Raw genomic sequence first — 110600 nt, 5'->3', positions numbered from 1 at the left:
GTTCAAGCCCCATGTTGGGTATAGAGAATACTTAAGGAATTGAAAGAAAAGAAAGAAGAAAGAAAGAGAAAAAGAAAGAAAGAAAGGAAGGAAGGAAGGAAGAAGAAAGAAAGAAAGAAAGAAAAAGAAAGAAAGAAAGAAAGAAAGAAAGAAAGAAAGAAAGAAAGAAAGAAAGAAAGAAAGAAAGAAAGAAAGAAAGAAAGAAGGAAGGAAGGAAGGGTGCCTAGGTGGCTCAGACAGTTAAGCGTCTGCCTTTGGCTCAGGTCATGATCCCAGGGTCCTGGAATCGAGTCCCGCATGGGGCTCCCTGCTCCTTGGGAGCCTGCTTCTCCCTCTGCCTCTCTCTCTCTCTGTCTCTCATGAATAAATAAATAAAATCTAAAAAAAAAAGAAGAAGAAGAAAGGAAGGAAGGAAGGAAGGAAGAAAGAAAGAAAGAAAGAAAGAAAGAAAGAAAGAAAGAAAGAAAGAAAGAAAGAAAGAAAGAAAGAAAGGAAAAGAAAGAAAAATGCTTACCAGAGATTTTCAACTTACTCTGTCCAGATCCATCAGAGTAATCACAATCCACGGCAACTATAGCTTTGTGAAATATATTTCTTAAATACTAAGACTTGAAAGTTAAAGTGACTCTTTGATCCAGGGGCTGCAGAGTGGATGTTGTGTTAGCAAGCATGAAGACATTAACCTTGTCCATCTCTATCAGAGCTCCTGAGTGACCAGGTGCCTTGGCAATGAGCAGTACCATTTTAAAAGGAATCTTTTTTCCTGAGCAGTAGGTCTCAACAGTGGGCTTAAAATATTCACAATATTAAACTGTGTTTTAAACAGATGTGCTGTCATCCAGGCTTTGTTCCATTTATAGAGGAGAGCCAGCAGAATTCTGAAGGGTCCTAGAATTTTCGAAAGAGTAAATAAGCATTGGCTTCACCCTGAAGTCACCAGCTGCATTAGCCCCTAACAAGGGAGTCAACCTGTCCTTTGGAGCTTTGAAGCCAGGCATGGACTCCGCCTCTCTAGTTATGAAAGTCCTAGATGGCATTTTCTTCCAATAAAAGGCTGTTTCGTCTACATTGAAAATCTCTCAGGCACCTGGGTAGCTCAGTCAGTGGGGCACCCAGCTCTTGGTTTCAGCTCAGGTCATGATCTTGGGTTTGTGGGATCGAGCCCCGTGTCGGGTTCCCCACTTGGCTCAGAGTCTGCTTGGGATTCTCTCTCTCCCTCTCCCTCTGCCCCTCCTGCTCCTGCTCTCTCAAATAAATGAATAAACCTTAAAAAAGGGGGGCGCCTGGGTGGCTCAATCGTTAAGTGTCTGCCTTCGGCTTGGGTCATGGTCCCAGGGTCCTGGGATCAAGCCCCGCATCGGGCTCCCTGCTCAGTGGGAAGCCTGCTTCTCCCTCTCCCACTCCCCCTGCTGTGTTCCCTCTCTTGCCGTGTCTCTCTGTCAAATAAATAAATAAAATCTTAAAAAAAAATCCCGAAGATGTTTAAAAAAAAAAACCTTAAAAAAAAGTACTTTATTTATGATTGATACTAAATCTTTTTCAGTTATGTGGATCGCAAAAGTCTTCCCCAGTCTGTGAGGGACAGCCTTCTCACTTTCTTTTTAGCGTCTTTTGTTAATTGAAAGTTTTTGAATTAGCTGGGTAATTGAAGCTGGGTGATGGATACATGGGGTTTGTTATACTATTATCTCTACTTCTGTGTAATTTTGAAAATGACCATAACAAAAAGTTTATAAAAATCTGTAAAACAGATAATCCCCTGCTATCCCAAATTCCTAAAGATCAGCTCCTATATTGTATAGTTTTGCTTTCAGATCTCTAATGCCACTGGAATATATTTGTTTGTTGGTTGGTTTTTAAAGATTTTATTTTTGAGTAATCTCTACACCCAGTGTGGGGCTTGAACTCACCACCCTGAGATCAAGAGTTTTATGCCCTACCGACTGAGCCAGCCAGGCACCCCATACATTTATAGTTGGTACGCCAGAAGTTCAAAATTTACCTTCCCTCTTATGGATGGCCAACTGTCCCAGCCTCATTTCCGACCCTGTATTCTGACCCTGTCCCTCCTCTTCTGACCAGAAACCCCCTTGTCTGTTTCTAAATTCTCTATTCTGAAAAAAAAATAATTTTTTTAAAGATTTTATTTATTTATTTGACAGAGAGATAGCACAAGTAGGCAGAGGGAGAGGGAGAAGCAGGCTCTCTGCCGAGCAGGGAGCTGGACGTGGGGCTCCATCCCAGGACCCCAGGATCATGACCTGAGCCAAAGGCAGCTGCTTAACCGACTGAGCCACCCAGGCGCCCCTGAAAAAATAATTTTTTTTTAAGATTTTATTTATTTATTTGAGAGAGAGAGAATGAGAGATAGAGAGCACGAGAGGGAAGAGGGTCAGAGGGAGAAGCAGACTCCCCGCCGAGCAGGGAGCCCAATGTGGGACTCGATCCCGGGACTCCAGGGTCATGACCCGAGCCGAAGGCAGTCGCTCAACCAACCGAGCCACCCAGGCGTCCACGAAAAAAATTTTTAAATAAAAAATTAATTCTCTATTCTGTTCCTTAGTCATGTGTCTATTTTTGCATCTTGCCACACCATTGTAATTCTCATATTAATAGATTGGCCACACTTGGTATTATCTCTTCTTTTTCTTCTCAGATTGACTTGGCTGGGGCACCTGGGTGGCTCAGTAGGTTAAATGTCTGCTTTCTCGGGTCCTGAGATTGAGCCCCACATGGGGCTCCCTCCCTCTGCCCCTCCCCCTGCCTGTGTGTACACACCAATAAATATTTGACAGAGAGAGAGAGCGAGAAGCACGTTCCCCACTGGGCAGGGAGCCTGATGCGGGACTCAATCCCAGGACCCTGAGATCCTGACCTGAGCTGAAGGCAGACGTTTAACCGACTGAGCCACCCAGGCGCCCCAAATAAATAAAATCTTATTAAAAAAAAAGATTGGGGGGGTGCCTGGGTGGCTCAGTTGGTTAAGCGACTGCCTTCGGCTCAGGTCATGATCCCAGAGTCCCAGGATCGAGTCCCACATCGGGCTCCCTGCCTCAGTAAGGGAGCCTGCTTCTCCTCTGACCCTCCCCCCTCTCATGTACTCTCTCTCTCATTCTCTCTCTCTCAAATAAATAAATAAATCTTTAAAAAAAATAAAAATAAAAATAAAAATAAAAAAAGATTGGGGCACCTGGGTGGCTCAGTCGTTAAGCATCTGCCTTCGACTCAGGTCATGATCCCAGGGTCCTGGATCGAGCCCCACATCCGGCTCCCTGCTCCGCGGAAGCCTGCTTCTCCCTCTCCCACTCCCCCTGCTTGTGTTCCCTCTCTCGCTGTGTTTCTCTCTGTCAAGTAAATAAAATAAAATCTTTAAAAAAAAAAAAAAAAAGATTGGCTTGGCTATTCTTGGTCCTTTTTTCTTCCATATAAATTTTTGATCAGCTTACTTGATTCCAGAAAGGGAGGACATCAACACTGTTGGGATCTTATTCAGAGTTACACTGAATTTCCAGATTAATTTGGGGGAGAACTAACATTTGTATAACATGACGTTTTCTGACCATTATTACCTTGGCACATTAATCCATATATTTAGGTCTTCTCTTTTGGTCCCTCTGTAAAAACTGTTTGCTTTCAACACTAGGGTCTTGCTCAGTCCTTGTTAGATTTACTCCTGGGGTTTGCGGGTTTTGCCACTCTCCCTTCCCACATCAGATATGCCAGGCATGTCCTTCCTTACCTCCTGCTCCTGCCTCCTGGTCCACACCCCTCCTTCCCACTGTCCAGGAAGCAGCTGCCCTGCCCCAACAGCTGACTTTCCCGTGAGGCCTTGCCAGTGTGAGTAGAGCTCACATTTCCCACCCCAGGTCCTATCAGCTGAGTCTGAGGAGAGTGACAGTTGTTTTGGCAGGGACAATGGGCTGCATTCTGTATAGGCTCCTCTCTGGGCCCCCTTCTCCCTGGCCACAGCAACTGTTCTTGGAGATAGGGTAGGGCCCCACCTGTCAGCTCTAATTACTCTCCAGGCGACACCCAACTCCCCGGCTCATTTCTTCATGCTTGGTTGACAAGTCTAGTATGTGTTCCTCTACCCAGTCGCCTGTTCAGGGGTCTATCATTGCCTGACATTGGTGGGCAGAGGGACGGTGGTCATGGGTATGGGACTGTCCCTCCCAAGGGCATGATCTCTCACCTCGGAGGAGCTGCAAGTTCCCAAAATGTTCTCTAAGTTGTCACCACATCCAGGCCTCGGATCCTCACCACAGCTCCACTCAGATAGTTGAGCCAAGAGGAGCTGTGATAGGGAACAGGGCTGAACTTTCCGATTCCAGGCTAGTGTTCTGCCTTCCCCACCAACACTTCCTACCCCTGGCTGGCCTCCACACCTGCCCCTCAGCACCTGTACCCTTCTTTTTTTTTTTAAAGATTTTATTTATTTATTTATTTATTTATTTGAGAGGGAGAATGAGAGAGAGAGAGAGAGAGAGCATGAGATGGGGGAAGGTCAGAGGGAGAAGCAGACTCCCCGCTGAGCAGGGAGCCTGACGCGGGACTCGATCCCGGGACTCCGGGATCATGACCTGAGCCGAAGGCAGTCGCTGAACCAACTGAGCCACCCAGGCGCCCCTCTTCTTTTTTTTAAAAAGATTTTATTTATTTATTTGAGAGAGAGAGAATGAGATAGAGCATGAGAGGGGCAAGGGTCAGAGGGAGAAGCAGAATCCCCGCTGAGCAGGGAGCCCGATGCAGGACTCGATCCTGGGACTCCAGGATCGTGACCTGAGCCGAAGGCAGTTGCTTAACCAACTGAGCCACCCAGGTGCCCCCCCTCCTTTTTTTAAAGACTTTATTTATTTCTTTGAGAGAGAGAGAGAGAGAGCATGAGCAGGGGGCCGGGGGAGGGGCAGAGGGAGAGGGAGAAGCAGGCCTCCTGCTGAGCAGGGAGCCCGATGCGGGGCTCAATCCCAGGACCCCGGGATCATGACCTGAACCAAAGGCAGACGCTTAACGACTGAGCCACCCAGGTGCCCCAGCACCCCTACCCTTGATGAGGCCTCCCTGGCTTCTTTCGAGAACTTTGTTCAGGGGTCAACACTGCCCTCAACTTCCCACAAATGGGAAGGGCTCCAGGCCAGGGCTGATCCCTGAGAGGGGACAACAAGACAGTGAAAGCCTGACAGAGCCAGCGGCTTCAAGGGGCCCCAGGCCTCCACTGATTTTTCAAGCTTTCGCTGAGGCCCCACATCCACTCTCAGGGGCTGGGCATGAACATCAGGGTGCCTCCCAGCAGGCCTCCGAGGAGCAGCCAATTGGGCTGGCCTCAGACATTGGGTATACTGAGAGGTCAAACCCAAACCATGAAAGGAGGGAGACTCTTTGTCTACTGGACACCTTCTAGGAGCCAGCCCTGGACCTAGTCTTTTCCCATGTCTTGATCCTGTTAGAGGCAGGAGTTATGGTAATTCCCGCGTTAGAGAAGAGGGCCACCAGACGGCAAAGCTCCTAGAAGGTGTTATTCCTTTTTTGTTTTTTGTTTTTTTAAGATTCTATTTATTTATTTGACAGAGAGGGACACAGCGAGAGAGGGAACATAAGCAGGGGGAGTGGGGAGAGGGAGAAGGCAGGTTTCCCGCAGAGCAGGGAGCCCGATGTGGGGCTCGATCCCAGGACCCTGGGACCATGACCTGAGCCGAAGGCAGATGCTCAACGACTGAGCCCCGCCCCGGCGCCCCTGGAAGGTGTTATTCCTATCCCCACTTGTGCAGTGAACAGTCTGCTCATGGGGCGCCTGGGGGGGCTCAGTCAGTTAAACACCTGCCTTTGGCTCCGGTCGTGGTCCCAGGGTCCTGGGATGGAGTCCTGCGTTGCATCATGTCCTGCCGGGCTCCCTGCTCAGCGGGGAGTCTGCTTCTCCCTCTCCCTCTGCCCCTTCCCCCCAGCTCATGCTCTCTCTCTTAAATAAATAAAATCTTTAAAAAACTCCATCTGCTCACGGCATCCCTAGAGCCCTGACAGAGGGTCCCAAAGCCAGCCTGTGAACCCATTCTTCACCTCGTGGCCGAGGAGGACAGGCAGTCGAGTGCTGTGGACCCCTGGATGGGGACAAGCAGAAAGGGGTGGGAGAAGCAGGAGGCCCAGTGCTCCAGGGTCCGCAAGAACCCATTAGCTATATGGAGAGCCTGGCTGTCTCAGTGGGTGGAGCACGACTTAATCTTTGGGCTGTGAGTTCAAGTCCCACATTGGGTGTAGATATTGCTTGGGGAAAAAAAAAAAAGCCCACAACAAAACCATTAGCTATACTGCAACTCTCACCCCCAGGCCTGGTCTCCCCAGCTGCCTGTCTGGCACCCTATCTGCTGACTCTCAGTTTATCTGTTCCTCCGTGCCTTGCACAGGCCTGGCACACACTTGCTTGCACTCCAGTGCTTGTTGTTGACATGAATGGCCCAATTAATGGAAGCCTAACTGGGGGGCAGGAGGGCTCTCCAGATGCTCCTGGATGGCCCTGAGGGTCTGGGAAGAGGAGCAGGGAGGAGGATTGCAGGGGTGACTTACTGTCCTGTTCACAGGCCTCAACTTCACAAGTTGGCAGTCAGATCCCTTTTTTTTTCTTTAATTGATTTTAAAGAACAGGAGGTTTGGCCAATTTCCTCAAAGTTGCTGGCCTCTCCCCAGCAGCGGGGGGTGGGGGGTAGAGGTCAGGGTGGTACAGGCAGGATCCATTACACAGGCTAAATCAGGAACTAGAAGGAATTGCTGTGTGGTAGCTCTCTTGCCAGAGAGAATGATTATCTTTCCAGGAAAGGCTGAGGAAATCCTTAGCAGAGCCCTTGGTTTTCTACCTTGGAGAAAATGTCTGGGGCAGGCTGATGGGTGTGGGGAAGGATTAATCCAGTTGAGGGTGGGGAGGAGGTGGACAGGGGAGTTAATCCCGGGGGGGGGGGGGGGGGGGGGGGGGGGGGGGTTGCGGGGGTAGAAAGAAAGCTATGACTAGCCCCAGGTTGTGGCAGCTACTCCCCCCCCCACCCCCAACGCAGCACTCCTCACCCCCCCCACCCCCCCACCCCGTTCTCCATTGTTTACCAGAGACAACATCCTGTTTCTGTTACTTGCCTCACTGGTCCAGGCCCTGGATCCCCTCACTGCTGGGGTGGGGGTGAGGGGATGGGGGGTGGGGCAGGCCTCTGGCTCCAGGTCCAGGGTCCAAGGACCTCACAGCCGGGGAAACTGAGGTTGGGGGGTGACTTGAGGTCACAGCAGTGGCTTATGTGGGCCAGTGCTTGGTTGGGACTTCCATGGTTCCCTCAAAATTACACACTTCAGAGGGTCCCAGCGGGAACCATCGGGGTCTGACTTCTTCTTCCCTTGGGTTCGTGAGGTTGGTTCCCCCTCTCCAAAAGGCGCTCTCAGCAAGTGGGGTTCTCACATCCTAGGAGTGTATTCAGATCAACGGAGCTCTGTGGCTCTGCAGCACAGGCTCTGGACAAGCCGCCTGAGTTTGGGTCCCATCACAGAACCTCTAGTGATTTAGTCTTTTTATTTTTTTTTAAGATTTTATTTATTTATTTATTTGTCAGAGAGAGGGAGAGAAAAAGCACACAAGCAGGGGGAGCGGCAGGCAGAGGGAGAAGCAGGCTCCCCACTGAGCAGGGAGCCAGATGGGGGGGCTGGATGCCAGACCCTGGGATCATGACCTGAGCCAAAGGCAGACACTGATACTGACTGAGCCACCCAGGTGTCCCCTCTACTGATTTATTCTTTTTTTTTAATTAATTTATTTATTTAATTGACAGAGAGAGACACACACACACACACAGCGAGAGCAGGAACACAAGCAGTGGGAGCAGGAGAGGGGGAAGCAGGCCTCCTGCCGAGCAGGGAGCCCGATGCGGGGCTAGATCCCAGGACCCCGGGATCATGACCTGAGCCGAAGGCAGACGCTTAACGACTGAGCCACCCAGGCGCCCCTCTACTGATTTATTCTTACATTGTTTATTGACAAGCGCTGAGGACACAACAGCAGATAAAAGAGACGTAAGTCCCTACATTCTTGTGGGGGAGGCAGATAATCAACAAGATAAGGAACTAAAACAAAATATATAGCATTACGGATAATGATTTGCTGTGGAGATAAGTAAAACAGAGGTTTGGATAGAGAGGAGACAGAGGGGATGGAGTGGAGGAGTGTACTTTTAAATAGAATGGATAGGGGCGCCTGGGTGGCTCAGTCGTTAAGAGTCTACCTTCGGCTCAGGTCATGATCGCAGGGTCCTGGCATCGAGTCCCACATCGGGCTCCCTGCTCAGCGGGGAGCCTGCTTCTCCCTCTCCCACTGCCCCCTGCTTGTGCTCTCTCTCTCTCTCTCTGACAAATAAATAAAATCTTTAAAAATAAATAAATAAATAAATAAATAAATAAATAAATAGAATGGATAGGTAGCATATGGGCAAAGACTTGGAGGTGAGAGATAGAATGAGATGGATACCTGGAGAAAGAGCCTTATGCAAAGGAGCAAAACCGTTGTGCAAAGGCCCTGAGGCAGAAAACACATCTGGCACAGTTAAGGAAAAGCAAGGAAGCCAGTGTGGCTGGAGGCAGAATGACAGAGACAAGGATAGAAGTTGAGGTCAGAAAGCTAGGGGAGGTCAGACCACCCAAGGCCTTGTAGGTCACAATGAAAGCCTTTGGCTTTAACTCTGAGTGAGGTGGGAGCCCCTGGGACAGTTTGTGCAGAAAGAAGACAGGATCTAATTCCTGTTTTTATAAAGATCAGTCTGGTCTCTGTATGGAAAAGAGAAACAGGAACACCCAGTTAGCAGGCTACTACAATAATTCAGGTGAGAAATAATGAATGCTCAGACAAAGGGTCGTCATGACGACATCAGTGAGGTGGTGAGATTCTGAATATTTTGAAAGTAGAGCTACCAGGATTTACTAATACGGGTACTGAACTGTGATGGGAAGAGAGAAGTTCAAGATAACGTCAAGATTTTGGCCAGAGGAACTAGAAAGTGGCAGTTTGCCACTTACAGAGGTGGGAAGGCCTGAGGGAGGGGCAGGTCTGGGGGAGATCAGGCCATTATCTGCTGTATGATTTGGGGTAAGTTGCTTAACCACTCTGAACCTCAGTTTCCTCATCTTTACAATGGTTATAATAATGGCATTCCTGCAGAGTGGCCATTATCTCTTCTGAGTCCAGAAAGGCAAAAAGTAGACCCGTTTTAGGAAGTAGGAGGATGAGGTATTTAAAAACAAAACAAACCCAGGCTGTCTCTGTATCAGGCTATCTCATGGAACTTCACTTAATCTTGGGGGGAAAGTGGGCAACGAGGGTCCTAAAGTGGGTCTCCCTCTTCCTGTCCTGAGTGGGAGTGCCACCCCACTGTGTCCAACTTGGCCCAGCTACCTGATGGACTGTGACCCCCGCTCCTCTAACCCGCGGGAGACAGCCCACAAGTGCTTGCCCATGTCCCGTTCTCCCCTGTGTGGGTCACTCTCTGCTGGTGTGTCTAGGCACAGTCTTCCTGCTTCTGAGATTTGGGCAAGTGGGTCTCTCACACTGTTCCATTCCCATTACCCCTGCCAGTTAACTCCCAATTACTGAGCTAACAGAGGATGGGACTGGAGACCGGAGGAATCAATGTGCCTGAGGTCACACCATTAGAAAATGCAGTCTGGGTTCTACAACCAGCAGGAAGAATTCCTGCATCTGTTCTTCCACTTCTTCCAGCCCAGCAGCCTCCTCCCCTCAATATACCAGGTGCCAGAACACAGCTGTCTCTTCATGGCTCCCCCCCACCCAGGCAAGCTGTCCTAGGGTGGGGCTGAGCTTGGTGGGGCGGCCGGGTAGTGTCCAGTGAGGCTGTGCCCCTGCAGGCAAATCCAGCCAGAGATTCATTCTGAGCAACAGTTCTGACTGGGTGAGAGCTGCTGCTGACCGGTGGGTGTGGGGGATTGGGAGGGTTGGAAGTGTCAGGTCAGGGTGGATCAAGGGGCCTCAGAAGAAAACTTAGAATTGCCTGGGGAAGAACTCCTGCTGGATTGAGAAGAGTTGGGGGAAAGGCCAGGGAGCCTGAGGGTGTGAATGGGGGTGAGGTGGGGGGGGGAGGGGAGATCTAGGGAACAGTAGGAAGCCCCTGGAGGCTGGGAAGGGCAAACTGTAAGTCCAAGCCCCAGCTTTACTTTGGCCTTGGTGTCTTCATCTGAGCTATGGTAAGAACCCTCCCCGCCCCAGCTACCTTGCCAAGAGAAAGGGCTTCTGGAAAGCAAAAATGACCCATAGATTGAGGTGGTGGGGGGAGCATAAGGGTAGAAACTGAGGTGGAGGGGGGAAGCCTGCCCACCCCGAGTTTTGGCCAGGTGAGGATGGAGCAGGAAAGGGGCAAAGCCTAGAGCCTGGATTGCCTCCACAGTCACGGACCCAGCCATGCCCGTCCCACTGCTCCCGTTACTTCTGCCGAGCGCTGGTTGGGGCCGCCTGCTTCTGCCTGCCGCCCGCCTGGCCCGCCGGCACCTCCTGCCCCTGCATGCGCCGACTGGCCCGCCGCCTAGGCTCACAGGATGTTCGAGAGGCTTTGCTGGGCTGTGTGTTGTTCGTCCTCAGCCAGAGACACCCGCCCCGACGCTGATGAGGGCCTCCAGAGCGGCTGGCCAGGAGAGGAGGGAGAGGCTAGCCCCCCCCCAAATGAGGCCGCGGTCCCTGATATTGGCTGTGTCATCGAAAGCCTTTCTTCTGGGACTAGGACAGTCTGGCATCATCACTGAGCGCAGCCTACCCAGTGTGCGAAAGACACGGTGCGGGACTGAGCCACAAGAAGGGTTTGACCAGGAACGCCTCCCCTCTCCAACAGGAATGACTGGAAGGATGTTCCATGCATCGAGCAGAAAACTGATCAATTACCCCTCCTGAATTCCTCCTCCCAAGACCCCTTTTTCCTAATCACATCTGGTTCCAGGGAAGGGGAGGAAAGTGACTCTCCTCCCCTACCCCCCAAACGGTGACATGAGGTCCAGTGAGGGACAGTGCTTACCCAGGGATAACTGACATTTACCGGAGAGGCGAGATTTTAAACCCAGACGGTCTGTCTTCCAGACTCAGGATTTACCTTAAAATAGTAGGACCTTGGTTCCCTAGGGAAGTCAGTCTTGCCCCAAAGCCCAGCATGCTGCAGGTGCTCAATAAACATATGTTGATTTGAGTTCTTGGGACGCCATTTAAAGTCGTGTCACCCACGCAGCTTCCTACGCTCCTACGCGGGGAGAGAGCCTAACGTGGCCAGGGGGGTGGGGGCGGGGGTCGGGAAACCACTCAAGGGTTCCTTTTGCTTCCTATCCATTGTCCCCGCAGTCCTCATCTCCTGGAGGTTGTTTCCCTTGTGTAACTTCAGTCAGTACGGTCACACTGTGACCCAGCAGTCTTGGGTCCGATTTGGAGGTCTGGGGGCCAGCTCAAGGTAAGGAGAAAAACGTCACGTCCCTTGAGCCAGGTTGGAGACTCTTCTCACCTAGTGGTGTGGGAAGAGGGTGATTTGTTTGCTAAGGGACCCGCGGGCAGCCAACCCAGGGGAGCAGTGTAGAAATGCTTGCCCTGAGGGGCCCCGTGTCCCTGAAGAGATCTAGGCGGGGTGCGGGTGGGGGAGTGACCAGAGACATTCACCTCATTATTCCGCCTCCCCAAAGAGCAGCTCCTAAGAGGTCAAATAAGAGCTGTCAGAGTCATTTGCATTCAGCCTCCGGTAATTTGCTTATTGTTCCAATAATAGTCCTCCCTCGCTCCAGGAGTCTTGCGCTGTAGGTTCAGAAGGGGGACATGAGGGATGCGGGCCCCTTTCCCGGACCCCCACTGGGCCCCACACCTTCGTTCCGAAGCTCGGCCCCGGGGGAAGAAGTGAGGCCCGAGCTGTGCGCCCCCAGCCCAGCCCCGCGGGGCTTTCCGCCGGACCCCGGCCTGGCCACCCCTCGACACCATCTGCTTCCTCCTGGCGTCCTCCAAAGCCTGTGCACGTGCTCACCCCTCTCGGGAAGGCGACCTGGGGGAAGGGGCGGAGTGAAGGGAGTTCCAGCTCGCGGTCCCCTAACCGCGTTCCCCTCCAGGGTCACAGGCACCTTTTCTTCCGTCTGATCCCGGCCTCCCATGCCGCCGGCCTCCCAAAGCGCTCCTCGCTCCCGAGCGGCGCGGGGCGGGACAGAGCAGGTCGCCGAGCGCGGGCCGGGCGCCGGCGTGTGGCCAGTTGCAGCCCCTCTCCCGCCGGCAGCGGAGACCGGTCAGACCCGGCGCGGGCTGCGAGCTCCGTCCATGGCCCCAGCCCCGAGATGAGGAGGCCAGGATGGGGAAGCAGAGGGGAATTTTCGTCGTCCTCTTCCAAATCCGGCCGGTGCGCGGGGCTGAGGCGGGCCGCTGGGCGGTGGGGCGGGGGCGGCGCGGTTCCCACGCGCCCCGCAGGGCCGGGCGGAGAGAGATGGAGTTGGGGCCCTAGTGGGGCTGGGGGGGGGGCGGCTGTACGTGGGGTCGGGCTCTGCGATTTCCGGCGGAGGGGATGCTTTTCTCGGACTTTGAAGGTCACCCCGCCCCACTCTTCCACCCCCGCTGCGCCACCCCAACCATATCCAGATTCCCCCAAGGTCAGAGACCTGCCCAGGGCAAAGGGTAGGGGCAGAGTGCTGGGAAATAAGGCTGGGAAGACCAAGCCCAGAGGTAGTGAACTTCAAGTCTTGAACTCTGACCCTCATTCTCACCCTTAAGTACACATCCACTAGGAAAGTGAGGGAAGTGAGATGAGTATGGCCCGGAGAGGGCTGGATCTTGTCTTTATTTTAAATGTGGATGTTTTGTTCATCATATCATTTCTTGCATTAACTTTGATTTTTTAAAAAAACATCTCAGTAAAATATTATTTATCTTGATTTCTAAATTTTTTGGCACCCCCATAAAATTTGCACCTCGGGCAAGTACGTGCCTCATTGGCCTCTCCCTAGTCCCAGCCTGGCCACAGGGCCACAGACACAGAGTCGGGAAACAAAATGAGAGCGCACAGTCATGAGATAGGTGCTGGTGACAACAGCCAAGCCAAGCAAACACGCTTCCAGCAAATCACAGATGGACACAGGCTGGGGAGAGTGGGACCGGTGTGTGAGGTGGTGGGGCAGGCTTGGGGCCTAGAACAACGGAGGAGGGAGTCTGGGGCAAGAGACAGCCTCAAATAGAGTGGGGGATGGGGTGGGATCAGCCCTTTTCACCCTACTCCTGTGCCAGGGACCTGAAGGAGAAAGACGTAAGACAGGGCAGAGGGTGACAGGACTGGCTGGGCCTGCCCAGAAAACCTTCCTGGCACAGGCTGGTGTGAGATGAGGCCCTGAGGCTGTCCAGCAGAGGGGCCCTGGCACCCAGCAACCATCTCTGGTCAGGGAAAGGCTCCGAAGGGGCGTGATGCTGGCTGGGGGCCCAGGCGGGGTGACTGCCAGATGGACTTCTCTCCAGCAGTAAGAGTCCTGGCTGTTGCCATCTAGTGAGCAGGGCCAGGCCTCAGCGGGGGGTGGGAGAGGAACCAGCCTTTCCCCTGTCTGGCCTGGGACCCTCACCACTTCCCTTCGGTTGCTTTCCCCTTCCAGCCCCCTCTGCACACAACTGCACCCACTGGCCACCAGCCTGGCCATGCCGGGCAGGTCTGTCTGACCACTAAGTCCTGCCACCCCCACGGGCCCAAAGATGGGAAATGAAGGTGGGGAGAGAGACCGGGGCCAAGGAAGAGGGGAGAGGAGGGCTGGGAGAGGAAGAGTGAGAGACTGGACAAACACAGGATGGGAATGGGGGTGGGTAGACCCAGACATGAAGCGGCCCTCAAGTCGTGGGGCATTGCCTAAAAAAATACCACCCTACCCCTCTTCCTGCCCTCTGTTTGCTTAAGGCTGGGGGGTGATGGTGTGTCATGTCTCTGCGGGAAGCGCCGGAAGGCTGAGAACACCCCTTCTGGAGTAGCTTGGGGACAGTCCACTGATCCTAAGTAGAAAAACTACACCTCCCTTCAGGGCCCAGTCTGTTTCCTGGCAAGAGGGTATGACCCTGCCTCATCCTTTGACGGTAGTAATGCTAATTGGTTGTTGTTCTTTTTAATATATACATTTATTTATTTATTTGAGAGAGAGGGAGATGGAGAAGCAGACTCCCCGCTGAGCAGCGAGCCCCATGTGGGGCTTGGACCTCTGGATTATGACCTGAACTGAAGGCGGGCGCTTACTGACTGAGCCACCAAGGGGCCCCCTGCTAATTGTTGTTTAGTGTCCATGGCTTCTCCAGGGGACAGGTTTCTTGGGTAGTTGGGGTGTGGGGGGTGTGGGCACTGGGTTGGACTTTGTGTCTTTACACCTCGCCAGCGGACAGATTATCCTCCAGCACTGAGAACTGCTATAGGGGCCCTGATTCTCCCCTCCCCCCAATGTACTGGCCAACCAAAAGCAGGGGAATCATTCCCCCTCCCCTGGAGGTGCAGGAAGGGCGGACCACTCCTCAGCATGCCCACCCCCTTCCTCCTCTGCCAGTGGCGGATGTGGGACTCAGCAAGGCTTGGCATCTGCCTCTGAGGACAATGGGATTCACTCAGGATGTAAGGCTGTTTGGGGCTTTTTTTCTTACCATCTCCAGCTATTCCTCAGCTTTTCCAAAGTTCTGGATTTAGAAAGAGTGAATCTTTTTTTTTTAAAAAGATTTTATTTATTTATTTGAGAGAGAAAGAGAGAGAGAGAGCACGAGAGGGAAGAGGGTCAGAGGGAGAAGCAGAATCCCTGCCGAGCGGGCAGCCCGATGCGGGACTCGATTCCGGGACTCCAGGATCATGACCCGAGCCGAAGGCAGTCGCTTAACCAACTGAGCCACCCAGGCGCCCAGAAAGAGTGAATTTTGAGGGGCCTACAGACCTGTGCCTCTACCCCCCCAAGACACGCATCCCCCTCCAAATCCCAGTTGAGGTTGGTGTGGCGTTTGCGTGTGGGTATGCCGGTCTGTGTGTGTTAGAGGTGGGAAAATCAGGTCACTGATTATACTGACGATGCAGAGGGGTCCCTGGGCATGGGGGTTGGGGGGAGCAGAGGATAAGTGCGAATGGCAGAAGGTGGCCCTGAAAAGGGAGCGGACGCTGGAAAGGGAAAAGGTGTACACTGGGGAAAGTGGCGTGGGAGGGGGTTGGGGGGAGTGATACTGGAATATCTGGGAGGGGAGTCCGCACCGCTCTGGGCGGAGGGTTGGCTGCAAGGACAGTAGGAGTTTCTAGACCATCGGGGTGGAACAGACTAGGGATGATACCCCTCCAGCCCCGGATGCTCGTTAACGCGGCGGGGTTTGGCGTGGCACGGCCCAGAGGTCCTGTCTTAAGAAATAACGCGAGGTGTGAGCCCGGCAGCCCCGGGGGAGGGGGCATGGGCGCGGCGGCTCGGTAAGGGGGGGTGGGCTCGCATCCGGAGCTGCGCGGGGGGGGAGTAGCTGGGGCGGGGCCGCGGCAGAGGGGGCGGGGCGGGGGGGGAGCGGACGCGCGCCGTGGTAGGGGGGAGCGGGCTGCGGCCGCGGGCCGGGGCGGGCCGGGGCGGGCCCGGGCGGGCCCAGCGGAGGGCGGGTTTGAATGTGCTCCGGCGGGCGCGGGAAGCTGCCGAGAGGGCGCGTGGATCTCGGCGCGGTAGGACTCCTTCCTAGCAGGTGCTGCCTGGGCCGGGGGGCCGGGGGGCCGGGGGGTCGGGGAGGGGGGACCGGGAACGGCCGGCGCGGAAGGCGCCTCTCCCCGCCGCCCTGAGGGCAGGGAGGCCGGGCCTGGCAGCTACGCGGCGCGCAGAGGCAACGCCGCGTGGGGCCCCCGCTTCCCCCGCGCCGAGCGTGCGGAGCCGCGCTGCACGTGGCGCGCCAGGGTCAGGGCGCGTGGAGACTCTGCGGAGATCGGGACCCGAGCGGGGCGTGGGCGGCCTGGCTCCTGGGCCTGAAACCGGCCGTCGCCGAGCTGACCTCCGCAAGGGGCGGGCGAGTAAATGGGTAATCTCGATGAATCTTGTCGGTACAGGAGAGGGGCCGCGCCGGTAACTGCGCCGGGTGGGGGAAATGGGGATGCGGGCACGCGGCTTGGAGGTGAATGAGCTGTCTGTTCCTGGCCTCCCTTTCCTGGGCGCATCTTCATTTACTCCCAGAGATGACCTTCCCTTGACTCAGAACCCCTGGTTTCCTTCGTGGGGGAGAGCAGTGGTGGGAGGGCTGGTCCCAGCCCTGCCCTTCACCCTTCTTGGTGCGGCCCCTTTGCCCATTCCTCTCGGTAACCTCCCACTTGTCTTTCTGCCTGTTGAGCTCTCCGTGCCAGGATGTGTGTGTTATTGGAGGGGGGAGGGGGTTGCCTTACACCTGAAGCTCTTGTCAGGCTTGAGATGACCTCGGCCCCCACCCTGTTTTTCCCCTCATCTCCCAATATACGGGGCTAGCTGAGAAGCAGCTTTTATGCCTACCTCCCCACCCCGGAAGAAGGCTAGAATAAGTTGCACATTGAGTTGGAATTCCAGCGCACCCCATTCACTAGCTCTGTGACCTTAGACAAGTGACTGAACCTCTCTGAACCTCAGCCTCCCCCATCTGTTCAATGAAGACAAATTAATACTAGCTTATGGGTGGTTGTGAGGGCAAGAGGAGCTATCTGCACATAGTGGCTGGCCCCACACTCAACCCCAGGGAGTAGAGAATTGGATGCTACCGCAAAGGTGTGTCTAGAAGCTGGGGTGCGTGAGAGGTGCTGGGGGCTTGGGGCAGGGAGGTGCTCAGTCTGGTGGTTACTTTCAGGGTTCCATCCTGGCAGGCCAGGGCATGGCTGGAGGGACACCAGGTGCTCTGAGCTGGTATCAAATCCCTGGTTGCTGCTGGGCAAAGGCAGGCAAGAACAAAATACCTGGGCTGGCCAGCTGAATGTCGGGATGTGGGCAGAGGGGAGAGGCTCCCCTGGAGTTCCATTGTGCCCAGGACTGAGGTGGGGACAGCTGCGAACAGAACGTGGGCGGGTAGCTGGGGAAGAGGGCAGAAATGAATACTTTCCCAAGCCTAAGGCAGATTTTACTAAGGAAGGGGAGATACTCTATTCTCTCCACCCCAGCTCCCATCTGGGTTGAAGCTATACCAGTTCTTTCACTGCCAGGAATCTTGCCTGTGGGGGCGGGGAGGGGTGGAGCATGGGGTGTGCTGAGGTGTGAAGCTGGGAGATCCCCTCCCTGCTACCTAATAGAAAATCTGAGTCCTGAGCCTTCTCTGCCTACCCCCCAGGGTAGAGCCTTCTTGCCCCCATCCTTCTTGAAAACATAAAAACTGTTGTTCACCACTCTGTCCATTCCCCAGTGCCTAGAACAGTGCCTGGCTAGCATGCAGAGGTCCTCAGTCAGTATTTGTTGAAAAGATGAATGGAAGAAGCCCTCTGCCTCCATCTGGAGGTGTGGGTGTGTTTCTCCTGTCCCCGCCGTACAGCCGCCTACAACCCACGTGTGGGCTGGGGGACTGAGGGGCTGAGGAACGCCTTTGGAGAGTCTGGAGTTCACCCAGGGAGGGGTTGAGATGAATTATGGGGAAGGATAGAGAAGCCCATTGAGGGTGTTGGGGGTCCCTGGCGGTATGTGTCTGCCGGGCTCAGGCTGGGACCTGGAGCACTGGCAGTACCTGTGAGTTGCCCCACCCCTTCAGCGCCCCTACTGAGACTGCTGGGTGGCTTATCTCCAGGCTACCTACGGGAGCAGTTTTTATCTCCTGGTGAGTGTGTGCCTGTGTGTAAGAGGCTTCTCAGAATGGGACCGATCCCTCTCACAGCAAGGCCTGCAGGGTTCTCTCCCCATCCGGCCTCTGCCACTTTATTAATTCTGGACCCTTACCCAGGGGGAGCCCATGGACAAGGCCTGCTGCCGGAGCCTGAGCTAGGACCACCTCCCAAGGACCGCCCAGGCCCCCTCTGCTCTGACCCTTCTGCTGGCAAGTCTGGGCATCCGGTGAGTGTGGGCCCCGGGCCCAGGCCCAGGCGGGTGGGGAAGCCAGTCCTCACCCCAAACAGCAGACCTGGCTCCAGAGCTAGGCCCGCACGTGGGGGATGCGCCAGCACACGCCTGCTTGGCTTTCCATGCTGTCCAAAGGGAAGGCTGTCTCATCTGGCGCCAGGCTGCCTCCCCTGCACGAGTGGGAAGCAGGAGCGGCGGGGGGGTACCGAGGGGGGGAGGCCAGGAGCTTTAGGTCAGGCCTGTGCCCCTGCTCCCCCAGTCTTCCCTTCCAAGTTCGTTTTCAGAAAGGGGAAGAGGACAGGGGCCTGGGAGTGAGTCAGAGAGGAACCTAGGGGGGATGGGGTGACCCTGGGGCCAGGCCTGGGGATGGGGGAGGGGCAGGCTTGGTTGTGGGAAGGGCTGTGTCCCCACATCCGTGGTGAAGCGTTTTCCTAGAAAACTGGCCAGGACTAGGAAACCCTTGGGCAGTGACTGCAGAGGAAGGTTAAAGCGCCCCCAGCACAGATAGGCTGGAGGCTGGGGGGCCTCCAGGAGGGGGCAGGCTCTCCAAAGTCCACTCTTGCCGTGAGGGCAGGGCCCCCCGCCCCTCCCGCCGAGGGTGTGAAGGTCAGAGTTGCAGAGAGGGACCTGGGCGTGGGGCGGGGGGCGGGGAGGCATCTCTGGCTTCAGTCCTTTCTCGCTGCAGCTGCGAATGTTTGCTGTCTGCCCTCCGTTCTCCCCTCCCGCGCCCTCTTTGCTCTGACTCCTGTTTCCTCCCTCCTGTCCCTCCTGCCCCCCTCGTTATCGCTGCAGTCCCTGGCCCCTGTCATCCTGTTCCCTTGCTTCTCTGCCAGTCCTTCCCTCCCTCTCGCTTATACTTCCTCCTCCTCGTCTCCTGCTCGCCACTCTCCCGTTTCCCAGCTTACAAACTGCTTCGGCTGCCGGATAAAAATAGCGGTGGCCAGGCTGGGAGCCAGGTAGTGCCTGAGCAGGCAGGGGCCCCGACAGCGCTGGCCGCAGGGGTCAGATTGAGCAGCCCCGAGGGGCAGGGCAGGGGCCGGGGGGGGGTACCTCTGGACTCTTCAGTTTGCCCGCTGTGTGTGCTCTCCCCACCACAGCCTACCCCACAAGAGCCTAAAGAGGCCTATGGGGAAGCCGGGCCAAGACGTGGCCTCACGCTGCTTCTGCCCCCAGCAAGCTCCAGAAGGAGGGAGCTCTCGGCCAGGCAAAACCAACACCGCCGTCACCATGACAACCACTCACCAGCCTCAGGACAGGTACGGGGACCTGGGCTGGGCATCCAGGGGAGCGGACGTGGGTCTCCAAGGGGCTGGGTGCCACGTCCTTTGGAATTTGGGGTTTCCACTGCTGACTGGCCTTCCGGCAAAGTAGCTGTGAGTCAGGTCTGCCCAAGGGGTGGGGGCCGGGTGCGCCTTAGCTGGGGTGCCTGTGGGGAGGGCCGGGGTGGGTGGGTGGCGGCAGCCCCTCCCTGGCCTCTCAGTGTTTCCACTGTTGCTCTCCAGCCAGCTAGCAGTTTCCAGCTTCTCCTCCCATCACTCTGGGGAAATATTTGGCGGCACCCCTCATTCCAGAACACATCTGGCAGAACTGCCCTCTTCCTCAGACCTGGCCTTGAGCCTCTGCCTGAGATGACCCTGGCCCACCCTGGTCCTTGAGCTGACCTCGCTCTCACTTCCCCACCCCCGGAGCCTATAAGCTCCTTTAAGTTAGACCTGCCACCACGATCACACGTATGTGTTTTGTTGAGGAAGAGGCTGTAGCTTGGTTGAAGCTCTCCAAGGAGTCTGGGACCCAAGACAGTTGATGAAGCCATGCCTGCGGTCCAAAACTCCCTTCAGCCCAGGCCCCCAACTGCATCCCCTCGCCCCTGCGCATCCCGTCTTCCTCTTGTGCCAAAAGGCCGCGGAACTAGGCCACTTCTGGCTGTGGGACCTCTTTCTCTGTGACTGTTTCCCACCTGTAAAATCGGGGTGGGGTTTATTTGGGATGGGAGGGAATTTAAGGAGACCGCAGGTTGGGTCGTTCCCTGTCTCCTCTGTTCCCAGGCCACCTGTCCTGTCAGAGCCTCACCCGTTGGTAGCAGTTCTGGGAACCCCTCTCCCATCTCCATGTGCCTTGGTCCCCTCCCCCAGCCCTGCTCTGACCATCCGTTCTGGGCAGCCTCGGCCAGGGGCTTCTCCCTTCATTCTGGGCCTCTGAATCAAGCCCTTAGCTGTGTTCTTCAAGGTCATGAGGATATGAGGTGCGGAGGTGGGGGGGGGCGCTGTAGTTGAATGGCTCGGGCCTCTCCACTCGGGGCATTCACCTGGGCGTTCCCTGTGTGAGGCCAGGCCCTGCGCTCTGGCCAGACCTGTTTTTTCCCTGCCTTGGGCTTTGTCCCTGTCACTCAGTGAAGAAAGCCGGCGTCGGCTGTGGATGGGTATGGCAGACACATCTGGAGACCACGCTGGGAGGGCCCAGGGCTGCCTGGGGGAGGCTGGCCCATCGCACACAGGTCCTGAGGTGTAGGGCTTGGGGGCAATGCCCCGGGCCAGCCGAATGGGGCGGCACTCATTTACTCTCTGCGGCCCACATGACGTCCAATGGCCTGTGACCGCCTCGCCTCCCCTATGTGGTGTGACCTACAAAGCTAGTTTTGTCTGGGCCGGGGGGAAAAAAACAGCTCCCTCACTTCCCAGCCACCCCAAGTCACCCGCCTTCCTGTCCCACTAGGTCCAGAGTGGTTTGGGAGTTTCTTGACCTCAGAGTCCTCTTTGGGGAACCACACAGTGCCTGCCCAGACAGCATAATCACTTCCAGCCTGCCTGGTGGGGGTGGAAGACACTTTCTGTTTGCTTTCTCGCTCACCCGCCCACCCCCAGCCCCTAGCAGGGTTTCCAAAACCACCTCCGGATGTATGGGTCACACTGGTTCCCAAGCCTGCAGGGACCCCCGAGTCTTCGGGGCTGAGAATCAAGGTCCTGTTGGCCATGCCTTTCAGTCCTGTGTCCCTCCCTGGCCCTCCTCCCCCTGTGGACTTGTCTGCCCTTTTCCCTATCCCAGGACACTTTCCCTTTCCATGTAAACCCGTAGGAAGTCTCAGGCACATGGACATAAACACAGATGCCTGTGTCCTGCAACGGCTGGAGAGCCCGAAGGTTGGGGAGGCAGGAGCTTTTAGGTTTGATCTGGGAAGGAGGGTGGGGTGGTGGATCACTTGGCCCCTTTTTCCTCTCCCATTCTCAGGTACAAAGCCGTCTGGCTTATCTTCTTCATGCTGGGTCTGGGGACGCTACTCCCATGGAATTTTTTCATGACAGCCACTAGGGTGAGACTCGGGGACCTGGGCTCCAGGGGGCATGTAGGGCCTGGCTGCCGTGTCCTCAGGAGCGCTGGGAGAGAAGTCTCAAGGCTTCTGTCTTGCAACCCCCACAGTATTTCACAAACCGCCTGGACGAGTCCCAGAATGTGTCCTTGGTCACTGCCGAGCTGAGCAAGGACATCCAGCCCTCAGCCGCCCCCACAGTGCCCTCCCCAGAGCGGAACTTGCTCAGCGCTGTCTTCAACAATGTCATGACGTTATGTGCCATGCTGCCCCTGCTGTTCTTCACCTGCCTTAACTCTTTCCTGCATCAGAGGTGAGCGCCTGGGCCCCTGGCCTGACCCCTCACTGCCTCTTGCTCTCCCTGGGCTGAGCCCCCAGCCTCACCGCCCCGGCCTCTGGGCAGGATCCCCCAGTCTGTTCGGATCCTGGGCAGCCTGGTAGCCATCCTGTTGGTGTTCCTGATCACTGCTGTCCTGGTGAAGGTGCAGCTGGCTGCCCTACCCTTCTTCGTCATCACCATGGTCAAGATCGTTCTCATCAACTGTAAGTGGGGCTGGGAGGGGGCAGAGATCTTCCCACATCCCCCCACCCTTCCTTCAGACCCACAGTCAGCCAGGAACGGAGCCCTTTCCTCCCACGCTGGAGGAAAGAAATGGATGCCGTGGACGGTCCGGGCTCCAGAGGCCTGAGCAGGCACGGACCAGGGCTGGAAGCAGGGCAGAGAGGGCCATTTGGTGTCACGACCCCACTGGGACCCGTTTTCCCATGGGCCCCCAGCCACCTGCAGTGGAAGAAAGTTCCCCTCTGCTCTCTCTCCCCTGCTGACGCCCACCTCGTGCCCCCAGCGTTCGGTGCCATCCTGCAAGGCAGCCTGTTTGGTCTGGCCGGCCTCCTGCCCACCAGCTACACTGCCCCCATCATGAGTGGCCAGGGCCTGGCAGGTATCTTCGCCTCAGTGGCCATGATCTGTGCCATTGCCAGTAAGTACGGCCGCCGGCCTGCCGGCCTGGTTGCTGGGGTGGGGTGGGGGAGGGGAGGGGCAGGGGTGGGGACGGTCTCTGATCACTCACGTGCTCCACACAGGTGGCTCAGAGCTGTCAGAAAGTGCCTTCGGCTACTTTATCATCGCCTGCGGGGTTATTGTCTTAGCCATCGTCTGTTACCTGGCCCTGCCCCGCCTGGTAAGCAGATGGAGAAAGCCGGATTCGGGGTGGGGGTGGGGAGTCCAGGGCTCCAGACCAGTGGTGTTCTGGGACCCAAACCCGGCGTAGGAGGGGGGCGTTCCGGAGCTTCCACCTCTGAATCCACCCCCCCGGTGTCCCCCACTTGGTAGGAGTTCTACCGCTACTACCAGCAGTTCAAGCTTGAAGGGCCTGGGGAGCAGGAGACCAAGTTGGACCTCATTAGTAAAGGTCAGAATAGCCTGCAGACGCTGGGGCGGAGGGCGGCCCGCCCAGCAGGGGGCAGCCTGGGTACAGAGGGCAGGAGGGAGCGTGCCCTACTGGCTGGCGGTTATAAGCCAGCAGCCAGACGGACTGGGGCTGGGATGAGCCGGGGGCAGTAGGAAGTGAAGGCCAGGAGAGGTGACGTGGGGGGAGATGCTGGGCGCCCTCGAATGCCTGAGGGCAGCGGGAAGCCACTTCAGATTCTTGTAATAGGACCTGAGGCTCCCGGGAGAGGTCAGGACCCCTGGGACTTGTGACGTGGGATTTACAGCTCTGGGAGGTCTGGGCTCGGTGTTGGGGGGGGGGTGTGTGGCTGTGTCCCAGGGAAGGGGTCTCCATCCCCAACTAACCCCGGCCCTTTGGGGGAATGTTTCTGTCATCTCTTGTTCTATCCTCCCCACAACGTGATGCTCCCACAACCTGTCACCCCCACCCCACCCCAGGAGAGGAGACAGGAGCAAACAAAGAGGAGTCCAGAGTTCCAGCCCCCAGCTCGCAGCCCACCAACAAAGGCCACTCGATCCGAGCCATCCTCAGAAACGTATGTGGGGCACGGGTGTTCTGCCCTCGGCACCTTACCCTCTTTTTCTCTTAGTTTTGCCCCTCCCGACCCATGCACTGTCCATCCGCTCCCTACCCGAGACTGGCCACGCCCCTGGATTCTGTGTGTGTGTGTTGGGGGGGGGGTGGGGATTCTGGGCTCCTTGTTGCACAACCACCATGAAGACACGGGCCTGGGTCCCTTTCCTCCAGATCTTAGTCCCGGCTCTCTCTGTCTGCTTCATCTTCACGGTCACCATTGGGGTGTTTCCCGCCGTGACTGCTGAGGTCCGGTCCAGCATCGCGGGCACCAGTGCCTGGGGTGAGGACACCGTCGGTTCCCAGGATAGGGGCACACCGGGGCTAGAGCAGGTTTGGGAGTGGGGCGCAGGGGGAGCCTGTGCTTCCGTCTCCCCAGCTAAACTCCTGGCCCATTTGCCCTTCCCTGACCTGGAAGCATCTTCTCCATTTTACAGCTGGGGAAACTGAGCCCCCGTGAGGGTTAGGGTTGCTGAATCTGTCTCTCTGGACCTAACAACCAACCCGACTCTACTCTTTTTTTTCCCAGGAGACTACTTCATTCCCGTGTCTTGTTTCTTGACTTTCAATGTCTTCGACTGGCTGGGCCGGAGCCTTACAGCTGTATTTACATGGGTAAGCGGAAGAAGGAGGTGCCCAGCCCCTGGGCAAGCAAGGGCAGAGTTCAGCCTGAGACCCAGAAAGGGAACCAAGAAAATATGGTGATAATGGGACCATGCTTTTTTTTTTTTAAAAAAACCAAGACATAATCTGTGTATACTAAGTCATACAAGTCTTAAGCATACAGCTTAATGACTACACGCACACATACGCACGCACGCACGCGCCCCTATATAATCACCAGCCAGGTCAAGATAGAGAACGTTTCCAGCACTCAAGATGGCTCAACCATGTTCCCTCACAATCAGTATGCCCGAAGGGTAACCAGATCCAATGCAGATCCTGAGGGGCCCCAAGTGGAGCGCTGGGGGCCAGCCCAGGCTGAGGCACCACCTGTTCCTCCGTAGCCTGGGAAGGACAGCCACTGGCTGCCAAGCCTGGTGCTGGCCCGGATGTTGTTTGTGCCCCTGCTGTTGCTATGTAACGTCCAGCCCCGCCGCCACCTGGCTGTGGTCTTTGAGCACGACGCCTGGTTCATCGTCTTCATGGCTGCCTTCGCCTTCTCCAACGGCTACCTCGCCAGTCTCTGCATGTGCTTCGGGCCCAAGTGAGTGGGGCCCCTGGTGGCATTAGGCGGGGTCTAGAGCTCCAGCGGTGGACAGCTCGTGGAGGGAGAGAGGGCAACAGGAGACTCCCTGATCCTGGAGGGGCATGTAGGTGAAGGGGTCGTGGTGGAGAGTGGGGCACCCCGGGTACCCAGGTGGAGATGTGGGAAGGTGGGAGACAGCCCCCTTATGCATTCCCCCACGAGGCAAAAGCCAGATTGGAGGTGGGAAAGTAGGAGGGGCCTGGGGAGCAGCAGAATTCTGTGCCCAGGCAAGTCTCGCCGTCACAGATGCTCTGTGGGGGGAGAGCTGCTGGGGGCTGGGGTAGGGGCCATTCTGAGGAAGCCTTGCCCTCCTGCCTTTAGGAAAGTGAAGCCGGCTGAGGCAGAGACAGCTGGAGCCATCATGGCCTTCTTTCTGTCTCTGGGCCTGGCACTGGGGGCTGTCTTCTCCTTCCTGTGCCGGTCCGTCGTGTAACCGTGGACGGATAGAAGGGCTGCACTGACCACCTGCTCCCGCGCCCTTTCTTCTCCTTCAGGGATGGGCAGGGGTGATCTGGAGGTTTTCTCTTTTCGCCAGCTTCTGCTTTCTCACGGCCTGTTCTGGGCCTGGGTGTCCAGGCCCTGAGGAGGGAGCGTCTACGGATGGATAGTGGGGACATTGTGAGCCTGAGGGTCAGAATCAAGGGAGGGCATGCAGTCTCTGCATCTGCTCAAGTCCCCTTCAGCCACCGCCCCCACACACGCTTGGCTCCGACTGATCCCTGCTTGAGCAGGGCAGCAGAGACTGCTGGGCTTAGGGTATATGTGCGTGTGTGGCTCTCTGTTCTGCATATTTACCAGCAGCGGCTTGGGGCCAGGACTGTCTGTCTAAGGTCCCGTCGATAATATTTCCATATTCTCCCCATGTGCCTCCTCCCCCCCCCCATTTCCATGCCCCTCCCCTGCTCCCCCGGCCTTGTTTCTACCAATAATGCACCTTGTACAGTTGCCATTTTACTGCCTTTTTTTATATTCAACAGAAACCAGGTGCCTTCAGAGGCTCTCTGATAAAATAAAAAAAATTTTTTTTTCTCCACGGCTCCCTGTGTCCTCCAGCCGCAGCTCCTAGAGAGGGCAGCAGGATGGCAGCCTGAATCGGGAGGTTGAGCATGACCCCGCTGAGCCCTGGCCAGCACTGGGCCTGTGTCCAGTGGCGGGGTGGGGGGTGTGCAGTTAGTCCTCTTAGCCTCAGTGGGGCTGCAGTGCCCCCTGCTGGGGCCACAGAGGAGGGACAGGTCTGGAGCCAAGACTGCTGGCTGAGACTGAAAAAGGCCATTTTTTCTTTGCTGCTCAATTCCTTCCTTCACAGAAGTGGGGGTAGGGACAGTACCCCGTCTTTCTTTTGTCTTCACTGCAAGCCTCACCTGTCCTCACCCCTCAGCCGCAGGAATAAACCTGCGACCCTGGTCCACTCCTCCCCACCACGAACATCCCCTCCCCTGCACTCCCACACCTCCAGGCAAGAAGAGGCTGCAGCCCCACCATGTCCCCTACCTGGCACTCTGCCCTGACACCTGGGGAACATGGGGCCTCTGTGTCCTTGCATGGAAATGGGGCCCCCTCCCCTTTTCTTCTCCAACTCTCCTAGGGAAGGGTCTGTGGGACTCTACGAGTGGCTCCGTGGAGGGAGCTGTATCACTGGATCCCCTTCACAGAAATGGCTCTTGCTCTTCCTGACTGGAAGTGGGAGTTCTGGCCGCTGGGCGAGAGAGAGAGAGAGAGAGAGAGAGAGAGAGAGAGAGAGAGACACACACACACACACACACACACACACACACACACACACACACACGCTACAAATTGGCACCTCTGTCAGGGCTTTTGTTTCTCAGTTTAATTGAAGGCTTCAGGCCTCATTAAGGGCTCTTAGCACATTTTTAAGGCTGTTTGATGAGCTCTGAAGTTCTCAGGGGGCAGTTAAGCATATCATTATATGGAGAACTGGAGACTCCAGGGGTACACGTCAAACCAAGGTTTATATCCGAGGCTGGTGGAAAATAAGGTACTCCTTTCCTATCAGATTCAAAAGCAGGGTTCCCTGAGTATGCCTCAGCCTTTGCAGTGCCCTTTGGCACTGAGGCTGAAATTAACCGGTGCTTTTTGTTTTCGCTCCCTCAGCCCCTCTTGACCTTCCCATGGGACCCCAACCTGAGCGTCCTATTGGGCTCCTTCCTTGGCACAAGCAGCCCCTCAGGGATGCTGTCTTTCTTCCCTGGGTTCCCTCTACGGCCTTCTGCCTGCTCTTTCAGGACTCCAGCCCAGGTGTCCTTCAGTCCGTGCCACATGGCCACAGAATAATCCAAAAAACCTAAGTGATATGCTGGTTTCTCTCCAGAGTATGCTGAGCATTTCCTGATTTCCCAGCAATGACAGCTAGTTTATGCAATTCCTTCCCCTTCTGTGCCTCAGAGCTTTTGTAACTTGGTGACCTAACTTTTATCATGCCCTTGACCATACTCCGGCTACCAGACAGAACTCATGTTTTTTGAGATAGGGTCTACATTCTATTCATGTTTTCACTTTTTCAGTTACAGGTGCTTTACCTGGCTCCCAGAGGTACTCACAAAATTGTCCCTCCCCGAGCACTCCACATGCCTGACTCCAGCTGTGTGGTGCCACTCATTTCCATTCCCTGTGCTCAAGAGATGGAGATGGGTGTTAAGTAGGTTTCTCTGGATGCCAGCAATGATTTGAAGGATGGAAAAACAGATAATCACATCACTTTCCTTCTTTCTGTACTCAAATAGATGTGGAGGAAAATTACTAGAATATTTTTTCCAAAAATGTTTTCTAATGCAAATGCCAAGAGTGTGCAGTCTCACACTCAGTTTCTATTCTCCTGACCTCAAGTCTTGACCTCAAGACAGGAGAGGTGGGGGCGAGAAAATGTAGCTCCCAGGTCTCCTGCCTTGGACCCAAGCACAGTGATGGCTCCTGACCACAACAGGTGCTCTGAAGGCAACACCATACCGTAGGAGCCAGGCCTCCACTTTGCCCCTAAGCACTTCCTTCCTGTAAGGTGGGGAAGGGCTGAGCGTGAGAATCAGGCGGGAATCACGGGTATCATGGACTCTGCCAAGACCTGTGCTGGTCGTCACCTTCCTTCCGTGTGACATTTCTGCCTGAAGCATCAGTCTGTGTATTTAGCTGCTGGCCTCCCTGGGGTGGTGGCCACTGCAACACATTTCCCTTGTGTTTGATCTTATATGGTGAATTGTTGGGGCTCAAAACTTTTGAAAAGCTAAGAGCCCCAGTAAAATCAGTCCTTAAAAGGTAGAAGTCAAGCCTCCGGGATGACCGAGGAACTGGAATATAGCTGTATCTTCTCTGAAATGAATATGGAAGGAGCATGGTGAGGGCAGTATAATGGGTGGGGGGCTTGAAGGGCAAACTCCAGTTATGGGGAAAACAAATACTCAGAATGTTAAACTCTGATAAGGATTCAAAATGGATATGAGTGAGAAATGCAGAATCACTTTAAAGAGATGGCCGTGCTTTCTGGCTAGCGAGTTCTGCCTGAAACCCGAGTCTTGACACACTGGAAGGGTGGCAGGCTGAGGGACGTCAGCCAGCCAGGAGAACTGGCACTGAGGCCCATCTGGTTTCTAGGGCGAGTTGGCGGTGAGTGTGGAGATGGGCACCTCACATGAGCACAACCCGTGTCCCCCCTCCCCAACCCATCAAGTGGCAGTGCCCTAGCTGGGCTCCTGGCTCCTGTACACGTCCCCTTCCAAGAGAAGGTGCTCAACTGAGAGCCCTCTAGATCCTTGGCAGTCCTGGTGCTCCCTGTGAATGAGCCAGTTGGCATTCTGGCCCCAGACTGCAGGGCAACTGCTAAATGAGTCGGCAGGGCCCCACAAAGTGGGGGGGCCTCTCGCAGGCCTGTCTATAGGGTTGGTTCCATTTCAGAGCCTAGCATTCCATCTTGGGCCTGCCAAATACCAGCTGTGTGACCCCAGGCAAGTCACATTCTCCGGGCCCAGATCCTTGTTCTTCAGGAGGGGTGATCTATATGTATGGACTTGCAAAGGTGATTTAGGGAGTCTGTGGGAGAGCCTGGATGCAAGAAGTGATTACCCTAGAGACACGTGGCACCAAGAATCAATGAGGATGAGCCGCAGCCTGGTGCGCTCCCGCTCTAAGCGGCTCGCTGCTCCTCTCCCCCAGCTTCCGTCCCCGGAGCCTTCCAGAGCCAGACCTCATTTTCCCCCACACCAGACATTTCCAGTGCCAACCGCCCCGCGGGTCCCAGATGAGCCATTGACAGCGGACAACCGCCGAACCGGACCGGGGCTGGGCGCGGGGGGGCGAGACGAGGGGGAGCCTGCTGAGCCCCGCCCCACGGCGGCGGCGGGGGGAGGTGACGTCACCGTCCCGCGGGCTGCGCGGCGGCGCGGCCGTTCACACCTGACTCTTGGTGAGTGGGAGAGCGGATTGGGCGTCTTGAGGCCGGCTCCGCTGCCCCTTAAGCCTGGGTGACCTTGAACGAGGCATTTTCCATCGCGGAGCCGCTCATCTGTAAAGTAAGGGTAGGCACACGCGCACTGCCTTTCTCTGGGCTGTGCAACTCGGACCGAGGCAGGGGAATTAACAACTCTTTCTTTCACCTACCACCCTGCCCCCGTCTTCCGTGTCTTGTGGCCTCCCGTCTCCCTGTAACTCTATGAGGTGCTGACCATTGCTATGCCCGTTGTACTCCGGGAAACTGAAGCTGGAATGGTTAAAGGATGGAAAAATATTTTGTAAACCGCAAAGCACCGGGTAAATACAAGTCTCTGCCTGTCTCTCTCTACCTATCAGATAAGCAGAGAGACACACAGACTCGGAGAGATGGGGAGAATTCCCAGACAGTGAAGGAGATGGAGATACAAGGCCTCTTGTGATAGCGTGGCACCATAACGCAAGCCGGGGATACCTTCCTTCCTAGCCTTCAAAACATCCCAGAAAGTTCTCCTTTCACATACCCAAGGACCCCGGCCTCCCAGGATCTGGAACTCCCACGTAAACCTCTCTAGGTGAAAGCAGCGAAGTCCTTCCTGATGTCTAACCCTAGTCCCTCCTGTTTGTGAGTTCCTCAGCACTTAGTAGCACTACCACAGCCTTACCAGTCCCTTATCTGGGCGCAGGTGGGCCAGGCAGGCACTGGGTCCAGAAATCCAGTCAGGTGAGAACTGTACTTTGGGCAGTGACTTGTGCCTGGGGCGGGTCAGGTGGCAGGCAGAGTAGTTAAGTAGGTCAGGGTTGTTTGTGGTAGAACCTACCCCTCCTGCACCTTCCCCTGCCTGTAATTTACTCTGGGCTGAACTGATTTGGGGTTAAGTTTTACCTTAGTCAAAGGGACCAGGGAATACTGAACAACACCCAAGACAAAAAGAGACACCTGGTGGGCATCATGGCCTGAGGACAACAGACGATTTAGAGCTCAGTTGACAATGACAGGCAGGGCTCAGTCACACACAACCCCCCCCCTTAGGTCACTGATACTATGGCCTCAGAGAGTCAAGACGCACTCATATGTGTATTAATAGAGTAGGTACCAAAGATACCCTAGTTACAATTTCAAATGGCTTAGATCATAACTGTGGTCTTTTCACTACACTCCCCTGAGAAATGGTGTTCTTGCCCATGACTTCAGCCATCAGTCTCTGTCTCCTGGACATTCTTTGGTGCCCCATAACATGCCTAAAACGGATTCTTGACCCCCTCCAATGCAGAGTGGCCTTCTTCCCCAGCCTTCAGCCCTCATATTCAATCATTCTACCACAGAAGAGGTGAACACCGAGCCTCTTCCCTACCCCTGTGTGATCTCCCCACTTTCGGCTTCTGCCTTCTCCAAGCTATGTCCTGTGGAATCTCCAAGTGTTTTTTTATTTGTTTTGAGCAACACAATTAACTGGCATGACTTAATGGATTTAATATATTTAGACTTTTATCCAATAACTAAATAATACATATTTTTCTCAAGCATGCATGGAAGCTTTACACATATTAACCACGTCCTAGATTACAAAAGAAGTCTCAAATACAAAAGCCAGTATTATACACACTGCATTGTATGTCTGTAACATAATTAAGAGATAATATAAAAATAATTAGAAATGTTGAACACTTTTTTTTAAAGATTTTATTTATGTATTTGACAGAGACATAGCGAGAGAGGGAACACAAGCAGGGGGAGTGGGAGAGGGAGAAGCAGGCTTCCCGCCGAGCAGGGAGCCCAATGCAGGGCTCGATCCCGATCATGACCTGGGCCGAAGGCAGACGCTTAACGACTGAGCCACCCAGGCGCCCCTTGAACACTTTTTTTTAAAAAGGTTTTCTTTATTTGAGAGAGAGAGCGCATGCGCTTGAGAGAGAGCACAAGTGGGCTGAGGGGCAGAGGGAGAAGCAGACTCCCCACTGAGCAGGGAGCCTGATAGAGTGCTCAATCCCTAGACTCTGGGATCATGACCTGAGCCAAAGGCAGACACTTAAATGACTGAGCCACCCAGGCGCCCCTGTTGAACACTTTTAAACTGATCAACAAAGATGCCATAAGAAGAATCAGAAAACCCTTAAAACTAATTATAATAAAAATACTATAGGGGCACCTGGATGGCTCAGTTGGCTAAGTGTCTGCCTTTGACTGAGGTTGTGATCCTGGGACCCTGGGATAGAGTCCCACATCACATTGGGCTCCCTGCTCAGTGGGGAGCCTGCTTGCTTCTCCCTCTCCCTCTGCCTGCTGCTCCCCCTGCTTGTGCTTTTTCAAATAAATAAATAAAATCTTTCCAAAAAATATTATATACTAAAACATGGGGGGATATAGCTAAAATAGTACTTGAAGAGAAATTTGTAGCCTTAAATCAGAATGTCAGAAAAGGGAAAGGCTGAAATTTAATGTGCTAGGTTTTAAAGCTAAGAAAATAGAAAAAGAACACAGAACTGGGGCGCCTGGGTGGCTCAGTCATTAAGCGTCTGCCTTTGGCTCAGGTCATGATCCCAGGGTCCTGGGTTTGAGCCCCGCATCGGGCTCCCTGCTCAGCGGGAAGCCTGCTTCTCCCTCTCCCACTCCCCCTGCTTGTGTTCCCCCTCTCGCTGTCAAAGAAATAAAATCTTAAAAAAAAAAAAATAACAGAATTGACCCAAAGAAAGTAGAAATAATAAAAATTTTAGCAGAAATTTAAATACAGGGGCGCCTGGGTGGCTCAGTTGGTTAAGCGACTGCCTTCGGCTCAGGTCATGATCCTGGAGTTCCGGGATCGAGTCCCACATCGGGCTTCCTGCTCGGCAGGGAGTCTGCTTCTCCCTCTGACCCTCTTCCCTCTCGTGCTTTCTATCTCTCATTCTCTCTCTCTCTCTCAAATAAATAAATAAAATCTTTAAAAAAAAAAGAAATTTAAATACATGAACATCGATATAAATAAAATAGACAAATCTCTAGTGAAACTTTTCATGAAAAAAAGAATAAGACACGAAAAACAATTTTAGGGATGAAAAAGACATACTTTAGATGGAATAGAGGTTGAAAAGAGTCAAAGAGAAGACTATGCCATAATAAAGCTTTCAAGAAACGCCCAGAAAAATTATTAAACAAAATTGACAAGGAGAGGGAGAAAACCTGAATAGTCCTATATCATTAAAAAAAAAAAACAAAAAAACAGTGAGGGGCACCTGGCTGGCTCAGTGGTGGAGCATGCAACTCTTGATCTTGGGGTTGTGAGTTCAAGGCCCATATGAGTGTAGAGATTACTTTAAAATCTTAAAAATAGGGCGCCTGGGTGGCTCAGATGGTTAAGCGTCTGCCTTCGGCTCAGGTCATGATCCCGGGGTCCTGGGATCGAGTCCCGCATCGGGCTCCCTGCTCCTTGGGAGCCTGCTTCTCCCTCTGCTTCTCTCTCTCTCTCTCCCTGTCTCTCATGAATAAATAAATAAAATCTTAAAAAAAATAAAATAAAATCTTAAAAATAATAATTTTAGGGGCGCCTGGGTGGCTCAGTTGTTAAGCGTCTGCCTTCGGCTCAGTCATGATCCCAGGGTCCTGGGATCAAGCCCCGCATCGGGCTCCCTGCTCCGCGGGAAGCCTGCTTCTCCCTCTCCCACTTCCCCTGCTTGTGTTCCCTCTCTCGCTGTGTCTCTCTCTGTCAAATAAATAAAATATTTAAAAAAAACAATAATAATAATTTAAAAAATCTTAAAAAGATGGGGCGCCTGGGTGGCTCAGTTGGTTAAGCGACTGCCTTCGTCTCAGGTCATGATCCTGGAGTCCCGGGATCGAGTCCCACTCGGGCTCCCTGCTCAGCAGGGAGTCTGCTTCTCCCTCTGACCCTCCCCCCTCATGTGCTCTCTCTCTCATAAATAAATAAATAAAATCTTAAAAAAAAATCTTAAAAAGAATTGAATCCCTAGTTAAAATGTTTCCATACAGAAAACAATAGACTCAGGCAATTGTATAGGTGAATTCAACAAAATTTTAAATAAATAGATCAAAGGAAAGGGCTCCATAGCTCAGGGGTTAGAGCACTGGTCTTGTAAATAAATAGATCAAAGGGTGCCCGGGTGGCTCAGCTGGTTTAGCTGGGTCTGTCTTCAGCTTCGGGTTGGGATCCCAGAGTTCTGGGATTTAGCCCCGCATCCGTCTGTCCATCTGTCAGGCTCCCTGATCACTGGGAGTCTGCTTCTCCCCACCCACTCCCCCGCTTTCTCTCTCAAATAAAATTTTTATTATTATTTATTTATTTGACAGAGACACAGCGAGAGAGGGAATGCAAGCAGGGGGAGTGGGGGAGGGAGAAGCAGGCTTCCCGCTGAGCAGGGAGCCCGATGTAGGGCTCCATCCCAGGACCCTGGGACAATGACGGGAGCGGAAGGCAGACGCTTAACAACTGAACCACCCAGGCGCCCCTCTCTTTCAAATAAATAAATAAATAAAATCTTTTACAAATTAATTAAGTAAGTAATAGATGGATTCTGTTTAATATTACTAAGTCTGTTAATTAAGCATATAAATAAAGGGAATTTTTAAAAACAATAGTCTCGCCATAGATGCAGAAAAGTAATTTTGATACTCGTTCAGATTAAAATTTATAACAAGTTAGGGATAGAAAGAGGAAATATTGTACTCAATGATGAAATATTGAAAGCATTCCTTTTCTGATCAGAAATGAGATAGGGACCCCCAGAATCACTGTTTCCACTCATCACTGTCTTGCAGGTCCTAGCTGGTGCGGTGTACCAAGAAATAAGAGATACAAGGATTGGAAAGTGAGAAACCAGACTGTCATTGTTCTCAGATGATAGGTAGGGTTGTACTTAAAAAAAAAATAAAAAACAAAGTAAGAATTAATAAGGTAGTTTACCAAGCTGTGGGACCAATAAACAAAAGTTGATTACTTTCCAAACTCTTCGGGAAACCTAAAATGAAGGAAAATTGCCATTGCCATTGCATCAAAAACAAGAAGCACAGTACTAACAATGAAGGGAGTGAAAGTTGTGAAAGAAACTTCTCATGTCCCAACCACATGTGGAAACTCAGGCAGAGCGGAAGCCTGGGCTGGCCAGGCAGCCTGGCTCAACTGTCCAACATCTCTGAACATTAAGTCCATTGGCCTGTGAGGATGTCATTGCAGGGTATCCCCCATGGAGTTCAGCGATAATAAGCCTCCTCATGGAACCAGGTAGAACCGGAACAGACAGGACCCATTCTTACAGCCGCTGAGCTTGGGAAGGGTGCCTGTTCCAGGAGTTAAGGATCCAGAGCTACTCCCCGTGCTAATACAATCCCTGAGGTCCTGCTGCTGTGGGTTGCTTTATTCATCCATTGCCTCTTATCTTGGCAGCTTCCCTGAGTCCCTTGAAAGGCCAGTGGTGCACCCTCATTAGGAGAATCCCCAATCGGAGCAGCAGCTGAGTCTGCTCCAAGACCTCACTCTGCTTTAGCTAGATCAGGAGTCTGTAAGTCTTCTCTGTAAAAGGTAAGAGACTACGTATTTTAGACTCTGCAAGCTACCTGGTCTCTGCAGTACTATCAACTCTGCCATTGCAGCATAAAATTAGCCAAAAACAACATGTAAACAAATGAGAGGGGCTATGTTCCAGTAAAGCTCTATGAGCACAAATTCAAATTTCATGTACTTTCCACACGGCAAAATATTATTTTTCCCTTGACTTTTTTCAACAATTTAAAAAATGTAAAAAACATTCTTACCCATAAGCCATGTAAAAACAAGCAACAGGCCCACCAGCTGCAGGCCACAGTTTGTCAGTTCTTGCTTCATCTGGCTACCCTCCAACAACAGAAGGTTGGGCTGGGTCTTTGAGGCCTGGTCAGGAACAAAGGGTATCTTGGGAACAGAACAGTGAGCATTGCAAGTGCTGCCGGAAATAGTTTTCTGGAGATCTAGGGGGTTTAAGCTGTTTTTAATAGCCTTCAGTGGCTTCCCTCACTCTGAGTTAAGGTCAGGACGTCTTAGCATGGCATTTGTGGCCCTCTGTGACCCGAACCCTGCCTGCAGGGTCACTTTCAGCACCTCTGCCTCTCTCAGGGGCCCCTAGGCTATGGTCCTTCTGTCAGGGCTGTGCCTCTCCTTGTTTTTCCCTCTTCTGGGAAGAGACCTGTGCCTTGGGCTGGCTAGCCTTAGCCCTAAGCCTGCCCCGTTGCTCAGGCTGAGCTGGGAGTCTCTGATAGTTCTCCCACAGTGCTGTGATTCACGTTTGTCCTGCAGCAGCCCCTTGTGGGCTGAAACCTCCATCTTGTTTATGCATTTTTGCATCCCCAAGCACTCACTGTGGGGGCTTAAGTGTGTGTCAATGAGTGGGAGAAGGCTTCCAGAAGAGAAGGCAGAATTTCTGTGCTAGTGCAAGATTAGAGATCTTCCCATTAGAAGACCCCTGAAAGGTCTCTTGTCCTGATACTGATCAACAGGAGTGATGTCTGGAATGCCTGGGTGGCTCGGTCAGTTAAGTGTCTGCCTTCAGCTCAGGTCATGATCCCGGGGGCCTGGGACATGGCAAGTCCCATATTGGGCTCCTTGCTCAGCGGGGAGCCTGCTTCTCCCTCTCCCTCTGCCTGCCGCTCCCCTGCTTTGTGCTCTCGCTCGCTCTGACAATAAAGAAAATAAAATCTTAAAAAAAAGAAAAAGAAAAAAACATTTATTTTTTTAAAGATTTTATTTATTTGACAGAGAGAGACACAATGAGAGAGGGAACACAAGCAGGGGGAGTGGGAGAGGGAGAAGCAGGCCCCCCGCCAAGCAGGGAGCCCGACGCAGGGCTCGATCCCAGGACCCTGGGATCATGATGACCTGAGCCGAAGGCAGACGCTTAACGACTGAGCCACCCAGGCGCCCCAGAAAGAAATATTTAAAGGAATGATTCGGAGCTCAGCGGGGAGCCTGCTTCTCCCTCTCCCTCTGCTTCTCCCCCTGCTCATGTTCTCTCTCTTTCTCTGTATCTCGAATGAATAAATAAAAAAATCTAAAAAAATAAAAAATAAAGGAGTGATTTCTGATCTGCCCTGGACTTGGGTCCTGGGAGGGGAGAGACAGCACCTCCACTCCATTTCTGGAGCAAGGAGCAAGGGTTGGTGCAACAAAGGCTTTGAGCTGACTGATCTCACTAAAGCCTTGCTTTCCCAGTTCCTAGAATGTGGAGACTCACTTTTACCACTTCACAGGACCATGAAATGGTGTCAATGGTATTTGTGAACTAGGGAAATTTTTTAATTTGCTAGACCCCCTTCTGCCCAGAGGGAGAGAGGGTATGTTGAGGGATGACACACTTCGAGATTTTGATCAGGAACAGAGAATCCTGGGAGATTTCTGGTAAACAGCACCCTTCCCAAGCCCATTAACTTCCAGTCACAGGTTTTTCACACACCGTAAGAAAGGGGAATAGAAGAGTAAGGAGAAATGAAATTGGGGTGGTGGCAGCCGGATGATGAGGTCTGGAATGTGGGGCAAAGATAAAGAAAGGGAGGGTCCTTTGTTCTCTGGAATTTAACATATGAATAAAGAGAATACAAAGGAAGGCAGGCCAGGCACCAGGGCTGTGGAAGGAAGGATTAGGGGTGGTGGTGGTGGGGGGAGAACCCCTCCCCAGCATTCCAGTGGAGGACACTGTGGGCCAGGAAGGCAGCTGATGGACAACTCCAAGGTCACAGAGCAGGAAGTGGCCATTCTCTTTCAGAGGGGCTGTGGGTCCGACAGGATTCCTAAATGAGCCCTTGTATAGACAAGGGCAGCTTCCCCTCAGGAGGGCACGCAAAAGGGACAGAGCCAGCGAAGTATGGCGTTCCACAGCTCTTTGGGCAGGCTAACGGTTTGGGGGCTTGGGACCTCCGGCGCCACAGCTGAAGAGGAACAAATTCTGGCAGCCTGCAGCAGGCTACCCTCCGGCCAGCGTCTTCAAGCGACCTCCAAGAGTCCCTGCTACTCTGCAGGGGTCCCAGGAGACCCTCTCCTCCTCCGGTCTGGCAGCGGCTGGAGCGAAAAGGGCGAAAAAAATGAAACCAGACTGAGAAATGGCTCGATGTGCTCACGCAGGTGAGACGCATGTCTCAGTGTTCTACACACGTGGGCGACTGCAGGAGCTGGGGAGGGTAGCCCCCCTCGCCCCCCCGCGGTGGCGAACGCGTCCCCAGTCTCTGCTCTCTGAAGGCGGCGCCGCACAACCGCCCCTACAGCGCTGTGCCGTGTGATTGACAGAGGAGAGGTGGGGGGGGTCAGTCAATCATTCCCTTTATGCTCCATCCCACTCCCGAGGGAGTTCCAAGCTAGCTGGGCCTGGCAGGTGGAAAACAGGGTCCCGCCCGCGGCTTCCCAGGATAAACAGGACTGGGACAGCCCACCTCCTTCTCCCTGGGGACCCCGGCAGAGAAGGCTGGGGAACACCGCAGCCGCAGAGACCGCTCAGGCCGCAGGAGGCGGGGCGGGGCCTGGAAGAAAGGGGCGGGGCCGGGGCGGGGCCGCCAAGGCGGGTCTGGAAACTGCTGGAAGTAATCTCAGTACCGCTGTCGTCGCTCCTTCCGCCGGGCGTAGGCAAAGAGTCCCCCTGCCAGTCCAGGCCGGCGCCCTTCCCCCCAGCCGGAGCCACGCCCCGCTGCAAAGCCCTAGCTCTTCCCCCTGGCCCAGGAAGGGCCGGGATCCGGGGGCTGCCTGAAGTTAGACCTCGAATCCGCACGGTCCCTAAAAAAAAAAAAACCCTTCCCCTTATCGGGCTATAGGAGTGTGTAGGGCAGATGGTAGCAAAAAAGTCGAACCTGGGAGCCGAGGTCGGAGTGGTTAGCTGCTTCTATCCCCGCCCTCCACCTTTCTGGATGTTCCTCCAAGCCACGACTCTTGGGTCTGAAGGCGCTTGCCTCACAGGTTTATAGGAAGGTCACTGGCATCCGCGCCCCTAGATCCCCCGTTTATGTCATATGAGTATTCTCAATCTTTAGTTCTTGGAGAGGGCTCATGCCTTGACGTGCGGAGACGGGGTCACGAAAAGGAACACTTACGCGTGCTCGTAAGGCGGAGACTGAGACCTGCTGCTCCCGCCATTCCCCGCCCCCTCCCCTATTTTGGACCATGACGTCAAGGTGGGCGGGCAGCGGCAGGTGCAGGGCTGACAGGCATCTTCCTTTAAGGCGGAGGGATTCGGGGGCGGGCAGCTGGTCTGTGCTTCGCCGTATATAGACCGACTGGGGGCGCCCAGCCGCTCTCTTGAGTCACCCCCGCGCAGGCTTGCTGCGGATACGTAGCCGGACGCAGTCCCTACTCACCGTCGTCTGTAGTGCTTGCAGCTCTTCTCCTTTAAGGTGAGGTCGGAGTTCCCTTCAGATTTTTCTGTGTGGAATGCTCTTTTGAGTTGCTTTCGTTCCTCGTTTCCATCCCAAAGCCTAGATTTTGTTGTGTTGGAGCGGCCTCTGGGATAGGACGACTCCAAATTTCGTTTGTGGGGGGGGCGGGAGGGGTTTTGCGAGTTAGGCTTCTTTTTTCATCCGTGTCCGGGTGGCGGGGCTTTCCCCGGGCGGCGGCTGATCGTGGGGGAGGTGGGCCGTGGAGTGGGTTTGGGGTAGTGGGCAGCTGCACGTGGTGTCCGCGCCGGCCCGGGACGCTGCCATGTTTGCCCCTCCACTTCCGGACGCGGCTACGGGGGCGCCGGAGAGTCCCCAAGGGTTGTAGGTGTGCGCGCTGGACGTGACTCAGCACAGCCTGGTGTTGGCCTGGCTTTGCCATCTGCCCTGTGGGAAGCGTTTTTCAAGTGTTTTCGGTTTTTTTTCTGTGAGGTTTTTCGGCGAGGAACGTTGACGACCGGCTCTGGCCCATGGTGCTTCCTTCTTCCTTCCAGATCTTTCTTGCAGTTTGGGGTGGGGGGGGTGGGAAAAGGAGGGGGCAGGCTCTGGAAGATTCGTGGGCCCTCTCCTCCTCCGCCCCTCCCAAAGAGCTGAGATTGTTCTGGGAAGCTTCTGGAGCCCGGCGGCCCCGCCCTGGTGCCCGGATGCTGGGGCGAAGGGAGGCTGCGCGGTGGCGCCCCCTCCTCGCGTGGCTCTGGCCGACGCATGTCCGGCAGTGACGAGGGTCTGCCTAGCGGATTACGGCCACCATCTTAGTGGTGTTTGGTTTGGTACTATAATGTAGTCCTGTGTGTTGGGGGGGGGGTCACGATGGAGCTTTTGCTTTATCGGTTCTTTGTCTTAGTAGCTTCTTGGGCGGGTATCCACCGGTCTCAGAGGTAACCTTCCCCTGTGTCCTGAGGCAGCAATCCCACATGGCCTTGATGTGGGAGATAACCCAGTGGGGGAGACTATTGCGATTTATTTCTCTTTAAACATGACACCGGTCTCGTTGGGCTATTTTTCCTACCAAAAGAGGTAATAGAACCGTAGTCAGTGGTTTTCTCCTTAAAACACCTGGAAACCTTTTCGTGTTGGAGCCAGGATCTGCATTTGCAACAAGCTACCCAGTAATGCTGAGACTTTTGGGTCCCATGGACCACTTAGAGTATTTAGGCTCCAAGATACGGTCCTAAAACACCTGACATTGTATATTGTGTTAAAGAAGCTTGTTTTTTTTTCTAAATTGAGTTCCTACTAAGGGTACAGGCTGAAATACTTGAAGAAGAGGTTTCGCAGTTTTTCAGGAATATGTTTAGTACCTAGCTTAGAGCAGTTTGAACTAAATCTCTTTGAGTCTTCATTGAGACTGGGGTGAACCAGTGTTAAATATGGGCCATGGTGTTCTTTTGTAATTCTTGACTGTTCTTATTTTAGATGCCTGAGGAAGTGCACCATGGAGAGGAGGAGGTGGAGACTTTTGCCTTCCAGGCAGAAATTGCCCAACTCATGTCCCTCATCATCAATACCTTCTATTCCAACAAGGAAATTTTCCTTCGGGAGTTAATCAGTAATGCTTCTGATGTGAGTGCTTGGGGCACCTTCCTTTGTCTTATTTGTTTTCAGCACTCAGGAAAAGGGAGAAGGGTGGTTTGGCATTTTGTGGGGCTGCTGTTGGAGGGGATAAAACTGCTGTTCTTAAAGTTTGCTTTACTCTATGGCGATAGGTGGGCTATTATAACTGTAATTATGCGGTTCTTAAATCTCCAGTTGGGGTGGTAATCAGAACTTGAGGCTACTTGGAAGTGACAAACAGTTTTCTTTTGGATGAAGAGATGAGCTTTAGGAAGCACAAAGGTAAAATCGAAATTTGTATTTTTAGGCCTTGGACAAGATTCGCTATGAGAGCCTGACAGACCCTTCCAAGTTGGACAGTGGTAAAGAGCTGAAAATTGACATCATCCCCAACCCCCAGGAGCGCACCCTGACTCTAGTGGACACAGGCATTGGCATGACCAAAGCCGATCTTATAAATAATTTGGGAACCATTGCCAAGTCCGGAACTAAAGCATTCATGGAGGCTCTTCAGGTATGTGGTATTTTAGCTACACGTGCACTATTCATTTTTGTGGATCTTCTTTGGTTTGCTGTGGTGTTTTTCCAAACTTGTGTTTGACTTTAAAACTTTCTGGCAGGCTGGTGCAGACATCTCCATGATTGGACAGTTTGGCGTTGGCTTTTATTCTGCCTACCTGGTGGCAGAGAAGGTGGTGGTTATCACAAAGCACAATGATGATGAGCAGTATGCCTGGGAGTCTTCTGCTGGGGGCTCCTTCACTGTACGTGCAGACCATGGTAAGTTGACTTTTTTGTTAGGTTGTCTGGGTTAGAATTCTGGGGAAATCTGTAATAGAGATCTTAAGCATGTCTTCTATCAAGGAGTTATTTCTCATTACAGTTCTGTGTTTAGTTTTGTGTCCTTATGCTGTATTGTGATTGACTTTTTTAGGTGAGCCCATTGGCCGGGGTACTAAAGTGATTCTCCATCTTAAAGAAGACCAGACAGAGTATTTAGAGGAGAGACGTGTCAAAGAAGTGGTGAAGAAGCATTCGCAGTTCATAGGTTATCCCATCACCCTTTATGTGAGTGTGGACTGGTAATCCTGACATGTATGATGTCTGCTGCTCAGGAGAATGGGATGGTCCCCAGTTTTTTGGTGTTACGTATTCTGAAAACTATTGTTTTTTTGTGTTTTCAGTTGGAGAAGGAACGAGAGAAAGAAATCAGTGATGATGAGGCAGAGGAGGAGAAAGGGGAGAAAGAGGAAGAAGATAAAGATGATGAGGAGAAGCCCAAGATTGAAGATGTGGGTTCAGATGAGGAGGATGATAGTGGGAAGGACAAGAAAAAGAAAACAAAGAAGATTAAGGAGAAATACATAGATCAGGAAGAACTGAACAAGACCAAGCCCATTTGGACCAGAAACCCTGATGACATTACCCAGGAGGAATATGGAGAGTTTTACAAGAGTCTTACCAATGATTGGGAAGACCACTTGGCAGTCAAGGTGAGAAACCTTGCGTGTTGACTCAATAGGAAAAGCAGGCAGAGGGGTGTTGGTGGTAGTAGACAAGTGGAACTTGCCCACCTGGCTAGTAGGTGGGAACTGAATGCCATGGAGCCACGTCCGTTCACTTGTTGATGACCCTTCCAGGGTGAAGAAAGGACATCCTTCCCAGTGACCTCACTTAGTCTCCATGGCAGGTTCTTGATGAGACTGTTTTCTCATTGATCTAAGGGTTATACGTAGCTGTCCCATTGTAGTTTAATTCAGGGTATAAGTGCTTAATTTGTTCAGTAGCTGTCCCATGGCATCTTTTCTATCCTTGGGGAAGATCTTGTTGTAAACAATTTAGTGAAATGATGTTGAGAGGAAACATCTCTGTCTTGAAATACACTAGTGGCTTACCTTGGATCTCTTTCAGCATTTCTCTGTAGAAGGTCAGCTGGAATTCAGGGCATTGCTGTTTATCCCCCGTCGGGCCCCTTTTGACCTCTTTGAGAACAAGAAGAAAAAGAACAACATCAAACTCTACGTTCGCCGTGTGTTCATCATGGACAGCTGTGATGAATTGATACCAGAGTATCTCAGTGAGTGTTGCCTTGGTCTCATGTAGTTAGTTGAGTACAGTCTCCTGTGAAGCCCACTCAGCATTCTCAAAGTGAGGTCTTGTTTTGAAAAAAGTCTTCACTGTAGATAACATGGCAAGTGAGGGTTCTGTGAGAAAATGGGTCCTATTGAGGGGCGCCTGGGTGGCTCAGTTGTTGAGTGTCTGCCTTTGGCTCGGGTCATGATCCCGGCGTCCTGGGATCTAGCCCTGCATCGGGCTCCTTGCTCAGCGGGAAGCCTGCTTCTCCCTCTCCCACTCCCCCTGCTTGTGTTCTCTCTCCTGCTGTCACTCTGTCAAATAAAATCTTAAAAAAGAATATGGGTCCTATTGAATTTAGGTAACCTTATTTTATTATTTTTTAAATTTTTTAAAAGATTTTTTTTGTCAGAGAGTGTGAGCACAAGCAGGGGGAGCGGCAGGCAGGGGGAGAGATGTGGGACTCAGTCCCAGGAACCCCGATCATGATCTTAGCCAAAGGCAGGCACTTAGCAGCTGAGCCACCCAGGCATCCCTGCCCTGTCTGTGTTTAACTCTGCTTTATGCCTGGTTGATTGCAGACTTCATCCGTGGTGTGGTTGATTCCGAGGACCTGCCATTGAATATCTCCCGAGAAATGCTCCAGCAGAGCAAAATCTTGAAGGTCATTCGCAAAAATATTGTGAAGAAGTGCCTTGAGCTCTTCTCTGAACTGGCAGAAGACAAGGAGAACTATAAGAAATTCTATGAGGCGTTCTCTAAAAACCTAAAGGTATAGACACAAAAAACAGTTATTTAATAATTACTGTGGAGGGTTATTTTTCATTCACATAGAGGGTAGCAGATTATTTACAAGTAAGGTGGTTTTCTTTCCACCCTTGAAGCTTGGAATCCATGAGGACTCTACTAACCGGCGCCGCCTTTCTGAGCTGCTGCGTTACCACACTTCCCAGTCTGGGGATGAGATGACTTCTCTTTCAGAATATGTGTCCCGCATGAAAGAGACCCAGAAGTCCATCTATTACATCACTGGTGCGTTGGAGCTTGGGTCTGATCAAAGCCTCTTGTGAGGTGTGAGGAGGGAAGGGAGGGCGTTTGGGCATCCCTGGGAACTGGCCGGGGTGTGCGGGGGGGGTTGTGCGTTCTGACCCGAGTCACACTCAATAATCCTACAGGTGAGAGCAAGGAGCAGGTTGCCAACTCTGCTTTTGTGGAGCGAGTGCGGAAGCGGGGCTTCGAGGTAGTGTATATGACGGAGCCTATCGACGAGTACTGCGTGCAGCAGCTCAAGGAGTTTGATGGGAAGAGTCTGGTCTCGGTTACCAAGGAGGGCCTGGAGCTGCCTGAGGATGAAGAGGAGAAGAAGAAAATGGAGGAGAGCAAGGCCAAGTTCGAGAATCTCTGCAAACTCATGAAAGAAATCTTGGATAAGAAGGTTGAGAAGGTAAACAATTCTGGGACTAGGATGTATTTTGTAAACAAGTGCTTTTAGGGCTGTTTCCTTCAGAATCATGCGGCGCCACACAGTAAATAGTTTTAAGGAGCCTAATTGGTTTAGAGCTTCCTTGCCTTGTCTTTACCAGACAGTTTAAGGTTGGTATTTCTGTAATGCTGGACAGATTCCTGCTCGCTCTTCAGAGAAGAGAACCTAACAAATGGTCATTTTCGCCTGGAAATGGTAACCTGATTTACCATCAACGTAAAGTTTTTATGACTGTCCACAGGTGACAATCTCCAACAGGCTAGTATCTTCACCCTGCTGCATTGTGACTAGCACCTATGGCTGGACGGCCAACATGGAGCGGATCATGAAAGCCCAGGCCCTTCGGGACAACTCTACGATGGGCTATATGATGGCCAAGAAGCACCTGGAGATCAACCCTGACCACCCCATCGTGGAAACGCTGCGGCAGAAGGCGGAGGCGGACAAGAATGACAAGGCGGTCAAGGACCTGGTGGTGCTGCTGTTTGAAACAGCTCTGCTCTCCTCCGGCTTCTCACTCGAGGATCCCCAGACTCACTCCAACCGCATCTACCGCATGATCAAGCTAGGCCTGGGTAAGTCCTTTTGTTACCAGGGCCAGGCAAGAAACTGGGGAGCTGGTCTCACAGGGACAAATTGGACTTTGCGGTATCTGATCAAGGTTGACTTGCCATTTTTTTCTGTTTCTAGGCATTGATGAAGATGAAGTGACTGCAGAGGAACCCAGTGCTGCTGTTCCTGATGAGATCCCCCCCCTTGAGGGTGATGAGGATGCGTCTCGCATGGAAGAAGTAGATTAGTTCTATCTGCAGACCTTGTGCCCTCTGTATAGTGTCCCCATGGCTCCCCAGCAGCCCCGAGCGGCCCCGGTTCACCTGGTTCCCTCTGCTGATGTCTAGTGGTTTTTTTTTGTTTTTTTTTTTCTCCTGTCTTTGAGGCAGGAAAGAAGGCCCTCAAGCCCTATCCCTTCCGATATTTGACGGGGTTTGGATATGTGTTGTGGGTGTTTTTTTGTTTATTTTGTTCCGAGATTAAAGTATGCAAAATAAAGAAGATACAGTTTTATACAGTTATGCTCTCCCTTGTAAAGTGCATCTCATGCTGTCTTTCGAGTTTCCTTAGCTTCTCTATCCCAAGTTGAACCTACTGTTATTCTGAGGATAGGTATTTCTGGTACACTGAAAGCTAGGGTCACCTGTAGCCACTTCGCACTTTTGAAATCACCCAGCATTGACAATAAAGGGTAGCTTCGAACTACCATGTATAATAGATACTTTTTCAGTCCCCTTCCTAAAGCATATGCTTCAGTGAGCCAAAACACAGGACTTAAGTCCATTGCAGCAATTTAATTTAATAAAATAAAATTATAAGAGCAAAATTACATTTCCAAAGTACCAAAACCTGCAACTGGCTCTTGGAGCAGAGCCTAGGGATCCAGGAGCAGAGGGTGGCGTCACTGGGCAGGGCTCTCCCATCCCCCTCTTCCAGCTCAGCACCATCTTTCACGGACTCCTGGGAAAGCAGCACTTGGAGCCTACAACACTTGTGCTTTTCTCCCCAGAGTAAGAACTGTAGGTCTCTGGGAGGCAGTCTGCAAGGGTGGGCTACTCAGGGTAGGGGACAAGCACAGGTGAGGTGTTGGTGGAGTCCACAGGGAAAGACTTCCGGGGAACGTGAGGGGCTGGGGGCTTTGGAAGGTGCTTCTGCCTTCTCTGCACCCCTCCACGCCGAGGACAGTCCTCAGAAGAATCCCTCCTGGTGAACGGGTGATTTAAGGCAAAGGGGAAGGCTGCCTCTTGGACTCAACCCCAGCTTGCAGAGCTGGTTGGCGATACTGAGAAAAAACCCTGCATTCTGCCCTCAAGCCAACCGCCTCCAAAGTTACAGTAGGAGAGGGAAGTCGGTATGGTGAGGGTCGACTGTTCCACTTCACCCCTTGGGCCCCTCAAACTTTCTGCACAGGAGACTCGACAGGCACAGCCTTCTTAACCCGTTGCTTTAGACGGCCCCGAGCATAGACTCTGAGCAGGAGGGCGGCAAAGACCACAGCCACCCCCAGGCCCCCCACCACAGTGATCGTGTGGCCATAGAGCAGGCAGGAGAGGAGGATGGCGAAGGCCTGGCGGAGGGTCATGATGATGGTAAACATGGCAGCCCCAAACTGCCCAATGGTGTAGAAGATGAAGAGCTGACCACATGCGGAGCAGACCGAGAGCAGCAGGGCATGTGCGGCAAATTCACTGTGTCGCCCCATGAAGCGCGTTCCCTCCAGCAGGGCCCCCTGCTCTAGCAGGGAGCCCATGGTGAAGAGGCAGGAGAAGAGGTTGACCCCGAACATCATCTGCACAGAAGACATCTTACAGGCAAACAGGGCGTCCTGCCAGTTTGAGGTGAAGCTGTCAAAGGCAATGTAGCCTGCCAGCAAGATGAGGCCTGACAGCATGGTGGCGGGGGAGCTGCGGGGCTCGGGGCCACTGGACAGCAGAAACATGCTGACCCCAATGGAGATGAGGCCAGCTGTCAGGTATTCCCAGTGTTCGTAGCTGCGCCGAGACACCAACCTGCCCATCAGCATGACCGGGATCACCTTGGAGGCCTTGGCCAGCACCTGGGTGGGGAAGCTGACAAACTTGAGCGCTTCATACTGACACCAGCTGCTAAGCACATTTGACAGGCTGGCAAAGGAGTACCGGTACATGGGTGCCCCGTGGCGGGGCTGCTTGCAGAGGATGCAGTAGAGGCCGGCGACGATCAGTGCCAGCACTCGGTTCATGAGCACCAGGAACTGTGAGTCTGTAAAGCGCTCACCTGGTGACGTGGCAGTAGCCCCATAGCTGCGGGTCATCACTCTTTCCTGCAGCACTCCCCAAGTCAGATAAGACACCTGGGTGGGGGAGGACGGGGGAGAAGATAAGCAAGAGAAGGGAAAGATGAGCCAAAAAGCATCCAGACAACCTCCCTCTTCCTCAGATGTCTAAATGACTTAAAGGACAGCGTACATATTTTGGTCCCTCTGTAGTAACTAGAAGTTTCCTCTCCCCTCCCAAGCCTGCATTCACCTCGGAGAGAATCAAGTGTGTGTGAAACACAAGTGCTTTAGGACTGTCCAGACCCTGTGTGCCCCATACAAGGTTATGTTAAAGCTGACTCCATCCCAGGTATCTTCCTGTCTATTCTCAATTCAGGGAGTAAAAAGATGGGACACCTGTTCCGCAGGCAGAGAACTAGCAGTGCCCACTCCAAAGTGCCAAGGGCTCAGCATCTTGGCTCCTTCTCACATGGAGTGGGGGGAGGGCTGAATGGCTTCCCCAAACTTCGATCAGTGGGTTAACATATCCGAGACACCTCCCTGCAGGGGGAAGTGTAGTAACAGCCCAGAAGACATCACAGACAAAAGGAAAGACAGCATGTCCTCCAACCACTTCTAAGAAGATGATGGTACAGCGTGCCCCTGGGAGGAGGGGGCCACGAACACACTAGGCCAGGAAACTGTTGGGACCATGCAGTCCCTGTCCACCGGGACCCAACCCAGGAAGAGAAGCAGAGCCCGCCGGCCTACCTGGAGCCCCGCAGCACAGAAGAGCAGCTTCAGGGCTTGCCAAGTGGGAGTGGTCTCTGCCGGCTCCGTTCGGGAAGCCAGAGGAACCTCGTCAGAGGCCTTGGGCTCATTGCCAAACACACAAGTTTTCACCAGGGGGAAGCAGAGACCTCTGCCTAAAAAAGGCACACAAGGTCAAGATCTCATCATCTCTCCAGCACCTCATCTTCCCCAGAGCAGCCAGCTACCCTGCTGTCAGGCCTGCAGGTCTCCCTCCCACCCTTTCCAAGCCACATCCCTATTTGGACTGCAGGTCAGCACTCATAAAACGGACCGAGCACACTAACCCACCCTTTCCGCACACACCTGTCTCCAGGTAGTTCTTCCGCCTGAAGTACTGCACCATCAGGTAGCCGGGTACCATAAAGCTGGCATAGCCAGCAGCATTCACCAAAAATCGGAAGAACCACAGCTGCATCCATGACTCTGAAGGGGCTTCGGGGGTCTCCCCACCTGCCCCCAGGGAGGGGAGCGCAGCCAGCACCACCACTGCCCACCACCTGCGGGTCAGCGAACGTAAGGATTAGGGTGCAGTTCCTAGTGCACTCGGCCCTCCAGAGGGGACTACATTGGAGAAGGGCCCGGAGTCTCCCCGCCCCCCTCAGCTGCAGCCTAGCCCGGACAAAGAGCCTCTCTCTCTCCTGGGGGGTGGGGGGAGGCGGGGGCGGCGCGGGCCAGGCAGGGCTCCCTCCCTCCCCGGGGGCGGACCCGCCCCTCTGACCACACAGGTTCCCTCTGTTCCCTCCAGCGCTCGCCGGCCGCTCGGGGCACAGGCGGCGCCCCCTCCTCCCACCCCGCCTTCCAGGGTTCCCAACTCCTCCGCCCGACACTCCCAGACCCTCGCCAGGAGCACAAGTCCACGCCGCGCCCCGCTCTCCCTGCCGGCTCCGGGCCCCAGCGGTCGGCCGCCCGGCGGCTGGGACCCCACCCCGGCCCCTCCGTGCCCGGCAGCGGCAGTCACGTGGCCCGGGGGCTCGGTCACGTGGGCCCGCCGCTCCCCTAGCCCCCCCACCTGGCGTCCATGGTCCGGGCCGCGTGGGGCGGAGGGGGGCCGGGGAATGCGGTCCCCGGGCCGCGCGCTCCCTCCGCTTTCGCCTCCAGCAGCGGCCAGTGAGCGAGCGGCTAGCGGAAGTGCCCCCGCTCTTCCCGCCCCACTCCCCGCGGCCGCCCCTCCGCCCCCAGCCGCGACCACGCAGCGCCCCGGGCCGCCGGCGGGCCACAGCGCCCCCGCGTGGCCCGGAGGGAGACGCGGCTCGGGAGCCGGGAGCAGGGCTGCCCCGGGAGGGGCGCGGGGCGCGGGTAGGGAGGGAGGGAGAGAGAGGCGGGAAGTCCCCAGGCCGCGCACCCCGACCCCGCCTCGCCATCGCCCTTAGCCTTCACAACCAACCCGGGAGGTTAGTGGTGCCCCCTGCCATCTTGGGACGGGGACATTGAGGTTCTGCGTCCCAAGCACTTCCTCTTACGTTACCCCTTTCCCGATTTCTGACGGGAAGATCTTCCTTTCTCCGCTGAGCGGCAGTTCTGTCCCCCAACAACCCATGACCTTCGAGGCTCTGCATGACCTGGCCCTTCCACCTCGCGCACTCACCCACCCTCTGCGGAGTCCCACCGGCCTGCCCTCAGGTCCTCTAGTTCACCAAAGGCCTTCCCCCGAACGCTCTCCCCACATTCCTTACTCATCCTTCTGCCCAGGCGGCGAGGACACGCCTCAGAGACCTCCCCTGACTAGCCAAAGTAAGGCCCTCCACCAGCTTGTGTTCTCCTCACTTTATTTTTCCTTCACAGCATCCACTGCAACTTGTAATTACATATTTATTTGCATGTTTCTGATTTCAATGGCTGTCTCATTCGCTAGACTGTAAGATCCACGTGGCCAGAGATTGTGTTGGTTTATTCCCCCATAGCCATATTGACCATATTCACCTAACAGGGACTTCAAACTTGTGGAATGAAAGGAAAAACACACAAAGCCATATCTCCCTTTCGTTACCCTCCATAGGCTCACTCTTCTCTCTAGGCCCCTCCAGGGCAGTGATGAGCACCCCCCCTCCCGCAGGGGGTGGGGGGCAGTCTTCTCATTTCACCTCCTCTTTATCCCTGTTTCCACAGAAAGGGCAAGAGTTGGTTATGGACAGAGAGGCCGGAGGACTGTTAGCGCCCCTCCAACCCCACCCCCCCCCCCCCCCCCCCCCCCCCCGGCACCTAGCAAGGTCCTACCCTGCTCAGGTGGCAATTTCCTTCTCTCTGTCTCTACCATAAAGTCACAAGGCAGGCCTATCTAAAAATCCCTAGTGTACATGGACATGTGCGTGCACAAAACAACGCTGGTGGAAACTTTTTAAAGGTCTCTGCTGTTTTAGTGTCATGTTATTGAAACTTCCCCTTCCCCAAAGGCTCAGTTCAGGGCCTTCTGTGTGAAGTCTTTAAACAACAGTGTTTAAGAGTCCTCAACAGCAGTGAGATGGAACCCCTCAGGGTCCTGCTTGCTGATTTCAGTTTCTCTCCTCTCGCTCGGGAGAGTCCATGTTTTCCTACTGGTTGGCCGTTTCAGGCTGACCAGACATGGGTAGAAACAAGAGTCCCTGCCATCTTTTAGAGTCAAACAGGCTTCGCCCAGGATACCCGGGGCTTTGGGAGTCTTCAAGAATCCCCGTCCACCTAGGAAGGTCTTCCTTCCAGACTAGCCTTCTCTCACTTGTGATCCCTCCTCTCAGCTCAGGACTGTGCTGGCCCCAGGCTGTGGCCTCAGCAGTCCCCACGACACCAAGAGGGCACATTGTCTGGGCCCAAACTGCAGCAGCTATGGCTCCAGCTTCCAGATGGGAAGAGATGGAGTCTCCGGGGCCCCAGACTCTGCCCTGGCTTCAGTCGGCACACAGCAGTGGCTTCCCAGAGATCTTCAGGTCATCAAAGGGCAAAAGAGCAAAGGGCTGAGAAAGAGAATGGAGAGAAGCAAGATCAGGGCCCATGGGGAAAAGGCAGCAGTGGAGGAAGGGAGCTGGGGAGACAGACTGGGTCTTTTCCCCTCCACCAAATGACAGCTAAAGGACATCGGGGAACAAATCTTCCTACTTCCTACTAATCCCCCAAATAGAGGCCCCTCTGGGCTAGGCAGAGCCCTGAAGCCTTAAACAAGCCCTCACCCTCTAAGATAATGTCAGAATAGCAGAGTTAACAAGCACCCCAGAGATGATCTAGCCCTTAGGTCTGGAGAGTTTTTTGGCAATGGGGTGGAGTACTTATGAAATATTTTTGAATATTCTTTTAAGTAAGCTCTAGGCCCAAAGTGAGGCTTGAACTCATGACCCTGAGATCAAGAGTCACATGCTCTACTGACTGAGCCAGCTGGACGCCCCCGAATACTTTTTTACACTGAACGTTTTAAAATGGGAAAGACTGTACAGGAAATCTAGGTTCCATCTCTCTTAAAAAAACTCCAAGACTTGGAAGTGCTGGGCCCACTCCTCCTCTGCGTCTCTCTGCTGAAGCCAAGTAGAGTGACCCTTGGGCATAACCTCTGATTGCCCACAGGCCCCACCACCCTGTCTTACACCTAGTTGGCCTCACTGATCCTATTAGAGTCCAAGTTTGAGTTCCCTGGTCTTGACCAACTAAGAAGACAGGCTGAGGGAGGGGCAGAGGCTTGCCCCAGGTCCCACAGTTGGTGAGTGGCAGAGTCGTGAATTGTGGATTACACTCCGGAATCCCAACTCCTTGGCCCTTCCAGCTGTTACAGCGCCTGCCTCTGCTATGGGTGTGGGAGGTCGTGCAGAGCAGAGCCGAGCCGAGCCTGTGCCCCTTACATCCTCAGCCAGGTCCTGGGGAGTCTCGTCCTCCACGTTCCGCAGCAGGGAGTCGGCGCCTGCCTCGCACAGAGTGGATGAGATGCTGCTGAGGCCCCGACCCGCCGCAAGGTGCAGGGGTGTGCACCCGTTGAGCATGCGGGCGTCTACCCGGGCACCAGCCTGGAGCAGGAACTGCACCAGACCCCGCTCCTGGGTCTCCACAGCCAGGTGCAGCGCGGTCTTTCCACTCGTGCCCTCCTGGAGGGGAATAAGGAGGTCAGCCAAGGGGCCTCGAGATGCATCCTGCTGGGCCCTGGATAAGGAGGTGAGTGCCACCACTTCTGACTGCTGGGCAGGGGACCCGGGGCTGGATCAGGCGGTGGGGCAGGCCCCGGGCTGGGTCCTGACTGGCCCCCTCACCTGCGTGTCAATGTCAGCTCCGTTCTGAAGCAGTAGCTCCATGAGCGGCCGGTTCCTCTGCAGGGTGGCGATGTGGAGACAGGCCAGACCTGGGATGGGGTGAGGGTGGGGGCTGCTCATCTGCATCCACTAACACTCTCTCCCCCGCCTTCAGGGACCTCCCTGCCCCTCAGCCCCAAGGGACTTACTGCCCACTCAGTGCTTCTGATCACAGGACTGTTATAACACAAACCCAAAAAACCCCCTCAAAAGTCTGAGGGGAAAGGAACTCAAAGTTTCCACCTTTTCAGAGTCATGTTATTGAAACTTTCATGCTTCAGGGGTTAGGTGGCTGAGTGACACCCCACATACAGGCGCACCCTCCCCCCCCACACCCCTCCCCCATTCTCTCTCTCCCTCCCCCCCACCTCTCTCAAACTCTACCCGCCTTCAAGCCCTGTCCCAAAACCACCTTCTTCACAGCTCTCCAGGATCCCCAGGCCCCAGCCCCTCCCCAGGGTCCACCTCCTGCCCTGGGCTCCCCTAACCTTTCTGCTGACTCCTCTCTGGCATGGAACCCCCTCTGCCTCCAGACCTAGATTCAGAGTGACATCCCTCACCTCCTTCAAGTCTCTGCTCAAATGTCCCTGCTCCCCGAGGGTTTCCCTGGCCATTCTCTTTCAAAATCACACCGACCCGCAACCCTGCCGTTCTAGTTCTCACTCTGCTCTACTTTTCCCACTGGACTTACTGCTTGCTAACCTGCTAGAGAACTCCCTGCTTAGCCTTACTGCTGGCCTCCATCATTCTCTGTTTTGTTCACAGACGCAAGTCCAGCTCCCAGAATAATGTCTGGCACATAGAAGGCCCTCAGTACGTTTTTGTTACGTGAATTAATGAGTTCATCTAATCTCTGTTAAACTAAATACCTTGAGGGCAAGGTTTAGCTCTCTCTTTTGCACACAGCAGGCTCTCAGTAAATTCTCAAATTCATTCATTCATTCATTCATTCATTCATTCATCCATCCATGCATCCATCCATTCATTCAGCAAAGATGTACCGAGCACCTATGTGCTTGGAACGGGTCCATCTCCTGCCCCCTTGTCATCCCACGGGCCCTGAGGCCGCCCATACCTTGCCAGTTTTGCAGCTGGAGGTCGAGGGTGTGGGGTGGTCCTCGGCCCGGCTCTGGCCGCCCCTCCAGCAGGCAGCGGGCACAGGCCAGGTGCTGACGCTGACAGGCCACATGTAAGGCTGTGTCACCATGTCGATCCTGTAGCACCCGACTGGCCCCCTTCAGCACCAGGGCCCGAACTGCACCGGGCTGGTCCAGATGTACGGCCAGATGGAGTGCTGTCTGTGGGCACAAGGGCCCGGGGCTACTCTAGCATGCTCTTCCCTCTGGGAACGTGCTAGGGTGGACCCAGGAATTACGAGCTGCCAGAACCTTCTTTGAGGGCAGCTTAGAAAGGCTGTGGCCCTGGTCTTCCAAGGAAATGCTGCTAAACCCTTCCCTCTGTCACTGCCCACCAAGCTCTTGGGACCCCCGTTTCTGGAGGCAGGGTGAGGGAAGTGGGCCCCTTTCTTCTTGCAGGTCCCCACAGCCCCTGGAGAAAGGACAGATGGCGGCGGGGTCTACCCCCTCCCCCTCTGGGGAGACCTCTGTTATCCCCAGGGGCCAGGTGACAAGGGAAGGTTGGAGGGAGGAAAGACAGAGGTACCAGGCAGCCTCCACCTGGTGTACTCCTCTTTTAAGGCTCCACGCAGATGCCTCCTCCCGAATTAAGCTTTCCCTGGCTGCCCCCACAGACACTAGATCCCACAGTAGCTGGTATGTGTCTCTATCACAATTCTTGTCACCGTGCTATGTAACCAGGTGTTGACATGAGCCCCCTCGCCCAGGCTCGAGCACCTTGTGGGCAGAGGCTCTGTCTTACTCATGTCTGTATCACCAGCTTCTATCCCAGCACCTGGCATCCGGTTTCCGGAGTGTGCAACCTAATGTGGCTGCTAGGAATGGGGCAGGTGTAGGTATCTGGGCAGAGGCCACCCTCTCCCCCCACCCACCTGGTAAAGGTTGTTCTGAATGTCCAGGACCTCCTGGGGCAGCAAAGCCAGACAACACAGCAGCACAGCTGGGGCCTCGTGAATCACCGCCAGGTGGACAAGCCTGGGAGGGGGAGGCAGCAGGAACAGGGTTTAGTGTCAGGGCTCGGGCCCTAGATAGTGAGCTAGGGTCCTGGGGTCCTGGGGTTAGAAGGAAGAACACATCAATCTCTAAGAAGCCACTCACAGGGTAGGTAGGTGTAGGAAGTGAGAGTTCGGGCCAGGAAGTCAGGGTTGGTGAGGGAAGCCAGGATCCTGGGGCTGCGAGCTCCAAGTTCCCATCTCTGGCCTTGGCAGAGTGGGAGCGTGGGCAGGGTGCTGATGGGACACGGTCCTTCCTGTTCAGCCTGCCCACACCCCACTCCCCTCTGGCCCCAGGGCCCTGGCAGGCCGGCTAGAGCTCAAAGCCAAACTGAAAGCTGCTGGGGTAGCACAGAGGTGGTTTCCGGGCCTGAGCTCCCCACCTCCGCCAACCCCAACAGGGAGGACTCAGAGGGCAGAAGTGGGGTTACCCCCACTCACAGCGACTCAGTGTTACACATTCCAGGGGCGAGAAAACAGCAGCTCTTGGAAGAGGAGCCAGGAGCCAGCGAGGCATCCCGTCTTGCTGCCCTTCACAGGGGGATCGAGAGGGTCAGTCTGCAGACAGCGCAGGCGGGGTGGGGCCTGACCAGAGGCCCTCCACTCAGCCTCCGCTTCCAAGGGGAGGTCTGTGCAGTGCAGAAAATGTGCGGCTCTTGGGGGCCAAAGAGCCTTAGCCTCTTGCTAAGGTAGGAGGGGGCAGCTGGGAGGGGAAGTTCCAGTCCTGGGGTTTCCCCACATCAGGTGGGGAAAATGAAAGCCAGAGCTGGAGGGTCTAGGCCAGATCAGCTGCCTTGGGGCATGAACTGCCCTGAGGGGTAGTTTGGCTAAAGGCATATCTGGGCTGGGGAGGGGGCTGCTCAGGCAGGAGGGGGGCAGGCTTGGTGGCAGGCGGCAGGAGAGAGTGACGGAGGGAGGGCGGGAGGAACCGCTCTGGAAATCCCCTCGGCCAGAGCCTGTTCTCTAGGTCACATTCCTGCAGCCACCTCCCTCTCTCCCTGTCTCCCCTCCTCCCACTTCCTCTTCCCACTTCCATAAGTCCCATAGGCCAGACACCCTTGAGGGAAGAGAGTGCCCCCTCCCCTCTAGGGACCTCCTGGGGAGTCTTGACACCTTTTCTCCACCCCACCCCACCCCACCTCCACAGTCTAGACACAACACCTGTCTCTAACTAGGTAAAGGCTGCAGAGAGAGAGAGAGAGAGAGAGAGAGAGAGGCTAACAAAGGACAGCAGTGTCAGAAGTCTTCAATCCCTAGGTCAAAGGTCAGTCATAGGTGTTCCACATGGAGCCCCCCCCAGTCTTGGTTCTGGGCCTGAGGGCTGCTGATCTGGGCAGGTCACAGAAAGGCCTGGGGTCATTCCTCTCCCACCCACCCGGTCCACAGCCTATCTTTGTCAAAGGCAACCCAGGATTAGGACCCTCCCATCTCCAAAAAGCAGGTCAGGACAGACACCTGCGGCCTCCTCTACCGTCCCTACCCCCATTCATTCCAGCATCCCCGATCTGGGACCCCAGCCCACTCCACTCTCTTTCTCACCTCCAAATCCTCACCTGACAGTGTTTCTTCTTCCTAAGGGGCAAATATTCAGCTGGCCAGTCCCTCCCACACAAACTGCTTCTTACTTCAACTGCCTGCCCCCCAGCCCAGTCCCCACCAAACTTCACCTGGGCCTGGGGGAGGAAGAGTAAAGTAAAGGGATCAGACAGGACAAGTGAGGGGGACTTGGGGGGCTCAGGAGGTGGAGGGTGTCGGTAAAGCTGACTCCAGCCCTCACTTCCCCTTTTGCAGCAGAGAAGGAAGTAAGCTGGGCAACCAGCCGCCTGTCTGTCTGCTGGGGCAAGAGTGCCCCAGCCTGGCTCACCCCCTCTTTCTCAGGGCTAGCCTCAGCTCTGCACCCTGGCAGTACCCACATCCTTCGCTTCATAACCCCCACTGGCAACCTGTGATTGGCACCTTTTGTTCCTTGAGACAGGGTGTTCTGAGGTCAGGGGCTGGGAATCCCAGATATTGAGCAAACAAGGATGCCCTCTCCCCCAGCGAGAAAAAAAGAAAACAAAAACCCTGGACTGGTCAGGGGAATTTTCCCTTCCAAGGGTGGGTTATTGGTAGCTTTCCAAGCTGCTAGTTGGGGTTCCAGGTATCTGGTAAGGGCCCTGTCAGCTCTGCCCACCTCCCAAAGGGAGGGCAGAGAGATGATGCCAGGGCCCCTGGTCCGGTTCTGGCCAGAGCTCAAAAGAGGGCTGAGAGTTAAGTCTGGAGTTTGGAAGAGAGAGTGGGGACTGCCCCTTCCAGCGCGGGTGTCTTGAGGGATCCTCACAGCGTGGGTTCCCGGCCTGTTTCTGAAGATCCTGGCAGGCCGGGAGTTAGCATCAATTGGAAGGGGTCCCTGTCTCAGCCTAGACCCCATACTCACGTGTCTCCATCTTCGGAGATGTAAGTGAGTGCTTCCAGCTGCTGAGGGCTCAGGGCCCCCGCGGCGGCGAGCGGCGAGCGTGGGGCTGGGTTCTCGGTCTCCGTGCCCCCCAACAAGGGCAGGGGCTCGGTGAGCGACGAGGAACCATAGGTGGAGTCAGCTCGCTCCCCATCTGTATCTTCCTTCTGTGGCTCCTCGGCTCTTCCCGGAGGATGAGTCCAGGGCTGGGGGCCTCCGCCATCCGAGGGCCCAGAGGCTGGGGTCGGGGTGGGCTCGGGCAGGGAGCGCAGAGAGCGCAGAGACTCGATGCCCGAGTCATACTGGCTCTCATCTGTCTCGTCCGGCCCCTTCCGCGCCTCCGACATGCCAGCGGTGCCGGCCCGCGGGGGCCAGGTCCGAGTAGGATCCGGCTCCGGGCTCCGCCGCGCCGCCTTTCCGGGTTGCAGGTCCGCCCTGCAGAGCTGGCGCTCGGCCGGCAGTGGCCTCCTTCCCGGGCTGCGGGAGCCCCAGGGGTCGGCGAGAAGCGCAGGCGAGCCTCGGAGCGGGGAAAGCTTCCACGGCAGCGGCTACTCCGCGCAGCTGGACTGCCCAGTCGGACTCGCTCGCTTGCCCCGCCCCTCAGGCCCCGCCCCCGACAGGCGCTTCCGGACCGAGGCCCCGCCCTCCGGAATCCCCCTTACCCCGCCCTCTGCGTTGGCTTCGACTCAGGGGTTACCCGGTCCTGAGTCACTCATGCGTTAATTCACCCACTCATTCATTCATTCACCCACTCATTCACTCATTCATTCATTCATTCACCCATTCATTCATTCATCCATCCATCCATGCATTCATACTTTCCCCTTCCTTCTTTGCATTCATTAATTCCAAGCATTTTCTTTCCTTCCTTCCTTTCTTCCATCTCTTCCTTTTTTCCATCCACTCATTCGTTTTTATTTTTTATTTTTAAAATATTTTTATTTATTTATTTGACACAGAGGGAGAAAGCACACATAAGCAGGGGGAGGGGGAGAGGGAGAAGCAGGCTCCCCATCCAGCAGGGAGACCAAATGGGGGCTTGATTCCAGGACCGCGGGATCATGACCTGAGCCGAAGGCAGCGGCTTAGGCGACTGAACCGCCCAGGCGCCCCTTTTCGTTTGCTTTTAAAGGAATATTTCTTAATCGTCTGCACAGGCTGGGCATCTTGCAGGGAAAGCACTGCTTCCTATCTCCTACCCATTTCTCTCAATTTCTGTGGTTTTCTCATCTATCGGTGCCCGGGCGTTTGGGCAGGGAAAGAAAGGGGATACTTACTGTCTTTAAAGGACCAGTTCTCCCTTTGGGTCCTGGATAGAGGGTCTCCTGCAGCAACTTCCCAGATCACATAGAATTGGGCACAAGGATTTTTTTTTTTTAAGATTTTATTTATTTATTCGACAGACAGAGAGACACAGGAGAGAGGGAACACAAGCAGGGGAAGTGGGAGAGGGAGAAGCAGACTTCCCGCTGAGCAGGGAGCCCGATGTGGGGCTCGTTCCCAGGACCCCGAGATTACGACCTGAGCTGAAGGCAGATGCTTAACGACTGAGCCACCAGGCGCCCCAAGGATGTTTTTTGTTTGTTTGTTTGTTTGGTTTTTTTGAAAGTGAGTTTTCTCAGGCAAGCTGTTGTCTTAAAAAACATGCAGAGTGGTCATGTTTTTTTGTTGTCTGAAAAAGCAGAGTGGTCATTCTTCACAGGGATGAAACACTGGCTCTGGGCAGTTACAACATCTGGTTACTCCTAGTGGTCAGGGAAGTTTAGTTCCTCATGGTGGGGCCAGGATGGGGAGGCCCCAGACATGCTGGGCCATGCTCTGCTGAGGTCTCCAGCACAGCCACAGCCCCAATGCCAGCACATCTTTCCTCCTTCCCTGTCCCTGCTTTCCCTGGGTCTAAAGGGCCTAGGGAGGTTGTAGGCAAACTCCACCCACATGGTGAGCCCCAACCTGTGCCCCATGATTCATCTTCTACCCCAAGTGCCATCAACCCAGGGGCATCAATGACCTTAGAAGATCATCCCCAAAGGAACATCTCCCTTTTCTAGCTCTGGCATTGGGGGAAGGAAGCTGGAGTGAGTGTAGACAGCTACGAACCAGCTTTTCTACTGCCCTCCTCCATGTAACCTCATTTTATTCATCCATCTATTCCTCTGTTTGACAAACATGTGTGGGGCTTTTCCTATATGCCTGACATTGGTCTTTCTGCTGGAAGCAAAACCAAGTATCATAGTAATGGTAATAACCAACAACCACTAATCCTACCCCCATTCAAAAATGTCCCATGGTCCCAGCCTTCAAAAATCTCCCTGGCAATGATAATACAGAGTGCTTGTACTAAGACAGGAGGGAGAACAGGGTGCCGTGGGGGCACACAGCGGGGTCGACTACCTAGTGGAGTGAGGGGAAGGGAAGAGGGCTGGGGAGAAGAGAGGTACCTAGTGTGTGTGTGCTTGGAGGGGTGAGTCAAGAGAGAAGAGTGGTGGGCAGACGGGAGGAGAGGCCCCACTGCTCTTCATCCCTGTGGAGAGCCAGAGTGGAGAGGATGTATTGAGCATGAGGCAGTTAGAAGCCACGAGGGGAAAGCCCAAGGAAATTGAGGCATCTCCTTCCTTGAGGTCAGTGTGATTTCAGATGTTCTCAACTTCCTCCCCTGACATGTTCCTCTCTCATCCTCAAAGACTAGAGCAAAAATACAGTCAGGAACTCAAGACCCACACTACACGGGCTCAGATCTGGCACTATCACATCCCCATCTTAAAGTTGGGAAGCTGCGACCCGGAGAGGTGAGTTGAACTGCCCAAGATCAAACCAGTCAGGAAGGACAGGGCCAGGTTCTCCTGTCCCTAATCCAAAACTTTGAAAAACATTTTCAATGAAACTTTGTTTCCTTCATGAAGGTCTAAGGAGTTGGGGTGTCTGAACCCACCGCAAGGACACAAGGACTCAGGAGTATGCAGTGACCACCCTTTCCTTCAGACAGAGGCTGAATTTAAGGAAAAACCTATCCCAATTCAATCCCACGTCTTGCTTGGAACCCCAACAGGTGTGTAGCAGCCCCTGTTCTGGCCACATGAGGTCAGCATTGAGTCACGCGCGGCTTCCAGACCCTGCCTGCACTCTTGACAGGAAGCCCTTCTGGGGACACTTCAGAATGGAGAGAGGGACCATACAGTGCCATTTGGAAGTGTGACCTGGGGACTCTGACTCGGGCCTCAGCATGGTCAGGGCCCTTTGTTTCCTCGGCCCCTCCAGTCCTCTTCTCTCTCCGCTGTTTTCTTCTGGTTCCCTTTGTAGTGCCCCCACTCCCAGCTTCCACCCGCCCCAGCCAGGCTCCTCTTCAGGAAACAGGCCCCGTTGCCATGGTGACCAGCTGGTCAGCTGGCTCCTTCCTCGCCCCCTCCCTTCACCCCTCTTTCCCCTGAGCTTCCAAGGAAGGGTGATGTGTGTGAATGGAGAAGGGGGAGGGTTGTCAGGGGTCCTTTATTTCTTGGGAGCTCTGGGGTTGGTCAAAAGGAGTTGGGTCAGCTCTCTTCCAAAGCCCCCCTGAGGTGGAGCCAGGCAGGCAGTAGGCGTGGGGAACAGGAGCAAGATTACAACAACTAAATGGGGAGTGTGAGCCTCCTATCCGGGTTAGGAAACAGCAGGCCTAGGAACTCTGCACTCTGTCTGCAGTGAGGACTGAACTAGGTGGAACTGGCTGAGACCAGAAGAGGGGCTGGAGTTAGATGTGAGGCAGGGCTTCCCACAAAATATGGGTGGGAGACGCTGGAGTGAGCCACCGAGTGAGATTCCTTCTATGCCATGAGAAAAGGGGCGAGGCCTGCCTCTTCAGGACCACACCCTTCCTCTGTTTGGGTCTGGAGGACAGAATGACTGACCCGTGGAGGATCATGTGGGCTGGATGGTTCTGAAGCAGGAGACAGCCAGTCAGCCACCTTCACTTTGCCTGGAAAGAGGAGAACAGGAAAATGGAGGCAGGACCAGGAGTGGGTGTGTGTGTGGAGGGGTGGGACAGAGGCAGTGGCTACTCTGCCTCAGGTGAGCATCCCAGCAGATCGGTGCGCTCGTCCCCTGTCCCAAAGACTAGATTCTCCAAAACTTTGCCTTAAGCTAACTTCCTACCCACAAATATCCCCATGGCCTCTGGAATGGGAAAGATCTGGATTCTAGGACTAGCTCTGTGAATACTAGCAGGTGACCTTGAGTAAATCATTCACACTCCCTATACCTTGGTTCCTTGTGGGTAAATGGGGGACCAGTTACTATACGTCAAAGACTCTAATGTAGCACAGGGCACACAGTAGGATTCCACAGTGTGCACACACAGATTGAATATGCATAGCCTTTATACTATTTTATCATAATGATTGCCCCCTCCCCATTAGACTTTGTGCTCTTTGAGGGTAGAATATTGTATGTTTCATTTCTGAACAGGGTACACAGTAGGTAGCCAATGCCTGTTTATTGAATGGATGCATCCAGGAATGAATGAATGCATGTCAGTTTTCTTTCTGCCAGTCCCAGGCAGTGTAGGGAGAAGCAGTGTGGGTGGATGGCAGGAAGGGGTGGGCTACTTGCAGTCACTCAGCCTGGCCTGGGGTCTATGATTTTGCCTCCTACACCCACAGAAGAAGGGCAGAGCCTTAGAGATTGTCCAGGCAACTTCTTCAATGCACAGATGAGGAAACTAAGGCTTCAAGAGGGGAAGGCACTTGCCCAAGGTCACACAACCCCTTACTGGCAGAGCCAGGATTGAGAATTGGAACTTAGGTTTCCTGATCTCCAGCCTAGGGCAATGCACACGCTTCATTGCTTCTTTGGGACTGTTTCTCTAGGGAAGGAAAATGGCTCTGTGAAGCCCCATTCTAATGTCCTCCCCACTCTGCCCTCTGTTAGTCCTTTCTCACATCTAGCTCCAGTCCTTTCCCTTTCACCCGATTCCATCTCTGTTCACTTGGGTCTGGCCTCTGAAGGCTGGCTCCGGCCTTAACCGTTACCACCCAACTGGGAATAAGGATCTTCCCTAGGGTTCCAAGGCTCAATTTCCTTTCCCCACCCTCGGCCCCAGGAACTTGCGGGAACCAGTGATGGGGAGGGATGTTGGTTGAACCGCTGGTGCCCCCTCCACGGAGAAGGGACAGAAGGAGTTGCTGCACAGATCTCCCCGGGATGGGGGGGTGGGTGGTGCGGTGAGCAAGGCTGAGAGTGGGAAAGGGGTGCGGGGAGCCCCTGTTGCTTCTCCTCTTTGGGGGGTGGCTATTAGGTAGGCTTGAGGAAGGCGGAGTTTGGGGGGCCAGGGGCGGGGCTCCTGCGCTGGGAGGAAGAGGGGGGGCGCGCTGGCTCCAGCTCCGCTCAGACAAAAGGCGGCGGCGGGAGCGGGCGGGAGGCGGAGCGGCGCCGCGAGGGCCTCAAGGTGACACCCGCCCCCGGCCCCGGCCACCCCCGGCCCGGCCCCCCAGCCCGCCTCCCCACCCCCCAGCCCCTAGCTCCCTACCCCCGGTGCCCTTTCCAGGCCCCCTCCCCCCGGCGGGGGGTGGGGAGCAGTGAGGGCCCCGCCCCCTCCCGCCCCCTCCCCAGGGCCCGCGCAGGATGCCCTCGGCCCCCGGCAGCCCCCCGGGAAGCCCTGACCTCGACGCACCCACTCTACGCCATGTCCCCCCCTGGCTCGGCCGCGGGAGAGAGCGCCGGCGGCGGCGGCGGAGGTGGCGGCCCCGGGGTCCCGGAAGAGCCCACGGCGGCGGCGGCGGCGGACGAGGGCCCCGCCCGAGAGGAGGTGAGAACAGGCGGCGCCCCTTCCCCGGGCGCGGCCGCAGCCTGGCCCCCCATTCCCCGCCGCGCGCGGCCCCCGCCTGTTCCGCCGCAGCGCGGCCGGCGCCCCGCACCCCGAGTCGGCCGCCGCAGCCGCAGTCCCGCGCCGATGCCCCCACCGGCGGCCGGAGCTGTCCGCGGTGGCGGGGAAGGGGCTGCGCCGGGGGCGGGGCTGGGGGGGGGGTCCTGGGCAGGGGGAGGGGCCTAGGGGTGGAGCCTCGCGGACCCCGGGCGGATGGGGTGGGGACGGTGGCAGGAATCCTGTTTGGCGGAGGGGATGCTATCTTGAAGGCCAGGAAGGGCGACTTGTAGGGGCTACAGAGGCAGGAGAGTACCATGGGGAAATGGTGGTGGTACCTGAGCTGTGGTCCTAAGAAGGTCAAATGTGTACAGAGGCGACTCCCCCTGGGGTCACTGGGAGTGTGTGAGTGCACCTCTCTCTTCCCGTGTCCATGCAGCTACCCCACTCCCGGGGGGGGGCCCCTAAGCCCAGGAATCCTTCAGAATGTTGGAAAGAAGCATATCCCTAGTTGGGGGCCCTACTCTTCAGTCCTCTGAACCTGGAAACAAAGAGACTGAGGAAGGTACCAGTAGCACTGCTCCCCTCCCCCAATCTCCCATGCACACTCGTGCACACACACACACACACACTGCACTAGGGCAGAAGCACATGGGCAGGGACAGACCTGCAGGTAGAGACCCTTTCAGATGTGCTGTCAATGGGACACGTGCACACTCAGGCGGGCCCACAGAGGTGCACATCTACACACCCCTCAAGGACAAGGCTCCTGGAAGGGTGGTACATGTACCCTAATCTTGTTTGTATATGCTGTGTGCTATTGCCTAGCCCACCTACCTAACTACACTTCCAGATCTTTCCTCTCATTTCACACCAGGTCCAGGGCCCGCTGTCTGTGACTGTGCCCTTCCTTTCTACCCTTTTCTCCCTTTCCGTGGCTAGACTCCAGGTCAGGCCTGGGGAACTGGAGGAAATCAGGATCTCAGTGGTGTGTGTATGTGTGTGTGTGTGTGTGTGTGTGTGTGTGTGTGTGTGTTGGGGGGAGGGTTCCTAAAGCTAGACAGCAGGAAGGAGGAGTGGGAAAGCACAGCCCACCACCAGAAATCCAACTCAATTCTCATCTATTAAGTGGCTGCTGGGTGCCAGCACCATGGTGGGCACCCAGGATGCAGAAAACGAGACTGCCCTCAGGAGCACCCAGTCTAGACGTGTAAACAACTCACTGGGGTGACCGTGGACGGAGTGGGCCAAGTGTTTTAACAGGCCCCCAGAGAGCCCCAAGAATCATTTTGACAAATGACTGGACAGCAAACGTCTTCCTCCCTACCCCCTAACCTGGTCTCACAGCCCCGCTCGCCAGCCACTTGTCTCTGCCCTTCTGGATGTCTCCTCCTGGACTGCCTTCTACTCAGAGATGCCAGTCCTCTCCCTCTCATCTTAGAACAGGGGAAGGATGTTAGGGTCCAGGGAGGAGACTTACAGGGGGCCTCGGGGTCATACTGTGGGGAGAGTCAGAGCTTGGGGTTTCCCGAGCACCCACCCCCCACCCCTCCAAAGGAGGTATGAGACTAATTGTCTGTGAGGGACGGGGAGGTGGATGGGTCAAAGAGGGCTGGCTCCTCCAGAACCCAGGACTCAAAGAATCGGGAAGATGTGAGGGTCCCACCTGTTAAGTGGGAAGGTGATGTCAGTGGGTCCCTCCCCACTTTCCTGGAACACCTGGAAGGAGTCCTGGCTGGGGACCTGCCTTCGCTGATGCCTATCTGTCCTCCCTTGTCTTCCCCATCCACACCTCCTGTTTCATGGCCATCTTTATGTCTGCCTTTGGACTCTGTTTCTCTGGGTGCCATCCTATCCATCTGTGTCTTCTCTGCCACCCGGGCCTCCTCCCTCCGTCTCTGGCTCTGATCCCTCTCTGCCTTTTGGGGTGTCTGTCTCTCTCCACACTTCCCTGTATTGGTGTTCTGTTCTCTTTTCCTGTCCCCGTGCCTCACTCTGGGTCATTTCTGCATTTATCTTTGGTCCTCGGCTCCCATCTTGGTCTTACCTTTTCTCTCCACGTCCCTGTCTGCCTGTCATCTCTGATGCTGGCTTCCACCCCTCCATCCATCTCTGTGCCGGGTCCTACCACTCCGTCTCACTCCCCATTCATCTCGGACCTTCCCCTGCCCACGTGAGCAGCAGCGTCCCATCCAGCCCTCTTTCACCAAGTCCCTCTGCCGTGAGTCCCACTGGAAGTGCCTGCTACTCTCGCTGCTCATGTACGGCTGTCTGGGGGCCGTGGCCTGGTGCCACGTAACCACGGTGACCCGCCTCACCTTCAGCAGCGCCTACCAGGGCAACAGCCTCATGTACCACGACAGCCCCTGCTCCAACGGCTATGTCTACATCCCCCTGGCCTTCCTGCTCATGCTGTACGCCGTCTACCTGGTGGAGTGTTGGCATTGCCAAGCCCGCCATGAGCTGCAGCACCGTGTTGATGTGAGCAGCGTGCGGGAGCGTGTGGGCCGCATGCAGCAGGCCACGCCCTGTATCTGGTGGAAGGCCATCAGCTACCACTATGTCCGCCGCACCCGCCAGGTCACCCGATACCGCAATGGAGACGCCTACACCACCACCCAGGTGAGGGGCTGGGGGGGGGGGCACTGGGACCCTGACTGATTGGCCCCAGGGGGAGGAACTCAGGCAGCAGTGAGCTCTTGTGGACACTGAAACAGGAGGGCAGTAACAACCATAATAATGACGGCAAACACTTAGCAGCCAGGCCCTGCCCGACATACATCATAAATACCAAATTATTTCTTTAATCCTCATAACAACCCTATGAGGTAGGTAACTACTATCCACATTTTACAGATGAGGAAACTGAGGCCTGGAGAGGTTAAGTACCCTGCCCAAAGTCAAACAGCTAGTACGTGGTGGAGCTGGGATTTGAACCCAGGCAGTCTGGCTCCAGGGTCTGTCAGGATCTCAGCTTAGTGCTTAATGGTTGGAGATGGCTTCACATGCACTCTCTCACAGCATGCTCTCACCCGTTCAGTGAGGTGGCTGCTACCAGGTCCTTTTTCACAGGTAAGGAATCCTAAGCTCATTGACTTGCCCAAGGTCTGCAGCTTCTAAGTGGTAGTGCTAGACTCAAACCCAGGGCCCTGGATCCCAAGTCCAGGGCTCCCGGAGGTGGGAGTCTGCTGGCAAAGAGGTGGAGGTAGGCACGGGAGGCCCCATGGAGAGGTGGGGGCGGGGGCTAATTAGCACTTCCTGGACCCGCCAGGATTAGGCATCATTAGAGCCCTGGAAGAAGAGGAAATTTTCTCAGTGGAGAGTGACCTCTGTCTCAGTACTGGGATGGGTAAACAGAAGCCTGGGGCCTGTGAGAATCACGGAGGGGGCTGGGTGAAAGCTAAGGTGGGAAAAGGGAGACCAGAGACAGGAGACCGTCGACAGGGCCCTTCTCGGCCCACTTGTGAACACACCTGTAAAAGGGAAGAAGGAGCAGCGTGGGACTTGGGAGACCGGGCGGAAAGGTCGGGCAAGCCCGACGGGCAGTTCAGGGCCAGCGCCTGACCCCCTGATGAAGCAGGGCTTAATTAAAATTAGCATGCATCCGGGGAAGGTCCGACTTTCAGCCCATCCTCCTCTCTAATGGATGACGCTGAGGGCCTGCGTTGCTCTGTAAAGCAGATGGTAAGATCCTACCGGGCTCCAAGCGGGCTCTAAAGCGGGGCAGGCTTAGGGTTTGAGCGGGCAGCAAGAGCGGCGATGGGGCGGACGAGGGTGAGCCGACAGAAGCGACTCCCGCCGCCCTCCCCGGCGCCGCAGGTCTACCATGAGCGCGTCAACACGCACGTGGCGGAGGCCGAGTTCGACTACGCACGCTGCGGCGTCCGCGACGTGTCCAAGGCGCTGGTGGGGCTGGAGGGCGCGCCGGCCACGCGCCTGCGCTTCACCAAGTGCTTCAGCTTCGCCAGCGTGGAGGCCGAGAATGCTTACCTATGCCAGCGCGCGCGCTTCTTCGCCGAGAACGAGGGCCTGGACGACTACATGGAGGCGCGCGAGGGCATGCACCTCAAGAACGTGGACTTCCGCGAGTTCATGGTGGCCTTCCCGGACCCGGCCCGGCCGCCGTGGTACGCCTGCTCGTCGGCCTTCTGGGCCGCGGCGCTGCTCACGCTGTCGTGGCCGCTGCGCGTGCTGGCCGAGTACCGCACGGCCTACGCGCACTACCACGTGGAGAAGCTCTTCGGCCTGGAGGGCCCGGGCTCGGCGAGCAGCGCGGGCGGCGGCCTGAGCCCCAGCGACGAGCTGCTGCCCCCGCTGACGCACCGCCTGCCGCGGGTCAACACGGTGGACAGCACGGAGCTCGAGTGGCACATCCGCTCCAACCAGCAGCTGGTGCCCAGCTACTCGGAGGCGGTGCTCATGGACCTGGCGGGGCTGGGGGCGCGCTGCGCGGGGGCGGCGGGCGGCGGGTACGCGCCCGCGTGCCGCTACGGCGGGGTGGGCGGCCCGGGCGCGGCGGGCGTGGCCCCGTACCGGCGCAGCTGCGAGCACTGCCAGCGCGCCGTCAGCAGCTCGTCCATCTTCTCGCGCAGCGCGCTCAGCATCTGCGCCAGCCCGCGGGCCGGCCCGGGGCCCGGGGGCGGGCCGGGCTGCGGGGGCAGCCGCTTCTCGCTCGGCCGCCTCTACGGCTCCCGACGCAGCTGCCTGTGGCGCAGCCGGAGCGGGAGCGTCAACGAGGCGAGCTGCCCCACCGAGCAGACGCGCCTGTCGAGCCAGGCCAGCATGGGGGACGACGAGGACGACGACGAGGAGGAGGCCGGGCCGCCGCCGCCCTACCACGACGCCCTCTACTTCCCGGTCCTCATCGTGCACCGGCAGGAGGGGTGTCTGGGCCACAGCCACCGGCCGCTGCACCGCCACGGCTCCTGCGTAGAGACCTCACTGTGACATCCGGGCGCCCCCCCCACCCCGCCCCGGCAGGCCCACCGTCCTCCCTCCTGCCCCTCGTCGGACCGTGCCCCTGGCGTGTAGTGGGGGGAGTCGTGATGGTGACTGAGGCTGTGCTGGGCACGGCGCGGGGAGCAGGGAGGCGAGGGTGCGCGGGACGGACCCCGATGGGGTCCGGACCCCCCCACCCCCCGCCTTTCCTGTACATAAAGAGACCGACGGGTGGGAGGGCGGAGGGCGGCTCCGGGGAACCCCGCCTGGACACGGTCGGCTCTTCCAGCCCCGCCCCTCAGTTCCTAGGGGGACACCTCCCCTCCCTCCACGCACACTCGCACACTCGAGATTTCCCGTTCAGCCTTTCAATGGATCTTCTGACTGTTAGCGGCGACTGTGCTGTGGCACCGCGTGGGGCCCGTCGCAAGGGCGAGGCCTTCGCTGTGCAGCTGGGGAGGTCTAGAGGCAGGAGGGGGCTTTTTTCCTTCGCTGCCTGGGCCCACCAGGGCCTCTCTCTACGGAGGGGGCGGTGGTTTGGGTGAACAGCCGGGCTGGCTTCCAACCTACTAATGAAATCAGTGGGTCTGAGGCCGGGGCCGGATGTCAGCCCCGATGCTCCATCCCAAAACCGTGCAAATGTTGCTCTCCTCTTCTTGGCGCTGGCCCCAAAACATCGGGGTGTCCTTTCTGCCACTCCGTCCACTGCTGTTTATCTTGCTGGGTCCCTGGAGTGTGGGTCCTGGAGGGACTGTGCTCACACCGCACGCGTCACTCTCCTCCCTCCCCTCTTGCCCTCTGGCCCTGAAGAGCAGTTGCCCAGGGAGGAGGGAGGCGAAATGTGGAGGGTATGTACCTCAGTCCTGTCTCTAAACTCTGCAGCCTCCTGGCAGCAGCCTCCTGACCGGGGTTCTGGCAGGGCTTCTCCCTTCAGGGGGTGAGACAACCCCCCACCTGCGTGTCCATTAAAGCTGGTCAAGGTGAATGCCTGGGTGGGAAGAGTGGGAGACAGACCCGGGTGACAAAGGGAAGCTCTCCTAGCAGGTGGGAGTGGGCAGTGGAGGGAAATCGAAAGGACCTCCAAAGGTGGGGGTGTCTGGGTCGACCCTTGCCTTTCCCAGACTTGGGGGGTGGTGGTGTGAAGAGCTGTTGTCCCCACACATTACCTCTGCAGGGCTGAGGATGTCTTCATGAGCCCTGACTGGAGAAATACTCAATTCCAGTGGCAGGGTCAGAGACAGAAATTCTCTAAATCTTGCCCGACTCCCTCTGTCCTCCTCTATCCCATGAGCTGAAGCCCTGCAGCGTGCCCCAGGGTCTTCAAAAGGGCACCTTGCCACCACCCAAGGGCGCTGGTCCCACGTCCTGTTCTCCTAAAGCTCTGACACGGCCTTTTCTCTCCCACCACTCCCACCCTGATGTGCTTCAGTGTGCATGTCTGTGTGCAACCCCCTGCCCTCCCAACTCCCCTGGCTGAAGTTTTCCCAGCAGACTCAGTGCCCAGGGACTGAGCTCACATTTCAAGCTGGAGAGGATAACCCTTGGGCCGCCAACATCGCTCACCCCTGATGCTCCTCACTTTGTCTGAGCCATATGAGCTCCTCCTTCCCCTCCTTCAGCCTCCTCTCCCATCTTCCTCCAGCCTAGCCAGGCCTACAGCTGCCAAGGGCATGACCGTCACCTATGCAACATCTCTGGCTCCCCGTCCCCCTTCCCTGGGGGACTTGGGAGATACAGATTGTGGGGACACCGTGGCCCATGGCCCATCAGGGTTGAGCTTTCCTTTCCTGTGGAGATGGCTGAGTGGGAAGGCAGAGGAGGCGGGAGAAGGGGAGGCTTGGGCAGGAGGGAATAGCTGCCCACTAGGTTTCCCTGGGCCTGGGCAGCCATGGCCACCTGCTTGTCAGCACTGAACCTTTCTGGGCCCCGAATCTGTGCTCCTTGGGGCCCTGGCGGTTGGAGTACCCCTCTTTCCTCGGAGGGGACATCTGTGAGGTCCAGGTGGTGAGCCGTGGCCGCAGGCCCCAGTTCTTGGCCAGCTGGCACCGGGATGTCCTGCCCTTGTATGGAGGCAGCCTGGCCACTTCCCGGCTCCAAGGAGGGAGGGACTCAGCTCCTTCTCCCTCGGGCCCATTCCTGAGACCGAGCCTGAGCTGGGAGGAGGGGACAGGGGACCCCCTACTATTATTTTTGCCTGTATTGACCATTTCTGCCTAGGTCTTACACAGACAGCCTCACCTTCCACACACGCACAGACTTAGAGAGAAAGCGATTCTTTGGTCTATTTTCTTGGTAGCTTTATTGATTGCCAGGGAAAACGAAAACCAGAAAATTAATCTCTAAAATTAAACTTCACACTGAATGTTCTTGTTTCTCTAATTAGAACTTCTGCTAGCAGCTGTGGCTATGTACACACACACACACACACACACTCACTCACTCACACCCTCACATCTACACGTTTGCACTCCCGAACTGTCAGAGGGTGTCAGGCACAGACAGACTCTAGGTTGCCCAGACAGGCACACAAGTGCAGTCACTCCCAAGCCCCCTTTGGTGCTCTGCATGGCGCCTGCTTGTTGGAAAGAGTCCCTGGAGAGCAGGCACCCCTAGGCTGTGGCTGCAGCCCACGACCCATCCTTTGGAAAGACCACGGGTCTGGAAGCTCTGGACTCCTCAGCAGGGTGGGGGAGGATGGGAGATGGGGCTCAGCCTGAACCTATTAGGTCCTCTTGTGGCCCTGGGGGTTGATGTGACTCCTGTGGGCAGCCACAGAGCGATGGGGACTCTCGGAGGGCACCTGGAAGGCTCCGTATGTGCCGAGGACAAGGGCTTGTGGGGGTGGGCTGGGCCTGCCTGGGGAGAAGACAGGTCTCTGTCAATTGGGTGCATCACACTGTGGCCTTTCTGTCGTGGATTTCCAAGCGCAAAGATTGTACAAATCAAACGTGGATAATAAAGTTGCGGATGACTCACTGACTTCCCTCCCCTGTGTGGCACCTCCCCCATGCTCTCCTCCTCCCAGCAGAAGCTCCCTGGTGGGCGCAGTGGGTCTGAGTCCCTCCTGTCACCTCTGTTTCCCCCTTCCCAGGTTGTGTGTGTGGGGGGGCGGCGGATGAGAATTAGGGGATGGAATGGCCTGTAGAATGGGCCGTTCCTTTAGCAGAGTCAAGTAATAGCGAGGTAGCATCGGCAGGAGTGAGAGTGAAAGAGCGGGGCAAAGCTCTGCAGTCGCCAGAGGAGAGAGAGACTGAGGGTGCGTGTGTGCCCTGCAGGCTTGCACATGTTTTGAAGGTCAAAAAGTCCAGGACCCGTTCAGTAGAGAGGACGACGGTCGGGAGGCAGGGGTCAGGGAGATGGATGGCCTTCAGGGGAGAGTCTGGGGAGGCTCTCAGAATCTTCTCTGCCTTCCCTCATCCTGGAAGAAGTCGGTCATTTCAGGGGGTCTGGTAATATCTTCTTCCAGGGTACAGGGCACGGGTCCCACCTCATAGCCCTTCTGTCCCCCACCCCAGTGCCCTCTCCGTCTTTATCCGCATCACCCTTGATCACTGACCCCGAGGATATCCGTGGTCTCTCCCGCTCTCCTCCCTCGAGACCAGCGTGGCACTCTACAGCAGGCATGAGCGAGCATGAAATGAGGGATGGGGCCAGGGCAGTGACCCAGGTCCCGTCACTGCTCCAGCCCAGCCCTGTCCCCCACCTTATCGTGCAGGCTTCTCAGGGCCCTTGGCGATGACTGGTGACATCAAGTGGCCAGGATTCAAGGTCCGCTGGCGGGCGGCTTCCCGGTTGGCACAGAGGACCTGGCCAATGAGGTACTCGCTCTCCTGGGCCACATCGGACAGGCGCAAGTCCAACTCCAGGAGGGTCTTGTTGTCCGACATGCCCTCCAGGAGCTGCTTCCCACCGTCCTGGGAGGGGAGTACAAGGGAAGGGGCCATTTCATCTCACTACCCGGGATCGCGTGCGCGTGTGTGCACACTTACACACGTTTATACAAAGATGCGACTAGAACGAGAGTTTCGCAAAACCACGGTTGGCCTCTTGGTGAGGCCCACTGTGTCCTGTGCTACCCTGTCCTATTCCATTCGATTCTATAAGAAAAATGGTGCTCAAGACTTACTAAATGGATTGTTCAATGCTCATGGTTTGAAACACATGGCTCTGTGACAATGATGGTAATTCCCCTCCTCCAATTCAGCCATGGGCATGTGAGACAGATCTGGCCAATGACATCTGAGGACATTCTGACATTCTGAGAAGGGTCTCCTCACTCTGAAAAGAGAACAAGAGAGGGGGGTGCTCTCCCTTTTCCTGCCTCTGGGCTTGGCCCTGTGTGAGGTGTAGCAGCCATCTTGGGACCGTGAGAGAAGCTCCTGAGAGGATATGGCCATGTGGCTGGGTGGGCAGAGCAGATGGCAGCACTGAGCCAGCAAATTTACCGACTCCAGAGGCCCCCTACCCTGGGGCTTCAGATTATGGGACATAATGAACATTCCTCTTGTTTAAGCTGTTTCCTGGTTCAGGTTTCCGTTACTTGTAGCCAAAAGCACCCCGAGTGGAGACGGTGTATGTGTGTCTGAGCAAGACTGTTCTCTTGGTAGAGGGTGCAGGGCCCCGCCTGGAGGACATGGAGGGTCCTCCTCACTAGTCCTCACGGCTCCAACCCCTTCTGGGCTGGGTGGGCCATGCTTGATGTGGAAACACTCTTATGTGAGAGACAGAATGGTCGTGTTCTATGGTTATGACCCAAGAGTGTGTCGCAAAGCCAGTTTAATGGGTTGCAGATGCATTTTTTAAAAAATGACGTAGAATAGAATATAAAGGAAAATATCAGCATGTATCACAAGCAGTAAAAGTACATTTCAATGATACTATATTGATGTATATGTTTACTAGGTGTTCGTGAAAATTGTATTTCTTATTCTGAGACTTGGTCAAGAAAATGAGAGACATCATCTATCAGAAAGGACCCAGGTGGGGCGCCTGGGTGGTTCAGTGGGTTAAGCGTCTGACTCTTGTTTTCTGCTCAGGTCATGATGTCAAGGTCCAGAGATCCAGCCCTGCATCAGGCTCCGTGTGCTCAGCGGGGAGTCGGCTTGAGATTTTCTCTCTCCCCCTCGCCTTCTGCCCCTTGTGCACACTCTCTCTCTCTCAAATAAATAAAAAAAAGATTTTATTTATTTGAGAGAGAGAGCGAGGCATGTGAATGAGCAGGGGGTAGGGGCAGAGGCAGAGGGAGGAGCAGACTCCCTGCTGAGCAGGGAGCCCCAGGTGGGACCCAATCCCAGGGTCCTGGGATCATGACTTGAGCTGAAGGCAGACACTTAACTGACTGAGCCACCCAGGCACCCCAAATGAATAAATCTGGTTTTCAACAGTCCTGAGTTTGAATCACAGCTCTGCCACTCTCTCCTGACTGGATGCTCTTGGGCAATTCACTAGCCTCTCAGAGACTCAATTTTCCATCTGTAAAGTGGGGTTAAGAATACACACTCTAGGGGTGCCTGGATGACTTAGTCAGTTGTGTCCAACTCTTGATTTCGGCTGAGGTCACAATCTCAGGGTCATGAGTTTGAGCCCTGTGTCAGGCTCTTGGCTCAGCCGGGAGTCTGCTTGAGATTCTTTCTCCCTCTCCCTCTGCCCGTCCCCCATCTCTCTTTCTCTCTCTCTCTCTCAAGTAAATAAATAAATCTTAAGAAAAGGAAAGAAAGAATTCACATTCTACTAGGGGCACCTGTTTGGCTCAGTCGGTAGAGCATGCAACATTTTATCTTAGGGTTGTGAGTTTGAGCCCCATGTTGGGTATAGAGATTACTTAAAAATAAAATCTTCAAAAAAAAAAAAAAGGGGAATACACATTCTACTAGATAACTGTGAGGAATAAAGGAACACTGAAGGATATCAGTGCCTAGCATAGGATATAACCCTGAATAATAGTAACAGCTAGCAATACTGAGGTCCTAGCCAGTGCCTGTAATGTTAACTTCTTTACAAATACAACTCATTTCATCCTCCCAGTAACAATAGTATCTACTTAGAAGTAGATACTATTATGATCCCCATTTTACAGATGAGGACATGGAGACCCAAAAAGGTTAAGTAATTTAACCAAGTGCAAAATGGCAGAGCTGGGATTGGAACCAGGGAAAGTCTGTCCTCTTAACAATTACCCTGGAAGCACCCGAAGGCAGCTGGGTTCCATACCCACCCCCCAAGGCCCCAGAGGGCACAGCTTACCAGCCCAATGTGGTTGCAGGACAGGTTGATGCTGGTGAGCGTGGTGTTGACCGAGAGCACCTGGGAGAGGAGCGTGGCGGTGGGCTCAGACAGCTCATTGCCACCGAGGTGCAGTGTTGTGAGGCACTTGTTGGTCTGCAAGGCGTGGGCAAGTGCCTGGCCACCCTCATCCTCAATGCAGTTGAGGCGCAGGTTGAGGGAAATGAGGTTGGTGTTGTGTGCTAGGGCGTGAGCCAGAGACTGGGCACCAGGCGCCCGCACCTGGTTGTTGGCCAGGTTGAGCACACGCAAGTGGCTGTGGCTCAGCAGCTTGGCTGCAGCTCGTGCACCCCGGTCCCCGATGAGGTTGTGTGACAGGTCCAGCTCCTCAAGGGCTGGGTGATTCAGGAGGCTGCGAATTAGGATGCGTGCCTTGTCGTCGTCCACCTTGCTTCGGGTCAGCCTGAAGATCTGTGGGCAGGTAAAGGGTATGCAGCAGCCCGCAGCCAGGGAGAATCTGCCTGCCTGGCTACCTACCTTCTGCAGGGGGAGGAGGGGGCCCCAGGGAGCCCTGAGGTTCTGCTCACCTGCTGTTGGCCACCTGACTGGCCCTTGGGCAGAGCAGAACTGCCCCACATGGCAGATCGGTGCCGAACTGGTGGCAGGCAGTAGAAGGAAAGCCTAGCATTTATTGAGAAATTACTGCATGCTGGGCATGCTGCTAGAGGGTATCATAACCATTATCTCGAACCCTCAGCATCCCAGGCACTTTACAGATAGAAAAGGAAGGCTTAGGGTGGATGGGTCATTTGTCAAGGGTCACACAGTGATCAAGCCCCAGAGGCAGGTTTGAATGCAGGTCTGTTTGATGCCCCAGCCCCTCGCTGTGCCCTCTTCAGCTGGCCAAGATCCACCAGGGCGAGGAGAGGAACTCTTGGAAGGAGATGCCAGGGTAAGAACCAGGGTGAGAGATGGGAAATGGAAGGATGGGGTAGGACTAGCGTGGGGAATACCGGGGATGGGAGCCCTAACCCTCCCCCTTCTCCCCAGCTCCTTCCACCCCTCCCTCTTCCTTGAGGCCCCTCCACCCTCTTCCCATCCTTCAGTCCCCTGCCAACTGAGAGCCTGTTGTCCCTCTTGTCATTTCATTGCACCTATCTGGCAAAGCTCCAATTCTGGATCAAGCCCACTCTCTGTTTTCTGCATATCGGTGCCCAAGCAACTGACGTGATGGAAAAATGTCCCAGGACAGGACTGGTTGGTATCGCTGGAACCGCCAATAGACCCTCAATGCTGTGTGCCAATCCAGCCCTGTTTCTCTGGACAACATGCTCTCTCCTCCTCTGAAACAATGACTTCAACCTTCTTCAGCCTCCTCAAACTTCAGGGGGCCACCGCACAGCCTCCTTTCAGCAGTCAAGTCTCCTCCTGCCTCCCCAGCCATTGAATGAGAACCCCTCACTTCCCTAATACCGAACAGCAACCCACTGCTACCCACCACATCCACTCTCTCCTCTGCCCAGAGCCAACTGTCCCACCTCGGTCCTCAATTCTACCTCTCCTGCCTTCTCAGGAGCCTTCCTCCGTCAATGAACCTGTGCCTTTCTCCTGGACTCGGCCGCTTTCTTGCTATTGGATGGAGCTCTACATTGGTTTTAAACACATGCAAATATCTTTTTAAGAAAACCCAAACCCTTCATCTATTACTGATTTCCTCTTCACTCCCGTCACAGCCAAGTTCCTGAAAAAGCTGATCACAGCCATCCTGTTTCCTCACTTCCCACTCTTTCCATAAACCACTCGGATCTGGTCCCTGTTTCTGGCACTCCACTGACAGTTCCGGCTCTGTGACCTCCGAGTTTGCTAAATTCGGTCCTCAGCATCACCACCCCCCATTGCTGCCTGCCCCTTTTCTTGAAACGCACCCCTCCCTTGGCTCTGTGACTCAGGGCCATGTCCCCCTTTTCTTCTTTCTCTGATTTTTTGGCAGCCTTTCCCTCTCCCAACCAGAATATTTGGGACATACTTCACCCAAAAAATTACTCGTTGTGTATTTGAGTTTCAAATTTAACTGGATGTCTTGTATTTTTATTTGCTAAATCTAGCAAGCCTATCCTAGTTGTAATTTCACATTTACATGATTGCTGATGAGTGCCTTTTATCCCACCAGACTGTTCGCTCCAGAGGGCACAAATGGTTTAATTTTGCTCCTTGTTGAATCTTCAGCACCTAGGATAGGGCCTGGAGCGCAGATGATCCTTGGACGGATAAATGGCTCGTGAACTGGGAAGGCAGTGCCTTGTTCATCTCTGCACCCCCAGAATCCGGCTTGGTGCAGGGTGCATTAAAGGACACTTGGTCAGTGAATGAGAAGGAAACGGGAGGGAGAAGATGGGGATGGAGGAGGAGGAAGAGGAGTGGAGAGGGAATCCAAGAGGCGCTGAGGATGGGAGGTGGGGGAAGGCTGGGCCGACGGGTACCTTGAGGGTGTGGCATGCCTTGATGGTGGCCGCCAGGGAGTGGCAGTCCCGATAGGTGAAGAGGAAGAGGTTCCCCTCGAAGTTCATGCCGCAGTCCTTGACCCCGTACACCAGGTCGAGCTCCTCCAGGTGGCTCAGGCCAGCCACCAGGTCGCGCAGTTGGTAGTGGTCGGTGGCGGGCTCCTCCGTCTCCCCCTCGCTGCCCGAGTCGGACAGCTCCCCGCTCCGGGGTGGGCCGGGCAGCTGCACGGGCGGGAGGAGCTGGTCCACGCGCAGCCGGCGCACGTAGCTCCGGCAGAGCGGCAGCAGGTCGAGGAGCACGGCGGGGTCCGTGGTGCTTGGGATGAAGTGCTTTATCAGGTTCTCCAGGTGCCGCTCGAAGAACAGGCGCTTCCAGCTGCCGCCGTGCCTGGCCACGTGGCACACGGGCCAGCGGTGCATGCAGCAGCGGCGCCAGTAGTTCTCGTCGTCGATCAGGTTGGCCGTCACAGCCAGCGGCAGCTCGGGTGACAGGTGGCTCAGCACCTTCTGCTGGTGCTCTGGAAGCAGCTGCTTCAGGATAGGGTTGTCTTTGGGAACAGGAAGGAAAGCAGGAGTCACAGTGTGGGCGAGCCCCACGGCGTGGTGCCCTGGGTCGGGCCTGCCTAGGGGCACCGAGGAAATGGAAGACCCTCCCCGGCCGTCGGGGAGCCCCAGTCCGAGAGGGGCGACAGCCTTTACTCCCAGGGATGCTCAGGCTGAGACAGGAGATGCAGCCCCTGGCTTTGGGGTGTTCCTGCTTGAAGTGGACAGCGTAATATCTGGTTTCCGGGAGCTCCCAGTCTGAGCAAGAATCTCAGGTCTAGCCCTCAATTATCACTTGGTCCGATGCAGGACATAATCCTGAGTTCAGAGATTCCCAAATGATTTGATTCATTCATCTCAAAACAAGACAATGTTTGACCACCTCCTGTGCACCAGACACTGTCCTAAGTGCCGTGGATATAAGAGTGAACAAGACAGAGGAAGCCACTCCCTCTTAGGAGAGGAGGCAGACAACAAATCAGTCAGGTGAGTATATTGTAGGTAGGGTGGCAGTAGGTGCTGTAGATAAAATGATGATCCTGTCCTCAGAGCACCCTGTCTGGTAGGAGAGGTTGGCAACTCATCTTTGAAAGGGGTGACCATTTACAGAGTGCAGGGTACAGAACAAACCAAGAGCCTATACACACTGTGGAAGGCTCCAAGAGAGTGGAGGATGGTCCACCAGGGAGGGCTTACTGGAGGAGGTGTTGGGTAAACACGGTTTGGGCTGGCTTTGGCTGGAGAGAGTGGGAAAGGTGAGGAGAGGCCATAGGCGTGCAGGGCACAGTGTGGGTGGGAATCTGGTGGGGCCTGGAAGTGGGGGCAGTGGGAAAAATCATTCTGGCCCCAAGGGGGAAGGGCAGTGTTGAGCAGGGATGAGAACACAGTGCGGAAGGGCCCGGGCTGTGCCGGGACCCAGCCGCTGAGGTCTCGCTGAGGCTGGCCTCTGGGCAAATCCCACCCATCCTGCCCCACTCCTGGCCTTTCCCTCCTGCCCAGGGCAGGGACAGACTCACTCTGGAAGTTCTTGATGATGTGCTGAATGCAGAGCTCTGTGAGGAGGGGCACGGTGGCCAGTGACCATTCAGGATCTTCAGCTATGATCCTGCGCATCCGACGTAATTTGGTCCCAGAATTCCAGCCCTTGGACTTGCCGGGGGGTGGGATGTTTGAGGGCCTTGAGGGCTGGGGGCCTGTGCTTGAAGTTTGGTCTGCAGTGGAGAACATTTCCTGCGTGGAGATTGAGGATCGGCGGGGGGCTGACAGTGTCGATGTTGCTAGGGTTTCCTGCATGCTGTGGACTGGCAGCCTAGGGGCAGGTAGCCCCTTGGTGATGGCCTTGTGACGAGGAGTCTCTCACACTGGCAGGTCCTTGATGCCCTGGAGGGAGAGGAGGGGTGGAGGTCTTAACTTTGGAGTGGGCATTTAGCAAGAGAGGTAGCACAGAGTGGTTCTTAAGGGTCCATCTCTGGAGTAGAGCTGATCCAGGTACAGATCCCATTGGCTAGCTGTGTGGCCTTGGGCAAGTTACTGAATCTCTTATAGTTTCATATGCTTCCTCTGTGAAATGAGGATGGCAGTTACCTATAAGAGGAACGGGAGAAGTGAATAAAATAATGCATCCAAAGAGGCACAGTGTACTGTGACACATGCAACTGTAGTAAGAAGCAGGCCCACATTTTGGATAATAATACCTACACAGCAATGATAAGTAATTGATATATGTTGGACACTTACTTATTTACTTATTTATTTATTTATTTTTTTAAAAGATTTTATTTATTTGAGAGAGAGAGAGAGAGAGCGCGCACGAGATCCAAGAGGGTGAGAGAGAGAAGCAGACTCCCCGCTGAGCAGGGAGCCCGATGCGGGACTCGATCCCGGGACTCCAGGATCATGACCTGAGCCGAAGGCAGTCGCTTAACCAACTGAGCCACCCAGGCGCCCACTTATTTACTTATTTAAAAAAAAGATTTATTTATTTGAGAGAGAGAGGGAGAGCGTGCAAGCATGAGCAGGGGAGGGGCAGAGGGAGAGAAAGAATTTCAAGCAGACCCCCCCACTGAGCACGGAGCTTGCCGTGGGGCTCGATCCCATGACCCTGAGATCATGACCTGAGCTGGAACCAAGAGTAGGATGCTCAACCGACTGTGCCACCCAGGCGCCCCTGGACACATTTCTGCAAAAGTTCTTTATGCATATTAACTCATTTAATCCTCACAAAAGCCTTTTTGAGATAGGTACTCATATTTTTCCCATTTTTCTGATGTGAACCTGAAATACAGGTTAATTGACTTGCCCCACGTCACACAGCTTATAAATAACAAGGATGGATTTAAATTCAGTCTATCAAGTTCATACCTTTTTTTTTTTTAGGTTTTAAATAATCTCTACACCCAACATGGGGCTCGAACTCACAACCCCCAGATCAAGAGTTGCATGCTCTACCGACTGAGCCAGCCAGGCGCCCCTCAAGTTCATACTCTTAACCCTACATTGTACTGCCCCTCTGAGGGTGAGGCGTGGGGGTGTGCATTGCCAAAAGACCGAGGTATAATAAAGAACCATTTAGTTCAAAACAGCTCCCAGGGTTAAGTATTTTACAGAACAGCAACTGCCTAACCAGGAAGATGGAGTTGAGAACAGCACTGCCAAATAGAAATGCAATACATGTCAAAATGCAAGCCACATATACTGTTTAAAATTTTCTAGCATCCACATTTAAAAAAAATGGGTGAAATTAATTTTATGTTTAACCCAATATGTCCACAATATCATCATTGAAATATGTAATCAATATAAAAATTAATGAGATATTTTATATACACTTTTTCATACTAAGTCTTCGAAATCGGATGGCTCAATAGTCACGTGTAGCTAGCGGCCTCTGTTTTGGATAGTGTAGGCGGAGACGAAGACGGGGGGAGGGGACCAGACCCTGGTCTGTCCAGGGTGCCTGCACCTTCCCTCTTCCCCTCTGAGAGCTCTGGCTCCGCCCCCCTCCCCCCCGCCCCCCCATCTCCCGATCCAGTCTTCCTAGTTCTCCCAGCCTCCCGACATTCCAGACGGCAGCGGGAAGGCGTGGGAGGCGAAAAGGCAGCTAAATCTGGGGCTGGAGACAGGAGACAGAGGATGTATCCGGGGCTGGGGACCCTCCTCCACATCTGTCCATTCGTGCCTCCCTGCTGCAGGTGCCCCTGCCCTGAGGCTGCAGGCTGAAACGGGGCGGCTCCGCACGGAGCTCCTCTTCTCGGCAGTTTCCCCTCGGATTTGCTCCCTGACTCGGTGCACTGTGTAGTGCCCGGTGGGAAGGAACACTCTGAACCAGCAAAGGTGTCCTTGGCAGATGGAGGGGACCAGATGGTACTCCCCAGTCCACCAGGCATCTCAAGGAGGAAAAGCCTGGCTGTGTGTGGGGGGAGGTGGGGGGCAGAGAGAGAGACGGGGGTGAGGGGGCATGAGGCAGTGTAGGGAAGACATCCATATATTTGCGACACCCTTATGCAAATCAAATGCAAATTCACAAACCACTTGTGTCCAGATTTGTGGAAGAACCAGCTGGTGTATTTGACTATTAGCCCCTCAGAGGGTGTGGCTGGGAGGGGATGCTGCTTAGAGATGCCAGATGACTTTGCATTTCTGGCTTTGCCAGTGATTTGCTGTGTGACCTTGGCCAATTTACTTAACCTATCTGAGCTTCAGTTTCGCTATCTTCCTTCTGCAGGCGGTTATGGAAATTCCTCTGAGATAATGTCTGAAACGAGTACTGGGGGTGGGGGGGTGTGGAGGATGGGGGACAGGGGTCTTGGGCTGGGGAGAGAATACCTCGGAGCCCTACCTCTGAGTGCTGACCTGAGATGGTATCCTTGAGTGAGGCCCTTCCCTATCTCCAGGGAAGAGGCAAGAGGGCAAGGTGGCTTTGGTGGTGACTGGGGCTGCATAAGGATGGAGGGGCCTGGCAGCCTGGGCACCAGGAGGAAAGAGACAACAGGCCAGCCCTATTCCTCCCAGCTCTGTCTCTGGGCTCTTGGGGCTCCCGCCAAAAGTTCCCTCCAGAGTTCTGGCTCAAAACATTCCGGCATTCCCTTTGGGCCCAGATGTATCCCAAGACACGCTGTGGGCCACACCCAAGGGAGCAGGACCCAGCTTGGCGGGGGGAGCCTCAGGTTTGTGTTGCCCTGGAGCCGACTGACTCTCCAGATATTTCTCACAACGCTGCCCAGACTCACCATCCAGGTAGGCCCTTCCCTCTCCTTCCTCCTGGGAGGCCTCCTGCTGGGGAAACCCCACCTGGGGGCAGGCAGGCCACCCTCTGGAACAGGGCGGCTTTTGCTGGTTCTACTGTCTAGTGCTTCATTGTCTTAGGACCCGACAACTCTTCCTGAGGTCTGCTCTTCATCTTTCTTGCTGCTGGTTGGAGCTGTGGTCCCCTCTGGGCATGACACTGCAGGACCCACCCCATGGTGGGCTCCGGGGTCCTGAGCCCCCTCCTCAGAAAGAAGAGGCAGATGCGCTCCAGGTACATGGTGGGTATCAAAAAGAGTCCCTATTGTCCTGCAGGGCTTACAGAAACCTCCATACCACGGGGTCTGATGTCATTTGTAAGGTTAAAGTGTGAAACCATTAACCTCATAATAAGGTCAGAGTTGACAGTTTTCACTTTCCCCATCACCTATATAACCCAACCCCCACCCACTTCCCCTCTGATAACTATTGTTTGTTAACTAACTGGAATTAAAAAAAAAAAAGATGATATAAAGCATGGTCCCTCCCTGCCCAGGCGGTTCATCTGACCCCTGCCCTTTATCAGACCTCTGTACTGCTGTCCCTTCAGTGATCTGATTGATCACCCTCCATGCACATCCACCCTAGACTGTGAGCTCCTTGAGGTGCAGGGGCTGTTTCTGATTCCTTTTTTCTCCCTAATCCCTGGCCCATGTTAAGTCAGCTTTACAGGAGGTAGCTGGTGTTCTGAGCTGCCCCGCCCCCTTCTGAGAACAGACTCTGGCCAATAGGAGTGTCCCATACTGGTCAGGGTGACTGGCTCAGGGGTGGCCACCTGATGCAAGCCAATCAGGGCCCTTCTTGGGATTTGTGGGAGCAGCCGCAGAGGTGGAGGTAGACACCAAGGACGGATGTGTATCCTTGAAGGATACTCCTCTCCTGCTGCTGGGGGCTGTTTCCCTTCACATGGAGCCCTGTCTGCCGCAGGAGGGAATGAAGCCTGGGGGAGACCAACAGAAATGAGAGGTGGACAGAGAACACCCGGTACCTTTGGTCCCCAGTCTCATGCTCCCAGGCCCCCAAGAACTGCCTGGCTCCTCGGCAGTTCCTCTGGTTCTGAGACCTCCTTGGCAGCCTTCTAATAGGTCCCTTTTGCGGAAACTGAGTTGGGTTTCTGCCCCTTTGTGGCCAAAGCGTCCTGACCATTTGGGCAGGCTCACAGTTTGGTGAATGGAATTATGGAAAAAATCCTAAATCAGTAGATGAAATAGTTCAGTGGGATGGCTGAGAAGGGCCAGAGGCCCCCAGGTTCATTATACACAGGGCCTGGCATCTCACTCGGGGGCCTCTTCCTCCCCCGGCCACCCTGGGCCTCCAGCTTCCCTTCTCATCTCTCCAGCCGCAGGATAGATCAGCAACCTGACCTACTCAGCATGTAGCAGTTAACAAGCTCCTTTCAGAGCTTTGAGGTCGTTTGGGTCTTACAGCCACTCTGCTGGGGAGGCAGGGCAGGCTTCTCAGCCCCATTCTCGGGATGGAGAAATGACTGGTCCTCAGACAGCAAGGAGGGCTGGGCCCAGGGCCTGAGGGCAATCATCTCCCTCTCACCACAGACACTGCCCACAATTTTCCACCCTCCGCCAGGAAAGAAGGCACGTCCCTGCTCCCTGGGAAGCTAGGGGCCTATCTTTATGCAACGAGAACCTGTCAGGGAAGGCCTCTCCAGGCTGAGAGAGCAACCAGACCTTGGCACCCTGCTATGGAAATTTCAGGCCCCTAACATATAGATATCTCCCTTCTTATCAGTCATCCACACCTGAGTGTGAATGAATTTCAGATTCAACAAGCCAAGTTAGGAAGGGAGCAAGGAAAATACACCACTGAATGTGGAGGGCCCACAAGTCAGGGGCCCTGTGATAACTCCCCCTACTTCACGGGGTGGCCTCAGTCTGGCCCAAGCATCACCAGTCTGCAGCTGAGGGTGGTAGCAGGTGGCACTACCTTCCCCGGAAGCCTGAGGCATGGCTAGACACCCATTAGCCAGGGGCCCAAGGGCACCCCGACAGCTCCCAAGGGCCCAAGGAGGACAGCCCCAGAAATGGCAGCCACCTTCCTTTTTGGAGCTTTGTCTCCCTAGGGAACCTATGGGGCAGACAGAGAATCCCAGAGTTTGAAGACTGGAAGCGTGTTAAAGACCCTGATCCTTCTTTGGGGCAGGAATCTTTTCTGACATTCCAGAGAGAAGGTCAGGGCCATGGGGAGTGACTGCCTCTTGTGCCACCACCTGGGGTCCCTAAGGGCACAAGTTACCCTAGGATGGGGAAAGTGGGGACATGTCCTGTGACCTTTTGCCTCCTGGCACCTGTTTCTTGGGCCTATTGGGTTTCACATGCTGTGTCTCCAGCATCAACCCTAACCCCACACAGGACCACAGTCCCTGTAGAAAGGCCAGTCCTCCCCCCAACCAGGTCCCCACTCTGTGTCCTTAGGACCAGGGTCCAGGGTCCTGAAATCACGTTCAGGCCCTAACTCAAAGGGTTAGGTGTTAAAGTCCGCTCTCTATGTGCCCAAGCACAGGTAATATAAAGGGACAACATGCCCTAGTATGGCCAGCTTGTCCTCGTTTTTGATGGCTTGTGTCTGCTGGACAAGTGTTCTGGGAACCAGATCCTTGCCTATGTAACAGCTATGATTTATTGAGTGTTAGGCTGTCAAAGTGTTTGCAGCTGGCTAAGGACTCAGGAATTACACTGCCTTAGGGCCAATCTGCACTCTGCCCCAGAGCATCTGTGAGACCTTGGGCAAGTCATTTTACACCCCACTAAGCCTCCATTTCTTTATCTGTAAAATGGGGATGGAAATGAATAGTACCTACTTCCTAAGATTATCCAGAAGATTAAAGGAGCTGATGTGTGTGAGATGTTTCATGTAGTGCTGGGCCCAGAGCCAGCATTCAAAATAAGTGATAGATATTGTGATGAAGATGTTACAGGCCTCACCTACATAAGTTTATTAAATCTTCAAATTTATTATTGAGGGCTATCATTGCTATTATGACACTATTATCCCCATTGCACAAACGAGGAAATAGGCAGGCTTAGAAAGCCTAAGTAACTTGCTAAGCATCACATAGCTAGTAAGTGGGAAAGCTAAGGTTTGAGCTGATATCCGTCCATTACTTCCATGCACAAAAGCATAGGCAAATAATGAGCTGTTGGTGTTGCTTCCTAAATTGTCCAGACTTGGTTGTTCACAGCACTTTTCCAGCGGGCCTCCCACTTTCTCCAGCTCATGATCTCTCGCCATCTCGGGGTTACCCTTTTGATGCTGGCCTAAACAGCTCAGGCTCCCTCAGCCCCTAAATCACTGCCCAGCACGAAGTCCTTCCACAGAATTGGGCCATTGCCTGTATGCTTCAGCCCGAGGCCTTCTGGGGACCCAAGAACATCCCGCAGAGCTGCGCTCTCCTGGCCCATGATGTTCCTCACAGACCTGGGATTCAGTGCCTGAATCTAGCACATTCCCTCCTCTTGGACATCTCAGACTTCTCAAGTCCCCAGTTAAATCTAACCACTGTGGGCAGAGGCTTCTCCCTCTGCCTGAATGGTAAAGTTGAAGAGACTGGGGGAGCACACTCTCCCCTTCCTGCTCATCACATCTCTGGCCCTCATTCCCCGCCCCCCCCCCCCCCCCCCCCCCCCCCCCCCCCCCCCCCGCCTTCCTCTTAGCGGAGGAGCCAAAGCACCTCTGTGCCCCTGGGCACCACCCTCCGGGCTGGCTCAGCTAGATGGGTTCCCCCCTCCACCCACTTCTCCCACTGTGCTTCCCCTACCTTCTCAGCCACCTTCTCCTTCACCTTAGGATCCCCAAGGAGCACCCTCCGTGGGCATGTCCTCAGGGGCCCTGGGCATTTGTCTGACTTCCCCTGATCTCTTTCATGCCCCTATCAGACCCTAGCTCGGCCCATATCACTCTCGAATTCCCATTTGGGAACTCCCAGTTTGTGAAATCACAAAAGAGGGACAACAAAGTACTCCGACAGAGCCCGGCCCAGCTTGCTTGGTGATTGGCCCCAGTGAGACCGCATACTTAATCACACCCCTGGGCCTGGCCCTCCTCCTAACTCCTGAGCACCTTGGTCTGTTGTCTTTAAAAGGACTCCAGAGTATTCATTCCTCACCCCTCACTCCAGCCTTGGGCTCAGACACCCAGCAGGGAAGCTCAGCTCCAAAGGCGAGCAAGTCTCTCCCCCAACCTGCCTGGGGTGCAGAGGCCCTTGCTGTTCCTTGGTAACCAAGGGAAACCAGCCGTGCTGTGGGAGGGAGGGTGGAAGGGAGGTCCCGAAGCTTCTGGACCTGCAGGAAGGACTGCAGCCCGCAGGAGCTGGGCATGGGAATCAGCCTTTCTGAGAAGCCTGAGGCTCCGGGGCTCAGGACAGGTCTGACCTACCCATGCCCCACTTTCCCCTTTGTCCTTCTCACGGTGCCCTCCCACCCCCACCCCAGCACCCCTTTACTCGCAGACCCTAAGCCTCTGGGCCAGTATGCAGACAGTGACCATAGCTGGGGGAGAAGGCCAGAGTCCCGCCTCAAATGGGTGGGGGGCTTCCTGTGGGGACAGACCGGCCCGGAGCCAAGCCAGCCTCAGCCGGGCGGGAGTGGGGGGCAGGGGGAGTTAGGGAGACCCGGGGTGGAGCGTCCTCTCTTCCGGGGCTCACCTCACCCACTCTCGGTGCCCGAGCGCTTACCTTCCTGCAAGGCCCCCCGCGCTGCCGCGCCGGTCGTTAAGGACGCCCCGCGTCGCCAGGGGGCGGGGCCGAGGGCCGGTGCGCATGTGCGCGAGTACACCCGCGTGTGCACCGGCTCTCCACGGCGTGCGGCCGTGCGGGGACCGCGAACTCGGTGGGGGGAGGGGGCGGGAGCGGGGGGCGTGCTTTCTGGTTCTGGGGGACATGTTTAGGAATAGATGGGCTTTTCTGGGGGGAAGGGGAGGAGTGGGAGCCAGGGTAGGGCTCCTGGACTGGAGTGCTCTGTTCCTTCTTGCTACCTTTGTGTGGAAACGGGGGTGTGGGGTGACGAGTGGAAAGACGGTCCAGGAAAAGCATCGGCAGTTTCTTCTGGAAGATGAGGAGATGGACGGGCACCTGCAGGGGTTACTGGAACTCCTCTGAGGCCTGCTGTTGACCCCGGGCCTTGCAGGAGAGCTGTGGGTTGCAGCATCCGTGCAGAGTGGCACCTTCCACCTTTCTCCAGAATGTAAACAAGGCTGATGTCAGGCACCAGGCAAGAAGGTTCCAGGTCTCCACAGCGCTCCTTCACACAGACCTAAGCGTTATGTCACCCCTCCCCCCCTCAGACGTTTCACATGGAGGTAGTTTAGCTCCACTTTCAGCTCTCCTGATTACTAGTATGTTAAGTCTAAGTTAACATCTTAGAAGCTCGCTTAACTCATCAGAAAACAGGGGCGCCGCCACAACTCCTCCCCCTGGTGTTCACGGTAAAAAGCTGGGTTTCCAGTGAGCACCACTGAGATGTGGCTACTGTGGCAGTTGCCGAGGTCCGGAAGTACAGTTTTGTAAGCCCACAGGGCTGAGCAAGCAGTCCGGCCCTGCAGAATTCCCGGCATCCCATGCAGGCAGGGACTAGTCCCCTTGCAAGCCCTTTCACCGGTGCAATTAGAATGAGAAATCGTGTCAGAAGCCACGCTCTGCGCTTATAATTTTAACGAAACAGCCCCAGAACTTGGTCACCAGGGAGCCTTTGACTTGGAGATGGGTCCCCTGAGGTCCTTTCCCTCCTCTAGCAACGGAGATCTGGGAACAGAGGTGGAGCTCCCGAGCCTGGGTGGGTGCTAAGTGCATTCATTCTGGTAGAGAAGGAGGGCTTCCTCCCACTCTGAGCTGCCATTTCTCAGCTTTAGCTTCAGCTCAGGTTTGGGGCAGGTGCTGTGCAACTTGTCTTTAAGAGTCAGGTGTCTCTGGCCCCCTGCACTCTCGCAGCTCCCTGTGCCCGCTCACCTCCCCTGCAGGGCCCCTGCCCTGGCTGTGCCACTCCTCTCTCAGATAACCTTGTGGCTCACACCCTCCCCTCAGGTGCCACCTCCCCGTGAAACAACAGTCACCCACCCTCCGGATCCCTGTCCCACTTTCTCTGCAGACCTCATCCTTGCCTTACATCCGCTTCCTTCTCTTTATTGCGTATTTCCCCACTAGCAGCAAGCTCCACAAGTGCAAGTTTTAGGCCTTTGGTTCTTGCCGCATTCTCAGCAACTGACCAGTTACCCGTTGCTCATTTCATCGACGGGGCCCTTATGAAAAGCCGCTGTTACTGAAACAAGTGGCACCGGAGAGGATCTGCCCTGTTGTCATGACTTTCCTAGGGCACGTCTGGCTCTTGGTGGCCAGGGAGGCCCTGGTGGGCACCGAGAACAGGCTGGCTTTGGAAAGCCCACTGAGCAACAGAGGCGAGGAGGATGGTTCTGATGTGGATGCTGGGTGGGGAAAGCTGCTCCTTTTTAAGCAAAACACCTCCTGGAGCTTTCTAGCCTCGGTGAAATACTTCTTTTTCTTTTTAAAGAAAAAAATTTATTTATTGACACAGAGAGAGAGAGAGAGAGCACAAGCAGGGGGAGAGGCAGAAAGAGAGGCAGAGGGAGAAGCAGGCTCCCTGCGGGGCTCGATCCCAGGACCCTGGGATCATGACCTGAGCTGAAGGCAGATGCTTAACCGACTAAGCCTCCCAGGTGAAATACTTTTTAATGAGCAATCACAGCCGAGACAGTCCGTGGCTCCACATTCATCCAGTGAGAGGGGAGTATGTCTCTGGGTCCACTCCTGCCTCCTGTAGCCCTATCTCGTGTCCGCACGGGGCCTAGCCCAAGGTGGCCCTCCTGGGCTTAGCTGCTTGGCCTCCAGCCTTCAGTCCTTTGCTTCAGCCTCCGGGGAGGTTCTGCTGGCTCCTTCAGGGCTCCTGTCATGGGTCCGTCGGCTGTCTGTTTAGTCTATGCGAGTCCCTGGGTGAGCCGGGTCAGAGTTGGTCGAGGGCATAGGCTCGTGCTGTACTGAGGGCAGCTTCCAGGTCAGCAGTGGTTCCGGTGCCCTGGGCGACCACCTGAGAGCCCCAGGCCTTGCCCCCCATGTGGCTGCATACTGCCAGTGCCCAGGCCTCTGCTGTGAAGGCTGGCGTGGCACTCTGGGGACAGAAACAGAAGCGGCAGGGATGCAGGGCAGCCCTGCCCACCACCATCCACTCCCCCTGCCCTCAAGAGTGGCATCATGGTGATTAGCTGGGTACATGGTAGGGGAATCAAGTAAGGAGATGGGAGAGCACTGGGCTGGGAATGTGGATGGAGGTTAATGAATGTCTGCTACTTGTTTGCAAGGGATGTGTGGCCTGGAGGGAGGGTGGTGGTAATTAGGGGAGCTCATGATGCCTTCTCTGGTCGGGGGGTGTGGTTAGGGCTAAGAGATGGCCCTATCCCCGTTCTGGGGTATCCCCATTGATACCCTCTACCCTGCCTTGGAGCAGTCAAAGGCGTGGAACCAGAGAGCTAGACCGGAATGGGTGGCGGGGGGCAGGGGGGGGGTTGCTCTCCTCCGTCCCTCACCTGGGTCACCTGACAGGCACACAGCACGCGCCCCAGTGGCTGGGGGCTGAGGAGGAGCACAGAGGTGCCAGGCACCCGCTCACACAGCTGCCGCACCACTTTCACCAACACCTGCGCAAGGGAGGGCAGATGGTGACCCTGCCGTTCTCTGGATTCCCAGCTGCCTCCCACTCAGGACTCTCCTCCTCCCGGACCCTGGGGCCACCCCCCCCCCCAGCCCCAGAACTCACTGAGAGGGACTCGGCAGCAACTGTGTCCACAATCAGGGGCCCCTGTGAGTGCCGCTGCAGCAGCTCCTGGGTTTTCTGTGTAGCCTGGGGGTGGAGGCAGGAAGGACGGCAGGGGCATCAGGCGGGAAGGCAACGGGGCCCCCCCCTCCACACTGAGCCCCAGTCCAGAAATCCCCACCCCCAGCCAAGATCTTCGGCTTTGAGCAGAAGTGCGAGTGGCTCTGCCTCGAATGGCCTGTGTCCTCCCTCTCCCCACCCCCCACCTCTTCCCCTTTCGCCACAGCTCCAGGCCCCCACAAATAGGCCATTGAAGGTGAGGGCCTAAGGCTGGAGCCCAGATGGACGAACCGAGGCTGGGGGGTGCGGGGGGGGAAGAAGCCGGATCCAAAGTCAAGGAGTAATGCAGGCTGAATGGCCTTATCAAGTCAGTCGGCTTCCTGGAGGGAGAGTCTGAGCCAGACTTGGGAGGTGAAGGAGAGGCACAGTTTGGCAGAGAGGGAAGTGGGGGGATGGCCTGGTGATGGTGCCCAGCTGGCGGGGGAGGGAGGAGCTGCCCCCCGCCACACGAGGCCCGGAAGCTTCTCGGTGTGCGTGCTGCAGCGTCTCTGACCCTTGCTGGCTGTCAGCTGAACCTCCTCTTACCTGGCCCAGCTCCAGCTTCCGGACGGCCGTGTTGGCACGCCGCTGCAGCACCTTCAGTGCGGCCTGCAGTTCCCGCCGCTGCCACTGGGGCATCACGGCCGTGTCCACCGCCTACCGCCAGAAGCCTATGAGCCAGGCCCTTCCCTGGGCCACGGACTCTGAGGCGGGGGGAGGGGGGGAAGACATCACCCCCCCCACCCCCACCCCCTGCAGACCAACATCGAGGCCAGCTGGAGTCCAGCAGGAAGCCTGGGGAGTGACAGGAAGGGTCTGGGGAGGCACGGGGAGGGGAAGAGGACCAGGAGAGGGTGGGGAGCAGCTCTGTGGTAGGGGTGACCCTCACATCAATAAGTCGTCCCATGTCCTTGGAGAGTCTCTGAGCCGCCACCACATCCTGGCTGCCCCGACTCAGCCGCTCTGTGGCAGCTTCGACCTCCTGGGCCAGGCTCTGGCCCACCTCTCGGGCCTGAGGAGATGGAACAGGATGCTCGGGGCTGCTCGGCTTACTTTCGCCTCCCCAGCACAGGGGCTCTCAACCTATTGCTAGTCGGGGCCAAACTAGAAATACTGAACCATCAGGACCAATCAAGGCAGCAGATAATCACGCCAGGGGCCAGCAGCTGGCACGGCCCCATCCGCACACCTGTGCAGACACTGCTTCTGCTGCTGGTGTCCCCTAGCCTGAGAGTGTCAACTGTGTGCCCCCCCCAATCCAGCGGCCTCCTGGACCCTGCTGGCACGCCAACCTGCTGGGCCTGCTCCCCAGTGACGGCCAGCAGGCGGGTGGTGCCCTTGGTGAGCTGGCGCTCTGCAACGATGACCAGGTCCCCTATAGCCCCTGTGCGCAGAAGGTGCCTGAGGGCAGAGGGAGGGACAGGGAAGTCAGTGGGAACGCTGGGATAGGAAAGAGCAGCCGAAGCTCCGAACCAGGGGCTGATGGCTCCAGACACTAAAGAAGGGTGAGGATCCGCGGGCCCCGGGTCAGGAGAGGCAGGCAAGAGTGACTCACGTCCCACAGCACAGCTCCACAGAGGTCTGCAGTGCAGCTCGGGAGCCTGGGTCCAGCGCACGGGCCACAGGCACCCCCACTGACACCACCCGCACAGGGTCTGGGTATACCTGAGGGTGTACGGGGACAAGTCTGTTAACCAGCGCGCGCGCGTGCGTGCACTGGTGTGTGTGTGTGTGTGAGTGTGAGTGTGTGTGTGTGTGTGTGTGTGTGTGTGTGTGTCAGGGGGCAGGTGATCTTCACCAAGGGGGGGTCCCCAACTCACCTCATCCAGAGAGCGCAGGCCAGGGACACGGGCAGTGCATGCCAGGGCCACGTCCTCCATGTACACTGGCTCGTCCTGCCCCACGGCGTCTTGCACAGTGCCTTCCACTGCCCGGAGCTGTTCTGGGGTCAGTGGAGCCTGGTGGGGTGGGGAGAAAATGGACAGACTGACAGGTCAGTTCCATGCCTCTAACTGATGCGGTAAGAGGCAGTAAATGTTCACGGACTATCCTCAGGTGCCAAAGCAGTGGCTGGCACATAGCGGTGCTCACTCAACCTTGGTGGAGCAGACAATTCTTTTCCTTAGCGGGGCCTGCTGGCAACTGCAGGCCTTTCATTAGGCACTAAAAGTTGATGAAGAAACGAACACGCTCTTCTGTACCGAGGGAGCTCACAACAAGGGGTGGCCCAACGGAAGAGAAACCCGGGATGGGCGGATGCGGGAGCAAGGGCGGAGCCCGTGGCGCGGGGAGGAAAGGGAGCCAGGGTGGCAGGGAAGGGAGGGCAGCTCAGTTGGAGCAAGGAGGGCTTGCGTGACAGCAGCAACAAGGAAGCTGGGTGGCTGGAGGTGGAAGGAGGGCTCTGGACACTGTCTGGCCGCCCACCCCCTCCCCAGTGCACAAGGAGCCTGAGGGCAAGAGCCACGGCCTCACAGTGAATGAGGGACAGGGGGCCCGGGTCCTAGGACTGGCCAAACCCCCCTGCCACCTGACCACCTCTCTGTAAGCCTGCCGGCTCACCTGAAGCCTCTCCGTGCCCCGCTCACCTGGGTGGCCACGTCAAAGCGCAGGTGCTCGGGACTGAGACAGGAACCTCGCTGCTCCGTGCCAGGGCCCAGGGCCTGCCGCAGCGCCCAGCTGAGCAGGTGGGTGGCTGTGTGCTTCTCCATACAGCCTAGACGCCAGGCCTGAAACACTGTTGTCACCCAGGAGCCTGGGGTGTGGGGAGAGCCCAGAGGCTGCAGGATATCCTGAGTATCAGGGGTGCGGTCCTTACCTCATCCACGTGTAGCTGCACCTGGTCCCCCACCTTCAGGCCCTCAGGGGCCACGGCCTCGTGTAGGATGAAGCCTCCACAGACCTGGGCCCGGGCCACTGGGAACAGCACATCCTGGGGAAGGGCGGGGGGCCAAGGCACTGGAGTGACGTAGCTCTTCCCTCCCCTTGGCTCCCTTCCCAGCTCAGGCCCGCCATGGGCAGAAATTAACTTGTGTGTGTGTATGGGGGCTCACCTCCTGGCCCACCCGCACCAGGTAGCCTCGGTCTGAAGCCTGACCCCCCTGTTCAGCATAGAAGTTGGTTTTGTCCAAGAGGAGGCCACAGCGCTGGCCCTTCCCCACAGAGGCCACGGCTGTCCCGTCCTCTGCATACAGCTGGAGCACCTGGGCCTCACAGGTGCTGAACTCTGCCAGGGAGAAGCATGGTTATCAGTGCTAGGCAGGGCTGTGGGGCCCCGGGTGTGGGTCTGTGCCTTACTTGAAGGCAGCAGGCACGGGGCTGGGGAGGACGGGGCACTTTCAGGCGCCACAGCGACCCCTGGGGGCTACCCCAGGGAATGCCCAGAGCTGGGAGCGCCCATTGCAGACAGACATCCCTCCCTATCACCCCCACGTACACCTGTGGCCACCAGCCTCGGTCCAGCCTCTCACCATAACCCCCGCTGGGTCGCAGGGAGTAGCTGTACTTGGGACTGTCGTCAGTTGGGGGCACCCCTCGGCGCTGCAGCTCCCCCAGTGCGTGGACATTCAGCTGCAGTCCCTGCTCCTGAATGGGCTCGGCCTGCCGTGACCCGTGCTGCGGGATGGGCACATGCGCATGGAAGGGGCATGTGTACGGTGCGATGGGACCTGAGCCTCCCCAGAGCCCTGTCCCTGCCACACAGCTATGTGCACCCTGCCCTCCCCTTGGGAATAAGCCGTCAGGGCTTGGCTGGCTGCTAGAGACCCTGGGCTGGCCAGTGAACCACCCAACAGGCAGGGTCTCGAGGTCAGGCCTCCCTCCCACCCCTCACCCACTGCTGCCCTTGGAGGTCCCCTCTCTAGGACGCTGCGTTGGCCTCTCACCTTCTGCTCTGGCTTAGCCCACTGCACTAGTGTTCTCTCCAGGCCTCGGGGACAGACCCTACCTCAGCCTCCTGTTGCCCTTAATAGTTGCAGCTCCTCCCCCAGGAACTCAGGGCTGGGGAAGGGGCTGTCCCAACAGAACCCTGGGCGGGGGTGCCCCAGCCTGTACCTGGGCCTCCTCCTGGGCCAGCCGTGCCAGCCCAGCCGAGTCCAGCTGCACCCCTTTCTCCTCCAGCATCAACTCCAGCAGGTCCAGGGGGAGCCCCAGGTTCCCAGACAGTGATAAGGACCAGGCCACTTCAGCTTTGAGGAAGGAAGACAAAGGGTGTTCACGGGGGAGGGGCAGGATAGACCGAAGAGGAAGGAATGGGGGAGAAATAAGGGCCAGGGCTTTTCTAAGCACACAGAAGCCACCGGATGCCAAGCACAAGTGTCCCCTCCCTACATCAGGTGGGTCCAGGAGAGGGGTTAGGCTTCAAGCTCTAAGGCTATAGGGTACTCCTTTGTCATCTGTCATTTCAGAGGCGAAGGGAAGCTCATTCTAGGCATGAAGCCAGCCTTTGAAAGCAAGGACTGGAGGCAGGGCCAGCTGGGAAGTGGGGAAGTGGGGAGAAGCAGGGTGGTGTCCAGCTACAGAGAGGTCTGGGTGCTGGAGACAGTGCAGGGAGAGGGACATGGGGGGAGGAGGGTGTGGATGCTAGGCATAGGCCTGCCCTGGCTCACCTAAGTGAGGCCCTCACACCTTGGCTAGGCACCTCACTCACCAGGGAACAGTTCAGAAGGCCCCAGGCGCCTCAGGGTCCGATCGATGATCCGCCGACCCCGCTGCAGGGAGGCCAGGAAGGCTGCCTCATCCTCTGACACCAGGTTGGTTATCTGAACGGGGGCAGGGCAGGACTGGAGCTAGGCCTCCTCCGAAGGACAGCCGCTCTCCACCTGTCTCGTCGGCTCCTCCCTCCCCATCTGAAGCCAGTACCTGGGCTGAGTTCTTCTGTAGTTCTGGATAAGCATCCCCCTGAGGGAGGTAGATGGCTGAGAAGTGTGAAAGGCAACCTACCCACTCTGCACCTCCCCACCCTGGGCCTCCCTGAGGACACCTGCCTTGGAAGCTCAGCTCAGGCCAATGGATGGGGAATGGACCCAAATAGGGAATACAGGCAGAAGGGGGTCCCAAACTTAAAGGCTCAGCCTTCAGGCAAGGAGACCTCCTGAGGGCTCCCTGCTTCTCGTAGGCAATCCCAGCTTTCTCAGCCCCACAGGACCCGGACTGGACGTTTAGGGTGGGGAACCTAGGCTGGGGGCACTGTCTGGGCTCAGCTGCAAGCTTCCCGAGCACCCAGGGAGGCCCAGAAGAGGTAGCTCTGCCCTCACCAGGGTCTCCACCACTATAGGAACCAGGCTGCCTAGGAAGCCAGGCGGTGCCCGCAACACCTCTGTAGAGAATCGCACAGCTCGACGGAGGATCCGACGAAGAACCAGCCTAGGGGGTTCAGAGGCCAGCTATGAACCCCCAGTCACCCTTGGTCAGCAGTATGGAGAGTGGGGAGGGCAAGGTCCAGGGTGTGTGCTCTCATCCCGGAGCCCTTGCCCTTTTCCCACTCCTCCTGCCATCTCAACCCAACCCACCTCTCTATCCCCTTCCTTCCTCTCCTCTGCAACCCCCCAGCAGCCCCTGCCTCTCTCTGTAGCCCTTCCAGACTCACGGGGCGCCCGACATTCCAGGGTAGACGCCATCAGCGATGCAGACACTGAGCGTGCGGATGTGATCGGCCACCACGCGGTATGCCATGTCTGTGCGCCCCTCGTCTGCTGCTCCTACCCGGCCCAAGTAAGGGGGTGCCCTGCAACCCTGGCAAGTGGGAGACAAGGAGACATGGCTGCTGGCCCTGCCTGACGTGGCCCAGGTGGGGTGCTCTTCATCAGCCCTAGAGCATCTGTCCTCACCCCTAAAGCCGACTACATCTGGACCGTCCTAGCTGGAGAAGCTTCCAACATGAAAGGGAGCCAGGCCCTGCCCTCCTGGGGCCACATTCAGCATTAACTATGATCGCAGCTGTGATCACGTACTGAATTTCTGCTATCAGAATGGCGTGGGTGGTTGAAGGATGCATTGTCTAATATCCAAAACATCCTGCTCTGGGAGGTATTACTAGCCTCGCTTTTAAAAGGAAACGGAGGCCCAGAGGAGCTAGCTGAGTGCCACAAGGCCATGCAACACATCAGAGCAGATCTGAGATCTGAGGCTGGCCCATCTGACCCCAGGTGCTCTCCGCTGCCCACACCCACTCCTCCAGCCTCTATGGGGGGGCGGCGGGGGGAGGGTGTAAGCTGTGCCTACATGTAAGTGCTCCAAAGCACATGCCCGGTTCATCCAGTTCCACACCTAGAGCTCCACACCTGTCTCTTCCCAGAGCCTCCCCCTCCCCATGAACAGTCCTGCCACTCACCACATTGCTCGAGTCAAAAACTAGAGAGCAGGCCTTGACTTTTATTTCCCTTCCCCATCCTATCGATCACTGGGGCCTTCTGTTCCTCTGTCTGTGAGATCTTTCAGATCAATTACTCTTCTCCACTTCCACTGCTACCAGTCTAAGCCAGGCCCTGTTGTCTCTTCCACGGATGATGAAATAGCCTCCCAGCTGGTTTCTTAGCTTCTTCTCAGGTCTCCCTCCAGCCCTTCCTCCACACAGTAACAAGAGTGGCCTTTAAAAGTGTCAATCAGATCACGGCCCTCCCCATCTCAGAACACTTCTCACCACACTTAGAAAAGCGCCACTTTGGACTTCAAGGCCCCACAAGGTTGACTTCTGCCTTCCTTTGTATGGTAGACAGTTTGCAAAAATGGCCACAATCCTTTCCTTTTCTGTGTGCATGCCACTTTACAACGTGACCACAGCTGCTTCCCATCCAGGGGTAGAATCTATTTCTCTACCCCTTGAATGTGGGCTAGCCTTGTGACTTGCTTTGGCCAACAAAATGAGGCGGAGATGACACTGCTCTGAGCCTAGGCCTCGAGAGGCCTCGTGTGCTTCTGCTCTCCTTCTTAGAACCTTGCTGAGCTGTGATGTGATGTGAACAAGCCCCAGCTAGCCTGCTGCTTGACACAGCATGGTCACTCCCAGCGACCCAAACAGCTAGCCAGCCAGCCCATCCTCAGAAGTAGAACTGCCTAGCAGCTGACTACAGATGTATGAATGAACTCAAGAAAACCAAAAAAATGACCCAATAAAGCCCAGCCAACATTGCTGGCTCACAGACTCATACGCTAAATAACTCACTGTTATTTAAACTACAAAGTGTTTGGTGGTTTGTTACACAGCGAAATCTCAGGGACACATTCTCCAGCTATATCCCATGTGATTCTTCTTTAGCTAGCTGGCTACCTTTGTATTCCTTTCCTGCCTCAGGGCCTTGGTATCTGCTGTCCCCTCTACCTGGAATGAGCTTCCTGGGGCTGCCTCCTCCTCTTTCAGGTTCCAGCTCAGAGATCATGTGCTTGGTGAGCCTTCCCCAAATACTTGGTCTAAGATTCCTCTGTACCCAAGTCCTCTCCTAGTTACTATCACCCACCATGTTTACTGCCTGGTCACAATCTGCAATCTTGTTCAAATCTGCCATCTTGTTCTTTAATACATTTACTTATTATTTATCTCTTAGGCTACAATGTAATCTCCACCATCTCTTTTCTGTTTACTGCTGTTCTCCTGTATCAAGCACAAAGGACTTCACCCAAAGTAGGCACTCAAAACATATTTTTTGAATAAATGAAGGAAGGAAGGAGTTAGGGGCAATTATCAGGTAATAAACATGAACCCTAGCCTCATGTTTGACCTTGGTATCCTTGGTTGATCACTGTTTCCACATGCAGGTACATGCAGAATTCTCAACAAAAATGGAAAGCAATAGCTTCTGGAAGGGAAGAGGCAGGCTCACCTGGTGTATGGCACTGAGCAGCGGGGAGAAGAGGTCAGTGTCGTAGGTGGAGCGTGCGCCCTGCAGCACAGCCACCAGCCTTTCCAGGCCCATTCCTGTGTCCACATGCCGCTGGGGCAGGGGCCGCAGGCTTCCATCTGCCTCTCTGGCCAGGGAAGGTGTGCAAGGTGAGGCCCCACACAGGATTACAGGGGTGAGGCAGATGCCCAAGTGCAGGGGAGGAATGAGGAGGGGGCTGACAGTGGGAGGAACCAGAAGGCAGTATCCACCCCTCCCCACCAAAGGCAGACAGCAATGGCCTTGGTTCCTGTATGTACTTTCTCATAAAGGGTGATCTCCACCCTCACCACTACCTGGGCCCTTGCGTGGACCCACACATCCCCTTTCTGGGACAGAATTCTTTGCCCTGAGGAAAAGACAGGTCAAGGCTGGAAGAAAATCTTAGGGATCACGAAGCTCAGCTTCATCATGTGATCAAAGAGCAAAGGCCTGAGAGCAGCAGTGACTAGTTTAAACTGTTATAAGCATAGTCAGTTGGGCATCTGACTCTCGGTTTCAGCTCCGGTCATGAGGTCAGGGTCGTGTTATCAGGCCCTGCACTGGGTTCCGTGCTGAGCATGGGGGCCTGCTTGGGATTCTCTCTCTCTCCCTCTGTACCATTCCCCCCACCACCCCCGCTCCTGTGTGCCCTCACACTCTCTAAATAAGTAAATAAATACAAACTGTTAAGAGCACAGACTAGGGTTAAATCAGTTATTATGTGGAAAGTATTCAGAAATGTGCCTGGCACACAGTAAACACCATTTAAGTGTTTGTTTTTTATAAGAAATGGATCAAAGTCTCCTGACTGCTACCTTCTCCAATTCTGGCCAGGGATGTTCCTCCTGCTTTAGCACCCTATTACCTGTTGTGTTGAATGAAGACCAGATTCCAAAGCTCCACCAGCTGGGGGGCTCCCACCCTACCAGCGAGGTCATAGTGGATCTCGGTACAGGGCCCACAAGGGCCAGTGTCCCCCATCTCCCAGAAGTTCTCTTGGGGTCCAAAGGAAAGCACATGGCTGGCAGGCACCCTGAGGAGAAAGCCAGGCGAGTGGTGGGGAGACAGACAAGCCTGGGAGCCAGAACCCTCTCGGCCATGAGAGCCTCTCCAGCAAGCTCAGCAAGAGCGGAAACGGGGCTGACCCCAGTCTCCTAGGATACACCGAGATTCTGAGGACTGATGCTGGTACTATTTGCCGGTCCTCTTGCCCTCCAGAAACGGACATAATGGGCTGAGGCAGACTTACCCTAAGCGGAGCCAGATGTCCCTGCTCTCCAGGTCTGGGTCCAATCCTGCCTTGGGGTCACCACCAAAGTAGGAGACCCAGAGCCTGTCCTGAGGGATCCCATAGACCTGAGTCAGCAGTTCCCAGGCCATGCTGCAAGCCTCCTCCTGCAGGGGAAACCCACATGGGGTGGGAGGAGGAAAATGGGTGAGAAGAGGGCCCCACTGAAGCGCCAATCAAGCCACATTGAGTTTCAGCCCTCAACTTAAGACAAAATTCCACTGCCCACCTCATTTCGAGAACAAACCATTACCATTTCTGCTTGAGTTTTTTTTTCTCCTCCCCCTCTTCTAAATCCTTTATTTCAAGTCCCCTCCTCTCCATGAAATTGTCTTTCCACCCTAACCCAGGCTGATTTCTAACTCCTGCATTTTAGCGTTTCTGCCTGACCATTTATTCATACAGTTACTGATTAGCCATTAGGCAAGAAGCACAGTCCTGGCCCTCAAGGAGCTTACAGTCCAATTAGGGAAGTGAAACACATTCATACCATACATGTTCACCTAGCACTTTCCCTCTGTGTCCACTATGAGTCCTGTCTACACAGACACTAGGAATGGAGACAGGACTAATCTTGAGCCCCTTCTTGGTTGACCACTGACGCTTTCTTAACTCCAGGGCTTCCTGGAGACTTACCTTAAAATATTCACCCCCAAAAGCCCAGTTGCCGAGCATCTCGAAGAAGGTATGATGGGAAAGGTCTCGGCCCACATCCTCCAGGTCGCTGTGGCGTCCTCCAGCCCTCACACATTTCTGGCTGTTGGCCACACGTCGGAAGCCTGCCATCTCGCTTCGCGGATTCACAGTGCCCAGGAAGATTGGCTTGAACTGGAAACGCATGAAGGTCCCAGTTCTCATTCCCTCAGTAGAAGGGAGAGGTGGGGAGTGGGGTGTTCAGACTGAAGGCTGACTGTGCCCCTGAGAGTGCCGTGCATGGCCAATGGGGCAATCTGGGAGCCTGGGGGCACCTATCTCTGGTGTGTGTGGAGCAGACAATGGGTCAATAAATCATGAAACAGAGACGCTCTGCTAGTAAATTAGGCAAGGTAAAAGGAGGAGGAATGTGTTGGTGGCTGGAAACGGCACTGATTGGCTTCATCCTCCATTTCAGCTTCTTCAAACCACACCCAATAACCTCTGGGTATAAATCCGAGACCACAGGGCATGTCTCACAAAGTCAGCATTTAACAGCCTTTAAGGTTAATCTACTCCCCCCTCCTCGCCCATTTTACAGATGAAGACAAATCTAGAGAGTAAGTGGTGCTCAAAGTCAAAAGCTTAGAGAACACAGTCTAGCCATACTGAGTACTCAATAAACATTTATTTAATGAATCAGTTATCTTTATTTAAAGCATGAATAAATGAAGCCAGACTTTCTCCACCACTCTTCCCCCATAAAACTCCACACCCTCCATTCCTGGACCTAAAACTCAATCCAAACCCTTAAGTTCCCAAGTGCAGCCTTCCCCAAGCCCAAACAGGTGCCCGCAAACAGCCTAACCACGAACTGCCCTTTCCCCAGAGGGCATGAGCTCCGCCCCTCGCTTCTTTTGCCCAATCCCGCGGCGCCTTTCTCCCTGCAAAAAAATCACAAACTCCGCCCCCGATCAGAGTGGCTCAGCCCCCACCTGGTTCATGCCCGCATTGACGAAAAGCAAACTGGGGTCGCCGCGCGGCCGCACGGAAGCGGACGGCACTAGCCGGTGGCCATGGCGGTCCCGAAAGAAGTTCAGGAAGGCGTCGCGCACGATCGTGGCCTGGGCTGGAGGGGGCTCGGATGAGAAAGGCCGACGGCTGGGGCTCCCCCATGGGGGCGACCTTCGAATGGCCCGCCTCAGTCGCCCGGCGGCAGCTGCCATCGATACCGCCATCTTAACTCGGGGCAGTGACTTCACGGGGTCAAAGGGCACCGCGGGGATAGAAGGTGACGTGGAAAGGCAGCCGCGCGTTTCCTACAGCGGCCCCTGGCGGTGGGAGGACTGAAGGCAGCCTCTATCGTCCGGGTAGAGTGAGTGGGAAGAGGGGACTTCAGCAGGAGTAAGGCCAGCTGGCCTAGCACAGCTGCCTGGCACGCAGTAGGCCCTTAATTCTTTCATCATTAAACAAATATTCATTTAGGGGGCGCCTGGGTGGCTCAGTCGTTAAAGGTCTGCCTTCGGCTCAGGTCATGATCCCGGGGTTCTGGGATCGAGCCCCGCATCGGGCTCCCTGCTCGGCGGGAAGCCTGCTTCTCCCTCTCGCACTCCCCCTGCTTGTGTTCCCTCTCTGTGTCTCTCTCTGCCAAATAAATCTTTAAAAACAAAACAAAAGGATTTAAACAAAACAAAAAGATTTTATTTATTTGACAAATAAATCTTTAAAAACAAAACAAAAAGGTTTTATTTGACAGATAAATCTTTAAAAACAAAACAAAAAGATTTTATTTATTTGACAGAGACACAGCGAGAGAGGGAACACAAGCAGGGGGAGTGGGAGAGGGAGAAGCAGGCTTCCCTCAGAGCAGGGAGCCCGATGCGGGCCTCGATCCCAGGACCTTGGGATCATGACCTGAGCTGAAGGCAGACGCTTAACGACTGAACCACCCAGGCGCCCAAATAAATAAAATCTTTAAAAAAAACCCCAAAACACACAAATATTCATTTAGAGCCTACTAGTGCCAGGCATTGTTTTAGGCCCTTAAGGTATATTAGTTACAACTTTAACAAAAATCCTTGCTCTCCAGAAATCTATACTGTAGTAGTAATTGTTATGTTTATTAATTTTGCAGGGTTAAAATTGGAGTTGCAGTGAGCAGGCATGGATTCAACTTCATTGGTGTGTGCGTGTGTGTGTTTGTGTTTCCAGGCTGAGGGAAGAACGCAGAGTGCCAAGAGAGGTAATATCAGCATTCATTCAAGAAGCATTCAATAAATATATATTGAGGGGCACCTGGGTGGCTCAGTTGATTAAGCATCTGCCTTCCGCGCAGGTCGTGATCCCCGGGGTCCTGTGATGGAGTCCTGTGTGTGTGTGTGTGTGTGTCGGGGGGGTCCCTACTTAGTGGGGTGGCTGCTTCTCCCTCCCCCTCCCCCTGCTCCTTCTCTCTCACTCTCTCTCTTAAATAAAATCTTTTTAAAAAATATATATCGATTATCAACTATGTGCCAGGCACTGTTCTAGACAATGCCCTTTGCCCTTGGCATTGGAAATGACCGTTTTTTTTCTTAGGGACCAAAGCAGGCCCTTTGGAACAGGAGTCTAGTGGAGACTGAAGCCAAACAGCATCTGCTCCATTATTAATTGCTTAATAACATTTGGTCTTTAAATTTGCCTGGGAATTAGAGAGAATCCAGGTTGTCAGGGCAAGATGAAGCTGCTGACCAACAGCTGCAGAGATTTCTCTCTCTCTCAGCTTCCCAGTGCCCTAGGGTTTTATATGCTTTACATTAGGGTAAGAGAGATATCTGCTCCACGTCCTGCTTCTGTCTTTTTCTCCATGGTGACAGGTGTGACCGTGATGCCAACACAGGCCCTTGTGGGTACAACCCAGGTCCTCATGGGGCTTCTCATGATAACCTCTGCTCTTGGTTTGGGAAATTTAAGCAGGTTAAGAAGAGACATCGCCAAGGTTAAAGCCCAACAGGGGCAGCAGAGCTGAAATCAGTGTGTTCACCTGCAAGGCCTCAGCCATCCGCGTGGGCTCTTTTGATCATTCTTTATGAGTTATGTTATTTAAGGACTTCTGAAACATGGTTTCCTTGGGAAATGTGTATTCTTTTTTGGACTTGAGTTTCTATAGCAATGGTGAATTGTCAACTTTGTATTCTGACAGAGCACATAGCATCTATCCCATGATCCTCTGTTTTTTCCCTTGCCCACGTAAATTAAAAGAGTTGTTTTGAAAGTGTGTTTTGCCTGTTACGGTTTTTCCAGTGTTTTTGGAACAGGAACCCAAAGCCAGATGGGGATTTCTGTGAGATTGATGATCTTGAGACAAGACTGTGAAATTCTTCCCCAAACTGAGATGGGAGTGTTTTGCTAGAGAAACCTAGCTGGGGCCTCTAACCAATACTGATGTCAACTTTCTTTTTCAGATTTTTTTTCAGAAACTTTTTATATTAAAGTAGGAACTCTGTGTTTTTAAAGATTTTATTTATTTTAAAGAGAGAGCATGAGCAAGGCAGGGGGAGGAGCAGAGGGAGAGTGGGAGGGAGAGGGAAAGAATCTCAAGCTGACTCCATGCAGAGCGCAGAGCCTGACCCGGAGCTTGATCTCATGACCCTGAGATCACGCCTGGAGCCAAAACCAAGAGTCGGACACTTAACCCACAGCCACCTAGGCGCCCCAGGAACTTTTTGTTTTTAGACTAACATGGAAATAGTGTGGAGCCATGCATTTTTTTTCCAAACAGCTTTACTGAAATATAATTCACATACCCTACAATTCACCCATTTTACATGTACAATTCAGTGACTTTCAGTACATTCACAGAGTCCTTATCTGTTACCATAATCACTTTCACAACACTTTCATTGCCCCAAAAGAAACCTCATGCCCTTTAGCCGTTAACCACCCCCAGCCCTCTCATCCCTAGACAACTACTAATCTACTTTCTCTTTGTAGATTTGCCTATTCTGAACATTTCATATAAATGGAATCACATAATATATGGTCTTTTGTACCTGGCTTAGTTAGCATAATGTTTTCAAGGTTCATCCATATTATAGCTTGTGTTGTGGACTTTTAGAAATTCATTTCTTGAGTTCTCTGTTTGAAGAAGGGTTTTTCCTCCATCTTACTATTTTGTCCCTGCCATTAAAAGATGATCATTTTCTTTTCTTTAAATGTGGTATTCTCTGGTAAGTCAGTCTCTTTTTTTCCCCAGGGAAGCCAAGTGGTTCTTTTAGGATTGTGATGTATCTATTCTGATTTACCACTGTCCTCGGATGAGGAAGTGAAGCTTAAGGTCCGCAGCTTCTCAAGATAGGTATGTGTGGAGAGAACTCACCAGACTGGGAAGTTACCGACCTGGGAAATTCTCTCCGAAGTACTTATGCCTTTGTATTTGTAAGAATTTCATTTTGGGGGGCACCTGGGTGGCTCAGTTCTTAAGCATCTGCCTTTGGCTCAGGTCATGATCTTGGGGTCCTGGGATCGAGCCCCTCATCGGGCTCCCCTGCTCAGTGGGGAGTCTGCTTCTCCCTCTCCCTCTGCTCCTCCCCGTTTGTGTTCTCTCTCTCAAAAAAATAAATAAAAATCTTAAAAAGAGGGGCGCCTGGGTGGCTCAGTCTTTGGGTGTCTGCCTTCGGCTCGGGTCATGATCTTGGGGTCCTGGGATTGAGCCCTGCATCAGGCTCCCTGCTTGGCGGGAGGCCTGCTTCTCCCTCTCCTACTCCCCCTGCTCATGTTCCCTCTCTCGTTATGTCTCTCTCTTTCAAATAAATAAATAAATAAATAAAATCTTAAAAAAAATCTTAAAAAGAATTTCATTTTGGGGTTTAAGATCCAAATTGAGTCTGTTTCCTGGGAGCTGTTCAGCTGGGTTTGGGCACTGCCTTCCCTGGGTCTGGGATTGCCCTTGTGTTGTTTGACTTACTTACTTTGGCAGGTCCAAGGCATCCATTCTTTGTGCCTTCTCTTTTCACCTTATTCATGAGAAGCAACACCCTTACTCTGGAAATGGAAATGGTCCTTCCTGATTTCCCCATTGGCTTTGAGAGCAGGAACCTGAGGTCAGTGATGCATTCTGTCCGGGACTGATGGTCAGAGAAGACACAAGGGAATTTTTACCCTTACTGAGCACAGGGAACTCAGCTTTGGGAACTTCCCTTATCATAAAAGCTGTATTTTAGTGTCGAGGTTAAAAGTTCAACCTATAAGAGGTATTCCTAGTTTTATTTATTTCTTTATAGCTTTGCCTTATCTGGATTTTGAAAGCAACATTTGTCAAACTTCAGTATGCATAGGGACTTCCTGGGATCTTGTTAAAAATGCAAACACTGATTCAGTAGGTCTGGGTCAGCTCGAAATTCTGTATACCTAGCAGGCTCCTAGGTGAAGCTGCTGCTGCTCCTAGCCTACTAGACCATACCTTGAGTGACAAGACTGTGGTAGAGGACTCGTGGGAAGAATCGGGACACAGACTTTTGCTTAGGGCGAGGTCATAGGGTTTGGGTGCTCCCGGGCCTCTCCCCTTTCTCTCTGAGCGAGTGGGTGGAGCCAGGAGCTCCTCGTGCGCATGCGTGCTCGCTCTCACCCGCTCCAGCTCGGGTCCACGTGAGGGTGGCGTCTGCGTCCTCCTGTTGCTAAGAGACGCGGAGATTGAGGGGAGCGGCGGCGGGGGATGGGAGCCGAGCGGAACCGAGCGGAACCGAGCGAGGGCATGGGGACACGGGTGGCGGGGCTCCACAGATGGAAGCCTCCTGGGATCGGGAATTCAGCAATTAGTGGACCCTCAGGGTCTCAATGACCGCGTTTGTCCTTATGCATTTTGAAAGTGATTACATTTTAAATGGTTATATATAAGTACCTACCTATTTTCGAGTTGCCTCTTGGCCAGGAAGATCTAAATAAAATAACAAAAAGCCCAACCCCTGTGTTAGAGGTGGTTTTTCTTTTTACTATTTTTTTTCCCTAAATCACATAATAAAACACAGATGTAGAAAAGTCAACCAAACCAAATGTATAGCTTAATTATTAGAAGGCATACATCTTTGTGTCCACAATCCAGATCGCAAAATAGAACTTTGCAGGAACCCCAGGAGCCCTCTCTGGACTCTCCCCCTCCCCAACCACCTTCCTCCTTCCAAAGGTGACCACTACCCTGACTTTCATAGTAATCACGATTTGGGGTATCTTTATAGTTTTATCACCCCTTAGATGTATCACATCCTTAGATGTATTTTAAAAAGCTTACTTGAAATGCATTTTCAGTCTTTTTTATTTGTGGATTCCCTCCTAATCTCCTTCTTTTTCTTACAGTGTGTAGAATTTTTCAGTCTGTTTTTGCTGACTGCATATTCAATGTTCAACTCGTTTAACATGTTCTTCTGCCCTCTCTTATTTTAATCCAGTTAGCACGTGGATCCAGAATGGTAATCAGACACAGGTTTGGATCCCTTTGGCGAGACTCTACCTGGTATACTCTTTCACCAGAGGGCACACTGATGTCTGGTTATCTATCTATGATCTTCAGAGCGACATATAGAAGATGTCTATATCTGTTAATTCACTGAACGGAGCAACATGGTGATATTCACATTCTGTCATCTCTTTTTCATTTATTAGTTGGAATCTTTCTAAAAAGAGATGCTTCCTCTAATCTTTTTTTTTCACCAGTGGTACAGTTAATGTAGAAAAGGCAGGATAGGTGCTTGATTTTTCCCCATTGAGTTATCAGTGTTTAAGATAATGAATTTATTTCCTATCACCCTTCAAAGGTGACTTTTTATTATATTAAAAATTCAGTATAATTATGAATAATTATATAATTATGAACTCATGAACTGCAGCATATTTGATGGTTTCATTCCTTTGCAATTATTATCTCGGTTAAAACTCAGATTGTTCCATCTTTCCTCAGTGGGAACCCCTTTGATTTGACTTCCAAGTCCTTTTGTCATGACCCTGGTAGTCATTGATAGGTTTCTTGCTTCCTGTTATGACAAGATATTTCTGGCTCCCATTGTACATTTCTTGTCTTAGACTTGGAAACTGCTGTTTCCAAAAGCCCTGGTTACTTTTAGTAGGAAATGATATTTCCAGACTACAAACTGGCTGCTAGGGATGCTCATTGCTACTGGGTTGGTCATTGTTTCTAGGTTTCTATGGAGGACAGAAATAGGAAGAATATCTATTTACAGATAAAATGTTCCATCAGAGGGTTTTTTGTTTTGTTTTGTTTTGTTTTTTTAAGGGAGAGTGAGCAGGGGAGGGGAGGAACGAGGGAGAGAGGGAGAGAGAGAATCTGAAGCAGGCTCCACACCCAGCGCCGAGTCTGATGCAGGACTCCATCTCACCCTGAGATCATGACCTGAGGTGAAATCAAGAGTCAGAGGCTTAACCAACTGAGCCACCCAGGTGCCCCTCCATTAGAAGGTTTTAAGCACAGAAGTGACATGACCTGATTTAAGGTTTTGAAAGAGCATTCCATTGTGAGAGGATGGACTATGAGAGCAGGAAGGGGAGGCAGAAATGCCTATCAGGATGTTGTTTTTCAGGAGAGAGGTGCTGGACAAGACTGAAGCAGCAGAGACAAGAAGTGCTTGGATTCAGGCTATATGTAGAGACAGCTATATATGCTAATGGAGGGGATGCAGGGAAGGAGGGAAGAGACTCAGTTCTAAGTTTATGACCTGAGGAACTGGGCGCGTGGTGGGTGCCATTCACTGGCACAGGGAAGCTTGCAGAAGGAGCCGGTCTGTGGAAGGGAAAACAAGAGTTTGCTTTGGGCATATTAAGTTTAAGTTCAGACATCTTAGTGGACATGTCACTCAATGGGTATAAAAGTCTGGAGTGCAGAGGCAAGTCAGAGCTGCAGCTATAGATTTGGGAGTCACTAGTACATCGGTGGTCCTGGATGAGATAAGATCACCTGACGGAAGAGCGAGATGAAGGAGAAGCAGAGAGGGTCTGTCCTCAGCTGCGTCCTGGGGAGCTGGAAGAGGAGAGTCCTGCAGGGAAGCTTGAGAAGACACTGGGGTCAGGAGGAAAACAAGAAAAAGGGTGGCCACGCCGAAGCCTCAAACAGAGGAGATGATGTTCAAGAAGGTGGGAGTGGCCAGTTGTATCGAGTGCTGCTGAGGGTTGGGCAGTGGAGACCTGACCAGCAGACTGAGCGAGACTGGAGAAGGTTCAGTGGACGGGTGGGAAGGAAAGGCCGAGGCGGTGAGAGTGGTGGGGTGAGAAGGCGGACCCAGGAAATACAGGCAATTCTGTAGGAAATTGGCAGGGAAGAGAAGCAGAAAAAAAAAGTCGAGGCTGGAAGTGGCTGTGGGCTCAAGAGACCATGTTTCTTTCTTTGTGAGAACAGCCACATTAAGGCTTGTTTGTGTGCAGATGGATATGATCCAATAGAGAGAAGAAACCGATAAAGCCAGAGAATGAGAGGATTATTGCAGCAGCAAAGTTTTTAAGTATTTGAGGAGATTGAAAACCTCACTACAAAGGGGAGACATAGGCCACAGCCAGGAGCTGTGACACTCCTTCTATTATACTCAGGAACAGAGGTCTGGGTACCGATGCCAGTAGGTCGGTGGAGGTAGGGCTGGGAAAGCGAGGGAAGACTCATCCTCCTGCGTCTCCTTCCTTAGTGAACATGTAGTAAGTGAGGAGATGAAATTGCTGCCTTGAAAAAAAGCTCCTTTAAAAAAACAAACATGCATTTGATTCTTTTTTTTTTTTTTTTTTGAAGATTTCATTTATTTGAGAGAGGGAGAGAGAGAGAGTACACACCTAGCAGGAGTGGGGGCCAGGAGGGCCAGATGCGGGGCTTGATGCAGGGCTCGATCCCAGGACCCTGAGCCAAAGGCAGACGCTTAACCCACTGAGCCACCCAGGTGCCCCTGCCTTGAAAATCTCCTTGAAGGAGATTTAGGAAAGTGTAGTAGATTAGCTGACACTATTGGCTGCCCATATAAGATTTAAGGTAAAAATAACTTTTTTGTGACTCTAGGGTCACAGATGGTGACTAGATTTATTGTTGGTGATCATGTATATAAATATCTCAATGTATACAGATATTGGAATCATTATGTTGTACACGTGAAGCTAACACAATGTCACATGTCAATTATACCTTAATAAAAACAGAAAGATTTGGGGGTGCCTGGGTGGCTCAGTTAGTTGGGCGTCCGGCTCTTGGTTTCAGATCAGGTCATGATTTCAGGGTCCTGCAGTTGAGCCCCGCATGGGGTTCCACACTCAGCAGGCAGAGGAGTCTGCTTGAGGATTCTTTCTCCCTCTTCCCCTCCCCTCAAGCACGCTTGGGAGTATGCACTCTCTCTCACAAATAAATAAACAAACCTTAAAAAAAGAGAGAGAGAGATTTGAGGTCATGGATTTAAACTGAGACTGGTCAACACAGTGAGATTTTCTCCGTCTATGCTTAGCTGCTCAGGTGCAAGCCCAGAGCAGATGGATCATTGGGCATAATTAGGGCTGGGGTTCTGCTGAGTGTGATGGAGGGAGGGGGGCAGACACGAGTAAGGTGTTTGCGGGGAACTGGTTCAAGGCCTATACTTTGTTCAGTATTTGAGTTCTAAACCCTATCTGTACAGGCGCTCATCTCAACCAATAGCTTTAGTTGGCATTATTTCCCCAGTCTTGAAAGACAAACCTTAAACAAAAACATGATATATATATATATGTGACTCCTCCCTCTCTTCTTCCTTTGGAAGCTTGTTGTTATTTTTTAAAGATTCTATTTATTTGAGAGAAAGAGAGAGAGAGAGAGAGCATGCACACATGCAGGGGGAGAGGCAGAGGGAGAGGGAGAAGCAGGCTTCCCGCTGAGCAAGGAGCCCCACCCTAGCCTGAGTCTGATCCCAGGACCCTGAGAGCATGACCCCAGCCAAAGGCAGATGCCTAACTGAGCCACCCAGTCGTCCCTGGAAGCTTTGTTTTTTTTTTTAAGGTGGAGAAAAGGGACAAGAGACTCTTAGCCTGTAACATTTAAAAGTTATGTTAAAGTGATAGTATATTATCTTTGAAGAATGAAGACAAAATACAATTTCAGATAAAAAGGAGGAGAGCTTATCATCATTAGACAGCACCGCAAGGAAATTCTTCTGGCTGAAGGGGAATACTCCCTGATGGGAAGTTGAGTCTTTAGGTAAAGGAGGAACACCGGGATTGATAACTATGGATAAATATAAAAGCCCATCTTTTTTTTTCAATTTATTTAAAAAAACATTTAGCCATTTAAAGCAAAATAATTTTGTAATTGTGTCATTCCATTTATTGCTCCTGTCCCATTATGTTATGTAATATATATGTCATACATATGGTTATAACATAAAGGATGGGCGTGGTAGTGGAACGATACAGTTGCAAAGTTCTTACATTTTCTAAGGAGCAGAATAATATTCACCCTAGGTGGACTCTGGATAGTTAAGGATATATATTAAAATCCTTAGAGCCACAGTTCTTTAAGTGTGATTCAAAGACTTTGGGGGATCCCGGAAACTCATTCAGGAGGGCTGCGGGGTCCTCCTTTTTCCAACAAGCTATGTTTATAAGGCTGCATTCTTCTTCTTCTTTTTTTTTTTTAAGATTTTATTTATTTATTTGACAGAGAGACAGACAGCGAGAGAGGAAGCACAAGCAGGGGGAGTGGGAGAGGGAGAAGCAGGCTTCCTGCAGGGGGAGTGGGAGAGGGACAAGCAGGCTTCCTGGTGAGCAGGGAGCCCCCGATGTGGGGCTCGATCCCAGGACCCGGGGACCATGACCTGAGCCGAAGGCAGACGCTTAACAACTGAGCCACCCAGGCGCCCCTAAAATATATTTTAAAAATATATTTTTTCATAAAAACATGTTAACATGAAAATATTTAAATATTTTAAAATTTTTCAGTTTAATTTCATATGTCTGTATATCTATGTCTGTCCCCCGTAAAAGGTCTTTGGGGATCTTCAGTACTTTTTTTTTTTTTTTTTAAAGATTTTATTTATTTATTTGAGAGAGAGAGAATGAGAGATAGAGAGCACGAGAGGGAAGAGGGTCAGAGGGAGAAGCAGACTCCCCGCTGAGCAGGGAGCCCGCTGTGGGACTCGATCCCGGGACTCCAGGATCATGACCTGAGCCGAAGGCAGTCGCTTAACCAACTGAGCCACCCAGGCGCCCTCTTCAGTACTTTTTAGGAGTGTAAAGCGGTCCTGAAACCAAAATGCTTAATAATGGCTGTTGCAGAGCCAACACTCAAAAATAATGCAATGCGTAGCATTATTCACAATAGCCAAAAGGTGAAAACAATCCAAATGTTCATCAGGGGAGGAATAGATAAACAAAATGTGGTGTATACATACAATGGAATTATGACTCTGCCTTAAAAAGAAATGAAGTACTGATACAAGATACCATGTGGATGATCCTGGAAAACGTTATGCTAATTGAAAGAAGCCAAACACAAAGGGCCACATACTGTATGATTCCTTTTATATGCAATGTTCATGGTAGGCAAATCCAGAGAGACAATGCAGACTGGTGGTAGCCAGGTGCTGAGGAAGGGGAGAATAGGGAATGACTGCCTCATGGGTATGGAGTTTTATTTTGGGAAGATGGAAATGTTTTAGAACTGGATAGAAATTGTGGTCCTGCAACATTGTGAATGCATTAAATGTCACTGAAGTGAACATTTTAAATGGGTTAACTTTATGTGATGTAAATTTCACTTCAATAAAAAAAAAGAATAACGTAACAAAGTATAGATAAAAAGCCAGTGGAGGGGACGCCTGGGTGGCTCAGTCCGTTAAGCATCTGCCTTCGGTTCAGGCCATGATCCCAGGGGCCTGGGATCCAGTTCCATCAGGCTCCCTGCTCAGTGGGGAGCTTGCTTCTCCCTCTCCCCCACTGCTCCTGCTCTCTCTCTCACTCTCTTTCAAATAAATAAATAAAATATTACAAAGAAAAGAAAAGAAGAGAAGGTATCAAAAAGAAAAAGCCAATGGAGAAGTTAAAATGGAATTATAACAATGTAGTTCACACCAAAGAAGTGCAGCTCATGAACTATTTTTGATAGCAAGAGTAAGGGGTAGAAAAGGCTTTAGAAAAAACCCTAAACAAAGACAGTCTAGTTTATGGTAAGCCTGCCAAAGTGTTTAGGAGTGGAGTGGAGTGTCCTGATATTTGCAACTTTGAATTGCATCAGAAATAGAATGGATTCATTGATGGATGTGATAGATGTGTGGTATGGGGATAGGGCACATACAGACAAATGTTAACAATTGTAGAATCTCTTTGTATTTGAAGTCGATATGAGTATCTCTTTGTATTTGAAGTTGTCGTGATCTTTTCTTGGGGGAAAAGGTTATTTGTCTTGGGGAAGGTTTCTTGCGAAGGAGTGAGAGTCCTTTAGTGAATGGGGCCCCGAGAGGCTGAGAGGACCCCTCCAACAGTGCAGAGGCCTCAGGGGGAAACTGGGGGGGACCAACTGGCCTGGAACCAGGACCCTCGAGGCACCTGGGTGCTGGGGTGGGACAGGAAAGAGTAAAACGATCAAGGGGCCCAGGTATGGAGAGTGGGAAAGAAGGAGGGCAATTAGAATCTCCCTTTGAATGTCCTTGGACAAGGAGATTACATCTATTACTTACTGGTTTTCCTATTGTCTTAGGCGCTTAAAGCTCAAGAGAGCCAAGATTAGCAATGTGAGCTACTACAATTCAGCTGACCACTTGGGCAGCAT

The 110600-nt window shown here is 54.2% G+C and overlaps 8 protein-coding genes across 26 annotated transcripts; 4 read left to right on the top strand and 4 right to left on the bottom strand.

The window, feature by feature from the left end:
- Nucleotides 1–10426: 10426 nt before the first annotated feature.
- Nucleotides 10427–10909, top strand: MYMX (myomixer, myoblast fusion factor). The gene is given in 3 exon segments (XM_035728341.1): nucleotides 10427–10525; nucleotides 10527–10616; nucleotides 10619–10909. Coding segments are annotated over 3 exon segments (480 nt in total).
- A 1316-nt stretch (nucleotides 10910–12225) lies between these two features.
- On the top strand, nucleotides 12226–30741 carry SLC29A1 (solute carrier family 29 member 1 (Augustine blood group)). 8 transcript variants are annotated; one of them, XM_027602369.2, is made up of 14 exons: nucleotides 12226–12374; nucleotides 17873–17982; nucleotides 19086–19244; nucleotides 21214–21295; nucleotides 21403–21605; nucleotides 21696–21835; nucleotides 22138–22272; nucleotides 22376–22473; nucleotides 22626–22704; nucleotides 23181–23278; nucleotides 23491–23599; nucleotides 23846–23931; nucleotides 24324–24523; nucleotides 24887–25601. In XM_027602369.2, the coding sequence occupies exons 3-14, from the start codon at nucleotides 19114–19116 to the stop codon at nucleotides 24996–24998; spliced, it is 1473 nt and encodes a 490-aa protein (XP_027458170.1). In that variant the 5' UTR covers nucleotides 12226–12374; nucleotides 17873–17982; nucleotides 19086–19113; the 3' UTR covers nucleotides 24999–25601. The 8 variants fall into 8 exon arrangements, with proteins under 8 accessions (XP_027458170.1, XP_027458174.1, XP_027458173.1 ...); XM_027602373.2 differs by lacking the exon at nucleotides 12226–12374 and adding an exon at nucleotides 15553–15682 and having other exon boundaries at nucleotides 19166–19244; XM_027602372.2 differs by lacking the exon at nucleotides 12226–12374 and adding an exon at nucleotides 15553–15682 and having other exon boundaries at nucleotides 19162–19244.
- A 7465-nt stretch (nucleotides 30742–38206) lies between these two features.
- HSP90AB1 (heat shock protein 90 alpha family class B member 1) lies at nucleotides 38207–44557 on the top strand. Its single transcript, XM_027601720.2, has 12 exons — nucleotides 38207–38339; nucleotides 39795–39941; nucleotides 40240–40446; nucleotides 40553–40712; nucleotides 40867–41000; nucleotides 41117–41425; nucleotides 41844–42009; nucleotides 42587–42777; nucleotides 42890–43037; nucleotides 43181–43449; nucleotides 43730–44063; nucleotides 44179–44557. The coding sequence occupies exons 2-12, from the start codon at nucleotides 39795–39797 to the stop codon at nucleotides 44286–44288; spliced, it is 2175 nt and encodes a 724-aa protein (XP_027457521.1). The 5' UTR covers nucleotides 38207–38339; the 3' UTR covers nucleotides 44289–44557.
- SLC35B2 (solute carrier family 35 member B2) lies at nucleotides 44401–49257 on the bottom strand. 5 transcript variants are annotated; one of them, XM_027601721.2, is made up of 4 exons: nucleotides 48675–49257; nucleotides 47393–47586; nucleotides 47048–47202; nucleotides 44401–46372 (listed from the first exon to the last, which is right to left on the bottom strand). In XM_027601721.2, exons 1-4 carry the CDS (start codon nucleotides 48764–48766, stop codon nucleotides 45434–45436), a joined length of 1380 nt encoding a protein of 459 aa, XP_027457522.2. In that variant the 5' UTR covers nucleotides 48767–49257; the 3' UTR covers nucleotides 44401–45433. The 5 variants fall into 5 exon arrangements, with proteins under 5 accessions (XP_027457522.2, XP_027457525.2, XP_027457523.2 ...); XM_027601724.2 differs by having other exon boundaries at nucleotides 48679–48701; XM_027601722.2 differs by lacking the exon at nucleotides 48675–49257 and adding an exon at nucleotides 48099–48243.
- Nucleotides 49258–49269: 12 nt separating this feature from the next.
- Nucleotides 49270–56479, bottom strand: NFKBIE (NFKB inhibitor epsilon). The gene is made up of 6 exons (XM_027603630.2): nucleotides 55875–56479; nucleotides 53339–53441; nucleotides 52406–52628; nucleotides 51292–51380; nucleotides 50890–51129; nucleotides 49270–50016 (listed from the first exon to the last, which is right to left on the bottom strand). Exons 1-6 carry the CDS (start codon nucleotides 56237–56239, stop codon nucleotides 49951–49953), a joined length of 1086 nt encoding a protein of 361 aa, XP_027459431.1. The 5' UTR covers nucleotides 56240–56479; the 3' UTR covers nucleotides 49270–49950.
- Nucleotides 56480–61184: 4705 nt separating this feature from the next.
- TMEM151B (transmembrane protein 151B) lies at nucleotides 61185–69639 on the top strand. Its single transcript, XM_027603278.2, has 3 exons — nucleotides 61185–61668; nucleotides 63904–64344; nucleotides 65542–69639. Exons 1-3 carry the CDS (start codon nucleotides 61546–61548, stop codon nucleotides 66667–66669), a joined length of 1692 nt encoding a protein of 563 aa, XP_027459079.1. The 5' UTR covers nucleotides 61185–61545; the 3' UTR covers nucleotides 66670–69639.
- A 152-nt stretch (nucleotides 69640–69791) lies between these two features.
- Nucleotides 69792–84936, bottom strand: TCTE1 (t-complex-associated-testis-expressed 1). Of its 5 annotated transcripts, XR_003521635.1 has the most exons (7): nucleotides 84898–84936; nucleotides 76943–77306; nucleotides 75363–75931; nucleotides 72904–73353; nucleotides 70364–70574; nucleotides 70217–70271; nucleotides 69792–70078 (listed from the first exon to the last, which is right to left on the bottom strand). XR_003521635.1 is itself a non-coding variant. In XM_027603279.1 (6 exons), the coding sequence occupies exons 2-5, from the start codon at nucleotides 77217–77219 to the stop codon at nucleotides 70365–70367; spliced, it is 1506 nt and encodes a 501-aa protein (XP_027459080.1). In that variant the 5' UTR covers nucleotides 77220–77306; nucleotides 84898–84936; the 3' UTR covers nucleotides 69792–70271; nucleotide 70364. The 5 variants fall into 5 exon arrangements, 3 of the variants coding, with proteins under 3 accessions (XP_027459080.1, XP_027459082.1, XP_027459081.1); XM_027603279.1 differs by having other exon boundaries at nucleotides 69792–70271; XM_027603281.1 differs by lacking the exon at nucleotides 70217–70271.
- Nucleotides 84937–86759: 1823 nt separating this feature from the next.
- AARS2 (alanyl-tRNA synthetase 2, mitochondrial) lies at nucleotides 86760–99140 on the bottom strand. Of its 4 annotated transcripts, none has more exons than XM_027604002.2 (22): nucleotides 98851–99140; nucleotides 97859–98050; nucleotides 97184–97329; nucleotides 96800–96967; nucleotides 95896–96040; nucleotides 93666–93811; nucleotides 93334–93442; nucleotides 92939–92977; nucleotides 92727–92838; nucleotides 92132–92265; nucleotides 91549–91693; nucleotides 91132–91304; nucleotides 90897–91010; nucleotides 90667–90807; nucleotides 89902–90039; nucleotides 89637–89746; nucleotides 89374–89482; nucleotides 88971–89093; nucleotides 88628–88738; nucleotides 87986–88069; nucleotides 87756–87866; nucleotides 86760–87340 (listed from the first exon to the last, which is right to left on the bottom strand). In XM_027604002.2, exons 1-22 carry the CDS (start codon nucleotides 99091–99093, stop codon nucleotides 87176–87178), a joined length of 2958 nt encoding a protein of 985 aa, XP_027459803.2. In that variant the 5' UTR covers nucleotides 99094–99140; the 3' UTR covers nucleotides 86760–87175. The 4 variants fall into 4 exon arrangements, with proteins under 4 accessions (XP_027459803.2, XP_027459805.2, XP_027459804.2 ...); XM_027604004.2 differs by having other exon boundaries at nucleotides 95896–95908; XM_027604003.2 differs by lacking the exon at nucleotides 92939–92977.
- Nucleotides 99141–110600: the final 11460 nt, after the last annotated feature.

This window comes from Zalophus californianus, chromosome 7, assembly GCF_009762305.2.
Source record: "Zalophus californianus isolate mZalCal1 chromosome 7, mZalCal1.pri.v2, whole genome shotgun sequence".
NCBI lineage: Eukaryota > Metazoa > Chordata > Mammalia > Carnivora > Otariidae > Zalophus > Zalophus californianus.
The sequence above is the reverse complement of the archived record's forward strand: the minus strand, read 5'-3'. Positions and strand labels throughout refer to the sequence as shown.

Coding starts and splice junctions, on each gene's coding strand:
- HSP90AB1 (XM_027601720.2), top strand. CDS start 39,795: ATGCCTGAGGAAGTGCACCATGGAGAGGAGGAGGTGGAGACTTTTGCC. Junction 41,001..41,116: donor GTTATCCCATCACCCTTTAT/GTGAGTGTGGAC, acceptor TTGTGTTTTCAG/TTGGAGAAGGAACGAGAGAA. Junction 43,038..43,180: donor GTCCATCTATTACATCACTG/GTGCGTTGGAGC, acceptor ATAATCCTACAG/GTGAGAGCAAGGAGCAGGTT.
- AARS2 (XM_027604002.2), bottom strand. CDS start 99,093: ATGGCGGTATCGATGGCAGCTGCCGCCGGGCGACTGAGGCGGGCCATT. Junction 90,808..90,896: donor TGCAGCTACACGTGGATGAG/GTAAGGACCGCA, acceptor ACAGTGTTTCAG/GCCTGGCGTCTAGGCTGTAT. Junction 88,739..88,970: donor ACATGGGACGACTTATTGAT/GTGAGGGTCACC, acceptor TTCTGGCGGTAG/GCGGTGGACACGGCCGTGAT.
- SLC29A1 (XM_027602367.2), top strand. Junction 21,606..21,695: donor AACTCTTTCCTGCATCAGAG/GTGAGCGCCTGG, acceptor GCCTCTGGGCAG/GATCCCCCAGTCTGTTCGGA. Junction 24,524..24,886: donor TGCATGTGCTTCGGGCCCAA/GTGAGTGGGGCC, acceptor TCCTGCCTTTAG/GAAAGTGAAGCCGGCTGAGG.
- SLC35B2 (XM_027601721.2), bottom strand. CDS start 48,766: ATGAGTAAGGAATGTGGGGAGAGCGTTCGGGGGAAGGCCTTTGGTGAA. Junction 47,587..48,674: donor TGGGACTCCGCAGAGGGTGG/GTGAGTGCGCGA, acceptor GCTGACCCGCAG/GTGGTGGGCAGTGGTGGTGC. Junction 46,373..47,047: donor TCTGTGCTGCGGGGCTCCAG/GTAGGCCGGCGG, acceptor TCCCCCACCCAG/GTGTCTTATCTGACTTGGGG.
- NFKBIE (XM_027603630.2), bottom strand. CDS start 56,239: ATGTCGGAGGCGCGGAAGGGGCCGGACGAGACAGATGAGAGCCAGTAT. Junction 52,629..53,338: donor TTCAGAACAACCTTTACCAG/GTGGGTGGGGGG, acceptor TTGTGCCCACAG/ACAGCACTCCATCTGGCCGT. Junction 51,130..51,291: donor GAGCTGACATTGACACGCAG/GTGAGGGGGCCA, acceptor ATTCCCCTCCAG/GAGGGCACGAGTGGAAAGAC.
- TCTE1 (XM_027603280.1), bottom strand. CDS start 77,219: ATGCAGGAAACCCTAGCAACATCGACACTGTCAGCCCCCCGCCGATCC. Junction 75,932..76,942: donor CATCATCAAGAACTTCCAGA/GTGAGTCTGTCC, acceptor CTGTTCCCAAAG/ACAACCCTATCCTGAAGCAG. Junction 73,354..75,362: donor AGGCATGCCACACCCTCAAG/GTACCCGTCGGC, acceptor ACCTGCCCACAG/ATCTTCAGGCTGACCCGAAG.
- TMEM151B (XM_027603278.2), top strand. CDS start 61,546: ATGTCCCCCCCTGGCTCGGCCGCGGGAGAGAGCGCCGGCGGCGGCGGC. Junction 61,669..63,903: donor AGGGCCCCGCCCGAGAGGAG/GTGAGAACAGGC, acceptor CCACGTGAGCAG/CAGCGTCCCATCCAGCCCTC. Junction 64,345..65,541: donor ACGCCTACACCACCACCCAG/GTGAGGGGCTGG, acceptor CCGGCGCCGCAG/GTCTACCATGAGCGCGTCAA.